Here is a 144,179-nt window from a genome sequence, read left to right as displayed (position 1 = left end):
CCAGCCGGCCTCTCCGGGCCACAGGCCCTGGAACACAAACAACGGCCCTTTTCCCAGGTAAGCAAAAGTCACCACCTCAGTTTCATGGTGTCAGTTTGCAAGAGGTACTTGGCACTCTCAAACCAGCCTGACTTGGCACTGGTGCCAGCTTGCCTCTGGCAGGCATCCTGCGCAATATGGATTTTTAGGAGCCAGCCGCCCTCTCCGGGCCACAGGCCCTGGAACACAAGCAACGGCCATTTTCCCAGGTAAGCAAAAGTCACCACCTCAGTTTCATGGTGTCAGTTTGCAGGAGGTACTTGGCACTCTCAAACCAGCCTGACTTGGCACTGGTGCCAGCTTGCCTCTGGCAGGCATCCTGCGCAATATGGATTTTTAGGAGCCAGCCGGCCTCTCCGCGCCCCAGGCCCTGGAACACAAACAACGGCCGTTATCCCAGGTAAGCAAAAGTCACCACCTCAGTTTCATGGTGTCAGTTTGCAGGAGGTACTTGGCACTCTCAAACCAGCCTGACTTGGCACTGGTGCCAGCTTGCCTCTGGCAGGCATCCTGCGCAATATGGATTTTTAGGAGCCAGCCGGCCTCTCCGGGCCACAGGCCCTGGAACACAAACAACGGCCCTTTTCCCAGGTAAGCAAAAGTCACCACCTCAGTTTCATGGTGTCAGTTTGCAGGAGGTACTTGGCACTCTCAAACCAGCCTGACTTGGCACTGGTGCCAGCTTGCCTCTGGCAGGCATCCTGCGCAATATGGATTTTTAGGAGCGAGCCGCCCTCTCCGGGCCACAGGCCCTGGAACACAAACAACGGCCATTTTCCCCGGGAAGCAAAAGTCACCACCTCAGTTTCATGGTGTCAGTTTGCAGGAGGTACTTGGCACTCTCAAACCAGCCTTACTTGGCACTGGTGCCAGCTTGCCTCTGGCAGGCATCCTGCGCAATATGGATTTTTAGGAGCCAGCCGGCCTTGCCGGGCCACAGGCCCTGGAACACAAACAACGGCCATTTTCCCTATGAAAGAAAAAGAACCAACCCTGGTTCTTGGTGTCAGTTTGCAGGAGGTACTTGGCACTCTCAAACCAGCCTGACTTGGCACTGGTGCCAGCTTGCCTCTGGCAGGCATCCTGCGCAATATGGATTTTTAGGAGCCAGCCGGCCTCTCCGGGCCACAGGCCCTGGAACACAAACAACGGCTTTTTTCCCAGGTAAGCAAAAGTCACCACCTCAGTTTCATGGTGTCAGTTTGCAAGAGGTACTTGGCACTCTCAAACCAGCCTGACTTGGCACTGGTGCCAGCTTGCCTCTGGCAGGCATCCTGCGCAATATGGATTTTTAGGAGCCAGCCGGCCTCTCCGGGCCACAGGCCCTGGAACACAAACAACGGCCATTTTCCCTATGAAAGAAAAAGAACCAACCCTGGTTCTTGGTGTCAGTTTGCAGGAGGTACTTGGCACTCTCAAACCAGCCTGACTTGGCACTGGTGCCAGCTTGCCTCTGGCAGGCATCCTGCGCAATATGGATTTTTAGGAGCCAGCCGGCCTCTCCGGGCCACAGGCCCTGGAACACAAACAACGGCCATTTTCCCAGGTAAGCAAAAGTCACCACCTCAGTTTCATGGTGTCAGTTTGCAGGAGGTACTTGGCACTCTCAAACCAGCCTGACTTGGCACTGGTGCCAGCTTGCCTCTGGCAGGCATCCTGCGCAATATGGATTTTTAGGAGCCAGCCGGCCTCTCCGGGCCACGGGCCCTGGAACACAAGCAACGGCCCTTTTCCCAGGGAAGCAAAAGTCACCACCTCAGTTTCATGGTGTCAGTTTGCAGGAGGTACTTGGCACTCTCAAACCAGCCTGACTTGGCACTGGTGCCAGCTTGCCTCTGGCAGGCATCCTGCGCAATATGGATTTTTAGGAGCCAGCTGGCCTCTCCGGGCCACAGGCCCTGGTACACAAACAACGGCCCTTTTCCCAGGTAAGCAAAAGTCACCACCTCAGTTTCATGGTGTCAGTTTGCAGGAGGTACTTGGCACTCTCAAACCAGCCTGACTTGGCACTGGTGCCAGCTTGCCTCTGGCAGGCATCCTGCGCAATATGGATTTTTAGGAGCCAGCCGGCCTCTCCGGGCCACAGGCCCTGGAACAGAAACAACGGCCATTTTCCCAGGTAAGCAAAAGTCACCACCTCAGTTTCATGGTGTCAGTTTGCAGGAGGTACTTGGCACTCTCAAACCAGCCTGACTTGGCACTGGTGCCAGCTTGCCTCTGGCAGGCATCCTGCGCAATATGGATTTTTAGGAGCCAGCCGCCCTCTCCGGGCCACAGGCCCTGGAACACAAACAACGGCCATTTTCCCTATGAAAGAAAAAGAACCAACCCTGGTTCTTGGTGTCAGTTTGCAGGAGGTACTTGGCACTCTCAAACCAGCCTGACTTGGCACTGGTGCCAGCTTGCCTCTGGCAGGCATCCTGCGCAATATGGATTTTTAGGAGCCAGCCGGCCTCTCCGGGCCACAGGCCCTGGAACACAAACAACGGCTTTTTTCCCAGGTAAGCAAAAGTCACCACCTCAGTTTCATGGTGTCAGTTTGCAAGAGGTACTTGGCACTCTCAAACCAGCCTGACTTGGCACTGGTGCCAGCTTGCCTCTGGCAGGCATCCTGCGCAATATGGATTTTTAGGAGCCAGCCGCCCTCTCCGGGCCACGGGCCCTATAACACAAACAACGGCCATTTTCCCTATGAAAGAAAAAGAACCAACCCTGGTTCTTGGTGTCAGTTTGCAGGAGGTACTTGGCACTCTCAAACCAGCCTGACTTGGCACTGGTGCCAGCTTGCCTCTGGCAGGCATCCTGCGCAATATGGATTTTTAGGAGCCAGCCGGCCTCTCCGGGCCACAGGCCCTGGAACACAAACAACGGCCATTTTCCCAGGTAAGCAAAAGTCACCACCTCAGTTTCATGGTGTCAGTTTGCAGGAGGTACTTGGCACTCTCAAACCAGCCTGACTTGGCACTGGTGCCAGCTTGCCTCTGGCAGGCATCCTGCGCAATATGGATTTTTAGGAGCCAGCCGGCCTCTCCGGGCCACAGGCCCTGGAACACAAACAACTGCCATTTTCCCAGGTAAGCAAAAGTCACCACCTTAGTTTCATTGTGTCAGTTTGCAGGAGGTACTTGGCACTCTCAAACCAGCCTGACTTGGCACTGGTGCCAGCTTGCCTCTGGCAGGCATCCTGCGCAATATGGATTTTTAGGAGCCAGCCGGCCTCTCCGGGCCACAGGCCCTGGAACACAAACAACGGCCATTTTCCCTATGAAAGAAAAAGAACCAACCCTGGTTCTTGGTGTCAGTTTGCAGGAGGTACTTGGCACTCTCAAACCAGCCTGACTTGGCACTGGTGCCAGCTTGCCTCTGGCAGGCATCCTGCGCAATATGGATTTTTAGGAGCCAGCCGGCCTCTCCGGGCCACAGGCCCTGGAACACAAACAACGGCCATTTTCCCTATGAAAGAAAAAGAACCAACCCTGGTTCTTGGTGTCAGTTTGCAGGAGGTACTTGGCACTCTCAAACCAGCCTGACTTGGCACTGGTGCCAGCTTGCCTCTGGCAGGCATCCTGCGCAATATGGATTTTTAGGAGCCAGCCGGCCTCTCCGGGCCACAGGCCCTGGAACACAAACAACGGCTTTTTTCCCAGGTAAGCAAAAGTCACCACCTCAGTTTGATGGTGTCAGTTTGCAGGAGGTACTTGGCACTCTCAAACCAGCCTGACTTGGCACTGGTGCCAGCTTGCCTCTGGCAGGCATCCTGCGCAATATGGATTTTTAGGAGCCAGCCGCCCTCTCCGGGCCACGGGCCCTATAACACAAACAACGGCCATTTTCCCTATGAAAGAAAAAGAACCAACCCTGGTTCTTGGTGTCAGTTTGCAGGAGGTACTTGGCACTCTCAAACCAGCCTGACTTGGCACTGGTGCCAGCTTGCCTCTGGCAGGCATCCTGCGCAATATGGATTTTTAGGAGCCAGCCGGCCTCTCCGGGCCACAGGCCCTGGAACACAAACAACGGCCATTTTCCCAGGTAAGCAAAAGTCACCACCTCAGTTTCATGGTGTCAGTTTGCAGGAGGTACTTGGCACTCTCAAACCAGTCTGACTTGGCACTGGTGCCAGCTTGCCTCTGGCAGGCATCCTGCGCAATATGGATTTTTAGGAGCCAGCCGGCCTCTCCGGGCCACAGGCCCTGGTACACAAACAACGGCCATTTTCCCAGGTAAGCAAAAGTCACCACCTTAGTTTCATGGTGTCAGTTTGCAGGAGGTACTTGGCACTCTCAAACCAGCCTGACTTGGCACTGGTGCCAGCTTGCCTCTGGCAGGCATCCTGCGCAATATGGATTTTTAGGAGCCAGCCGGCCTCTCCGGGCCACAGGCCTTGGAACACAAACAACGGCCATTTTCCCAGGTAAGCAAAAGTCACCACCTCAGTTTCATGGTGTCAGTTTGCAGGAGGTACTTGGCACTCTCAAACCAGCCTGACTTGGCACTGGTGCCAGCTTGCCTCTGGCAGGCATCCTGCGCAATATGGATTTTTAGGAGCCAGCCGGCCTCTCCGGGCCACAGGCCCTGGAACACAAACAACGGCCATTTTCCCAGGTAAGCAAAAGTCACCACCTCAGTTTCATGGTGTCAGTTTGCAGGAGGTACTTGGCACTCTCAAACCAGTCTGACTTGGCACTGGTGCCAGCTTGCCTCTGGCAGGCATCCTGCGCAATATGGATTTTTAGGAGCCAGCCGGCCTTGCCGGGCCACAGGCCCTGGAACACAAACAACGGCCATTTTCCCTATGAAAAAAAAGAACCAACCCTGGTTCTTGGTGTCAGTTTGCAGGAGGTACTTGGCACTCTCAAACCAGCCTGACTTGGCACTGGTGCCAGCTTGCCTCTGGCAGGCATCCTGCGCAATATGGATTTTTAGGAGCCAGCCGGCCTCTCCGGGCCACAGGCCTTGGAACACAAACAACGGCGCTTTTCCCACGTAAGCAAAAGTCACCACCTCAGTTTCATGGTGTCAGTTTGCAGGAGGTACTTGGCACTCTCAAACCAGCCTGACTTGGCACTGGTGCCAGCTTGCCTCTGGCAGGCATCCTGCGCAGTATGGATTTTTAGGAGCCAGCCGGCCTCTCCGGGCCACAGGCCCTGGTACACAAACAACGGACATTTTCCCAGGTAAGCAAAAGTCACCACCTCAGTTTCATGGTGTCAGTTTGCAGGAGGTACTTGGCACTCTCAAACCAGCCTGACTTGGCACTGGTGCCAGCTTGCCTCTGGCAGGCATCCTGCGCAATATGGATTTTTAGGAGCCAGCCGGCCTCTCCGGGCCACAGGCCCTGGAACACAAGCAAGGGCCCTTTTCCCAGGTAAGCAAAAGTCACCACCTCAGTTTCATGGTGTCAGTTTGCAGGAGGTACTTGGCACTCTCAAACCAGCCTGACTTGGCACTGGTGCCGGCTTGCCTCTGGCAGGCATCCTGCGCAATATGGATTTTTAGGAGCCAGCCGGCCTCTCCGGGCCACAGGCCTTGGAACACAAACAACGGCCATTTTCCCCGGGAAGCAAAAGTCACCACCTCAGTTTGATGGTGTCAGTTTGCAGGAGGTACTTGGCACTCTCAAACCAGCCTGACTTGGCACTGGTGCCAGCTTGCCTCTGGCAGGCATCCTGCGCAATATGGATTTTTAGGAGCCAGCCGGCCTCTCCGGGCCACAGGCCCTGGAACACAAGCAACGGCCCTTTTCCCAGGTAAGCAAAAGTCACCACCTCAGTTTCATGGTGTCAGTTTGCAGGAGGTACTTGGCACTCTCAAACCAGCCTGACTTGGCACTGGTGCCAGCTTGCCTCTGGCAGGCATCCTGCACAATATGGATTTTTAGGAGCCAGCCGCCCTCTCCGGGCCACGGGCCCTATAACACAAACAACGGCCATTTTCCCTATGAAAGAAAAAGAACCAACCCTGGTTCTTGGTGTCAGTTTGCAGGAGGTACTTGGCACTCTCAAACCAGCCTGACTTGGCACTGGTGCCAGCTTGCCTCTGGCAGGCATCCTGCGCAATATGGATTTTTAGGAGCCAGCCGGCCTCTCCGGGCCACAGGCCCTGGAACACAAACAACGGCCATTTGCCCAGGTAAGCAAAAGTCACCACCTCAGTTTCATGGTGTCAGTTTGCAGGAGGTACTTGGCACTCTCAAACCAGCCTGACTTAGCACTGGTGCCAGCTTGCCTCTGGCAGGCATCCTGCGCAATATGGATTTTTAGGAGCCAGCCGGCCTCTCCGGGCCACAGGCCTTGGAACACAAGCAACGGCCCTTTTCCCAGGTAAGCAAAAGTCACCACCTCAGTTTCATGGTGTCAGTTTGAAGGAGGTACTTGGCACTCTCAAACCAGCCTGACTTGGCACTGGTGCCAGCTTGCCTCTGGCAGGCATCCTGCGCAATATGGATTTTTAGGAGCCAGCCGGCCTCACCAGGCCACAGGCCTTGGAACACAAACAACGGCCATTTTCCCTATGAAAGAAAAGTCACCACCTCAGTTTCATGGTGTCAGTTTGCAGGAGGTACTTGGCGCTCTCAAACCAGCCTGACTTGGCACTGGTGCCAGCTTGCCTCTGGCAGGCATCCTGCGCAATATGGATTTTTAGGAGCCAGCCGGCCTCTCCGGGCCACAGGCCCTGGTACACAAACAACGGCCCTTTTCCCAGGTAAGCAAAAGTCACCACCTCAGTTTCATGGTGTCAGTTTGCAGGAGGTACTTGGCACTCTCAAACCAGCCTGACTTGGCACTGGTGCCAGCTTGCCTCTGGCAGGCATCCTGCGCAATATGGATTTTTAGGAGCCAGCCGGCCTCTCCGGGCCACAGGCCATGGTACACAAACAACGGCCATTTTCCCAGGTAAGCAAAAGTCACCACCTCAGTTTGATGGTGTCAGTTTGCAGGAGGTACTTGGCACTCTCAAACCAGCCTGACTTGGCACTGGTGCCAGCTTGCCTCTGGCAGGCATCCTGCGCAATATGGATTTTTAGGAGACAGCCGGCCTCTCCGGGCCCCGGGCCCTGGAACACAAACAACGGACATTTTCCCAGGTAAGCAAAAGTCACCACCTCAGTTTCATGGTGTCAGTTTGCAGGAGGTACTTGGCACTCTCAAACCAGCTTGACTTGGCACTGGTGCCAGCTTGCCTCTGGCAGGCATCCTGCGCAATATGGATTTTTAGGAGCCAGCCGGCCTCTCCGGGCCACAGGCCTTGGAACACAAACAACGGCCATTTTCCCAGGTAAGCAAAAGTCACCACCTCAGTTTCATGGTGTCAGTTTGCAGGAGGTACTCGGCACTCTCAAACCAGCCTGACTTGGGACTGGTGCCAGCTTGCCTCTGGCAGGCATCCTGTGCAATATGGATTTTTAGGAGCCAGCCGGCCTCTCCGGGCCACGAGCCCTGGAACACAAACAACGGCCATTTTCCCTATGAAACAAAAGGAACCAACCCTGGTTCTTGGTGTCAGTTTGCAGGAGGTACTTGGCACTCTCAAACCAGCCTGACTTGGCACTGGTGCCAGCTTGCCTCTGGCAGGCATCCTGCGCAATATGGATTTTTAGGAGCCAGCCGGCCTCTCCGGGCCACAGGCCCTGGTACACAAACAACGGACATTTTCCCAGGTAAGCAAAAGTCACCACCTCAGTTTCATGGTGTCAGTTTGCAGGAGGTACTTGGCACTCTCAAACCAGCCTGACTTGGCACTGGTGCCAGCTTGCCTCTGGCAGGCATCCTGCGCAATATGGATTTTTAGGAGCCAGCCGGCCTCTCCGGGCCACAGGCCCTGGTACACAAACAACGGCCATTTTCCCAGGGAAGCAAAAGTCACCACCTCAGTTTCATGGTGTCAGTTTGCAGGAGGTACTTGGCACTCTCAAACCAGCCTGACTTGGCACTGGTGCCAGCTTGCCTCTGGCAGGCATCCTGCGCAATATGGATTTTTAGGAGCCAGCCGGCCTCTCCGGGCCACAGGCCCTGGAACACAAACAACGGACATTTTCCCAGGTAAGCAAAAGTCACCACCTCAGTTTCATGGTGTCAGTTTGCAGGAGGTACTTGGCACTCTCAAACCAGCCTGACTTGGCACTGGTGCCAGCTTGCCTCTGGCAGGCATCCTGCGCAATATGGATTTTTAGGAGCCAGCCGGCCTCTCCGGGCCACAGGCCTTGGAACACAAACAACGGCCATTTTCCCCGGGAAGCAAAAGTCACCACCTCAGTTTCATGGTGTCAGTTTGCAGGAGGTACTTGGCACTCTCAAACCAGCCTGACTTGGCACTGGTGCCAGCTTGCCTCTGGCAGGCATCCTGCGCAATATGGATTTTTAGGAGCCAGCCGGCCTCTCCGGGCCACAGGCCCTGGAACACAAACAACGGCCGTTTTCCCTATGAAAGAAAAGGAACCAACCCTGGTTCTTGGTGTCAGTTTGCAGGAGGTACTTGGCACTCTCAAACCAGCCTGACTTGGCACTGGTGCCAGCTTGCCTCTGGCAGGCATCCTGCGCAGTATGGATTTTTAGGAGCCAGCCGGCCTCTCCGGGCCACAGGCCTTGGAACACAAACAAGGGCCATTTTCCCTATGAGAGAAAAGGAACCAACCCTGGTTCTTGGTGTCAGTTTGCAGGAGGTACTTGGCACTCTCAAACCAGCCTGACTTGGCACTGGTGCCAGCTTGCCTCTGGCAGGCATCCTGCGCAATATGGATTTTTAGGAGCCAGCCGGCCTCTCCGGGCCACAGGCCCTGCAACACAAACAACGGCCATTTTCCCAGGGAAGCCAAAGTCACCACCTCAGTTTCATGGTGTCAGTTTGCAGGAGGTACTTGGCACTCTCAAACCAGCCTGACTTGGCACTGGTGCCAGCTTGCCTCTGGCAGGCATCCTGCGCAATATGGATTTTTAGGAGCCAGCCGGCCTCACCAGGCCACAGGCCTTGGAACACAAACAACGGCCATTTTCCCTATGAAACAAAAGTCACCACCTCAGTTTCATGGTGTCAGTTTGCAGGAGGTACTTGGCACTCTCAAACCAGCCTGACTTGGCACTGGTGCCAGCTTGCCTCTGGCAGGCATCCTGCGCAATATGGATTTTTAGGAGCCAGCCGCCCTCTCCGGGCCACGGGCCCTATAACACAAACAACGGCCATTTTCCCTATGAAAGAAAAAGAACCAACCCTGGTTCTTGGTGTCAGTTTGCAGGAGGTACTTGGCACTCTCAAACCAGCCTGACTTGGCACTGGTGCCAGCTTGCCTCTGGCAGGCATCCTGCGCAATATGGATTTTTAGGAGCCAGCCAGCCTCTCCGGGCCACAGGCCCTGGAACACAAGCAACGGCCCTTTTCCCAGGTAAGCAAAAGTCACCACCTCAGTTTCATGGTGTCAGTTTGCAGGAGGTACTTGGCACTCTCAAACCAGCCTGACTTGGCCCTGGTGCCAGCTTGCCTCTGGCAGGCATCCTGCGCAATATGGATTTTTAGGAGCCAGCCGCCCTCTCCGGGCCACGGGCCCTATAACACAAACAACGGCCATTTTCCCTATGAAAGAAAAAGAACCAACCCTGGTTCTTGGTGTCAGTTTGCAGGAGGTACTTGGCACTCTCAAACCAGCCTGACTTGGCACTGGTGCCAGCTTGCCTCTGGCAGGCATCCTGCGCAATATGGATTTTTAGGAGCCAGCCGGCCTCTCCGGGCCACAGGCCTTGGAACACAAACAACGGCCATTTTCCCAGGTAAGCAAAAGTCACCACCTCAGTTTCATGGTGTCAGTTTGCAGGAGGTACTTGGCACTCTCAAACCAGCCTGACTTGGCACTGGTGCCAGCTTGCCTCTGGCAGGCATCCTGCGCAATATGGATTTTTAGGAGCCAGCCGGCCTCACCGGGCCACAGGCCTTGGAACACAAACAACGGCCCTTTTCCCAGGTAAGCAAAAGTCACCACCTCAGTTTCATGGTGTCAGTTTGCAGGAGGTACTTGGCACTCTCAAACCAGCCTGACTTGGCACTGGTGCCAGCTTGCCTCTGGCAGGCATCCTGCGCAATATGGATTTTTAGGAGCCAGCCAGCCTCTCCGGGCCACAGGCCCTGGAACACAAGCAACGGCCCTTTTCCCAGGTAAGCAAAAGTCACCACCTCAGTTTCATGGTGTCAGTTTGCAGGAGGTACTTGGCACTCTCAAACCAGCCTGACGTGGCACTGGTGCCAGCTTGCCTCTGGCAGGCATCCTGCGCAATATGGATTTTTAGGAGCCAGCCGGCCTCACCAGGCCACAGGCCTTGGAACACAAACAACGGCCATTTTCCCTATGAAACAAAAGTCACCACCTCAGTTTCATGGTGTCAGTTTGCAGGAGGTACTTGGCACTCTCAAACCAGCCTGACTTGGCACTGGTGCCAGCTTGCCTCTGGCAGGCATCCTGCGCAATAGGGATTTTTAGGAGCCAGCCGCCCTCTCCGGGCCACGGGCCCTATAACACAAACAACGGCCATTTTCCCTATGAAAGAAAAAGAACCAACCCTGGTTCTTGGTGTCAGTTTGCAGGAGGTACTTGGCACTCTCAAACCAGCCTGACTTGGCACTGGTGCCAGCTTGCCTCTGGCAGGCATCCTGCGCAATATGGATTTTTAGGAGCCAGCCAGCCTCTCCGGGCCACAGGCCCTGGTACACAAGCAACGGACCTTTTCCCAGGTAAGCAAAAGTCACCACCTCAGTTTCATGGTGTCAGTTTGCAGGAGGTACTTGGCACTCTCAAACCAGCCTGACTTGGCCCTGGTGCCAGCTTGCCTCTGGCAGGCATCCTGCGCAATATGGATTTTTAGGAGCCAGCCGCCCTCTCCGGGCCACGGGCCCTATAACACAAACAACGGCCATTTTCCCTATGAAAGAAAAAGAACCAACCCTGGTTCTTGGTGTCAGTTTGCAGGAGGTACTTGGCACTCTCAAACCAGCCTGACTTGGCACTGGTGCCAGCTTGCCTCTGGCAGGCATCCTGCGCAATATGGATTTTTAGGAGCCAGCCGGCCTCACCAGGCCACAGGCCTTGGAACACAAACAACGGCCATTTTCCCTATGAAACAAAAGTCACCACCTCAGTTTCATGGTGTCAGTTTGCAGGAGGTACTTGGCACTCTCAAACCAGCCTGACTTGGCACTGGTGCCAGCTTGCCTCTGGCAGGCATCCTGCGCAATATGGATTTTTAGGAGCCAGCCGCCCTCTCCGGGCCACGGGCCCTATAACACAAACAACGGCCATTTTCCCTATGAAAGAAAAAGAACCAACCCTGGTTCTTGGTGTCAGTTTGCAGGAGGTACTTGGCACTCTCAAACCAGCCTGACTTGGCACTGGTGCCAGCTTGCCTCTGGCAGGCATCCTGCGCAATATGGATTTTTAGGAGCCAGCCAGCCTCTCCGGGCCACAGGCCCTGGAACACAAGCAACGGCCCTTTTCCCAGGTAAGCAAAAGTCACCACCTCAGTTTCATGGTGTCAGTTTGCAGGAGGTACTTGGCACTCTCAAACCAGCCTGACTTGGCCCTGGTGCCAGCTTGCCTCTGGCAGGCATCCTGCGCAATATGGATTTTTAGGAGCCAGCCGCCCTCTCCGGGCCACGGGCCCTATAACACAAACAACGGCCATTTTCCCTATGAAAGAAAAAGAACCAACCCTGGTTCTTGGTGTCAGTTTGCAGGAGGTACTTGGCACTCTCAAACCAGCCTGACTTGGCACTGGTGCCAGCTTGCCTCTGGCAGGCATCCTGCGCAATATGGATTTTTAGGAGCCAGCCGGCCTCTCCGGGCCACAGGCCTTGGAACACAAACAACGGCCATTTTCCCAGGTAAGCAAAAGTCACCACCTCAGTTTCATGGTGTCAGTTTGCAGGAGGTACTTGGCACTCTCAAACCAGCCTGACTTGGCACTGGTGCCAGCTTGCCTCTGGCAGGCATCCTGCGCAATATGGATTTTTAGGAGCCAGCCGGCCTCACCGGGCCACAGGCCTTGGAACACAAACAACGGCCCTTTTCCCAGGTAAGCAAAAGTCACCACCTCAGTTTCATGGTGTCAGTTTGCAGGAGGTACTTGGCACTCTCAAACCAGCCTGACTTGGCACTGGTGCCAGCTTGCCTCTGGCAGGCATCCTGCGCAATATGGATTTTTAGGAGCCAGCCAGCCTCTCCGGGCCACAGGCCCTGGAACACAAGCAACGGCCCTTTTCCCAGGTAAGCAAAAGTCACCACCTCAGTTTCATGGTGTCAGTTTGCAGGAGGTACTTGGCACTCTCAAACCAGCCTGACGTGGCACTGGTGCCAGCTTGCCTCTGGCAGGCATCCTGCGCAATATGGATTTTTAGGAGCCAGCCGGCCTCACCAGGCCACAGGCCTTGGAACACAAACAACGGCCATTTTCCCTATGAAACAAAAGTCACCACCTCAGTTTCATGGTGTCAGTTTGCAGGAGGTACTTGGCACTCTCAAACCAGCCTGACTTGGCACTGGTGCCAGCTTGCCTCTGGCAGGCATCCTGCGCAATAGGGATTTTTAGGAGCCAGCCGCCCTCTCCGGGCCACGGGCCCTATAACACAAACAACGGCCATTTTCCCTATGAAAGAAAAAGAACCAACCCTGGTTCTTGGTGTCAGTTTGCAGGAGGTACTTGGCACTCTCAAACCAGCCTGACTTGGCACTGGTGCCAGCTTGCCTCTGGCAGGCATCCTGCGCAATATGGATTTTTAGGAGCCAGCCAGCCTCTCCGGGCCACAGGCCCTGGTACACAAGCAACGGCCCTTTTCCCAGGTAAGCAAAAGTCACCACCTCAGTTTCATGGTGTCAGTTTGCAGGAGGTACTTGGCACTCTCAAACCAGCCTGACTTGGCCCTGGTGCCAGCTTGCCTCTGGCAGGCATCCTGCGCAATATGGATTTTTAGGAGCCAGCCGCCCTCTCCGGGCCACGGGCCCTATAACACAAACAACGGCCATTTTCCCTATGAAAGAAAAAGAACCAACCCTGGTTCTTGGTGTCAGTTTGCAGGAGGTACTTGGCACTCTCAAACCAGCCTGACTTGGCACTGGTGCCAGCTTGCCTCTGGCAGGCATCCTGCGCAATATGGATTTTTAGGAGCCAGCCGGCCTCTCCGGGCCACAGGCCTTGGAACACAAACAACGGCCATTTTCCCAGGTAAGCAAAAGTCACCACCTCAGTTTGATGGTGTCAGTTTGCAGGAGGTACTTGGCACTCTCAAACCAGCCTGACTTGGCACTGGTGCCAGCTTGCCTCTGGCAGGCATCCTGCGCAATATGGATTTTTAGGAGCCAGCCGCCCTCACCGGGCCACAGGCCTTGGAACACAAACAACGGCCCTTTTCCCAGGTAAGCAAAAGTCACCACCTCAGTTTCATGGTGTCAGTTTGCAGGAGGTACTTGGCACTCTCAAACCAGCCTGACTTGGCACTGGTGCCAGCTTGCCTCTGGCAGGCATCCTGCGCAATATGGATTTTTAGGAGCCAGCCGGCCTCTCCGGGCCACAGGCCCTGGAACACAAGCAACGGCCCTTTTCCCAGGTAAGCAAAAGTCACCACCTCAGTTTCATGGTGTCAGTCTGCAGGAGGTACTTGGCACTCTCAAACCAGCCTGACTTGGCACTGGTGCCAGCTTGCCTCTGGCAGGCATCCTGCGCAATATGGATTTTTAGGAGCCAGCCGCCCTCTCCGGGCCACGGGCCCTATAACACAAACAACGGCCATTTTCCCTATGAAAGAAAAAGAACCAACCCTGGTTCTTGGTGTCAGTTTGCAGGAGGTACTTGGCACTCTCAAACCAGCCTGACTTGGCACTGGTGCCAGCTTGCCTCTGGCAGGCATCCTGCGCAATATGGATTTTTAGGAGCCAGCCGACCTCTCCGGGCCACAGGCCCTGGAACACAAACAACGGACATTTTCCCAGGTAAGCAAAAGTCACCACCTCAGTTTCATGGTGTCAGTTTGCAGGAGGTACTTGGCACTCTCAAACCAGCCTGACTTGGCACTGGTGCCAGCTTGCCTCTGGCAGGCATCCTGCGCAATATGGATTTTTAGGAGCCAGCCGGCCTCTCCGGGCCACAGGCCCTGGAACACAAGCAACGGCCCTTTTCCCAGGTAAGCAAAAGTCACCACCTCAGTTTCATGGTGTCAGTTTGCAGGAGGTACTTGGCACTCTCAAACCAGCCTGACTTGGCACTGGTGCCAGCTTGCCTCTGGCAGGCATCCTGCGCAATATGGATTTTTAGGAGCCAGCCGCCCTCTCCGGGCCACGGGCCCTGGAACACAAACAACGGCCATTTTCCCTATGAAAGAAAAGGAACCAACCCTGGTTCTTGGTGTCAGTTTGCAGGAGGTACTTGGCACTCTCAAACCAGCCTGACTTGGGACTGGTGCCAGCTTGCCTCTGGCAGGCATCCTGCGCAGTATGGATTTTTAGGAGCCAGCCGGCCTCTCCGGGCCACAGGCCCTGGAACACAAACAACGGCCATTTTCCCTATGAAAGAAAAGGAACCAACCCTGGTTCTTGGTGTCAGTTTGCAGGAGGTACTTGGCACTCTCAAACCAGCCTGACTTGGCACTGGTGCCAGCTTGCCTCTGGCAGGCATCCTGCGCAATATGGATTTTTAGGAGCCAGCCGGCCTCTCCGGGCCACAGACCCTGGTACACAAACAACGGCCCTTTTCCTAGGTAAGCAAAAGTCACCACCTCAGTTTCATGGTGTCAGTTTGCAGGAGGTACTTGGCACTCTCAAACCAGCCTGACTTGGCACTGGTGCCAGCTTGCCTCTGGCAGGCATCCTGCGCAATATGGATTTTTAGGAGCCAGCCGGCCTCACCAGGCCACAGGCCTTGGAACACAAACAACGGCCATTTTCCCTATGAAACAAAAGTCACCACCTCAGTTTCATGGTGTCAGTTTGCAGGAGGTACTTGGCACTCTCAAACCAGCCTGACTTGGCACTGGTGCCAGCTTGCCTCTGGCAGGCATCCTGCGCAATATGGATTTTTAGGAGCCAGCCAGCCTCTCCGGGCCACAGGCCCTGGAACACAAGCAACGGCCCTTTTCCCAGGTAAGCAAAAGTCACCACCTCAGTTTCATGGTGTCAGTTTGCAGGAGGTACTTGGCACTCTCAAACCAGCCTGACTTGGCCCTGGTGCCAGCTTGCCTCTGGCAGGCATCCTGCGCAATATGGATTTTTAGGAGCCAGCCGCCCTCTCCGGGCCACGGGCCCTATAACACAAACAACGGCCATTTTCCCTATGAAAGAAAAAGAACCAACCCTGGTTCTTGGTGTCAGTTTGCAGGAGGTACTTGGCACTCTCAAACCAGCCTGACTTGGCACTGGTGCCAGCTTGCCTCTGGCAGGCATCCTGCGCAATATGGATTTTTAGGAGCCAGCCGGCCTCTCCGGGCCACAGGCCTTGGAACACAAACAACGGCCATTTTCCCAGGTAAGCAAAAGTCACCACCTCAGTTTCATGGTGTCAGTTTGCAGGAGGTACTTGGCACTCTCAAACCAGCCTGACTTGGCACTGGTGCCAGCTTGCCTCTGGCAGGCATCCTGCGCAATATGGATTTTTAGGAGCCAGCCGGCCTCTCCGGGCCACAGGCCTTGGAACACAAACAACGGCCATTTTCCCAGGTAAGCAAAAGTCACCACCTCAGTTTCATGGTGTCAGTTTGCAGGAGGTACTTGGCACTCTCAAACCAGCCTGACTTGGCACTGGTGCCAGCTTGCCTCTGGCAGGCATCCTGCGCAATATGGATTTTTAGGAGCCAGCCGGCCTCTCTGGGCCACAGGCCCTGGAACACAAGCAACGGCCCTTTTCCCAGGTAAGCAAAAGTCACCACCTCAGTTTGATGGTGTCAGTTTGCAGGAGGTACTTGGCACTCTCAAACCAGCCTGACTTGGCACTGGTGCCAGCTTGCCTCTGGCAGGCATCCTGCGCAATATGGATTTTTAGGAGCCAGCCGCCCTCTCCGGGCCACGGGCCCTATAACACAAACAACGGCCATTTTCCCTATGAAAGAAAAAGAACCAACCCTGGTTCTTGGTGTCAGTTTGCAGGAGGTACTTGGCACTCTCAAACCAGCCTGACTTGGCACTGGTGCCAGCTTGCCTCTGGCAGGCATCCTGCGCAATATGGATTTTTAGGAGCCAGCCGGCCTCACCGGGCCACAGGCCCTGGTACACAAACAACGGCCATTTTCCCAGGTAAGCAAAAGTCACCACCTCAGTTTCATGGTGTCAGTTTGCAGGAGGTACTTGGCACTCTCAAACCAGCCTGACTTGGCACTGGTGCCAGCTTGCCTCTGGCAGGCATCCTGCGCAATATGGATTTTTAGGAGCCAGCCGGCCTCTCCGGGCCACAGGCCCTGGAACACAAACAACGGACATTTTCCCAGGTAAGCAAAAGTCACCACCTCAGTTTCATGGTGTCAGTTTGCAGGAGGTACTTGGCACTCTCAAACCAGCCTGACTTGGCACTGGTGCCAGCTTGCCTCTGGCAGGCATCCTGCGCAATATGGATTTTTAGGAGCCAGCCGGCCTCACCGGGCCACAGGCCCTGGTACACAAACAACGGACATTTTCCCAGGTAAGCAAAAGTCACCACCTCAGTTTCATGGTGTCAGTTTGCAGGAGGTACTTGGCACTCTCAAACCAGCCTGACTTGGCACTGGTGCCAGCTTGCCTCTGGCAGGCATCCTGCGCAATATGGATTTTTAGGAGCCAGCCGCCCTCTCCGGGCCACGGGCCCTGGAACACAAACAACGGCCATTTTCCCTATGAAAGAAAAGGAACCAACCCTGGTTCTTGGTGTCAGTTTGCAGGAGGTACTTGGCACTCTCAAACCAGCCTGACTTGGCACTGGTGCCAGCTTGCCTCTGGCAGGCATCCTGCGCAATATGGATTTTTAGGAGCCAGCCGGCCTCTCCGGGCCACGGGCCCTGGAACACAAACAACGGCCATTTTCCCTATGAAAGAAAAAGAACCAACCCTGGTTCTTGGTGTCAGTTTGCAGGAGGTACTTGGCACTCTCAAACCAGCCTGACTTGGCACTGGTGCCAGCTTGCCTCTGGCAGGCATCCTGCGCAATATGGATTTTTAGGAGCCAGCCGGCCTCTCCGGGCCACGGGCCCTATAACACAAACAACGGCCGTTTTCCCAGGTAAGCAAAAGTCACCACCTCAGTTTCATGGTGTCAGTTTGCAGGAGGTACTTGGCACTCTCAAACCAGCCTGACTTGGCACTGGTGCCAGCTTCCCTCTGGCAGGCATCCTGCGCAATATGGATTTTTAGGAGCCAGCCGGCCTCTCCGGGCCACAGGCCCTGGAACACAAACAACGGCCATTTTCCCTATGAAAGAAAAAGAACCAACCCTGGTTCTTGGTGTCAGTTTGCAGGAGGTACTTGGCACTCTCAAACCAGCCTGACTTGGCACTGGTGCCAGCTTGCCTCTGGCAGGCATCCTGCGCAATATGGATTTTTAGGAGCCAGCCGGCCTCTCCGGGCCACAGGCCCTGGAACACAAACAACGGCTTTTTTCCCAGGTAAGCAAAAGTCACCACCTCAGTTTCATGGTGTCAGTTTGCAAGAGGTACTTGGCACTCTCAAACCAGCCTGACTTGGCACTGGTGCCAGCTTGCCTCTGGCAGGCATCCTGCGCAATATGGATTTTTAGGAGCCAGCCGCCCTCTCCGGGCCACGGGCCCTATAACACAAACAACGGCCATTTTCCCTATGAAAGAAAAAGAACCAACCCTGGTTCTTGGTGTCAGTTTGCAGGAGGTACTTGGCACTCTCAAACCAGCCTGACTTGGCACTGGTGCCAGCTTGCCTCTGGCAGGCATCCTGCGCAATATGGATTTTTAGGAGCCAGCCAGCCTCTCCGGGCCACAGGCCCTGGAAAACAAACAACGGCCATTTTCCCAGGTAAGCAAAAGTCACCACCTCAGTTTCATGGTGTCAGTTTGCAGGAGGTACTTGGCACTCTCAAACCAGCCTGACTTGGCACTGGTGCCAGCTTGCCTCTGGCAGGCATCCTGCGCAATATGGATTTTTAGGAGCCAGCCGGCCTCTCCGGGCCACAGGCTCTGGAACACAAACAACGGCCATTTTCCCAGGTAAGCAAAAGTCACCACCTTAGTTTCATGGTGTCAGTTTGCAGGAGGTACTTGGCACTCTCAAACCAGCCTGACTTGGCACTGGTGCCAGCTTGCCTGTGGCAGGCATCCTGCGCAATATGGATTTTTAGGAGCCAGCCGGCCTCTCCGGGCCACAGGCCCTGGAACACAAACAACGGCCATTTTCCCTATGAAAGAAAAAGAACCAACCCTGGTTCTTGGTGTCAGTTTGCAGGAGGTACTTGGCACTCTCAAACCAGCCTGACTTGGCACTGGTGCCAGCTTGCCTCTGGCAGGCATCCTGCGCAATATGGATTTTTAGGAGCCAGCCGGCCTCTCCGGGCCACAGGCCCTGGAACACAAACAACGGCCATTTTCCCTATGAAAGAAAAAGAACCAACCCTGGTTCTTGGTGTCAGTTTGCAGGAGGTACTTGGCACTCTCAAACCAGCCTGACTTGGCACTGGTGCCAGCTTGCCTCTGGCAGGCATCCTGCGCAATATGGATTTTTAGGAGCCAGCCGGCCTCTCCGGGCCACAGGCCCTGGAACACAAACAACGGCTTTTTTCCCAGGTAAGCAAAAGTCACCACCTCAGTTTGATGGTGTCAGTTTGCAGGAGGTACTTGGCACTCTCAAACCAGCCTGACTTGGCACTGGTGCCAGCTTGCCTCTGGCAGGCATCCTGCGCAATATGGATTTTTAGGAGCCAGCCGCCCTCTCCGGGCCACGGGCCCTATAACACAAACAACGGCCATTTTCCCTATGAAAGAAAAAGAACCAACCCTGGTTCTTGGTGTCAGTTTGCAGGAGGTACTTGGCACTCTCAAACCAGCCTGACTTGGCACTGGTGCCAGCTTGCCTCTGGCAGGCATCCTGCGCAATATGGATTTTTAGGAGCCAGCCGGCCTCTCCGGGCCACAGGCCCTGGAACACAAACAACGGCCATTTTCCCAGGTAAGCAAAAGTCACCACCTCAGTTTCATGGTGTCAGTTTGCAGGAGGTACTTGGCACTCTCAAACCAGTCTGACTTGGCACTGGTGCCAGCTTGCCTCTGGCAGGCATCCTGCGCAATATGGATTTTTAGGAGCCAGCCGGCCTCTCCGGGCCACAGGCCCTGGTACACAAACAACGGCCATTTTCCCAGGTAAGCAAAAGTCACCACCTTAGTTTCATGGTGTCAGTTTGCAGGAGGTACTTGGCACTCTCAAACCAGCCTGACTTGGCACTGGTGCCAGCTTGCCTCTGGCAGGCATCCTGCGCAATATGGATTTTTAGGAGCCAGCCGGCCTCTGCGGGCCACAGGCCCTGGAACACAAACAACGGCCATTTTCCCTATGAAAAAAAAGAACCAACCCTGGTTCTTGGTGTCAGTTTGCAGGAGGTACTTGGCACTCTCAAACCAGCCTGACTTGGCACTGGTGCCAGCTTCCCTCTGGCAGGCATCCTGCGCAATATGGATTTTTAGGAGCCAGCCGGCCTCTCCGGGCCACAGGCCTTGGAACACAAACAACGGCGCTTTTCCCACGTAAGCAAAAGTCACCACCTCAGTTTCATGGTGTCAGTTTGCAGGAGGTACTTGGCACTCTCAAACCAGCCTGACTTGGCACTGGTGCCAGCTTGCCTCTGGCAGGCATCCTGCGCAGTATGGATTTTTAGGAGCCAGCCGGCCTCTCCGCGCCCCAGGCCCTGCAACACAAACAACGGCCGTTTTCCCAGGTAAGCAAAAGTCACCACCTCAGTTTCATGGTGTCAGTTTGCAGGAGGTACTTGGCACTCTCAAACCAGCCTGACTTGGCACTGGTGCCAGCTTGCCTCTGGCAGGCATCCTGCGCAATATGGATTTTTAGGAGCCAGCCGCCCTCTCCGGGCCACAGGCCCTGGAACACAAGCAACGGCCATTTTCCCAGGTAAGCAAAAGTCACCACCTCAGTTTCATGGTGTCAGTTTGCAGGAGGTACTTGGCACTCTCAAACCAGCCTGACTTGGCACTGGTGCCAGCTTGCCTCTGGCAGGCATCCTGCGCAATATGGATTTTTAGGAGCCAGCCGGCCTCTCCGCGCCCCAGGCCCTGGAACACAAACAACGGCCGTTATCCCAGGTAAGCAAAAGTCACCACCTCAGTTTCATGGTGTCAGTTTGCAGGAGGTACTTGGCACTCTCAAACCAGCCTGACTTGGCACTGGTGCCAGCTTGCCTCTGGCAGGCATCCTGCGCAATATGGATTTTTAGGAGCCAGCCGGCCTCTCCGGGCCACAGGCCCTGGAACACAAACAACGGCCCTTTTCCCAGGTAAGCAAAAGTCACCACCTCAGTTTCATGGTGTCAGTTTGCAGGAGGTACTTGGCACTCTCAAACCAGCCTGACTTGGCACTGGTGCCAGCTTGCCTCTGGCAGGCATCCTGCGCAATATGGATTTTTAGGAGCCAGCCGCCCTCTCCGGGCCACAGGCCCTGGAACACAAACAACGGCCATTTTCCCAGGGAAGCAAAAGTCACCACCTCAGTTTCATGGTGTCAGTTTGCAGGAGGTACTTGGCACTCTCAAACCAGCCTTACTTGGCACTGGTGCCAGCTTGCCTCTGGCAGGCATCCTGCGCAATATGGATTTTTAGGAGCCAGCCGGCCTTGCCGGGCCACAGGCCCTGGAACACAAACAACGGCCATTTTCCCTATGAAAGAAAAAGAACCAACCCTGGTTCTTGGTGTCAGTTTGCAGGAGGTACTTGGCACTCTCAAACCAGCCTGACTTGGCACTGGTGCCAGCTTGCCTCTGGCAGGCATCCTGCGCAATATGGATTTTTAGGAGCCAGCCGGCCTCTCCGGGCCACAGGCCCTGGAACACAAACAACGGCTTTTTTCCCAGGTAAGCAAAAGTCACCACCTCAGTTTCATGGTGTCAGTTTGCAAGAGGTACTTGGCACTCTCAAACCAGCCTGACTTGGCACTGGTGCCAGCTTGCCTCTGGCAGGCATCCTGCGCAATATGGATTTTTAGGAGCCAGCCGGCCTCTCCGGGCCACAGGCCCTGGAACACAAACAACGGCCATTTTCCCTATGAAAGAAAAAGAACCAACCCTGGTTCTTGGTGTCAGTTTGCAGGAGGTACTTGGCACTCTCAAACCAGCCTGACTTGGCACTGGTGCCAGCTTGCCTCTGGCAGGCATCCTGCGCAATATGGATTTTTAGGAGCCAGCCGGCCTCTCCGGGCCACAGGCCCTGGAACACAAACAACGGCCATTTTCCCAGGGAAGCAAAAGTCACCACCTCAGTTTCATGGTGTCAGTTTGCAGGAGGTACTTGGCACTCTCAAACCAGCCTGACTTGGCACTGGTGCCAGCTTGCCTCTGGCAGGCATCCTGCGCAATATGGATTTTTAGGAGCCAGCCGGCCTCTCCGGGCCACGGGCCCTGGAACACAAGCAACGGCCCTTTTCCCAGGGAAGCAAAAGTCACCACCTCAGTTTCATGGTGTCAGTTTGCAGGAGGTACTTGGCACTCTCAAACCAGCCTGACTTGGCACTGGTGCCAGCTTGCCTCTGGCAGGCATCCTGCGCAATATGGATTTTTAGGAGCCAGCTGGCCTCTCCGGGCCACAGGCCCTGGTACACAAACAACGGCCCTTTTCCCAGGTAAGCAAAAGTCACCACCTCAGTTTCATGGTGTCAGTTTGCAGGAGGTACTTGGCACTCTCAAACCAGCCTGACTTGGCACTGGTGCCAGCTTGCCTCTGGCAGGCATCCTGCGCAATATGGATTTTTAGGAGCCAGCCGGCCTCTCCGGGCCACAGGCCCTGGAACAGAAACAACGGCCATTTTCCCAGGTAAGCAAAAGTCACCACCTCAGTTTCATGGTGTCAGTTTGCAGGAGGTACTTGGCACTCTCAAACCAGCCTGACTTGGCACTGGTGCCAGCTTGCCTCTGGCAGGCATCCTGCGCAATATGGATTTTTAGGAGCCAGCCGCCCTCTCCGGGCCACAGGCCCTGGAACACAAACAACGGCCATTTTCCCTATGAAAGAAAAAGAACCAACCCTGGTTCTTGGTGTCAGTTTGCAGGAGGTACTTGGCACTCTCAAACCAGCCTGACTTGGCACTGGTGCCAGCTTGCCTCTGGCAGGCATCCTGCGCAATATGGATTTTTAGGAGCCAGCCGGCCTCTCCGGGCCACAGGCCCTGGAACACAAACAACGGCTTTTTTCCCAGGTAAGCAAAAGTCACCACCTCAGTTTCATGGTGTCAGTTTGCAAGAGGTACTTGGCACTCTCAAACCAGCCTGACTTGGCACTGGTGCCAGCTTGCCTCTGGCAGGCATCCTGCGCAATATGGATTTTTAGGAGCCAGCCGCCCTCTCCGGGCCACGGGCCCTATAACACAAACAACGGCCATTTTCCCTATGAAAGAAAAAGAACCAACCCTGGTTCTTGGTGTCAGTTTGCAGGAGGTACTTGGCACTCTCAAACCAGCCTGACTTGGCACTGGTGCCAGCTTGCCTCTGGCAGGCATCCTGCGCAATATGGATTTTTAGGAGCCAGCCGGCCTCTCCGGGCCACAGGCCCTGGAACACAAACAACGGCCATTTTCCCAGGTAAGCAAAAGTCACCACCTCAGTTTCATGGTGTCAGTTTGCAGGAGGTACTTGGCACTCTCAAACCAGCCTGACTTGGCACTGGTGCCAGCTTGCCTCTGGCAGGCATCCTGCGCAATATGGATTTTTAGGAGCCAGCCGGCCTCTCCGGGCCACAGGCCCTGGAACACAAACAACTGCCATTTTCCCAGGTAAGCAAAAGTCACCACCTCAGTTTGATGGTGTCAGTTTGCAGGAGGTACTTGGCACTCTCAAACCAGCCTGACTTGGCACTGGTGCCAGCTTGCCTCTGGCAGGCATCCTGCGCAATATGGATTTTTAGGAGCCAGCCGCCCTCTCCGGGCCACGGGCCCTATAACACAAACAACGGCCATTTTCCCTATGAAAGAAAAAGAACCAACCCTGGTTCTTGGTGTCAGTTTGCAGGAGGTACTTGGCACTCTCAAACCAGCCTGACTTGGCACTGGTGCCAGCTTGCCTCTGGCAGGCATCCTGCGCAATATGGATTTTTAGGAGCCAGCCGGCCTCTCCGGGCCACAGGCCCTGGAACACAAACAACGGCCATTTTCCCAGGTAAGCAAAAGTCACCACCTCAGTTTCATGGTGTCAGTTTGCAGGAGGTACTTGGCACTCTCAAACCAGTCTGACTTGGCACTGGTGCCAGCTTGCCTCTGGCAGGCATCCTGCGCAATATGGATTTTTAGGAGCCAGCCGGCCTCTCCGGGCCACAGGCCCTGGTACACAAACAACGGCCATTTTCCCAGGTAAGCAAAAGTCACCACCTTAGTTTCATGGTGTCAGTTTGCAGGAGGTACTTGGCACTCTCAAACCAGCCTGACTTGGCACTGGTGCCAGCTTGCCTCTGGCAGGCATCCTGCGCAATATGGATTTTTAGGAGCCAGCCGGCCTCTCCGGGCCACAGGCCTTGGAACACAAACAACGGCCATTTTCCCAGGTAAGCAAAAGTCACCACCTCAGTTTCATGGTGTCAGTTTGCAGGAGGTACTTGGCACTCTCAAACCAGCCTGACTTGGCACTGGTGCCAGCTTGCCTCTGGCAGGCATCCTGCGCAATATGGATTTTTAGGAGCCAGCCGGCCTCTCCGGGCCACAGGCCCTGGAACACAAACAACGGCCATTTTCCCAGGTAAGCAAAAGTCACCACCTCAGTTTCATGGTGTCAGTTTGCAGGAGGTACTTGGCACTCTCAAACCAGTCTGACTTGGCACTGGTGCCAGCTTGCCTCTGGCAGGCATCCTGCGCAATATGGATTTTTAGGAGCCAGCCGGCCTCTCCGGGCCACAGGCCCTGGAACACAAACAACGGCCATTTTCCCTATGAAAAAAAAGAACCAACCCTGGTTCTTGGTGTCAGTTTGCAGGAGGTACTTGGCACTCTCAAACCAGCCTGACTTGGCACTGGTGCCAGCTTGCCTCTGGCAGGCATCCTGCGCAATATGGATTTTTAGGAGCCAGCCGGCCTCTCCGGGCCACAGGCCTTGGAACACAAACAACGGCGCTTTTCCCACGTAAGCAAAAGTCACCACCTCAGTTTCATGGTGTCAGTTTGCAGGAGGTACTTGGCACTCTCAAACCAGCCTGACTTGGCACTGGTGCCAGCTTGCCTCTGGCAGGCATCCTGCGCAGTATGGATTTTTAGGAGCCAGCCGGCCTCTCCGCGCCCCAGGCCCTGGAACACAAACAACGGCCGTTTTCCCAGGTAAGCAAAAGTCACCACCTCAGTTTCATGGTGTCAGTTTGCAGGAGGTACTTGGCACTCTCAAACCAGCCTGACTTGGCACTGGTGCCAGCTTGCCTCTGGCAGGCATCCTGCGCAATATGGATTTTTAGGAGCCAGCCGGCCTCTCCGGGCCACAGGCCCTGGAACACAAGCAACGGCCCTTTTCCCAGGTAAGCAAAAGTCACCACCTCAGTTTCATGGTGTCAGTTTGCAGGAGGTACTTGGCACTCTCAAACCAGCCTGACTTGGCACTGGTGCCAGCTTGCCTCTGGCAGGCATCCTGCGCAATATGGATTTTTAGGAGCCAGCCGCCCTCTCCGGGCCACAGGCCCTGGAACACAAGCAACGGCCATTTTCCCAGGTAAGCAAAAGTCACCACCTCAGTTTCATGGTGTCAGTTTGCAGGAGGTACTTGGCACTCTCAAACCAGCCTGACTTGGCACTGGTGCCAGCTTGCCTCTGGCAGGCATCCTGCGCAGTATGGATTTTTAGGAGCCAGCCGGCCTCTCCGCGCCCCAGGCCCTGGAACACAAACAACGGCCGTTTTCCCAGGTAAGCAAAAGTCACCACCTCAGTTTCATGGTGTCAGTTTGCAGGAGGTACTTGGCACTCTCAAACCAGCCTGACTTGGCACTGGTGCCAGCTTGCCTCTGGCAGGCATCCTGCGCAATATGGATTTTTAGGAGCCAGCCGGCCTCACCAGGCCACAGGCCTTGGAACACAAACAACGGCCATTTTCCCTATGAAAGAAAAGGAACCAACCCTGGTTCTTGGTGTCAGTTTGCAGGAGGTACTTGGCACTCTCAAACCAGCCTGACTTGGCACTGGTGCCAGCTTGCCTCTGGCAGGCATCCTGCGCAATATGGATTTTTAGGAGCCAGCCGGCCTCTCCGGGCCACAGGCCCTGGAACACAAACAACGGCCCTTTTCCCAGGTAAGCAAAAGCCACCACATCAGTTTCATGGTGTCAGTTTGCAGGAGGTACTTGGCACTCTCAAACCAGCCTGACTTGGCACTGGTGCCAGCTTGCCTCTGGCAGGCATCCTGCGCAATATGGATTTTTAGGAGCCAGCCGGCCTCTCCGGGCCACAGGCCCTGGAACACAAACAACGGCCCTTTTCCCAGGTAAGCAAAAGTCACCACCTCAGTTTCATGGTGTCAGTTTGCAGGAGGTACTTGGCACTCTCAAACCAGCCTGACTTGGCACTGGTGCCAGCTTGCCTCTGGCAGGCATCCTGCGCAATATGGATTTTTAGGAGCCAGCCGGCCTCTCGGGGCCACAGGCCCTGCAACACAAACAACGGCCATTTTCCCTATGAAAGAAAAGGAACCAACACTGGTTCTTGGTGTCAGTTTGCAGGAGGTACTTGGCACTCTCAAACCAGCCTGACTTGGCACTGGTGCCAGCTTGCCTCTGGCAGGCATCCTGCGCAATATGGATTTTTAGGAGCCAGCCGGCCTCTCCGGGCCACGGGCCCTGGTACACAAACAACGGCCATTTTCCCTATGAAAGAAAAGGAACCAACCCTGGTTCTTGGTGTCAGTTTGCAGGAGGTACTTGGCACTCTCAAACCAGCCTGACTTGGCACTGGTGCCAGCTTGCCTCTGGCAGGCATCCTGCGCAGTATGGATTTTTAGGAGCCAGCCGGCCTCTCCGGGCCACAGGCCCTGGAACACAAACAACGGCCATTTTCCCTATGAAAGAAAAGGAACCAACCCTGGTTCTTGGTGTCAGTTTGCAGGAGGTACTTGGCACTCTCAAACCAGCCTGACTTGGCACTGGTGCCAGCTTGCCTCTGGCAGGCATCCTGCGCAATATGGATTTTTAGGAGCCAGCCGGCCTCTCCGGGCCACAGACCCTGGTACACAAACAACGGACATTTTCCCAGGTAAGCAAAAGTCACCACCTCAGTTTCATGGTGTCAGTTTGCAGGAGGTACTTGGCACTCTCAAACCAGCCTGACTTGGCACTGGTGCCAGCTTGCCTCTGGCAGGCATCCTGCGCAATATGGATTTTTAGGAGCCAGCCGGCCTCTGCGGGCCACAGGCCCTGGAACACAAACAACGGCCATTTTCCCAGGTAAGCAAAAGTCACCACCTCAGTTTCATGGTGTCAGTTTTCAGGAGGTACTTGGCACTCTCAAACCAGCCTGACTTGGCACTGGTGCCAGCTTGCCTCTGGCAGCATCCTGCGCAATATGGATTTTTAGGAGCCAGCCGCCCTCACCGGGCCACAGGCCTTGGAACACAAACAACGGCCATTTTCCCTATGAAAGAAAAGTCACCACCTCAGTTTCATGGTGTCAGTTTGCAGGAGGTACTTGGCACTCTCAAACCAGCCTGACTTGGCACTGGTGCCAGCTTGCCTCTGGCAGGCATCCTGCGCAATATGGATTTTTAGGAGCCAGCCGGCCTCTCCGGGCCACGGGCCCTATAACACAAACAACGGCCGTTTTCCCTATGAAAGAAAAAGAACCAACCCTGGTTCTTGGTGTCAGTTTGCAGGAGGTACTTGGCACTGTCAAACCAGCCTGACTTGGCACTGGTGCCAGCTTGCCTCTGGCAGGCATCCTGCGCAATATGGATTTTTAGGAGCCAGCCGGCCTCTCCGGGCCACAGGCCCTGGAACACAAACAACGGCCATTTTCCCAGGTAAGCAAAAGTCACCACCTCAGTTTCATGGTGTCAGTTTGCAGGAGGTACTTGGCTCTCTCAAACCAGCCTGACTTGGCACTGGTGCCAGCTTGCCTCTGGCAGGCATCCTGCGCAATATGGATTTTTAGGAGCCAGCCGGCCTCTCCGGGCCACAGGCCCTGGAACACAAACAACGGCCCTTTTCCCAGGTAAGCAAAAGTCACCACCTCAGTTTCATGGTGTCAGTTTGCAGGAGGTACTTGGCACTCTCAAACCAGCCTGACTTGGCACTGGTGCCAGCTTGCCTCTGGCAGGCATCCTGCGCAATATGGATTTTTAGGAGCCAGCCGCCCTCTCCGGGCCACAGGCCTTGGAACACAAACAACTGCCATTTTCCCTATGAAAGAAAAGGAACCAACCCTGGTTCTTGGTGTCAGTTTGCAGGAGGTACTTGGCACTCTCAAACCAGCCTGACTTGGCACTGGTGCCAGCTTGCCTCTGGCAGGCATCCTGCGCAATATGGATTTTTAGGAGCCAGCCGGCCTCTCCGGGCCACAGGCCCTGGAACACAAACAACGGCCCTTTTCCCAGGTAAGCAAAAGTCACCACCTCAGTTTCATGGTGTCAGTTTGCAGGAGGTACTTGGCACTCTCAAACCAGCCTGACTTGGCACTGGTGCCAGCTTGCCTCTGGCAGGCATCCTGCGCAATATGGATTTTTAGGAGCCAGCCGGCCTCTCCGGGCCACAGGCCCTGGAACACAAGCAACGGCCATTTTCCCAGGTAAGCAAAAGTCACCACCTCAGTTTCATGGTGTCAGTTTGCAGGAGGTACTTGGCACTCTCAAACCAGCCTGACTTGGCACTGGTGCCAGCTTGCCTCTGGCAGGCATCCTGCGCAATATGGATTTTTAGGAGCCAGCCGGCCTCTCCGGGCCACAGGCCCTGGAACACAAACAACGGCCCTTTTCCCAGGTAAGCAAAAGTCACCACCTCAGTTTCATGGTGTCAGTTTGCAGGAGGTACTTGGCACTCTCAAACCAGCCTGACTTGGCACTGGTGCCAGCTTGCCTCTGGCAGGCATCCTGCGCAATATGGATTTTTAGGAGCCAGCCGGCCTCTCCGGGCCACAGGCCCTGGAACACAAACAACGGCCATTTTCCCAGGTAAGCAAAAGTCACCACCTCAGTTTCATGGTGTCAGTTTGCAGGAGGTACTTGGCACTCTCAAACCAGCCTGACTTGGCACTGGTGCCAGCTTGCCTCTGGCAGGCATCCTGCGCAATATGGATTTTTAGGAGCCAGCCGGCCTCTCCGGGCCACGGGCCCTGGAACACAAACAACGGCCATTTTCCCTATGAAAGAAAAGGAACCAACCCTGGTTCTTGGTGTCAGTTTGCAGGAGGTACTTGGCACTCTCAAACCAGCCTGACTTGGCACTGGTGCCAGCTTGCCTCTGGCAGGCATCCTGCGCAATATGGATTTTTAGGAGCCAGCCGGCCTCTCCAGGCCACGGGCCCTGGAACACAAACAACGGCCATTTTCCCTATGAAAGAAAAAGAACCAACCCTGGTTCTTGGTGTCAGTTTGCAGGAGGTACTTGGCACTCTCAAACCAGCCTGACTTGGCACTGGTGCCAGCTTGCCTCTGGCAGGCATCCTGCGCAATATGGATTTTTAGGAGCCAGCCGGCCTCTCCGGGCCACAGGCCCTGGAACACAAACAACGGCTTTTTTCCCAGGTAAGCAAAAGTCACCACCTCAGTTTCATGGTGTCAGTTTGCAAGAGGTACTTGGCACTCTCAAACCAGCCTGACTTGGCACTGGTGCCAGCTTGCCTCTGGCAGGCATCCTGCGCAATATGGATTTTTAGGAGCCAGCCGCCCTCTCCGGGCCACGGGCCCTATAACACAAACAACGGCCATTTTCCCTATGAAAGAAAAAGAACCAACCCTGGTTCTTGGTGTCAGTTTGCAGGAGGTACTTGGCACTCTCAAACCAGCCTGACTTGGCACTGGTGCCAGCTTGCCTCTGGCAGGCATCCTGCGCAATATGGATTTTTAGGAGCCAGCCGGCCTCTCCGGGCCACAGGCCCTGGAACACAAACAACGGCCATTTTCCCAGGTAAGCAAAAGTCACCACCTCAGTTTCATGGTGTCAGTTTGCAGGAGGTACTTGGCACTCTCAAACCAGCCTGACTTGGCACTGGTGCCAGCTTGCCTCTGGCAGGCATCCTGCGCAATATGGATTTTTAGGAGCCAGCCGGCCTCTCCGGGCCACAGGCCCTGGAACACAAACAACGGCCATTTTCCCAGGTAAGCAAAAGTCACCACCTCAGTTTCATGGTGTCAGTTTGCAGGAGGTACTTGGCACTCTCAAACCAGCCTGACTTGGCACTGGTGCCAGCTTGCCTCTGGCAGGCATCCTGCGCAATATGGATTTTTAGGAGCCAGCCGGCCTCTCCGGGCCACAGGCCCTGGAACACAAACAACGGCCATTTTCCCAGGTAAGCAAAAGTCACCACCTTAGTTTCATGGTGTCAGTTTGCAGGAGGTACTTGGCACTCTCAAACCAGCCTGACTTGGCACTGGTGCCAGCTTGCCTCTGGCAGGCATCCTGCGTAATATGGATTTTTAGGAGCCAGCCGGCCTCTCCGGGCCACAGGCCCTGGAACACAAACAACGGCCATTTTCCCTATGAAAGAAAAGGAACCAACCCTGGTTCTTGGTGTCAGTTTGCAGGAGGTACTTGGCACTCTCAAACCAGCCTGACTTGGCACTGGTGCCAGCTTGCCTCTGGCAGGCATCCTGCGCAATATGGATTTTTAGGAGCCAGCCGGCCTCTCCGGGCCACAGGCCCTGGAACACAAACAACGGCCATTTTCCCTATGAAAGAAAAAGAACCAACCCTGGTTCTTGGTGTCAGTTTGCAGGAGGTACTTGGCACTCTCAAACCAGCCTGACTTGGCACTGGTGCCAGCTTGCCTCTGGCAGGCATCCTGCGCAATATGGATTTTTAGGAGCCAGCCGGCCTCTCCGGGCCACAGGCCCTGGAACACAAACAACGGCCCTTTTCCCAGGTAAGCAAAAGTCACCACCTCAGTTTGATGGTGTCAGTTTGCAGGAGGTACTTGGCACTCTCAAACCAGCCTGACTTGGCACTGGTGCCAGCTTGCCTCTGGCAGGCATCCTGCGCAATATGGATTTTTAGGAGCCAGCCGGCCTCTCCGGGCCACAGGCCCTGGAACACAAACAACGGCCATTTTCCCAGGTAAGCAAAAGTCACCACCTTAGTTTCATGGTGTCAGTTTGCAGGAGGTACTTGGCACTCTCAAACCAGTCTGACTTGGCACTGGTGCCAGCTTGCCTCTGGCAGGCATCCTGCGCAATATGGATTTTTAGGAGCCAGCCGGCCTCTCCGGGCCACAGGCCCTGGTACACAAACAACGGCCATTTTCCCAGGTAAGCAAAAGTCACCACCTTAGTTTCATGGTGTCAGTTTGCAGGAGGTACTTGGCACTCTCAAACCAGCCTGACTTGGCACTGGTGCCAGCTTGCCTCTGGCAGGCATCCTGCGCAATATGGATTTTTAGGAGCCAGCCGGCCTCTCCGGGCCACAGGCCCTGGAACACAAACAACGGCCATTTTCCCTATGAAAAAAAAGAACCAACCCTGGTTCTTGGTGTCAGTTTGCAGGAGGTACTTGGCACTCTCAAACCAGCCTGACTTGGCACTGGTGCCAGCTTCCCTCTGGCAGGCATCCTGCGCAATATGGATTTTTAGGAGCCAGCCGGCCTCTCCGGGCCACAGGCCTTGGAACACAAACAACGGCGCTTTTCCCACGTAAGCAAAAGTCACCACCTCAGTTTCATGGTGTCAGTTTGCAGGAGGTACTTGGCACTCTCAAACCAGCCTGACTTGGCACTGGTGCCAGCTTGCCTCTGGCAGGCATCCTGCGCAGTATGGATTTTTAGGAGCCAGCCGGCCTCTCCGCGCCCCAGGCCCTGGAACACAAACAACGGCCGTTTTCCCAGGTAAGCAAAAGTCACCACCTCAGTTTCATGGTGTCAGTTTGCAGGAGGTACTTGGCACTCTCAAACCAGCCTGACTTGGCACTGGTGCCAGCTTGCCTCTGGCAGGCATCCTGCGCAATATGGATTTTTAGGAGCCAGCCGGCCTCTCCGGGCCACAGGCCCTGGAACACAAACAACGGCCCTTTTCCCAGGTAAGCAAAAGTCACCACCTCAGTTTCATGGTGTCAGTTTGCAGGAGGTACTTGGCACTCTCAAACCAGCCTGACTTGGCACTGGTGCCAGCTTGCCTCTGGCAGGCATCCTGCGCAATATGGATTTTTAGGAGCCAGCCGGCCTCTCCGGGCCACAGGCCCTGGAACACAAGCAACGGCCATTTTCCCAGGTAAGCAAAAGTCACCACCTCAGTTTCATGGTGTCAGTTTGCAGGAGGTACTTGGCACTCTCAAACCAGCCTGACTTGGCACTGGTGCCAGCTTGCCTCTGGCAGGCATCCTGCGCAATATGGATTTTTAGGAGTCAGCCGGCCTCTCCGGGCCACAGGCCCTGGAACACAAACAACGGACATTTTCCCAGGTAAGCAAAAGTCACCACCTCAGTTTCATGGTGTCAGTTTGCAGGAGGTACTTGGCACTCTCAAACCAGCCTGACTTGGCACTGGTGCCAGCTTGCCTCTGGCAGGCATCCTGCGCAATATGGATTTTTAGGAGCCAGCCGGCCTCTCCGGGCCACAGGCCTTGGAACACAAACAACGGCGCTTTTCCCAGGTAAGCAAAAGTCACCACCTCAGTTTCATGGTGTCAGTTTGCAGGAGGTACTTGGCACTCTCAAACCAGCCTGACTTGGCACTGGTGCCAGCTTGCCTCTGGCAGGCATCCTGCGCAGTATGGATTTTTAGGAGCCAGCCGGCCTCTCCGCGCCCCAGGCCCTGGAACACAAACAACGGCCGTTTTCCCAGGTAAGCAAAAGTCACCACCTCAGTTTCATGGTGTCAGTTTGCAGGAGGTACTTGGCACTCTCAAACCAGCCTGACTTGGCACTGGTGCCAGCTTGCCTCTGGCAGGCATCCTGCGCAATATGGATTTTTAGGAGCCAGCCGGCCTCTCCGGGCCACAGGCCCTGGAACACAAACAACGGCCCTTTTCCCAGGTAAGCAAAAGTCACCACCTCAGTTTCATGGTGTCAGTTTGCAGGAGGTACTTGGCACTCTCAAACCAGCCTGACTTGGCACTGGTGCCAGCTTGCCTCTGGCAGGCATCCTGCGCAATATGGATTTTTAGGAGCCAGCCGCCCTCTCCGGGCCACAGGCCCTGGAACACAAACAACGGCCATTTTCCCAGGGAAGCAAAAGTCACCACCTCAGTTTCATGGTGTCAGTTTGCAGGAGGTACTTGGCACTCTCAAACCAGCCTGACTTGGCACTGGTGCCAGCTTGCCTCTGGCAGGCATCCTGCGCAATATGGATTTTTAGGAGCCAGCCGGCCTCTCCGGGCCACAGGCCCTGGAACACAAACAACGGCCATTTTCCCTATGAAAGAAAAAGAACCAACCCTGGTTCTTGGTGTCAGTTTGCAGGAGGTACTTGGCACTCTCAAACCAGCCTGACTTGGCACTGGTGCCAGCTTGCCTCTGGCAGGCATCCTGCGCAATATGGATTTTTAGGAGCCAGCCGCCCTCTCCGGGCCACAGGCCCTGGAACACAAACAACGGCCATTTTCCCAGGGAAGCAAAAGTCACCACCTCAGTTTCATGGTGTCAGTTTGCAGGAGGTACTTGGCACTCTCAAACCAGCCTTACTTGGCACTGGTGCCAGCTTGCCTCTGGCAGGCATCCTGCGCAATATGGATTTTTAGGAGCCAGCCGGCCTCTCCGGGCCACAGGCCCTGGAACACAAACAACGGCCATTTTCCCTATGAAAGAAAAAGAACCAACCCTGGTTCTTGGTGTCAGTTTGCAGGAGGTACTTGGCACTCTCAAACCAGCCTGACTTGGCACTGGTGCCAGCTTGCCTCTGGCAGGCATCCTGCGCAATATGGATTTTTAGGAGCCAGCCGGCCTCTCCGGGCCACAGGCCCTGGAACACAAACAACGGCCATTTTCCCAGGTAAGCAAAAGTCACCACCTCAGTTTCATGGTGTCAGTTTGCAGGAGGTACTTGGCACTCTCAAACCAGCCTGACTTGGCACTGGTGCCAGCTTGCCTCTGGCAGGCATCCTGCGCAATATGGATTTTTAGGAGCCAGCCGGCCTCTCCGGGCCACGGGCCCTGGAACACAAGCAACGGCCCTTTTCCCAGGGAAGCAAAAGTCACCACCTCAGTTTCATGGTGTCAGTTTGCAGGAGGTACTTGGCACTCTCAAACCAGCCTGACTTGGCACTGGTGCCAGCTTGCCTCTGGCAGGCATCCTGCGCAATATGGATTTTTAGGAGCCAGCCGGCCTCTCCGGGCCACAGGCCCTGGTACACAAACAACGGCCCTTTTCCCAGGTAAGCAAAAGTCACCACCTCAGTTTCATGGTGTCAGTTTGCAGGAGGTACTTGGCACTCTCAAACCAGCCTGACTTGGCACTGGTGCCAGCTTGCCTCTGGCAGGCATCCTGCGCAATATGGATTTTTAGGAGCCAGCCGGCCTCTCCAGGCCACAGGCCCTGGAACAGAAGCAACGGCCATTTTCCCAGGTAAGCAAAAGTCACCACCTCAGTTTCATGGTGTCAGTTTGCAGGAGGTACTTGGCACTCTCAAACCAGCCTGACTTGGCACTGGTGCCAGCTTGCCTCTGGCAGGCATCCTGCGCAATATGGATTTTTAGGAGCCAGCCGGCCTCTCCGGGCCACAGGCCCTGGAACACAAACAACGGCCATTTTCCCAGGTAAGCAAAAGTCACCACCTCAGTTTCATGGTGTCAGTTTGCAGGAGGTACTTGGCACTCTCAAACCAGCCTGACTTGGCACTGGTGCCAGCTTGCCTCTGGCAGGCATCCTGCGCAATATGGATTTTTAGGAGCCAGCCGGCCTCTCCAGGCCACAGGCCCTGGAACACAAACAACGGCCATTTTCCCAGGTAAGCAAAAGTCACCACCTCAGTTTCATGGTGTCAGTTTGCAGGAGGTACTTGGCACTCTCAAACCAGCCTGACTTGGCACTGGTGCCAGCTTGCCTCTGGCAGGCATCCTGCGCAATATGGATTTTTAGGAGCCAGCCGGCCTCTCCGGGCCACAGGCCCTGGAACACAAACAACGGCCATTTTCCCAGGTAAGCAAAAGTCACCACCTCAGTTTCATGGTGTCAGTTTGCAGGAGGTACTTGGCACTCTCAAACCAGCCTGACTTGGCACTGGTGCCAGCTTGCCTCTGGCAGGCATCCTGCGCAATATGGATTTTTAGGAGCCAGCCGGCCTCTCCGGGCCACAGGCCCTGGTACACAAACAACGGCCATTTTCCCAGGTAATCAAAAGTCACCACCTTAGTTTCATGGTGTCAGTTTGCAGGAGGTACTTGGCACTCTCAAACCAGCCTGACTTGGCACTGGTGCCAGCTTGCCTCTGGCAGGCATCCTGCGCAATATGGATTTTTAGGAGCCAGCTGGCCTCTCCGGGCCACAGGCCCTGGAACACAAACAACGGCCATTTTCCCTATGAAAAAAAAGAACCAACCCTGGTTCTTGGTGTCAGTTTGCAGGAGGTACTTGGCACTCTCAAACCAGCCTGACTTGGCACTGGTGCCAGCTTGCCTCTGGCAGGCATCCTGCGCAATATGGATTTTTAGGAGCCAGCCGGCCTCTCGGGGCCACAGGCCCTGGAACACAAACAACGGCCATTTTCCCAGGGAAGCAAAAGTCACCACCTCAGTTTCATGGTGTCAGTTTGCAGGAGGTACTTGGCACTCTCAAACCAGCCTGACTTGGCACTGGTGCCAGCTTGCCTCTGGCAGGCATCCTGCGCAATATGGATTTTTAGGAGCCAGCCGGCCTCTCCGGGCCACAGGCCTTGGAACACAAACAACGGCTTTTTTCCCACGTAAGCAAAAGTCACCACCTCAGTTTCATGGTGTCAGTTTGCAGGAGGTACTTGGCACTCTCAAACCAGCCTGACTTGGCACTGGTGCCAGCTTGCCTCTGGCAGGCATCCTGCGCAATATGGATTTTTAGGAGCCAGCCGGCCTCTCCGGGCCACAGGCCCTGGAACACAAACAACGGCCCTTTTCCCAGGTAAGCAAAAGTCACCACCTCAGTTTCATGGTGTCAGTTTGCAGGAGGTACTTGGCACTCTCAAACCAGCCTGACTTGGCACTGGTGCCAGCTTGCCTCTGGCAGGCATCCTGCGCAATATGGATTTTTAGGAGCCAGCCGCCCTCTCCGGGCCACAGGCCCTGGAACACAAGCAACGGCCATTTTCCCAGGTAAGCAAAAGTCACCACCTCAGTTTCATGGTGTCAGTTTGCAGGAGGTACTTGGCACTCTCAAACCAGCCTGACTTGGCACTGGTGCCAGCTTGCCTCTGGCAGGCATCCTGCGCAATATGGATTTTTAGGAGCCAGCCGCCCTCTCCGGGCCACAGGCCCTGGAACACAAACAACGGCCATTTTCCCAGGTAAGCAAAAGTCACCACCTCAGTTTCATGGTGTCAGTTTGCAGGAGGTACTTGGCACTCTCAAACCAGCCTTACTTGGCACTGGTGCCAGCTTGCCTCTGGCAGGCATCCTGCGCAATATGGATTTTTAGGAGCCAGCCGGCCTCTCCGGGCCACAGGCCCTGGAACACAAACAACGGCCATTTTCCCTATGAAAGAAAAACAACCAACCCTGGTTCTTGGTGTCAGTTTGCAGGAGGTACTTGGCACTCTCAAACCAGCCTGACTTGGCACTGGTGCCAGCTTGCCTCTGGCAGGCATCCTGCGCAATATGGATTTTTAGGAGCCAGCCGGCCTCTCCGGGCCACAGGCCCTGGAACACAAACAACGGCCATTTTCCCAGGTAAGCAAAAGTCACCACCTCAGTTTCATGGTGTCAGTTTGCAGGAGGTACTTGGCACTCTCAAACCAGCCTGACTTGGCACTGGTGCCAGCTTGCCTCTGGCAGGCATCCTGCGCAATATGGATTTTTAGGAGCCAGCCGGCCTCTCCGGGCCACGGGCCCTGGAACACAAGCAACGGCCCTTTTCCCAGGTAAGCAAAAGTCACCACCTCAGTTTCATGGTGTCAGTTTGCAGGAGGTACTTGGCACTCTCAAACCAGCCTGACTTGGCACTGGTGCCAGCTTGCCTCTGGCAGGCATCCTGCGCAATATGGATTTTTAGGAGCCAGCCGGCCTCTCCGGGCCACGGGCCCTGGAACACAAACAACGGCCATTTTCCCTATGAAAGAAAAAGAACCAACCCTGGTTCTTGGTGTCAGTTTGCAGGAGGTACTTGGCACTCTCAAACCAGCCTGACTTGGCACTGGTGCCAGCTTGCCTCTGGCAGGCATCCTGCGCAATATGGATTTTTAGGAGCCAGCCGGCCTCTCCGGGCCACAGGCCCTGGTACACAAACAACGGCCATTTTCCCAGGTAATCAAAAGTCACCACCTTAGTTTCATGGTGTCAGTTTGCAGGAGGTACTTGGCACTCTCAAACCAGCCTGACTTGGCACTGGTGCCAGCTTGCCTCTGGCAGGCATCCTGCGCAATATGGATTTTTAGGAGCCAGCTGGCCTCTCCGGGCCACAGGCCCTGGAACACAAACAACGGCCATTTTCCCTATGAAAAAAAAGAACCAACCCTGGTTCTTGGTGTCAGTTTGCAGGAGGTACTTGGCACTCTCAAACCAGCCTGACTTGGCACTGGTGCCAGCTTCCCTCTGGCAGGCATCCTGCGCAATATGGATTTTTAGGAGCCAGCCGGCCTCTCGGGGCCACAGGCCCTGGAACACAAACAACGGACATTTTCCCAGGTAAGCAAAAGTCACCACCTCAGTTTCATGGTGTCAGTTTGCAGGAGGTACTTGGCACTCTCAAACCAGCCTGACTTGGCACTGGTGCCAGCTTGCCTCTGGCAGGCATCCTGCGCAATATGGATTTTTAGGAGCCAGCCGGCCTCTCCGGGCCACAGGCCTTGGAACACAAACAACGGCTTTTTTCCCACGTAAGCAAAAGTCACCACCTCAGTTTCATGGTGTCAGTTTGCAGGAGGTACTTGGCACTCTCAAACCAGCCTGACTTGGCACTGGTGCCAGCTTGCCTCTGGCAGGCATCCTGCGCAATATGGATTTTTAGGAGCCAGCCGGCCTCTCCGGGCCACAGGCCCTGGAACACAAACAACGGCCCTTTTCCCAGGTAAGCAAAAGTCACCACCTCAGTTTCATGGTGTCAGTTTGCAGGAGGTACTTGGCACTCTCAAACCAGCCTGACTTGGCACTGGTGCCAGCTTGCCTCTGGCAGGCATCCTGCGCAATATGGATTTTTAGGAGCCAGCCGCCCTCTCCGGGCCACAGGCCCTGGAACACAAGCAACGGCCATTTTCCCAGGTAAGCAAAAGTCACCACCTCAGTTTCATGGTGTCAGTTTGCAGGAGGTACTTGGCACTCTCAAACCAGCCTGACTTGGCACTGGTGCCAGCTTGCCTCTGGCAGGCATCCTGCGCAATATGGATTTTTAGGAGCCAGCCGCCCTCTCCGGGCCACAGGCCCTGGAACACAAACAACGGCCATTTTCCCAGGTAAGCAAAAGTCACCACCTCAGTTTCATGGTGTCAGTTTGCAGGAGGTACTTGGCACTCTCAAACCAGCCTTACTTGGCACTGGTGCCAGCTTGCCTCTGGCAGGCATCCTGCGCAATATGGATTTTTAGGAGCCAGCCGGCCTCTCCGGGCCACAGGCCCTGGAACACAAACAACGGCCATTTTCCCTATGAAAGAAAAACAACCAACCCTGGTTCTTGGTGTCAGTTTGCAGGAGGTACTTGGCACTCTCAAACCAGCCTGACTTGGCACTGGTGCCAGCTTGCCTCTGGCAGGCATCCTGCGCAATATGGATTTTTAGGAGCCAGCCGGCCTCTCCGGGCCACGGGCCCTGGAACACAAGCAACGGCCCTTTTCCCAGGTAAGCAAAAGTCACCACCTCAGTTTCATGGTGTCAGTTTGCAGGAGGTACTTGGCACTCTCAAACCAGCCTGACTTGGCACTGGTGCCAGCTTGCCTCTGGGAGGCATCCTGCGCAATATGGATTTTTAGGAGCCAGCCGGCCTCTCCGGGCCACGGGCCCTGGAACACAAACAACGGCCATTTTCCCTATGAAAGAAAAAGAACCAACCCTGGTTCTTGGTGTCAGTTTGCAGGAGGTACTTGGCACTCTCAAACCAGCCTGACTTGGCACTGGTGCCAGCTTGCCTCTGGCAGGCATCCTGCGCAATATGGATTTTTAGGAGCCAGCCGGCCTCTCAGGGCCACAGGCCCTGCAACACAAACAACGGCCATTTTCCCAGGGAAGCAAAAGTCACCACCTCAGTTTCATGGTGTCAGTTTGCAAGAGGTACTTGGCACTCTCAAACCAGCCTGACTTGGCACTGGTGCCAGCTTGCCTCTGGCAGGCATCCTGCGCAATATGGATTTTTAGGAGCCAGCCGGCCCCTCCGGGCCACAGGCCCTGCAACACAAACAACGGCCATTTTCCCAGGGAAGCAAAAGTCACCACCTCAGTTTCATGGTGTCAGTTTGCAGGAGGTACTTGGCACTCTCAAACCAGCCTGACTTGGCACTGGTGCCAGCTTGCCTCTGGCAGGCATCCTGCGCAATATGGATTTTTAGGAGCCAGCCGGCCTCTCGGGGCCACAGGCCCTGCAACACAAACAACGGCCATTTTCCCAGGGAAGCAAAAGTCACCACCTCAGTTTCATGGTGTCAGTTTGCAGGAGGTACTTGGCACTCTCAAACCAGCCTGACTTGGCACTGGTGCCAGCTTGCCTCTGGCAGGCATCCTGCGCAATATGGATTTTTAGGAGCCAGCCGGCCTCTCATGGCCACCGGCGCTGTAACACAAACAACGGCCATTTTCCCAGGGAAGCAAAAGTCACCACCTCAGTTTCATGGTGTCAGTTTGCAGGAGGTACTTGGCACTCTCAAACCAGCCTGACTTGGCACTGGTGCCAGCTTGCCTCTGGCAGGCATCCTGCGCAATATGGATTTTTAGGAGCCAGCCGGCCCCTCCGGGCCACTGGCCCTGCAACACAAACTAGAGCCATTTTCCCAGGGAAGCAAAAGTCACCACCTCAGTTTCATGGGGTCAGTTTGCAGGAGGTACTTGGCACTCTCAAACCAGCCTGACTTGGCACTGGTGCCAGCTTGCCTCTGGCAGGCATCCTGCGCAATATGGATTTTTAGGAGCCAGCCGGCCTCTCGGGGCCACAGGCCCTGCAACACAAACAACGGCCATTTTCCCAGGGAAGCAAAAGTCACCACCTCAGTTTCATGGTGTCAGTTTGCAGGAGGTACTTGGCACTCTCAAACCAGCCTGACTTGGCACTGGTGCCAGCTTGCCTCTGGCAGGCATCCTGCGCAATATGGATTTTTAGGAGCCAGCCGGCCTCTCCGGGCCACAGGCCCTGGTACACAAACAACGGCCCTTTTCCCAGGTAAGCAAAAGTCACCACCTCAGTTTCATGGTGTCAGTTTGCAGGAGGTACTTGGCACTCTCAAACCAGCCTGACTTGGCACTGGTGCCAGCTTGCCTCTGGCAGGCATCCTGCGCAATATGGATTTTTAGGAGCCAGCCGGCCCCTCCGGGCCACAGGCCCTGCAACACAAACTAGAGCCATTTTCCCAGGGAAGCAAAAGTCACCACCTCAGTTTCATGGTGTCAGTTTGCAGGAGGTACTTGGCACTCTCAAACCAGCCTGACTTGGCACTGGTGCCAGCTTGCCTCTGGCAGGCATCCTGCGCAATATGGATTTTTAGGAGCCAGCCGGCCTCTCGGGGCCACAGGCCCTGGAACACAAACAACGGCCATTTTCCCAGGGAAGCAAAAGTCACCACCTCAGTTTCATGGTGTCAGTTTGCAGGAGGTACTTGGCACTCTCAAACCAGCCTGACTTGGCACTGGTGCCAGCTTGCCTCTGGCAGGCATCCTGCGCAATAGGGATTTTTAGGAGCCAGCCGGCCTCTCGGGGCCACAGGCCCTGGAACAGAAGCAACGGCCATTTTCCCAGGTAAGCAAAAGTCACCACTTCAGTTTCATGGTGTCAGTTTGCAGGAGGTACTTGGCACTCTCAAACCAGCCTGACTTGGCACTGGTGCCAGCTTGCCTCTGGCAGGCATCCTGCGCAATATGGATTTTTAGGAGCCAGCCGGCCTCTCGGGGCCACAGGCCCTGCAACACAAACAACGGCCATTTTCCCAGGGAAGCAAAAGTCACCACCTCAGTTTCATGGGGTCAGTTTGCAGGAGGTACTTGGCACTCTCAAACCAGCCTGACTTGGCACTGGTGCCAGCTTGCCTCTGGCAGGCATCCTGCGCAATATGGATTTTTAGGAGCCAGCCGGCCTCTCGGGGCCACAGGCCCTGCAACACAAACAAGAGCCATTTTCCCAGAGAAGCAAAACTTACCACCTCAGTTTCATGGTGTCAGTTTGCAGGAGGTACTTGGCACTCTCAAACCAGCCTGACTTGGCACTGGTGCCAGCTTGCCTCTGGCAGGCATCCTGCGCAATATGGATTTTTAGGAGCCAGCCGGCCTCTCGGGGCCACAGGCCCTGCAACACAAACAACGGCCATTTTCCCAGGGAAGCAAAAGTCACCACCTCAGTTTCATGGGGTCAGTTTGCAGGAGGTACTTGGCACTCTCAAACCAGCCTGACTTGGCACTGGTGCCAGCTTGCCTCTGGCAGGCATCCTGCGCAATATGGATTTTTAGGAGCCCGCCGGCCTCTCGGGGCCACAGGCCCTGCAACACAAACAACGGCCATTTTCCCAGGGAAGCAAAAGTCACCACCTCAGTTTCATGGGGTCAGTTTGCAGGAGGTACTTGGCACTCTCAAACCAGCCTGACTTGGCACTGGTGCCAGCTTGCCTCTGGCAGGCATCCTGCGCAATAGGCATTTTTAGGAGCCAGCCAGGCTCTCGGGGCCACAGGCCCTGCAACACAAACAACGGCCATTTTCCCAAGGAAGCAAAAGTCACCACCTCAGTTTCATGGGGTCAGTTTGCAGGAGGTACTTGGCACTCTCAAACCAGCCTGACTTGGCACTGGTGCCAGCTTGCCTCTGGCAGGCATCCTGCACAATATGGATTTTTAGGAGCCAGCCGGCCTCTCGGGGCCACAGGCCCTGCAACCCAAACAACAGCCATTTTCCCAGGTAAGCAAAAGTCACCACCTCAGTTTCATGGTGTCAGTTTGCAGGAGGTACTTGGCACTCTCAAACCAGCCTGACTTGGTACTGGTGCCAGCTTGCCTCTGGCAGGCATCCTGCGCAATATGGATTTTTAGGAGCCAGCCGGCCTCTCAGGGCCACAGGCCCTGCAACACAAACAACGGCCATTTTCCCAGGGAAGCAAAAGTCACCACCTCAGTTTCATGGTGTCAGTTTGCAGGAGGTACTTGGCACTCTCAAACCAGCCTGACTTGGCACTGGTGCCAGCTTGCCTCTGGCAGGCATCCTGCGCAATATGGATTTTTAGGAGCCAGCCGGCCTCTCCGGGCCACGGGCCCTATAACACAAACAACGGCCATTTTCCCAGGGAAGCAAAAGTCACCACCTCAGTTTCATGGGGTCAGTTTGCAGGAGGTACTTGGCACTCTCAAACCAGCCTGACTTGGCACTGGTGCCAGCTTCCCTCTGGCAGGCATCCTGCGCAATATGGATTTTTAGGAGCCAGCCGGCCTCTCGGGGCCACAGGCCCTGCAACACAAACAACGGCCATTTTCCCAAGGAAGCAAAAGTCACCACCTCAGTTTCATGGTGTCAGTTTGCAGGAGGTACTTGGCACTCTCAAACCAGCCTGACTTGGCACTGGTGCCAGCTTGCCTCTGGCAGGCATCCTGCGCAATATGGATTTTTAGGAGCCAGCCGGCCTCTCCGGGCCACAGGCCCTGCAAAACAAACAACGGCCATTTTCCCAAGGAAGCAAAAGTCACCACCTCAGTTTCATGGTGTCAGTTTGCAGGAGGTACTTGGCACTCTCAAACCAGCCTGACTTGGCACTGGTGCCAGCTTGCCTCTGGCAGGCATCCTGTGCAATATGGATTTTTAGGAGCCAGCCGGCCTCTCGGGGCCACAGGCCCTGCAACACAAACAACGGCCATTTTCCCAGGGAAGCAAGAGTCACCACCTCAGTTTCATGGGGTCAGTTTGCAGGAGGTACTTGGCACTCTCAAACCAGCCTGACTTGGCACTGGTGCCAGCTTGCCTCTGGCAGGCATCCTGCGCAATGCGGAGTTTTAGGAGTCAGCCAGATGCTTCGAGCCACTGGCCCTGGAACACCAACCCCGGCCATTTTCCCTGGGAAACAAAAGTCGCCAACCCTGGTTCTTGGTGTCAGTTTGTAGGAGGTACTTGGCACTCTCAAACCAGCCTGACTTGGCACTGGTGCCAGCTTGCCTCTGGCAGGCATCCTGCGCAATATGGATTTTTAGGAGCCAGCCGGCCTCTCGGGGCCACAGGCCCTGCAACACAAACAACGGCCATTTTCCCAGGGAAGCAAAAGTCACCACCTCAGTTTCATGGGGTCAGTTTGCAGGAGGTACTTGGCACTCTCAAACCAGCCTGACTTGGCACTGGTGCCAGCTTGCCTCTGGCAGGCATCCTGCGCAATATGGATTTTTAGGAGCCAGCCGGCCTCTCGGGGCCACAGGCCCTGCAACACAAACAAGAGCCATTTTCCCAGAGAAGCAAAACTTACCACCTCAGTTTCATGGTGTCAGTTTGCAGGAGGTACTTGGCACTCTCAAACCAGCCTGACTTGGCACTGGTGCCAGCTTGCCTCTGGCAGGCATCCTGCGCAATATGGATTTTTAGGAGCCAGCCGGCCTCTCGGGGCCACAGGCCCTGCAACACAAACAACGGCCATTTTCCCAGGGAAGCAAAAGTCACCACCTCAGTTTCATGGGGTCAGTTTGCAGGAGGTACTTGGCACTCTCAAACCAGCCTGACTTGGCACTGGTGCCAGCTTGCCTCTGGCAGGCATCCTGCGCAATATGGATTTTTAGGAGCCCGCCGGCCTCTCGGGGCCACAGGCCCTGCAACACAAACAACGGCCATTTTCCCAGGGAAGCAAAAGTCACCACCTCAGTTTCATGGGGTCAGTTTGCAGGAGGTACTTGGCACTCTCAAACCAGCCTGACTTGGCACTGGTGCCAGCTTGCCTCTGGCAGGCATCCTGCGCAATAGGCATTTTTAGGAGCCAGCCAGGCTCTCGGGGCCACAGGCCCTGCAACACAAACAACGGCCATTTTCCCAAGGAAGCAAAAGTCACCACCTCAGTTTCATGGGGTCAGTTTGCAGGAGGTACTTGGCACTCTCAAACCAGCCTGACTTGGCACTGGTGCCAGCTTGCCTCTGGCAGGCATCCTGCACAATATGGATTTTTAGGAGCCAGCCGGCCTCTCGGGGCCACAGGCCCTGCAACCCAAACAACAGCCATTTTCCCAGGTAAGCAAAAGTCACCACCTCAGTTTCATGGTGTCAGTTTGCAGGAGGTACTTGGCACTCTCAAACCAGCCTGACTTGGTACTGGTGCCAGCTTGCCTCTGGCAGGCATCCTGCGCAATATGGATTTTTAGGAGCCAGCCGGCCTCTCAGGGCCACAGGCCCTGCAACACAAACAACGGCCATTTTCCCAGGGAAGCAAAAGTCACCACCTCAGTTTCATGGTGTCAGTTTGCAGGAGGTACTTGGCACTCTCAAACCAGCCTGACTTGGCACTGGTGCCAGCTTGCCTCTGGCAGGCATCCTGCGCAATATGGATTTTTAGGAGCCAGCCGGCCTCTCCGGGCCACGGGCCCTATAACACAAACAACGGCCATTTTCCCAGGGAAGCAAAAGTCACCACCTCAGTTTCATGGGGTCAGTTTGCAGGAGGTACTTGGCACTCTCAAACCAGCCTGACTTGGCACTGGTGCCAGCTTGCCTCTGGCAGGCATCCTGCGCAATATGGATTTTTAGGAGCCAGCCGGCCTCTCCGGGCCACAGGCCCTGCAACACAAACAACGGCCATTTTCCCAGGGAAGCAAAAGTCACCACCTCAGTTTCATGGTGTCAGTTTGCAGGAGGTACTTGGCACTCTCAAACCAGCCTGACTTGGCACTGGTGCCAGCTTGCCTCTGGCAGGCATCCTGCGCAATATGGATTTTTAGGAGCCAGCCGGCCTCTCGGGGCCACAGGCCCTGCAACACAAACAACGGCCATTTTCCCAAGGAAGCAAAAGTCACCACCTCAGTTTCATGGTGTCAGTTTGCAGGAGGTACTTGGCACTCTCAAACCAGCCTGACTTGGCACTGGTGCCAGCTTGCCTCTGGCAGGCATCCTGCGCAATATGGATTTTTAGGAGCCAGCCGGCCTCTCCGGGCCACAGGCCCTGCAAAACAAACAACGGCCATTTTCCCAAGGAAGCAAAAGTCACCACCTCAGTTTCATGGTGTCAGTTTGCAGGAGGTACTTGGCACTCTCAAACCAGCCTGACTTGGCACTGGTGCCAGCTTGCCTCTGGCAGGCATCCTGTGCAATATGGATTTTTAGGAGCCAGCCGGCCTCTCGGGGCCACAGGCCCTGCAACACAAACAACGGCCATTTTCCCAGGGAAGCAAGAGTCACCACCTCAGTTTCATGGGGTCAGTTTGCAGGAGGTACTTGGCACTCTCAAACCAGCCTGACTTGGCACTGGTGCCAGCTTGCCTCTGGCAGGCATCCTGCGCAATGCGGAGTTTTAGGAGTCAGCCAGATGCTTCGAGCCACTGGCCCTGGAACACCAACCCCGGCCATTTTCCCTGGGAAACAAAAGTCGCCAACCCTGGTTCTTGGTGTCAGTTTGTAGGAGGTACTTGGCACTCTCAAACCAGCCTGACTTGGCACTGGTGCCAGCTTGCATCTGGGGGGCATCCTGCCCAATAGAGATTTTTGGACCCTGCCCGCTGCTCTGGGCCACAGGCCCTGGAACACCAACGCCGGCCATTTTCCCAGGTAAGTAAAAGTCACCACCTCACTTTCATGGTGTCAGTTTGCAGGATGTACTTGGCACTCTCAAACCAGCATGACTTGGCACTGGTGCCATCTTCTGTCTAGGGTGCATCCTGCGCAATGCGGAATTTTAGGAGCCCGCCGGGCCCTCCAGGCCACTGGCCCTGGAACAGCAACGCCGGGGGGAAAATAACCACCCCCGGCTAGGGATTTTTTTTTCTAAATTTAATAATGTGTTGAAAAACCTGAAAGGCAAAAGTCATACAAGTTTAGAACCCTTCAACTCCTTAACTTCTTTTAGCTTACACACAAAACCACCCTCACTCACACCTCAACCGTTCTGGTAACACCCGTCACGCATTCGCGGCACTTCTCGGGACCATGGTTCCCGGGAGCCCACAAAAAAGCCTCCTGCCTGACGATAACCCCGGTCCCTGGACGTTCCACGCCCAAACTTTGGTGATGAACGTTGCCTCGCAGACCGGCCGGGACTGAGGGGAAAAAAAACCCAGCCGGGGTGGAAACCCCCCCCCCCGGCTGGGGATTTTTTATTCTAAATTTAAAAATTAGTTGAAAAACCTGAAAGGCAAAAGTCATGGGCACGGGGTTGGAGCCGGTCAGCCTACGCTCGCACATGCAGAGACGAGAGGACTCGGATGGTTGCACACTCTCACTCACGTGCTCTTCGACTTGCACTCGCTGCGGCCTTTACTTGAGACGCTGAAGAACGTGCTTCGACGCATCCTCTGGCTGCCGCTCCTTGATGGCAAATGGTAGATTCTGGGAAGATCTGTAGTCTCGGGGACCTGTGTGACAACAGAAAGCGGTCAACGAGTGCCTATCTAACAGCTAGGACTTGTCCCTGCTCTGGGCCCATAAATTTTCTACCCAAAATCCCACAGGCAACAAATGAACAGTAAAGTTTTTATAACTGTTCTACCTAACTGTGACTACGTGCCAGGGCAGGGCAGCTCTGATCCTAAGGATATTAATTATTAATACACGCAATATTAATACACGCAATATGAGCCAACACCGGTATCTACAGTATAAGCACATACAATATAATCCAACAGAATTGCATACTGCATAAAAGGATACAATGTAAGCCAACATAGGTACATACAATATAGGTACATACAATTTAAGCCACCCTAGGTACATACAACATAAGTACATATAAGCCAACATAGGTACATACAATATAGGTACATACAATTTAAGCCACCCTAGGTACATACAACATAAGTACATATAAGCCAACATAGGTACATACAATACAAGTACATACAATATAAGCCACGACTTGAGATAACTCTCAAGAAGATTAATTCTTGAGCCATATACCCTTTGAGAAGACGGAACCTACAGAACTACTGCAGTCACGTGAGGAGAGTGTAAGACACTCCCTCTAGAAGTCCAAGAGACTGGCATGGGAAAAAAAGGCACTACCAAAGCTGAGAAGGTAGATGGATGAGAACATCTTGTGTACTACTGCCCGTCTCAAAGAGTAAAAACGTTAAGATGCCGGGATAAGCGATATCTGGGAAGGAACGTGAGTGAAGTACGGCCAATATGGCACAGAATGGTGATGATAAGGCGTTGTGATGTAACAAAGGCCTATGACGAGGAGGACGATGGACACGGACTACATAACACAGACACGGACGACATAACACAGACACGAGTGGAAACTGCATGGCAGTTTCACCTCATGGACCTGAGATTCCCAGCGCAAGATGAGCCAGAGGCCGAGGATGCTGAAGGAAAGAAAACCCTATGACGATAGCACGTGATGATGGAATGTAACTCGTTAAAAGTAGTTAGTGCCGAAGCAGTTAAGAGGATGCTCGAGAGGCTCAGTAAGCCTAGAGAAGGAAGCAGACACTGCCGGGTGACCATGGCCGTAGCTCCGGACGTGAAGGCAAGCTCCTCGGGGGACGGATCTGTGACGATGTCGCAAGTAGAAGAAGGCTGACGACACAAAGCTCACAAGAAGGCGTGGATGGGTCGGAACTGCCCTGCCTGGCAAAGGGTCTGGTGAGGCTGAGGAGAAACCCTCTCCCTTTACATCCAGAGAGCCTGTCCCACTATGGACCTCTCCGCTAAGCTGACATCAAATTTCCCCCTGTGACAGTAAAAGTTTTTCCCCTTCTCCCAACTACTGGCCCCAACACTTAGCTTTTGGAAGCCGAGCGGACAAAATCCATTGTCGGCTGGACGCGGACGTCAAGACGTTCTCCATGGACCTCTAATTAGAACTATCTATATTATAAACAAAATAAGGAAAAAAACCCAAAAAACAAAAAACAAAAAACCTCCTGGGCAGCATAAGAGTTAAGTATATGCCAGGGTCATCCTTCTTTGAGATAGCTGGTCCTAGGGCACAGAAAGGAGTCACGTGATGCGGGAGCAAAGATAACCGCCTCCAGGCTGTCACGTGACGAGAGGAGAAAGATGGCGGCGCCCTTACTTTCACGTGATGCGGGAACAAAGATGGCGGAGCCCATACCATCACGTGATGCAAGAAAAAAGATGGCGGCTTTCGCGACTTTTTTTGTTTTCCGCTTTATTTGTTGCGCTTTTTGCGTGCCTTCTGCGGCTCTTCCGTGTCTGTGATAGTATTCCGGTTCACCTGCATCGGTCGTCGCTACGGAGAATTGTTTTTGAAACGTGAGGTGTATGTCGGCGTTTCGGTCAGGCAGCCGTCAAGGCACCTAGGGCTTGGGGTCTTTCCTGAGGGCCTGGGGGTGCGGCCGGGGCGGGGGCGCCGTGCCGACGTGCTGACCTCATTCGGTGGGGCTGTGCCTGAAATGTCCCATACGGGACGGCAGGGGGCGCTGTGCCTGCACCGTGCCGCGCAGGACGGCTGGGGGCGCTATGCTGGCTTGCAGGAGGTGGGTGTATGATGGGATGCAATGGCGGCGACAGGGTTGGGTAGCTGCTGGGCTTGATGATGACTGGCGGCTGTGGTGGTGGAGTGCCTGGTTATGTAATTATGTAATTGTGTAGGGTGCAATGGAGTCTTTATTAGGGTGTCATTATTTGTCTGGTAGTGTACCTGGGGATACTGAGGATGTGGTTGGTGGCTGTCAATCAATTAGGCAGTATTGATTACTGCCAGCTGGAACACCGATTAGGGAAGCTATAGGGGTATATATTTAAAAAGAAGAAAAACTATATGTGCTAACCCTAACCCTTACCCCTGACCCTAAACCTAACCCCTAAACCCTAACTCTAACCCCTACCCTAATTCTCTATTACATAAACACAGAAAAGCTGCTTTCTGATAAAACAGCTTGGAAACTTGAATTTTCTTCTCTCTTTCCATGGCAGAAGCCATGGCTAGATGAAAGCCTAGGTGTAAAAATGCAGCCTGCTAGAGCTGCAGGGCTGTGGCAGAAAAGCATGCTGCTCCTAAGAGTGTCCCTGAACTGCACTGGGCTTGATTGCAGCGTTGCATTTAAAACACAACTGTGACCTACTCCTGGCTGCAAGAAAAATCGTGGCATTTTCATCTGTCTGCTCTCCATCACACACTGATGTGCCTCTTCAAAAACACAGAATAATAACTAAAATAAGAAGACATTATTTTGAGGGAAGTGGTTTGAAAAAACCAGCTGTATGTTGTCCAAATTGAAAATTTTGTGATCTTAGTCACTTCATTGATGGTCATCTCTTCTGAAATGTGGGAGGAAAAAACCCCCAAACTCTAAAGCTCATTTTTCCTCCTACATCATTCACCTGGTTTTCTTTAAACTTGAATCCATTTCCAAATATATATATATTTAAAAAACCCCAATATGTCATTATCACGAATCTGGTATGTATCGGAACAATTACTGCCACATCAGTTAATATTTAGTTTTCCCCACCTCTTTGTCTTGTCCCCCTAGATTATGGTTTCTTTGATATGAGACTAATTCATTATGATGGGTTTTCTCTTTGCAGCTGTTCCTATGATGCCCAACACACCTTGATCCAATTTTCTTAGAGCAGACAACCTTTTGGTCATGAGGAAAGTTCTGCTCATGATGATTACATGTGTAATGCACTAAATTGCTCCAGACAGCAAATTAGCATACTTAACAGAAATCATCCAATTAGAGGAACAGTTAAGTAACCCTGCATTTTGGTTCTGCCCCCCACTGAAGCTCCCCCACCCTGCCCCAGCTTCTAGCCCCACATTTATTATGCCTACAGTATCTGGAAAAAACCAAAACGTCCTTGGTTCACTCTAGAGGAAAGACTAATTAGGATTCCAGGAAGGTTATCTTGCTGTTTTAAAATCTAAGAGAAAAGGTAGGAAAAGTACTCGAGTTCGTTAGGAGCTATATAACTATACAATAGTAGTCTACAGAGCTACAAGTTAATGAAAAATGTATAAAATAAAAAATCTTCTGGGCATCAACTTCACCTAGAGAGTAGACAACATTTGCTTTGTAAACAAACATCCATGGCAAACAAAGCAGATGTTTTTAAACTTGCTCTTAGTGCAGTACATCTCCAAATGATTCTGTAGTATGCATTTGGATTGTGCTTTTCCAAATAAATACTTTAGCTATGACTTCATCATAAAGGGTTGAAAACTTTTAAAGCTAGCTTCTTATTCTGCTAATGTGCTTTGTTTGCAAGGAAATTGTCTCCAAGGTCCAGCTGAAGGCTACAGTAAGTTTTTCTTCACAAGAAACAGAATAGAGAATGTGACTCTATTAGAATTGGTAACCTGAGGGAGGATGACATTCCTTTGTCATGGGAATTATAGTGATGACAGAAATACCTTTAATGATATTTTGAAAGAAAGTGTTGAGAGACGTTCCCTACACAACATACGGCTTCAAAGATAAACAAATAAAAATTTGGGCATCGATAACTTTTTCAAATTTTTATTATATTGCATAAGCTGTAACATTTTACAAACCTTAGTTACATTTTCAGCAACAGATACACTGATACTGTAGTAAATACAGAGATGAAAAGACACCTCTGACAAAATATAAAAAGGTAGAAATACTTAAAACCAGGATGCCGAATATCAGGAATGTTTTACATAAACAATATCCATACTAGAGAGTTTTTGAAAATAATTGCTGAGGTCATGAAGCATTTGTTGAACATGAGGCTCCAGAATTCAAGGTGGTGAGCACAGCCAGGGCCATGAGTTCACCTGCCTTGCAACACCCAGAGCCAGGCTTTGCATGAGTAACGTGCTCTAATGAGCACTAAAAACTGCCTTTCTACACAGTGACATGTAAAAATAGTACTGTTCTGACATGGACTGAAGTGCAACAAGTGCTTCAAAGGAACTAAATCCGTTACCTGTGGAATAAAGTACCAGGATGTTTTGGGGAGGGGGACTATAGGAATGTTCAGTAAGTCCTGAAACTGACTGAAAAAATTCATTTGGTAAAACAGTTTTCAGGCTGAGCATGCTAGCAAAACAAAGAATGGCAGAGTTTTGCCCTGCCAGTCTTAACAAAAAACCTGAATCTTTTCAGAACACAATGAATACTGCTTTTAAAAGGAAACAAAGCTCAGATTCAAGTCATTTAAATCACCTTTCATATAAACTCTTTAACACAAATGTAGCTGCCTACTGCTAGAAGTATGGCACAAATTAGTACAAATTACTATAAAAGAATGCTCACCTTTAGCTCTGTAGGCATAGTACTGTGTTCTCATAATACCACTGAATTAAAAAAAAATTAAAAAGCTATTAAAAACCAATGCAGGTTAGGCTCCAAATTGAGATACAAATTGGTTCTAGAAAATAAGAATCACATACCGATCTCCATACAATTTCTGCTGCTTCTGACAAGCAAAGTTAGCAGCTGAAAAAAGGACTTTTATCATTAAAAGTGTTTATTTATAAACATAAGTTATTTCATTTTTGAAGTTAATATCCCAGTCAGTTTCATACCTGTAAATCCAGTGACTTCAAGATGCTTGCACTTGACACACAAAGTTGAATCAGATCCCATATGAGCATTTTTAAAAGACACTACTGTTCAGATTGCTAAAGATATATTTTTTAAAATTTCTTTTCAAACATAAAATATCAAAACTAGGTTTTACAACAACTACCGTTATCATCGACATGCAGAAGTCAGTATTCCAACATAAAAAGCACTAGATCTGCCTCTTAAAATATTATTAAAGCTACATAATTTTATGAATTCAGGGGGTTTTGGCTAACAGAAAATAAAACCATAATGTGCTTTTCAGATAGTCAGGTGTCCCACTGATAAAATAGGTCAGATGAAAGAGAAAGGCACTTCAGCAGGCTAATTTATCTCCAGAATTTCCTAATGTAATGCACTAGACAACAGATGTAGTGCACTGCCTTTTCATTTGCACAGTGTTTGATCAGTAGTGTTGTGAAACTTTGTCACTTTTTAACTAACAAGAATTTATACTGGTGCCAGTTCATTTCATCCTCTTTGGTACAAATTACTGCATAAAAACAAAGGAGACAACTAAACATTCCTACATCCTGGATTATTTTTGGTGCGTCCCCTCTAGCTTTATGGTGGTAAATAATGTTCCTAATCAACACATAATTTTTACTTTCAGGTTTGTAATACCAGAGCTCTATTTCCTGATTGCACTAGAAAGACTTTTTTCTCTTAATCAAATGTGATTTTTAAGTGATTCCCCCACCTTTTTTTTTTTTTTCATCCCTAATATCTATCATTTGGTAACAATCTAAAAATTACTGTCAATGAGCTTGCACTTAAAACTGTATGTACATAAATAAGGGCTTTTCTTGCAAAAGCTGACAGCTCAAGAAGTGCCTTGTGAAGAACTGAGACATAAGTGTTGCAAACATTTGTGTTCTTCAGAAAGAATTGATTCCACCAAAGCCCAAACACATATCAGTTTACAAAATAGCATCAGAAAGAAGCTGTATCCCCTCTCCTGTGTCCTCACAGACATTTCTCCCTTCTTATTCTCAAGGTAAGCAACCTCCAGATTCAAAGAAGTGAAAACCTCTGAATATTTCCTCAGCCTTTCCAAGAGCTGTGTGCCACGGATCCTTGCTAATTTTTGTATAGGCCTAATTCTGGCACCAGCATTTTAACTGTCTGTTAATGCCACAAAGAGCCAACAGAAAAAAAAACCCTAAAAAATAAATTCAGTGATTCCTATAAATTCATATGCTGAAATCATAAAGAGAAATATAGAAATCCATTCATTTGTGACGCTTCACTGTGACATTCTGTCTTCTCCACATGTTAGACATCATGTAGAATGCATTGTGGAATTAAAATTTGTAGAGCTCAGTATAGTCAAACTCCTTTAAATGATCTAAAGCCAAATAGAATTCTAATCTCTAGCAGGCAATACAGGTATTTCCAGTGCATAAATTCCAGCATACAGCTGGAATGTGAAGACTGATATATTTGGAAATATTCTGTATGAATATAAATCATAATAATTTTAGAGTTGGATTTCTAATCCTTTTTCTTTAACGACCAGATACCTGTTCTGTCAGAGAATGAAAACAATGGAGTGCCAAACTTGTTTCCTTTGAATTCACATAAATAAAGCCATTTATAGTAGTCTGTATTTTTGATGATACAAGTAAGTTTGAGAAATTAGGTCTTTTTTGGTATATACAATGAAAAATGCATTAAAAATCTGAAATATTACTGTAGGTGAACAAAATTTAAAGCAAAGGCATATGAACTTAATATGAATTCCTCAAAACCATTAGCTTGTCAGGGATTTCCTATTATGTTCAACAGAGTGTATAATAATCTCTTGTTGAAAAGGGAGCCATCAAGACCAATGCAACTCTGCAAACAGGGCAATATTGAACCTCAAGGGCAGCTTTCAGAAGAAATGTGCATATATAAATTGATTCCTACTAATGTATACAACAATGCAAAGGATGAAATTATCAATATATGGGCCTAGAAAGTCATATAAAAAAAATCCAGTAGGACTGTACGTTAAAAAAAGGTTTTTTGCGAAAATGTATTTGGTGCTGGAAAACAAAATGCCTGTTACCTAGAAAGAGAACCAAAGGCATGCTAATATGACAAGCCATTTTCAAATCTGAAATAGGTGAATCAGAATTAAACCTCTTTTAGGTTCTTGAGGCCAATTTAATTACAGACGTATTTACACACTGTAGTGGTTTGGCCCTGGCTAGATGCCAGGCACCCACCAAAGCCACTCTTACCAATCCCTTCCACAAAGTGGACAGAGGAGAGAAAATCCAATGAACTGAGGCAAGGACTGGGAGAGATCACTCACTGAATACTGTCACAGGCAGAACAGACTCACTCACCTAGGGGATATTAACTGAATTTATTACTGACACAACCAGATCAGGATAATGACAAGTGAAATAAATCATAGAAACAACTTCCCTCCACCCCTCCCTCCTTCCCAGCTCTACTTCCTCCCCTCAGTGACACAGGGAGACAGGAATGGGTCAGTCCATCATGTGTGGTTTCTGAGACAAAAATGGGTTTCTGAGACAGGAATGGGTCAGTCCATCACACGTGGTTTCTGCCACTCCTCAAGGACAGAGGTCCTTCCCCTGCTCCAGCACAGGGTCCCTCCCACAGGAGGCTGCTCTCCATGAACTTCTCCAACTTGAGTCCTTCTCAGGAACAACAGTTCTCCACAAACTGCTCCAGCATGGCTCACTCACTCTTCCACAGGGTGCAGTCCTTCAGGCACAGCCTGCCTTCAGTGTGAGTCCCCAACAGGCCCACTGGTACTTCCAGGATACCTGCTGCAGCAGGGGCTCTTCTCTCCACAGCTCCTGCCAGGAGCTTGCTGCAGCACAGCTTTCCCATGGGTTCATAGCCTCCACAGGCTGCAGGTGGATATCTGCACTCCAGGGGTTGCAGGGGGACAGTTGCTTTACCATGTGTATTGGGTTTGGCTGGCCAGGGGAGTCTACTGGGGTGGCTTCTGTGAGAAGCTGCCAGAAGCTTCCCTGATGTCCAGCAGAGCCAATGACAGCAGCTCCAGGAGAGAGCCGCTGCTGACCAAGGCTGGGCCAGTCAGAAATGATGGTGACTGTGGTAACAGATTTGAGAAGGAAAAGAAGTTACCGTGCAGATGTAATTGTGGCAAGAGAAGAGCAGGGTGAGAACATGTGAGAGAAACAACTCTGCAGACACCAGGTCAGTGCCAAAGGAGGAGGAGGAGGCGCTCCAGGCACAGGAGCTGAGATTCCCACCTGTGATGGTGATGCCCATGGATACTGGGTGTGGCTGAGGACGAGTTCATTCCCCATAGCAGCCTTCCCAGCGCTGTGCTTGGCCTTGGGAGCTGGAAAGGTGTTGATAACACACCAGTGTTTTGGCCACTGCTGGGCAGGGCTGGCACAGCATCAGTGCTGACTCTCAGCATTCCCTGCCAACCAGCAGGCTAGGGGTGGGCAAGATCCTGGCAGGGGACACAACTAAGCCAGCTGACTCAAATTAACCAAAGGGATATTCCATGCCACGTAACATCAGCTCAGATATAAAAGCTAAGGAAAGGAGGAGGAAGTGGGGATATTTGTTACCTACAAGGTTTGCCTTCTGGAGCAACCACTACAAGTGTTGAAGCCCCGCTTCCCAAGAGGCAGCCACACATTGCTTGCTGATGAGAAGTACAGAACAAACCTATTTTTTTCCTCTTTGTGCACATGCAAACTTTTGCTTTTGCCTTACCAAACTGCTTTATCGCAATCTAGGAGTTGCTTTCCATCTTATTTTCTCTCCCCTGTCCAGCTGGGAAAGGGGAGTGATACAGCAGCTTGATGGGCACCTGGCATCCAGCCAAGATCAACCCACCACACACACTTTCACACACACTTTTTATTTGCACTTTCATTCTCGTGAATTCAATAGGAACATTTTGTTCGTGAAGCAAATACTCACTTTGGAATGATGCATTGCTGGTACCATCCTGGTTACCTTCCATATTCTTCTAGAAACAGCAACAGACAACTGACAATCCCAACACCACAGACATATTTCACAGTAATATTTCCTGAGTAAATATTCCCAGAAGCCCAGCTGCATAGGATACTTCCCAACTCTTGAGTGCACTACAGGGCAGACAACCAAGCACCACTCACCTCACAATTCATATATAGGCATTGTATGTTTGGATCTTGGTACAGACCTTTAAACAAGCTCTAGGGGAAATATTTAGAAAGCCTTGTTAGGATGATTTATAATCAAACTGCTAAAGCCAAAATGCTGGAACTTATTTCACCAGGAAAACAGCCTCAAAGCCACAGAAATACATTCTGTTTACTATATGAAGCACATTAAGAGATGCATCCATTTTTCTGTTAGCCAAAGTTCAAATGATCACTTTGACAAGGTGGGCATTAAAATTAAAGAATATTCTGTTGGCCTTTCCTTCCTCTATACATATCTTAGTTACAATTCATGCATTCATGACTTTTGGTAAATTTAACTCTAAGATGAGTCATAAATAGTATTTATATTGTATTATAAACCAAATTTTTGCAATCTGCTGTCTCATGCTCATAACCTTCCCCCCCCCCCCCAACTTTTAAAACCTGTTTAACTTGTTTAACTCCTCTGCAAACCTAGACAAAAGCAGCTCAGGCTGGCAAAATGTAGGCACATAAACCTCGAATAATCTCCCATTGTTTTAAACATAAAATAAAAAGCAATGGTGCCAAGCTTTCCTGCTCAAGAAACTCTTTCCAAGGCATAATTTGTCTAATCCTGCACACTTCTTCATCATGGGCCAAACTCTCAGTTATAAATAGGCAGAGATTCAAGGCTCTATTCTGGAGCACAGCTGGCCCAACAGCATAGAGAAGAGAAGATGTTCGCTGACAAAGAAGCCAAAACAAGACACTGGGATCAGGAGTAGCTGCAGCTCCAAATGCTACCAGAACCAGTCCTTTTCTGCTGGACATGGACCCTTCACAGCCCACGCCAGTCTTCAAAATCCACGGGGCGTAACAAAGCAGGTCTAAACAAAGCAGATGGGCAACACCTTAAGGTAGTGGGGACCATGAACTGCAGTGGCCACACTTGTAGACTTCCCCTTCCCCCAGTGTTGTATGGGATTGCACATGGATGGGCACACAGGGAGGGCAGTAATGCTATAGAGCTCTGCTGATAAATCCAGCAGAGCTCATCTGCTGGTGTCGTGGGAGCAACGGATGAAACATTTCACATTGTACAAAGGAGTAGTAGCAGATAGCTAGAAAAGTTCACATATAAAATACTGTACAGATGGTCACGTTGATTAGGAACAAGGCTAGGAATGGCTTTAACTAGGCTACCATTGCAATAGCAACAAGTACAAAAAAATTAAATCATGTGCCTACATTTCTCATTGTGCATTCCCAAAGGTGTGTCCAAGAATGACAGGCTAAGTAAAATGTGGGCCTTCCTCATACTGCCAGTAAAATTAGGAACTGGAAAAGTTTAATAGTAGCATTTCCCTATTTTCAATTCACATGGAATATCAGTTGCCCAGCTGAAGTTTGGTAACTCAATCTTTACATTAAAAAATGAAACTTTTCTTGATACTTGTAGAAAGCAACTTTTCCCTTGTAAACCCAACACTGCAGAATTACAGAAGCAGGCAAGAGATCAACAACCAGCAGGGAGAGCGACAGCACAAAGCACACTGTGTTTTAATTTATAGGAATAAGCGGCCTCTCCTCTCTTTTCTTCCAGATATTGGTTTTGCTATCTCTTTTCATGAGAGGTGGTCTATCCCTTTTTTTAGCAGAAGGGATACCAGATTCATGACTTCCTGGCAGAGATTTTTTCCTTAGACCTTCCTCATTATGTTGTTCTAGGACTGGCCTGTTCCCTCCTTCCATAATGTGTCTCACTGCCTGGTCCTCTGGAGTGCAAACAGTGGTCCCACTTTCACTGCTACTCAGATCCAGATCTTCCAAGTAAAGAATCTTAGAATGTGGCATACTTTTAATGAAAGTTTTCTCTCTCTCCAGTTTCCTGTTAGGATGATGCTCATTCATGTCCACACCAGAGTCCAGACTGGTATCATTACTCTCAGTTTTTTTGCCCTTTTTCAGATCTATGAAAGAATGCCTCACTTGAGCAATTGGCTTTCCATCCAAGGACACAAACCATGCTCGAGGATGTGGAGATGGTTTTCCTTTAGAGAGCTCCAGCAGCGTTTGCTCTGAAATCCCTTGAAGTTCAGATGAAAACGGAGTCATTACAACTGCTTCGTTCAGTGTCCCAGGAACAGAGACAGATTCCAGTAAGCTGTTGGTGTACCTGCCCCAGTTGGGTGCTTGGGAAGGCAAGCCCTCTTCACCATCCAGGGGACTGTTCTCATCTCTGCAGGCAGAAGGCTGGGGATGAGAGTGCCCTGGCATTTTGGGGAGTGTTTGCATGTAACTGTCCCGATTCATGGGCTCCATCATGGGGCCGTACACCAGCTGCCCTTTCCTTGGCAAAGTTGCTGATTTAGCAGGATGCAGTTGTTCTGGGGAGTGGAAAAGGTCTGAGGTTTGAAGAATAGCAATAGGCTGATTGTAAATATGCATTAGATGTTCTGGGATATGGGAAAGGCCGTACATCTCCTCTTTCAGTGTAAGGTACCTGTTTTGGTCTGAAATGTCCCTAGGAGCCTGGGAAATAGTACTGTTACTGTGCTTTGGCTGCTGTAAAAGCCTCACTCCAGCACTAGGCTCCACTGAATGGGCTGAATTTCCTGCCTGACCAGTCTGACAGGATGACTGATAAGAAGCATCCTCTGAGTAGATTTTAAAATTGTCTTGTGATTTTCCATCCTCTGTGTCCATGGACATTCTCCTTTGAGGGCTGTATGAAGAAATCTTCGGTGTATATAACTGTGACTTATCCTCCAGCTTTAAAGACCCTTTGACAGCACTGATGTGATTTATGTGAGTTGTTGACGTTGTCTGGTCTTTTTTTATGACCTCCAGCTTGGTTGAGTTTTTTTCCTTCTTCTGTGTCCGACGACATTTATCCCTATGCAAAAGAGAAGCAAGGTGATTGCAGAACACATTAGGAAATACTGGACTGTTGACTAAATAAGCTGGAGGTTGGACTTTGGTTAAGAGGTTGTGGTGCAATTTGACATCAGAAACTTAAAATTAAGTTCTGTAACAACTGTAATTTAAAAAAAAAAAAATTAGGCTGTACATTACAGTTTAGCTAAGAAAACAAGTCTTAACCTCAAAAGACTATTTTATCAACCTCAAATTCTATTCCTAATGAGCTCACTGGAACTTCTTTTGCTTACCTGCAGTAACAAAGAAGAACAGCAAAAAATCCAATGATAATGACAACAGTTCCTCCCAGTATGGCCGTAAGGAACACGGTGTGATAGGCTGTTATGTCCTTGGAAACAGCACTAATGATGGATTCTAGATTACCAAACAAAACCAGACAAGCATTAGTTCTTAAAACCAAATGACGTGCAGAGCTAATGAATTGAACAGTACTTTTGCAGTGATTTTTGTGTTCCAATGGCATTATGTTCATCCTGCCCTTTTCACCTTGCTGTTTCAGCAGGATAGGTGAAAATGACAGGTTCATCTGGAATACTAAAGGCTTACCGTGACATCTACTTCATTCCAGACAAATTATATTTGTATTAATTGTCCAAACTAACTTAGAAAATTGGTCTACATTTTCTACTTAGCACTCTGTTAGAGAGTGCTATGTGTTTCTGCAATTAGCCACACTGTTTCTCTGACAGATCCCTTCATATGAATTTACAAAACATGCAAGAAAATCGCTGTAAGGGCTCAAACAAAAGTTATCCAGGTGGTGAGGTTGCATATCACTTCTCCCTTCCTGCTGTTAAATGAAGCAGTCAAACTGACAGCCTTATGGGGCACTCAGGAGCTGCTTGGCCAGTGGTTGCCATACCTTTTGCTCCAGGCAGTGGAGCTGCTATCCAGTAGCCCAAGTGCTGAGCAGTGTATGTCCATACTAACTGGCCATCCACTTCCTTCACCACTCCTAGCCCACGGTTTACCCAAGCACCTGGGGGGAAAAAAGGACAAAACATTGCACATGCCATGCAGGATTCTTCTATACCTCAAACCATCAGCAACTGGGCCATTACCAAAAATATACAAGGTGACAGGAAAAACTGAAACTTCTGACAGCCACTGTTTCTTACACAGCTTTAGTTAAATGGGCACACTTCCTCTCCTGACAATTTCATTTCCAACATCCATCTGCAGCCATTTACTTTGAAACAATGCATCAGCATTACTCACCCGTAAAGTGAACTTAATATGATTCATTTTCTATTGATAACTGTCTTTCACAGATATGCACATAAATAATTTGAGAAAACCTATTATAAGACCTTCAGCATGCATGAAGGCCAAGACTAAAAAATGAGGGAGCAGGTAACTGATGCATATGAACACAAGTTCAACATCAGCTAGCAGAACTTAGTGGGAAAACATTTTAATCTTATTAAGCCACAATAGGATAAACTATGTTTGTTTTGAATGTTTCCTCCTCCCTGCCCCGAGGCTGTAATGGTTCAGTTAGCCCAAGGAAGTATTATTGTTAGGACACAGATTCCACACCATCTGTTTGGCAAGGCAAAGGAAAGGTATTATGGTATGCCAGCTCCTACAATTAATAAAGCATCCATTAGAAGAGAGAGAATTATACTTAACTCACTTAAATATGTTTACTGTGGGCCATTTTTGAAATTCTAAGGACAGAAAACAGCCTCATGTAACCAACCTCCCATATCCAACCTGCAAATACTGAAAGGCAGAGAGAACCACCAGCTTTTTTAATAATCAATAATCAAAGTATGAAAACAGTATAACTCATGTAAGCTGGAGCTTATATGAATTTCAATTTGATTTTCTTCCAGCAAAGGAAAAGTAAATATCTCCCAGCCAGGAAGTAAATGGTAAGGATGGACACCTACTACAGATGCAGAGAAAATAAAGCATTGGCCTTCTCCTGGTGCTTGTGATGGCTGGCAGAGGGGAAAGGCAGCAGCAACCACCCAGAGCTCTGAAAGTGCTTTTTTAGCCACCTGAGAAATCCTGTCCAGAGTCAGGAGTAATACCAGCAAACCTTGTATAAAAGGCAAAAATCATTTCTAGATCTCCAGAAGTTCTATCTTGACTGAAAAAATCCATGAGAAGCTATACAATGTTTGCTGCTCTTTTCAGCAAATTAGATCTTCCCCCACTATACTAGATAGAAAATACATGGTATTAAGGAAAAATATTAAAATGTGATTCATGAGTAAGACCATTTTCTCTATGGTTTACTGCCATTCAAGCAGAAGGATATAGTTCTCAATTTAATGTTGAATGCAAGCTTTCTGGTTTTTGGAATTCTATTAAAATCCACAAAGTACTTTTAGCACTAATGCAGCAAAATATTTCGTAAGAAGGAAGACACACTCAATACAGATGAACAAACTCTGCGTTTACAGCAGCTGAGTACAATAACCAAAGCTCATTTTCCAGGAAATCTCAGTACTACTCCACTTGGAGTAAGCCCCAGGAGCACTGCTCAGGCAGACCTGTGAAAGCAGTTTCTATCTTTTTCCTGCTGCATATGGGTCAGCCCACACCCCAGCGCATACAGACCTGTTCCCTTGCCACTATCACTGCTGACATGGGAGCTCTGATTACCATCATAACACATTATCCAAGGACTTCAGAGTTAAAAATTGTGTCAGTGTCTTGCTGGGGACATCCCACACGCAGCATCTTGGAGACCAGAGCCTCATTACTGAGTGCAGCGGGAGCTCTGCACTCAGCTCAGATGGGGGCCTGCTGCTCCCTGTGGATGCTCTGCAATGCCTGCTGCAGAGCTGAGGTGTTCAGCTGCCCTCAGTCACCAGAACCTTGACTAAAACACACCTTGCTATTACTCAGTTACCTTGGGAAAAATTATTTGGCGTGTGTCATATCAAAGTGAAAAAATAAAAGGAACATACTTAAGAATAAACATCCAGAAAGCGAATACAGTTGCAAATTTTTATTGTTAGAGAGGAAGAAATGGGAGGAAAAGCACAAGTGAATTTATGCCCCAAAAGTTGCTGTCCTTTTTCATCATCCTTCTGTCCCTCTCCTCAGCAAGCAGCAGTGAACAGTACACCTCAGAGAGCACCCACTACAAACAGCTTGCCTTTGTGGAATCTCTGTAAAGTACATCCCACTGGAGAGGAAAAACCAGCTGGTTTTATTGGGGTTTGCATCAGCAGGCCATACTCCTGGCTCCTGTTTACTCCCAAGGCCAACAAGCCTACGTAGGGATGCTGAGTAGGACCCTCCACCCCCAGATAAACACCTCACACTGGTTTGTATTCTAGCCCCATCCTGTGCTGCTCCAGTTCTGTCAACTCCTTGTTTAACAACAGTGTTGATTTAGCTTTGTTTAGGGAGGTAAAAAGCTCAGCACAGGATGAGCACAGGAGCTGGCTGTGGCAGTGGCAATAAGAAAAGTGGCTGTGGCAATAAGAAATTTAAATCCTGAGAGATATTTTACCACTTCAGACTAAAACCCTCTAAAATGCCATCTCTTTCCACCAATTACCCCTCTAAAGTCTTCTAGGTGTATAGACAGACTTAATCTTCTATGCCAAAACTTATCCTATTTACTTTTCCCCCCAAGACAGCCTAGCCAAGTTTTATTAGCACATCCTTCATTCAAATCCATGTTCTTCAGGTTTTTTTCATTAGGGTGATCAGTTTCTTTCTTGAATGTGCAAACAACACTTTGTTAGAGCAGGTGTTCCTCTCCTGTACTTCCAAACACTGTACAAAAGCTTTTTGCCTTGATGAGGAGCAAGATGTGACCTCACTCACTTGCATACTTCAAGCCTGTATATTCAATATAAATTCATAATTCAAGGGTGATGGTGGCTGTGAGGTGCAATGCAGGACAATCAGGACACTAATGCACCCACACCTAATACAGGTCAGCTAAATGGGTTACATGGACATAGCTCATTACTCACTCCTGACTAAAATTAGATGTGAAGGGATGACAAAAGGTTTAGAATGACTAATCCCCAGCCTCCTCTTTGCATACTGGAAGAACTATGTTGTTCCCTTGGATAGCTCTTATTTCACCTTCATTTCACTTTCTGAATTGTTTTTGTTAACTGAAACAATATCTATTCCAGTTCTAGCATCAAAGGATCTTTAGAGCTACACTCTAGGAGACAAAGCATCCAAACCTTCAGTTCAGGTTTGCTTTCTTCTAAGAAGGAGTTCACAAAATTACTAGGCTTGAAATTCAACATCACCTAAAATGTATGTTCTGTGAACACTCAGCCTCCCATGAAAATAAAAATCCAGTACATTAAATGCAGGTGAGAGGAATGCTGATGAATTTTACTACAGCTTTTTGAACTAATGAAAGCAGGGAAATACCTTTGAAAAATTCAAGCTGGTCCATTAAAATAAATGACCACCTATTGACTGTCACCTCATAGAATAATGCCATCACTGTTCCATGACCCACAGTGCCATGTGCCCAAACCTACAGGCATGTGCTAGAAGGCATAATAACAAATAACCCGCTTACCAATTTTCATATCAAATGTCCAGGCAGGTACAGCATCTCCTGATTTTACAGCAGTTGTGGGAAGAGGAAGGGTGACCTGAATGGGACCCTTTATGTTCAGTTCTTTCCCAGCCAAAAGAACATTTACACATATGGCAGCCAGAGGAGTTAATTCCATGCTTTTGAAACCTGAAGGCAAGAAATATCTTGTAATTCTTCTTTCGCAGTTTATTTTAAAAGACATAAATTAAGAATTAAGCTACTAAAGGCAAGTCCTCATCCACATCCAGCTACACAGTCAGCTGTTACCAACTTGGTCAAATAAAAATCAACATTCCTTCTGAACTTTTAACAACTTATGATTAAAAGAAAACAGAGTCATTTCTATACCAATGCTATAAGAGAAACACGTTTGCAACATCTGGATTCTGTGCTGACCATAGAACTAACCATGAGGCAAAACTTGGTTTGGGGTGGGGGAGGAAGGGTTTTTCCCCTCAGATCATCAGATTACAAAGCCCCTAATTGATGTGAAATACAGATCATACAAGAATTTTGGTATAATCACAATGTGCATAACATTGAATTAAACTGAAAGCATATGGAACCTGTCCTGTAAAGTATAATTTCCTAATTTGACAGCCAGAATTAACTGAATAGGTAATCATGAGGCTTGTCAAAGCACTCAGAGGAAATGTTGCATTTACAAGGCAGCCTGAAAGTTTCTTTCCTTTGTTTTCCTTTCACCAGTTTGCAAATGCTCCAGAATGCCCAGTTTGACAGGATGGTGAGAGAGGCTGAAACAGAATTACTAAGTAGCAGAATAATGTTAAATCTATGCAGGCTGTTAGAAGCTGGTTGTGAGAGAACTCCTGGCACGTCAGATATCAATTAGCTTCCACCTGCCCTAAAAGGAAGCCTATTCCTTCAGGGGTATATGAATAATTTAAAACACATGCCAGACAGATTGAAGGGAGAACTCAAAAAGGATAAACACTGCTTATTCTCCTTTGCTTCTTTCCTTCTGCCTTCCATTTAAAGAGGTGAAATACAGATAAGAAGGATTTTAAGATATCTTTGTCAAAATATCAGTATATATGCTGCCTTTAAGGAATGAAAATAAAACAATAGGGTATGATGACTTTAAAAAAGCCATGTATTTCCCTCTCCCTGCACCACGATGAATTTAAGAGCCTCATGGCTTCAGATCCACTGGGAATAGAAAGAAAAGAACAAAAGAAAGATTGAACTGCACACAGTACAACCTACCAGAGATTACTGTACCTCTGCAGATTAAAAAACTATCTGATAGAATGACAAATACTAACAAAACCCAACGGTAAAAGAGCAGAGTTACAACTCATAAAACCACTTAGTGCTTCTCCAGCGAAACAGATGCACAGAAAACATTATTCCAGCTGCACTCTGTACCCACAGGGACCACTCGGTCCCAGACTTGCCCAGCCTGACTGGCTGTGAGCCAAGAGGGGTTTCCCTGCAATCTTTCTGCTGGGCACAACCCCTGGAACCAATCACTCCGGTGAAAATGCAGGAACTCCACAGCTGAAGTTCACTGCTGCTGTTTCACTGATTTCTTTAGCTTCACCTACTGTACAGTCTGGCTATAATCGCATTTTTAAAGTGTTTACTAAACCAGTTCCACAGTCTCATGAAACCCTGAGCATAATAATCCTGAGCATAAACACATATACATACATATAGATGTAAAAAGCAGATTCTGAAGTTGTATTTCAGTGCAGCAAGATACGTTCTCATGCTGCATGGACCAAAATAGAGTAACACTGATTACTCACCTGATGTGCTTATAGCTCACTCCTGTGGAACAAAGCTTTCTGATCTAATACAAGAGAAGCAGGTTCAGGCCCTCTTAAATTAAGATTATGTTTTTCTGAAGCACTGTGCACTCATATGCATTATAATATTTCTTTATACGAATTCCTAACCATCATATTCACATACCTGATTTATTTAGAATAATTCCTGTTGTATAGAGAAAGCTGTCCACTTTCAAAAATTGCTCTGGCACTGTCAGATAGGCTGTAAGATTTGCAATGTGATTTGTTGGAAGCTTCATTAAAGATTTTGGAAACTGAACACTCGGTTGAGATTTGGCATCTGTAAAAGAGTAATATTTTGTCTTAGCCACAGTAAAACAGACAAACAGTGGTTTTTTTACCCTTCAGAAATCCACTTAGCATAAAAACCTGTTTTCACCCATTTTCTCCATTATTTCTGTATTTCCAGTCTAGCACTTGTCACAGCCCCTCATACAGCCACATAATTAACAGAAAATCTGGCTTTAAGTAGATAGGTATTATATAAAATGATGCTTAATTTCTTTTCCATGTGAGTGCAGATGGCTATCACAAAGTGTTTAGTTACAGTCTGCATGCACAGAACTTACCAGACAGTTTTCCAGTAATTATGACAGTATCTTCAAACAGCCATATATTAGCTTGACTTTGTGGGAATAATGAGAGCGTCACGGACGAGTAGACTGTGGAAAATGATAATATCTGTTATTACACTGTGCAACTAAAAAAAATCCTCCAAGGCCTCCAAATCTAAAGATCTATTGAACAAAGCAATTAATATACCAGAGAGCACATGAAGACTAAATAAATTACTCCTGTTATCCAGAGCAGATATTTTAGTGTTTAGGCAGAAAGACCTCTGTTGAATGTTTGCTACTATTTTATACCTTCTATGGATAAACAAGTGACTAGAAAGTCACTAGAAAGTGACTTAAAAGTCTCTTAAAAAAAAAGTGCCTTTTTTAGGATCATGCAGTAGTTAAACAAGAAAACCTGTGAGGAAACACTGCTGAAGCAGAGCTGTAACAGGTTATATCTGCTTAGAGGACAAAAAGCTTTGGCATTCCAAGAGTTACTCGGGAATTTTTTTTGACTCAGGTCAGCAGGATTTTTGTCAGGACACATTAACAGCTCTTTGCTAACTCTAGGCAAAAAAAAAAAAAAAAATCTAAGAATTCATTGCGTGTCACAACATAACCCACTTAGATTTTCAAAGGGCTATTTTCTGCTTTAGAATAATCTGAATTTTGACAAGTTTAACAGACTGTTCATCCTTAGATCTGCATTGACAGGCACCATCTCCCTTGACTGACTTCTCTGAGTTGTGTTCAGCTGACAGCAACCACCCAGACAGCTTAGGAGAGAAATTTAATTACTGCCAGAGAGAGTTTAATAATAGGGCTGTAAGACGCTTACATACTTGGCATCCTCGCAGTCTTCCAAGGCAAAGGTGTCAGCAGGTAGCCATCCTTGTATGAGACAATAGTTAAGCTTAATCCCAGTTTGTAGGGGACTTTTATCAACACTGCTCCGTTGTTCCCAGTGAGAGTAGAATTTGTCAGGGTGTAGTTAACAAACACCTCGACCACTGCTTGGCGCAGGTACTGATGGCTGATGATGTCATTTACTTGAACTTTTAGGGTAAAAACAGATCCTGTTGACAAAAAGAGAAACAGGAGGTCACGATGATACATCACAGCTAAGGACCATGGTTTTGTGAAGTCCTGGAGCTCGGGTCTTTGCTGTTAATGCACTGCACAGTGGATCCCTATCCCTGGCCAAAGGCAGGGGTAAGCATGCAATTTCTACCCCAGAGAATGGGGAAAACAAAACACCTGAAGATGAGGCACAAAGGTGTCAAAAAGTTTATCAAACTCAGCAAATATAATATCTAACCAGTTAAAAAAAAAACCCAAAACCAAAAAAAACCACCAGCATTGGAAACCAAATGACAAAGTGATCTTTCCCTTTTTGTTTAAGCTTGAAGAATGCATCTGTGACATCGTGAGGTTTACTGTGCTCTGCGATATCACACTGATAATACAGATGGTCTTCTTGTCCAACCCTTGGCTTGGGACACACATTTCAAGGTGCACCTTGAGTTTGTAAAGGCAGAGACCCTGATGTCTACAGACAGTGGGACAATACATTTCTATTTACATGTATAACATTATTATAAATGCATCCAGACATTAAGTTACCGTCTCCGGCCAGACTTGTACTGGCTACTTTTCACGTTCCTACATTGCAACTTCTAAACAGTATTTTCTACTCTAATTAGAGGATCTGATAGTTCATACCATACCCAGTGCCTTGTAGAGATCATAATTACAGTGACTAAAAAGTATGTTGAAAATAATCAATCCTCTTGAACAACAGACTCTGAATCACAATTTCTCTCTCACCCTGATGGCAAATAAAACTGTTAGGCAGTCTTTTCACAGTATGTGAATAGGGACAGAATCCCACATTATTTCCAGAAAAATTTGATTTTAGAAATTAAAATACCTAAAATATTACTAATAAAATAGTTTCAATAACAGATTTTCCAGTATTTTGCTTCCAGATCTACTGCTATTCAATATCACTCCATTACTTTGTATCATAACACTTTCAAATCCATTCATCATGAATATGTATTTCTATTTAGGTCAAATGTCAAGTTAAGTTATTTGACATGTACCTACCCAAAATCATACTTCAATTTCACTGTGTTATCCCCACTATAATTGAGATTGACATTGCACCAAGAGATTACTGCCACTGACCTTGATGGAAATGAATAGGTCTTGAGGACCTGAGTGCAATTCATCCAAAAAAAACCCCAGTATGTGGTGGAGATGCCCTCCAAGTTGGGCCTCTCTAAAATAAGTATTTATTTAGATCTATTGTATGCATGGAGTATATTATATATTCATGCAAAAAAATTATCTGCATCTAACAAAAGCTACACTGGCCTCATTTACCTTTACTACATACACAGCAAAAGCTTACCAGCTGTGCCAGATTGATTTTCTGCAATGTTGTTAAAAAAAAAAAAAAATCTACAACTCCTTGAGCAAAATGATATTTTCAGAAAAAATGTTAAAAAACCCAGTGGCACTCAAATGTATTTGACAGAGTTAATCAAAAAATGCACAATAATCTTGGAACAGTGTTATCTGTTTTTTTCTTTTCCTTATGTAAGATATTTCGAGAATAAAACTGCTTTAAATTGATGTGCTAGAGGGGTTTGAAAGTATGTGATAATGGGGAAAAAAAATTATGTCATGTCAGCAAATTACAGGCTCCAAACAGCTCCTCCAGGCATTGATCCAGTTACACAGATACCAGCATCATTCCAGTGGCTGCCAAAACTTGAAAAACAGGTCATTTGCCCCTGGCCAATGACTAGTTAAAAGGCTACAGAGGAGAGAAAACAGGCTGTGTACAATATTATTATCCAGTAATCATTTGGAAGTCAGGAGTCCATCATGAAATGGTATTTAAAAGTAAGAAATACAGTGGTACAAAATTCAAGCTGATGCCAGTAAGAAGGAACACCAGAAATGCCTGTTATAAACTGGCATTTTAACAGCTGGAGTCAAGTTAGGAGAAAAAAAGCCTAGTTTTAATAGCTGAAATCAGTCATAAGAAATTAAAATCTAAAATGTACTCAGAAAGACACATTCTTTCAATCATTTCATACTTTTAATGAGTACTTTCCATTTCCTGCTGACAAAAAGCCTAACAAGACGACACAGGAGAGAGGGCAAATGCCACAGCCCCCCTGCAGATGTTGGTAAATTCAGAGGTTGTTCTGTGTGCAAAACTATTTCTTCCTCTCATCTCCTTCAGTTACAGCCAGATTAAACCCCAATTTCTTAGAACCTTGAGATTCCAATTAAAAACAAATAAAATAGAAAGCTGTGCTGTTTTCACTCTCTCATGGTGAGATGAAGAATATCATTGCCTGCTTTTAGCCGTGCTGAACTTTGATTAGTTCCTTCTCCCATGGGTATAGAAATTGCCACAGCATTTCCCCAAAGTGATGCTCTGCCTGGAGGGGCCTTGAGGAGATGCAGACATCAGGCTGGAAATACAGATTGAAATCCCAGGGATTGAGATCCTGGGGTTTGCTGAGGCAAAGCTCTCCAGTGGCAGCTCTGGAGGAGTCCCTAGCTACGTGAGTGTCACGCACAGGGGTGCTCACTTCATGCCCCTGAACATCCAGACAGATTGAAGGTGACCCAACCCCTGTTCTCGGTGCCTTTGGCCTTTTCTTTTGTGCTCACACAAGAATCTCCCTGACAAGAGGGAGTTGTGTCCTGCCTGCACTTGGATTTGATAATATCAACTCTGCCAACAAGTCACTCTAAACACCCACACAATGGTTTGGGAGACACTTTTTAAAAATAATTATTCTTTGCACCCCTGAAGAGTAACAGCACAGGAGCCATGAGGACACCTCATTGTGCCTCTACCCAAATGCTTGTGAAATGAAAACAAGCGAAAAGTCCATCTGAAAAAAAGCCAGAATCCAACTGTAACAATTTTCCACTCACGAAGCCACATTCACCGCACTTTTTCAGATCAGTTGTTGCAGCCCAGTGAAAAGCAGGACATTCCCAGGGCCCAGAGCTCAGAGTTTGTATGCTGCTCTGGTCCTACAGCACGGATCATTTCTTTCTCACCTTCACGTCCCCTGACCAGCTCCCTCCTCACAAGCCTCACATCCATTAATCTACAAATTTATAACCAATTTAATGGCATTCAGTTATTAACCATGTCACAGTCCAAGACACCTAATTTGCAAAGAAAATACTGCTTTTCTTTTTATAAATACCTAAATTTACAAGCCTTTAACAACAATTTTAAGTCTCAACTATGATGGAAACTGCAGGATATTTTAATCACATATAAATATATAAAAGGAGACAAAACCCTTTTCCTTTGATATAGGACTCAACCCCTTCATGTATCCTTTCAGTATATATAAAATATACTGAAAACCAATTCACATAAAAATAATGAACACTTGGCCAGCTTTTTAGCAAAACCAAAGCTGAAAACCTAAACAATGGATGAACCTTGTGCTTTTTTCTGGTCGTTGACATGTGCCAAACACAAGTGGGTCAGCTGTATCTCAGTATTAAACAGATTTGACAGAACTCCTACAATTAGAACTCAGTCCTTGCTAATTTGATTTGTGCTGCCTCAGAGGAAGGGATTCCTCTCTTGGCAGGTCCACTGGAAATGCCAGCTCCTACAGCATTAAAATGTTTGTGATAGACCTTCATACAAATGCAGCAGTTATTCAGACAGAGAGAAAAAAGGCCTTCTACCACATTTAGCTACTTCAGAAATGTCCTAGTCAGTAAAATTGATTTTTCTGAATTTACACCCAATTCCTTTGAGAAGAAATATCTAATGCCTGGAATTTGTCTTCATATCACTGTCCTAACTCAGAAATCCTGTCACAGAATTAAGCCAAATAACTGCTCGGAATTGCAAGCTGGGTACAAATGTAACAGTGAAAAAAAAAATCTCAATTATGATCCATGTAATTTGTTCTTAATTCTGCAGACAAGCATGTCATCTGGTTACCATTTATGTGAGATTTAATTACCATGGTCAAGGCCAGAGCCCTCACAGGCACCAATATGTTCCAAACTCCACATAACTGAGATATGGCAGTGAAAACACACACAGGGCACTGCCCAGGTTATGGTGGTGAAAACACACACACATTCTGCCAGCCCTAAACCCTCTTTTTTTCTCTATTAATCACCAAGTTCCTACAGCCAGAGAGGTTCTGCACCTGGAGGGAGGCAGTTACTCTTAGACTCACAGACAGCTTCCCAGTTAATTATCTTATGGGATGAGCAGTAAGTACAATCAAATTATTCCTTAGTTCCTTCCTTCAGAGAGGGCTCCTCTCACCCTTGCCCAGAGGTGTTTAAACCCACGGCAGAAAATATGAGCTGATATGAGCTCTGTGTCTCCCTCCTAACCAGGCAGAGAAATCCCAGGCTGTGCCATTTCCTTGGTCTTATCTAACTGAACAACCCTCTTTTCCATCCTTTGCATTCAGAGAAAACCTTATTTTTTGGCTTTGCACAATTAGGGATATGAAAGGTGCACTGATCTGTAAAGGAACAATGTGCAATAAGAATAAAGGGTTTTACTACACATCCAGTATTGCGGTGGGTATTGCCATGGCAGGGTGGAGATCAATGAAACACATAATCTGGACAGCCAACACACATCTGGCTTCAGTAAAAAAAGGTCATGCCAGAGCCATCCTTCTGCCCACAAACACCAATTGCTACTTCTTAAAATTCCCTTACAATTACTAAAATTCCCTTAAAACTACTAAAGATGGGGGGGAAAAAAAAGATGGGGGGAAATAGAAGCCACCTTCAGTTCATTAAAAATCCCTTACATGAGGGGCAGTTGTGGCAGCACCTGAGGGCTGGGGGTGACTGGGAGAGTGCAGGGCCAAGCCCCCTCCCCACAGGCACCATCCCTCTGTGGGTACCTTTGTTCTGGAGTCACTGGCACAGGACTGAGCTTGCTGCCTTGCACAGTGCATGGAAATGACATAATAGGTGACCCCTAAACTGCCATAACTATTTTATGGGTGCCTTGTGAGAGTTATTGTCAGGCTGGGGTGAGCTCTCTGCCTGGTTTTCAATTATGCTTCTCATAGCTATCAAATAAGCTGCAAATCGAATTAATAACCACTACAGCCAAACGCAGGCTTCATTTGTTAGCTATCAGTGCTCTTTTATCCTGTCATACTCCATGCAGTAATTTATAGACCCTAGTACAGATGGGCATGTACATGTATAAAGATCTTTCCAACGCTGCACAAATCATTCTATCTGTTCCAAATTGGTATCAGAAGATCTCATTTAGAAACTAATTACGTGATTCTTTAGAAGGATGTTTTATGTGCTACTCTTCTGATTTAAAACAGAAGCAGAAAATAAATAGTAGAACATAATTTTCTCCCTAAAAGGGAACAGGAGCACTGCTAAAAAAAAAAAAAATACACTGCAAGTGTTTCGGCCTGTGCAATTTTCACTTTGTCTTTATTAATTAGTTGTAAGTACAGTCTGCATATTTAATTTTCAACAACTTATGACCGAACTGAGAAGCAAGGAAGCTCACACTGTTCACAAAAGGTCTGAGAAAATTCAGCAAATATCTAACCAGCTGTAAAAATCTGGAAAAGAAAACCTTAGATTTAGAGAAGAACAACACATGCTTAGGACAACAAATACAATCATTCCACCTGGCTGCAAAAAGAAAATACTTGGAAATTGACAACTACTGACAGTCTCACTCTTGCACTTAGCAGGAGGTTCAGTTTGCACCACCCCTCTCCAGACTCACTCTGGGAGTTAACACTTTCCAGCCAGGGACTCAACACTAACCCCAAAGCGCTGGGTGAAGAACAGGGGTACAAAAGGACAGACACAGACTGCAGCAATTGCTAAAAATTGCCTTATTTAGGTTGATCTTCAGGCAAAGTTGCAGCATTATGGCTCTAATTTTAAAGCAAGTAGACACTGCACCTTGAAATGCCCTTTGGAGAAAAGATTTTGATGTTTTACTGCTTTTAAACAATACAGATACCACAGAAGATATTTTTAAACAAACTGAAGCACAGAGGTGATCAGTATTTGCTGCATTTGTATAGTAACAGCCAATCCACATTATCTATACAGAACAGTTCTGTAGCTCTGCACTACCTTAAAATATTTTAATGCAAAATCAAACTTTAGGATGTATATTTAAGAGAAGCTTTGGCAAACATCTTTACAGACACAGAACACATTACCAATTTCCAAGGACAAAGCAGCAAAACAGGGTCTGGGAAAGTAGGACACCACAGTATTCCCACTGCCCTATTTCTGGTCAACCAATTTCCACAGAAGGCATCTACAAAATTTCAATTATGAGGGAGCAAAAGGTAGATCCTGGGGGGAACAGGCAGTCCCTTTTACACAGAGAAAGGCTGTTACAGTCATTTTTGCTGTAGTTTAACACAATCTAGTCAGATCTAGCTGTTTCCACCAAGCTCCTGCTTCACAGTCAAGAAAAAGTGTAACATTAGAAATTAAAAAAAAATTAGCACGCTGTTGCCTAAGCTTTGTCACACATCAGACTACTCAACTGAGCTTTTGCTGGGAAAAAAACCAAAAAACAATTATATTCTAACTCAGAGTTTTTCAAAGAAATTCTTTTAGATTTGCTTCAAATAATGTTTTATTTCAGATCTAGAGAAACACTTCCTTATTTCATTTTATTTCTCTGATGAGAATATCACAGCATAGCTGTGATAGGCACGTGCAGCCCACAGTGCCAGAATTGTCAGGCATCTCTACATGGGTTAGTAGGAAATGATAATTATTTACTAGAGGCTCATTCATGTCAGTACATGCATCATTTCAGCACACAACTGCAGTGTTCAGGTGGCCCTTCCTCCCACCTTATTGGGAAAATTAAAAATAGAGCATAAGAGCACCTTTCACACGCTATTTCTGACTCCTCAGTGCCACACCAAGGAAGGGCTGCATCTCTTGAAACAACTGGATGCTTTTACTCTGACGAGCTGAACGAATCAATGCAGGAAGAGATGTAAACCCAACAGTCTGCTGTCATCTCCAACAAAAATACACCTGGCTTTCTGCTCATTCACTGTGCTCTGAAAAATCCCTTTCCCACTTCCTATTTCCCCTTGCCTTTGATCATGTCCTCCTTCCTTTGCAGGGCTCTGCTCAGTCTGCTTCCTCCACATTTCAATCCATCCTGGAGCCACCTCTGTGATGAGGAGTCCCTGTAATATTTTAGCCGGTGAGATCACCGGTTATAAAAAAAGACTTTTCTAAAGATGAGGTTTTCTGCAAGCCTCACACTAAAAAGAGTGGTGAATTTATTACATGAAATTAAGTGCTTTGAATCAAACCCATCAGGGTGAGCACTTTAAAGGGACACTTCTAATCTAGCAGACTGAAAAACTGCCAGGGATTTGCCTCTGGGCAATTAGCATGATCCAGAGAAAACTTCAAGGTTCTAAGTCAATTAGTAGGTCTAAGACTAGTTATTTATTTAGTTGAAAACAGACCCCAAATGCAAGTTCATATGATAATAAAACTGTATGAGACAGTATGAAGCAGCTGACTGCCTACTAATGCACTGGAGCAAGTGTTATAAATTTGACAGAAAAGAACAAAGCATTTTTCCCTTCTTAAAGGGATTTTGATGGGGAAAAAAGTAAATAAAGGAAAAAACCCAAAACACCAGTGAAATAGAATGTTTATCTGAGTCATACCTTGTCCATTTTTTCCCAGCCAAAGTGTGAAAAACGCCAATCACTTGTTTTTTAAATTTTTAAATATTTAATAGTAATAAAAATAGTTATAAAAATAGTAATACAATTAGAGTAATAATAATTTAGACAATTTGAATTAAGACAATATGAGACAATAAAAACAAAGAGTTACAGACATCCAGGTACCTTTTTCTGGGCAGGAAAAGCCCGAAAAAGGACACCCGTTAACAAAGGATTAACCCTTAAAAACAACAGCCTGTTGCATATTCATACACTTCATGCATGATGCATAAATTCCATTCAAACACAAGATTCGGCCTGGTCATCGTCAACTTCTTCCTCCTAATCCTAACAGTGCCTTCGAGGCGGGAAGAAGTTCATTCCTTTTGATAAGAGGGCAATAAATTCTTTTTCTCCAAAAGATTTAGGTGTCCTGTGGCTGCTATCTCGCTGCAAGTCCTTTCTTTAAAAAAAAGTATCCTACATAGCACAGTTTCTATTTTAAAAATTTTTATAACCTAAAACTATATTTAACACACTACTGAAGAGAATTAATACAGCATTACTTTCTAACACAACACATATAATATTCATTTTAATATTTGCGAAAAGCCAATCATAGAATACGCATTTTTCACACAAAGTATTCATAGACATGGCACCACTTTTACATGGAATTAATACTGCATTTTACGGATGTTTCCACAAAAAAAATGTTGCTAGTTGCATTAATTTACTGACAGAAATTTTGTTTCACTTCAGCAGAATAATTTTTTTTTCCACTTTAAGAGAATTATTTTCCTTTCATATACAGGCGTCGTGGTTTGAGGGGAAATGGTTTTTTTGGGATGGTGTGGTCATGCCAATCGGTGTCCACATTTTAATATTGGCACCTGGTTTGTCCACTGAAGGCGTGGATACGCCTCTGAGAACACAGGGGGTTAAAAGCTGTGAACTCCCACTGGAAGTCCCTTTTGGGTTCCGGTCCTGGACAAGAGCAGACCTCCCCTGTCCAGCTCCTAGCTGGGCAGGGGGGAGGGGAGCCATGTGGCCGGAGGGAGGTAGGCCAGGCCTGGGCCGAAGGGTGGAGGAGCATTGCACTGCGAGGGCTTCGGGCAGCCATCCCCCATTCCCCCCCCCCGGAGGGAGAGAGAGAGAGCAGACTGTGCTTGTGATAGCGCGGCTGGAGTGAAGGAGAAGGGGGGGGTGCCCAGCAGGGCAGCCAGCCGTGGGAGTTCATGAACCAAACCGGCAGAGCCTGGGACTTTTAACCCTTCTTGGGACGATGGAAACCTTGCAAATGCTGATTCCTCCTGGAGTTGGTGAGATTGAGAGAAGTTGAGAAGAATTCTAGGTGGGAGGAGATGATGGAGTGGCTTTTGGCTGGACTTTTCTTGGATAGCTATGGACAGAACCCTTGAGTTCCTGTGACACAGAGACTGCATCCTAGGGGGAGGCAATGGCTCAGAGCCAGGAGAGTGCGGTGATGTGAGAGTGTGTGAACAGAGACAAAGGGTGGAGGAGGGTGGTGGTGGTGCCCTCCATCTTCGAAGAAGAAGAAGAGGAAGATGATCTCTGTTCAAGAGACCCCTCAGCCCCAGGGGGTAAAACACGGGGGGGACAGGTGTCCCAAAGGGAGAGGGACTGTGCTCTTTTTGGAACAGGACAAAGCATCCTTAAAGGGAAAAACCCTAGAAGCAGCTCTGGTCTATGTGCAGTGGTGAGAGCACTGGACATGGAAGGAAGAGGTCACGATGGCAAAATGTTCTCCAGGCGGTGCCACAGTGACATGGAAACACGCGAAGTTTCGACTGTTTCCTGGGTGAAGTCTGTGGTGCAAGAGGGACTCCTCTCTTCTCAAAGAACTGAGAATTGATTATCCAAAGGGTGGCAACGGAATTAAGAAATTTGGTGGGGGGAGGAGGAGGAAATTTGGAAGGTTTTCATCCTGTGTTCTGTGTGTTTTTCCCTGTAGTTTTACGTTAATAAAGTTTTTTTCCTTTCAGTCGGAAGTTGGAGCCTGCTCTGCTCTGTCTCTGATCACATCTCACAGTAGATACCAGGAAAAGAGGTTTTCTCATGGAAGCACTGGCATTTCACCAGGCTCAGACCATGACAACAGGGGTTTATGTTTTATATGGAGTTGTGTGCATATGTAAATACAAACCTTAAGCAAACAACAAGAGGAAAAGGATATTTGCTTTTTGATGAGAGAGGTAAAGAAAACTGCTAATCATTCTTACTAGAAATCTTGTCCTTGAATACTTGTTGAAAAATATTAATTTATGGCTCATTAGTACTTAGGAACTGAAAGGATTTCCAAAGTAGCCAAAAAGCAGTAGCTCAGTGTAAACCAATAAACTGTTCTCGCCACAACTTTTGTTATCAGTTCCTCCAAATTCAGAAGCAACTGAAAGGCAAGATGAAATTTAATCAGGACTAAATATGGCAAATATTCAACTCTGGCAAACTTGAGCTGGCACATTTTGTTGTGACATTTGCCCAGTATAATGATGTCTGTACTCCCCAACAGATATTAAATTCCCACCCCTCTCATTCCATGATACACTTGTACAGGTACTGATTGCACCACTACCTTGAGTTCACATTAAAAAAAAAAAAATTACAAAAAAAAAAATCTAAAAAAATGCAATTTTATCCTTGCAATTATTTTAACGGATTTAAGTTACTTTATAATCTGGATGGCCTCAGTATTCAAAATCTGTGTGATTGCATAGGTGTTGCCATAAAATCAGAATTTCAGATATTAAGTTGTATTAGTGGTAGTTATGCTAAGGCTTTGGTAGGCCCAGTAGTCAATTTGTAACCTGTATTGTAGAAACTGTTACCAAGAAGTTAGAAGAAATCAGCGAAGCTTGCTGAGGAGGTAAATTCTTAGTTTATTTAGAGAATGTGCAGTTAAGAACAAATTGTCATCTATAGTTTAAAAGCAGTAGAGCACAAGAAATAAATCACCTTAAAGAATGTAGACTTTGAAGGTACAATAAACTAATCAAGCGTTAGGAGCAGGCACGTAGACTTAGTGAAGTAAAATCTGTGATGAGCTAATCAGACTTCAAAAGGTATTTAAACCCTGTGATTTGCTTACAAGGGGGGGCTCTGACTTTGGACGGTAGTCCTCAGGTCCCCAGGGCCCTCAATACAGCACCGCATAAAACAACTTTGTTGTTTTGTGTCTTTCTACTCGGATCGGGCAACGTAGGCATATATGAAATAAACAGAGCAGATCTTTCTCCTTTCTAATGCCTTCATTATCAGCGATCAGCTCAGGTGGGGAGGTCTGAGGGGTCCGCGCTCGCCACCAGTCCGTGGGCAGAGCTGGGGGCTCGGTCCCCACGGGAACACCTGGGATTCCCCATTTCAACATTTGGCATTTCAGGTCCTCTGTCCAGCCGACATCTTTGAGGTTACGGTGATGGGCAAAAAGGGTCTCAGCCTCTCCGCAGGCTCTGGATTCTGTTCCTCACGTCCAGACATCACTTTGATCTCTTAATTCTGTCTTGGCTCGTTGTTTTTAGGGGTTTATTTGCTAAGTTTGGTGGGGGTCTTCCCCCGTTGCATGCATGCTCCGAGGTCATTTGCATGCCCTCCGATGTCCCCTCCTTTCACCTTGGCGGGGGCGGGATGCCATCCTCCTGGCAGCAGGCAGGGGGGTACTGACAAAAAGGGGAATTCTCAACAATAGAGAGTTAACGACCGGCTCTTAACAGGTGATTACAACATGAAGCTAACAAAGACCCTCCGCTGCCAGAACCGGCTCCACTTGTAATTCCACAACCTTTAAAAAAATGGGTAACCCTTTTTTTTACTCATAGCAATAGATAGCTTTTTCAATTTGAAGATCTGGTGTATACATGGAGGACTGATCTGATGAGTTATTTGAATAAATAAACAAAAATAGCCATTTTCTACAACCAGATGTGTTCTGCCATTAGAAGTGGTTACACTTCCACCCAAGGTCTCAGACCAGAGGCATAAACAAACTGCATAAGCACAATAATCATTCCACAAATGTTGACAGGAACCAAATATTGATGAAATTAAGGTCTTGCAAAATCAATAAAATAAGCCAGATGATCATAGGCAGTATCCCTGATGATTACTGCTGCATAATCAATGAACACCTTCCTGGAAGGATGCTGCTTGTAAGAAGTGCAGCAGAATGCCGTCAGGCTAATCCATAAAGCTGCTAACCACTCACTCCCCCTTCCACCCCCAAGCACTTTGAAGTGCTCCTGATAAGAAATAGAAAATAGAAGGAAAATTCCCCTTGATATATTTTCTTGGGCTACCTAAGCAAGAGCCATGAAATTCAGACAGGAAGGCAGCCATGAAGGTTAGATGGGATTTCTTTTTCCCCCTGCATCCCTTTAACACTGCATAGCATTTATGTAATTTAAAAAATTCACTGGGATAATTTTAAGTGCACAGCATGCACTGCTGCAAGGTATTCATTTGGTGAGGAGTTGCAAGATGTTTTTTCACCATTTGTGGCTTCTTCACAAATTAAAATCAGACTGTGTCACCACCCGAGCCAGAACATGGGAATCCACAGGACACAATAAACCTATGAGAATTAAAATTACCATAGCAACTCTGCATTTTGATTTGCTGCTGTTTTGTTGAATCAGCCAGCCTGGCTCTCAGAGCTGTGGTTACTATGGAAGACTGGAGCAGAAATTCACCTTCCTGGGGCAAGGGAGACAGACAGCAGACAAGATGAAATGCTGCAGTCTGCAGAGCTTCACTTATTTAGGAGTCATTTATTTTAAATAAAATCTTCTGTAATTTAATATAAGTGAGATAAATTATTAATATTACAAGAATAAAATCTTAAATAAAACTTACCTTTCAAATTGAGATAAATTTGCAAGTGAAAGCGATTAAAATGAGTGAGCAAATACTAGAAAGAGCTCCCAAAACCTACAAAACATAACAGCTTTGCCCAGGCATTTCAGAGGCCATTATAAGGTTATTTTTTTCATTTCCGTTTACTCACTGGCTAATATTAAACCTGTAATGCTGCTCTTTCACTTTTTTTAAATCACTGTCAGTATCATTTTACCTTGCACCAGAGCTGAGAAAATGAAAATATTAAAAATTCAGTTTGTTAGAGAATACTGGGGGAAAAAGTACAAAGGGGACTATTATAAAATCTTCATAATACTCTATTTTAAATTTATTTATATAAACCCCACAATACATCATACATCTTCAAGAAAAATGGGCAAGTGCCTATTAGAGGATAAGCCAACAACGTGGATTTCCCAGTGATGAACTTTACTGTGGCAGTGTGATTTCAGAGTTTGTCTCGGGTACCCTGTCCTTTCCCAGGGGTCAATCACTTCCCCCTCTCCCGGGCGCTGTCTGTCAATCCTGGCATTCCAGAGTTGATTGGCAGAGTTCACTTTACAATTAAACCTTCAGCATTTACACAGCAAAAATAAATCAGCCAGCAGCAGCACCTTAACAAAATGTGACCATTTTTTGTAGAGAACTTTGAATGAGTGGTCAAACCTACCCTCTAACAGTCAATATACTTGGACAGAAAGAATATTCCAGTACCCTTGCAACATGAATCATCTTTTTTTTTTTTTTTTTAATCCTAATGGGTCAGGTACAGCATTTGTCCTGTGGAATTCCTAGTGGTGGCTTGTGAGTGGAATTGGCAGAAAAAAATCCTGTGCAATTTTAAACATACCCTCAATATGACAGAAGGAGGAAAAAAAAAAAAAAATTACAGGAAAACAAAGCAGCACCTGTTCAAACACGACATTTAATGCTGTGGGACCCTAAGACAGACACGCATCCACAGATTCTGTGGCATAATACAGCCCACAAACCAGAAATTCAAACATCAGTGCACATTACTCACTAATTGCAAAGGACAGCTACTGTTGCATTCAGAGATATTTTTCAATAACAACCTGCTCACTACCCTTGTCTGAGAATACTTTCCTTCCCCTAAAGCTGTACAATCTCATACTACTCCTTCAAGAAAGATATTTGTAATGCTGCTGCAATGTCTGTCTCTCACCTGCAGGGAAAGATCCTCTAATCATTTGGAAGAAGGCCAGTGTATAAAGGCATATATGGAGAAAATAGAATTTAAAGTTTGTAGGACAGCTTTCCCTAAGGGTAGCACTGTACACAGGGAATAGGAATTTTTTATTGCAAGAGTTAGGAAATCCATACTGCAGCAACAAAGCAAGAGCACCCAACAAGCTATAGTCTCTTTCATATAGAAATTTTCATTAAAGTTGAATTTCATAAAGTGAATGATGAAAAAACACAAAAAGAATACAGAGTACCAGGTATTAGAAAAATGATTGCAGATTCCTACTCATTTAAAATAAATATTATTGCTCAGAGCTTAAAAAGGTTTAGAAAAAGAGAAAGTTCTGTCACATCAGGTCACGGGCTAGAGCAAAACAATGGCACCAGGACTGCAGCAGAAGAACTCCACTGCTCTGGGCCAAGGATGCCACGGGCTGAGAGGCAGTGCTGGATGCACTCGTGACTCAGGCACTGCTGCTGGGAATCCTTGCTGCCTGCCGACACTCCGTGCCCACATCAAGCGCTCCAGCAGCCAGCTGAAGGCCCCAGCTGTGCTGTCTCCTGCACAAAAACAAGTTCTCCCTTCCCAGCAGGTGCCCCAAGTCATGCAGGGAGGAATGGGAAAACGACTTAGCACCATGGAAACCTTTCCAGGAGGACAGAAATGGTTTTGTTGACATTGAGGCTAAGAACGGGGCCGCAGGCGAGTTCTTTCCCCCCCACCTCGCCCCAAATCCTCAAGATTCATTCAGCATTCAGCACCTCTGAGATTGTGCCAGCTGGACTGGGGGGGAAAAAATCCACTTAAGTATTTCTGGGACAATCTGTCCCATGGAACACTGAAGAATCCGGCAGACAAACTTGTCGAGGGACAGGTTTTCTCTACTGTGCTGAAGAAAGAACACCCAAAAAACCCCCACAAGATGGGGAGAAGGAAGCTGACAACTAATTAAGAGGCAAACAGCCATGACAGATTCCTCATGTTTTCTACAACCAGTGCCAGAGAAGCAAGACAGGAAATGCAACAGCTGCTTTGCAGCCTGCTGAATGCAACTTCTTGCAGCCATGTGTGGAAGGTGGCAGTTCAGGAGCTGTGCTGGAACACCCCTGGCAAAGCCAGGACTAGGCAGGAGGAACTAGACCTGATGGTTTCAACGCCCCTGGCAAGCCAGGATTAAGCAGGAGGAACCAGACCTGGTGGCTTCAACCTGCTGAAGACAGGAGAGTTATTTGAGAATAAAATAACTCTGATGGCTCAAGGGAAATGGTTGAACACAGAACCTGGGTGCTCCTACAGCACCCCAGATGTAAAACCTATGAATTAGGAATGAAACACAGTAGCAGGAGTAATAAAGAGGACACATTTGCTCTGTCACATTGGGCCTCAAGTCCCCACTCATTACAGATAGATACAGTGATGTAAAAATATGCAACTTTCAAGACAACAAAGTAATCTGTGCTGTTTTGCTAAGTTTGACACGCCAAGAATTGAGTTTATTTTGAATAAACTTTCCTCTCAGATCTTTGCCTGTGTCTTCAAAGACTTCAGCTACTGAGCAAGTTCAGAGAGAAAGCTTGCTACACATCCCCAGTGACCCAGATAGCAGCAGCGTTGCAAATTCTCAGGCTGCCTTTTCCTCAGCCTGACAGTAATTCTGTGAATGTTTTTACATAGCAATTGCCCTTTGATGGTGTGCTTTCTGCCAACAGATTGACAAGAAGCAAACTTTAGCAAAACAAACAAGAGCTGCAAAAACTACCACCTTGCAATAGGTACCTTCCTGCCATCATTAATCCCTTGTTTCCTGCCACTTCTGACCATGTATCCATGGGCCCTGATTCCAAGAATGCTAAAAGACATTGTCTCTCTCAGTTCTTTACAATGAAAGCTACTATCAAGGCAGGTTTCCTAAGTCAAGCTTTCTGAAGTATAGAGCATGATGCTGTATTATGTATTACAGGCTTCAGTGAAAGCAAGCTCAGGAGAGATGTCTCACTCTTCAGAGCTCCTCAGTACCCCTGTGTTTATGCAGATCCTCTTCCTCAAAAAAAAAATCCAAAAACTCATAGTACATATTTTTTTCATGTGTGTTTTACCATGAAAAACCCCAAACTCCTCTTTTTCTTGTGTTAGCAACTGAGTGACCTACATCCTGGAGCACGTGCACGTATGAATATTTCTTTTTCCTTATTCATTCCCATTTCCAGCTGCAGATGCTTTATCCCCTCTCAGTGTCCTAATGCCCTCCCTGATATTTAGTTTTATTACTAAGTCCTAGAACAGCACAGAAAGCTCAGACACTTAAGAACATCATCTCCAACAAATCAGGACAAGTCCAAGTCTTGCATTCTGTCTCACCTGGCTGAGAAGCCATCATTGGAAATACCAGAGGCGGAGAATCCTGAGAAAAATGAACAGCAGATCAAAGGCCATTTTCTGAGCTGATTTCTATAAGTGGAGTTAGCTTAAACCACTAAACCATTTGGCTGGGGTGTGCATGTAACTCTTCTAACTTGAAAATAAGCCTTTTCCCTGACACCAGTTATATTCCAGTATCTACAGGATAAGAGGGTTGTGTTGCTGCTTGTATAAAACAAATAAAGCCAGCTCTGATCAGAAGCCTCTACTCAGACAGCCCTGGCTTCTTGAGCAGGAACTGTATCCCACATAACTGCTGAGCCATGCAAACGACTGAATTTCCTTCCTTACTAGAATGCTAAAGAATCTCCCACACAGCTTTTAATTCCTCACTCATTTTCTCGTGGTATCTGACTGCAACAAAAGCTCTAAACCAAAACTGGATTTATTGCTGCCCTACTAATCCCCAATCCAGTGACTTTGGGGACAGCAAACCATAGCGATTATTCCATCAAGTGACAAAGAAGACAGTCACACTACACCATGGGGTTAAGTGCATTATTATGTGTTATTGCTGAAATTCAAACCCAGACAAATGCAACAATCAGAACCAAATGCTCCACTAAATACCTACGTATTAGTATCAGCTACACACCAATATACAAGTCATTAGGAAAAATATTCTACTGCAAGAAACATGGAACACCAAGAAAAAAAAGGCAGTAAATCACACAAACATGTTGTTTTGGATAAATGTTTTGGTGTCTTAAATAAAAAGGAAGCATGAAAAAGTTTCCTCCTACTGAAATGGTCAGGAAGAATAAGAGAACATACAAAAGAGTTTAGAAAACTGAGCCAGAAATGACTTGTCTACAGCACAGCTTCACATTAGGCAGGCACTGATCACCACATGCAGGCAGACAGTGCTGAGACATGGGCTCGGAACCAAATTCCACAGGCAGCGTCCAGGCAGTGCATTTGTCCCCAGCAGGTAGAAAAATAATCTCTGATTTTCTTCTGGGTTTGTCAACAATCACATATTTATCTCATCTGTCTCAACAAACAGGGGTTTGTGTATTAACAAATAAATACACACAATAACTCCAAATCCCCTCTCTCCTTTGCTCAGCACCACTGTTAGCTGCTACAGCTTTTGAATTTCACCCTACTGAACCAAGCTAATCTCCCCACTGCATGCAAAGCCATCTGCTTAAAAAACAAACCAAACCAAAACAAAACAAACCCCACAAAACACACCAAACCAAAATAAACTCCTTTTTCCCTGAATTCTGGACCAAGAGGCAGATTGGGCATGGTCTATAACAAAAGACAGGGCAAGGTTTTTCTTGTTCATGCTGGGATTGCAAAAGGTGCAGGGACTACCCACACTTGAAAAAAACAAAAACTATTTTAAAACATTGTTCAAGTCCAATTTAATGTCTCAACATGGTAAAAAAGATGCTGTATGTCACCCTGTGGAAAGTGACAGTTGCCACTGACACAGCTGCTTTTTCTGCAGCTGTTCATTCAGTACATGTCAGACCTGCCCCAGAGCTGGTACAGATAACTATCACTTTTATTCAATTAGTGGTCTCTGCTCTATTTATAGAGCAATATCTGCATTAGAAAGAGAATAATAATGCCCCACATCAGGATAGCCCAGGCCTCATGAACATTAAAGAAAGTAACTCTCAGCTCCTGTGAAGAATGCACCTCAATAAAGATAAAGAAAAGGGAACATGGAAAACAAAACCAGATTGGCCTGGATCAGAGCCAGGACTCCAATTCACTGAATTCTGTCCTCAAGCCTCCTGACCTCAATGATGAATATCTGAAGCTCCCAGCAGCTTCTCTTCAATTGCTCCTGCACACCAGAGCCCAGATTTCCAAACTGCCACAAGGAAAATGCAAAACATCACTATGAATAAGGAAGAACCAAGGCAGGTTCTCCACTCCAGCAATCACAACCCTAACCAGAGAGGCCTGTCTTTCTCACTCTCCAAATTTTTTATTTTCTTCTTTAATTTGGAAGCATGCCTGCATCTGTGAGATGAGACAAGTCAGAATAACTCCATGAACTGGGTTCCTCTTGTATGTGTTCTCTGCCTTGTTAAAGAATTTACTTAGTGCTCTTGGCAGTGGCAAGTTTGCTGCTGTTTTTAGGGGGAAAGAAAGAGATGAACAAAAAACCCTTCTCACTCCTGCTGTGCCACTACCTTCTCCCGGCTGCACCTCCCTGTCAGCACAGAGTGTGCCCCCCAGACACTGCACACAGCTGCGCTGACTTCAGCATCCCTCCTCAGACAGCACAGCAATCCCAGCGGCATAATCCGGGAGGGAATTGATCTGTAAAACGCTGTAATGAGCTTCGACAGAACAGGGCCATCGATAGGGGAACACACGTCAAACGGCAGCAGGCTGTGAGCTCCAGCCCTGCCCTGTGCCCTGCCGGCCAGGCGGGATAAACCTCCTGTGCTGGGCAGCTCTGCGGTCACATCACCCTGCACAAACCCCAAATTCGGGCAGGCTCCTCCTCACTCTGCGGTCACATCACCCTGCACAAACCCAAATTCGGGCAGGCTGCTCCTCGCTCTGGGGTCATCATCACCCAGCACAAACCCAAATTCGGGCAGGCTGCTCCTCGCTCTGGGGTCACATCACCCAGCACAAACCCAAATTCGGGCTGCTCCTCGCTCTGGGGTCATCATCACCCGGCACAAACCCAAATTCGGGCAGGTTGCTCCTCGCTCTGGGGTCATCATCACCCTGCACAAACCCAAATTCGGGCAGGCTGCTCCTCGCTCTGGGGTCATCATCACCCTGCACAAACCCAAATTCGGGCAGGCTCCTCCTCGCTCTGGGGTCATCATCACCCTGCACAAACCCAAATTCGGGCTGCTCCTCGCTCTGGGGTCACATCACCCTGCACAAACCCAAATTCGGGCTGCTCCTCGCTCTGGGGTCATCATCACCCTGCACAAACCCAAATTCAGGCAGGTTGCTCCTCGCTCTGGGGTCATCATCACCCTGCACAAACCCAAATTCGGGCAGGCTGCTCCTCGCTCTGGGGTCATCATCACCCGGCACAAACCCAAATTCGGGCAGGCTGCTCCTCGCTCTGGGGTCATCATCACCCTGCACAAACCCAAATTCAGGCTGCTCCTCGCTCTGGGGTCATCATCACCCTGCACAAACCCAAATTCAGGCTGCTCCTCGCTCTGGGGTCATCATCACCCAGCACAAACCCCAATTCGGGCAGGCTGCTCGCTCTGGGGTCATCATCACCCTGCAGAAACCCCAATTCGGGCAGGCTCCTCCTGGCTGGCAGAAGGCAGAGCCTGCCTCCAGCCCCTGCAGCTTCAGGAGCGGCCCCTTGCCCTGAGGGATGGCTCTGCTGGAAATGCAGACATTTATCCCTCCTACCTGGCAGCTGTGAACCATCCGATGATTATTTAACACGAAAAGACATTAGTATCCATTATAGATATGTCTGGAGTCCCGCTCTCCTTCTAAAAACGTCCAAAATGTCAATAAAGCAAAAATTGCTCACATGCTTTACTGAAATGCCACACAAAAAACCCAAAGGCGCTTAGTAGCTTCTTCAGAGCAATAAAAGTTTCAGAGCAGTAATTAGCTCATCTTTTTCAAAGTCTACCGTGGGCTTTTTTCAGCTTTTATAAAAGAAAAAAAAATTAATCAAGATCATTTAGAAATCCAGCCAACAAGTGAAATAAACCTTTAACTATATTTAAGCCTGACATAAATAAATGCTGACAACCGACTCAAATGATAACTTTTAATATTCATAAATTGGGAGGGATCATGAACGCTGTGGACCAGAAGACACTTTCTGGACTCTCATACCTCAGAAACTGTGATGCCAAATAAGAAAATAAAAGAAAGCAGCAAGAGTTGGGCACATGGCCCTGCAACAACAACAGCAAACCAACAGAACAGGCATCAAAATGTTAGATACCAACAAAGACCTTGGCCAGGGCTGAAGGAGATAAGGTAACAGAGCTTCTTGAAAAGAAATCAATACTTGAAACCGAAGAGGACCATTGAATTAGAAAAACTGCCCTTCCTTTTTTATTTGGCACTCAATTTTTAATGAGCAAAACGTTCACTGCCCAAGCCAGAAATGCTGCCAATGCCTTTTAGGTGGTGTTTGCTGGTGATTAATGGTATATTCTACTAAAAGTATGATAAGAATCAAACTAATGAAAAATCATCAGTGGAAATGAAAAAAAACAAGGACAAGATATTCATCAAATGCCCTTCTTCAAAATGCTACAGTTTTAATGTTTGGAAAATAATAATAAAACCAAAACCAAACCCACACAAAAAGACCTGAAGAGCAAATCAAGGCATTTTAAGAGTGCATAAAGAAAAATTTAAGACTCTGATAATTTTTTGTCAAATCTAGTTACCTGTCCTACATCTTGAAGAAGTTGCAAGCAAATACAAGCAAAGATATTAAATTGCAGTATTTCCCAATTAACAAATATACTTCAGCAGCTTGGCAAATTGGCTTCAATTCAGGAAAATATTAACCATCTGCCTAAATCTAAGCACATTTTATACCTTCCTGAAGTCAAGTGGAAAGAGAAGCATGCATGCTATATGCTAAAAATGAAACATATGCTCCAGTGATACGCTGAAATGGAGTCTTGGTGTTAAAAGGTCTTAATTCATGCTTGAAACCATCTTGAAATTCTTTGGTGAAAGGCAGTATGGCAAGAATACTGTGTTTATCCTCATCTGAGCCACTAAACTTCAGACTATGCACATATTTTTCTAACCAGATGACAGAACAGACACCTCATCATTCGCTCTGGTTCTGCAAAGAGGTGCCCTCAAATATTTGATTGCAAAACTAAGGCCTGAAGCTGAAACATGCACATTATTTTTGTGGTCTTGGGTAAGCATCTGCAGAGGGGCTGCAAAAACTAACGAGCTCAGCAGCCCCATCACTCATTTGACAGGCTCAAGATGCTCGCACACGTATCAGCTGGTTTATTTTTAAAGCGACACAGAAATATACACGGAAATAAACACCCGTCTATATGATAAAGATATATATTTCTATTCCACGGACGTTCGGCTATCTCCCTGTGGCGATTCCTGCCAGCCAGCAGGAATCCCTGGAGCCCCGCTAGCCAAGGCCAGGCTTGGGTGGCCGGAGGTGCGGGTCAGTGCCCGCCCCGGAGCGGCTGCACTCCCACGGACCGCGCTCCAGCCCCGCCGCAGCCGCGCGTTTCGGGTTCCCCGGGCGAGCGGAGCCCGCGGCGGGGGAGCAGCCATCCCGCAGGGGAGGAAGGTGGATGCAGGGATGGGGTCGGTACGTGACGCAGGGGAGGGCTCGGTACCGGACGCAGGGAACGGGGTCGGTACCGGGTTCAGAGGAGAGTTCGGTACCTGATGCCGCGGCGGGGGCGCCCCCGGGCAGCGCCGCTCGCTGCTGCTGCTGCTGCGGGCGGGTGGCGGCGGCGGCGCCGGCGGGGGGCGGCCGCCCCATCATCAGCATCAGCAGCACGGGCAGCAGCGCGGCCGCCAGCCCCGGGAGCAGCGCGGAGAGGCGCCCGCAGGTGCCCGGCATGGCGAGCAGCCCGGGGGCAGCGGAGGCATATTGCGAGAGGGCGGCCGGCGCAGCGCTCCGCACCCGCGGCCCCGGCGGCGGCTCTGCGGCGGCGCTGCCCGCCCGCCCACGGACGTGCCGGGGCTGGGCGGAGCGGAGCGGAGCGGGGCCACCTCCCCCCGGTGCCCGGGATGTCGCCACCTCCCCCCGGTGCCCGGGATGTCACCGCCTCCCCCCGGTGCCCGGGATGTCGCCGCCTCCGCCCGGTGCCCGGGATGTCACCACCTCCCCCCGGTGCCCGGGATGTCACCGCCTCCGCCCGGTGCCCGGCATGTCACCGCCTCCCCCCGGTGCCCGGGATGTCACCGCCTCCCCCCGGTGCCCGGGATGTCACCGCCTCCCCAGGTGCCCGGGATGTCACCGCCTCCCCAGGTGCCCGGGATGTCGCCGCCTCCCCCAGGTGCCCGGGATGTCACCGCCTCCGCCCGGTGCCCGGCATGTCACCGCCTCCCCCCGGTGCCCGGGATGTCGCCGCCTCCCCCCGGTGCCCGGGATGTCACCGCTTCCCCCCGGTGCCCGGGATGTCACCGCCTCCCCCCGGTGCCCGGGATGTCGCCACCTCCCCCAGGTGCCCGGGATGTCATCGCCTCCCCCAGGTGCCCGGGATGTCGCCTCCCCCCGGTGCCCGGGATGTCACCGCCTCCCCCCGGTGCCCGGGATGTCACCGCCTCCCCCAGGTGCCCGGGATGTCACCGCCTCCCCCCGGTGCCCGGGATGTCATCGCCTCCCCCAGGTGCCCGGGATGTCACCGCCTCCCCCCGGTGCCCGGGATGTCCCCGCTCGGCTGGCATCGCCCCCCGCACGTGTTGCCGGGGTAGCCGCAGCATCGCCCCCGCTCCGGCAGGGTCAGTGACCCACAGACTCACAGAGCCACTGGGCTGAGGTGGCTACCCTGAAAGGTGGGAATTTGAAACGCCACTCTGTTGCCTTGTTCCTGTAATGAGACAGCCGTTGTCCCTAATTTCTCAATAGTAATATACTAATTTGGAGCTGCTAGGCAGATGCAGTGGTCCCTGTGCTGCTATCCAACTGCAGGTGTCTTATTTAACAGGAACCAGGCCCGTGTTGGCTGCAGGATGTGTTAAAAGCCATGTTTGGACGGCTGCTGTTGTGTTTCTTCCACCAGGTACAGCTACTGTGACATCAGTGGAAGTGGCTAATTAAACCACAAATATCAGATTTTCATCTTTTCTGTCTCCTTTATTACTCATCTCTTTAGGTTAACAAATTCTCTACTTGCAAGCCAGGGAATTCACTACTTTGGAGTTTTCTGAAGTGTTCACAAGCACATTTACTTCTCCCTGTTTGCTTTATCAATAAAACACACTCATGTATGCCTTTATTGTGACACAAAATATTGCTGTCACCCCAGTCACACAGGTGAGTATGACTGGTAATCAGAAAAAATGCAACACTGAGATAAAGTGAGACCAATAATACAACAAGGAAAAAACTCCAGCTCCTTGAGAATTTTCCTAACCTGAGGACAAGGTGTCACCATTTTCTACAGCAATTTGGCACCTACAAAGTGTAAAATATTTATTTCTGGTATGCAGAAATTTCTGCTGGAAATCAGTTTTATGGTGATAGAATATAGTCTGTGACTAGATCATTTTTCTTACTTGTGATTACAAGATTTTTTTGACTCAAGGTGCCACTTGAGGTTCAAACATACAAGTTGTGTAAATGTAAGATTTTTGAATTTTGCGGATGATTGTGGAGTACAAACATATACTATGAAATATTTCTGGTGAATTAAATGCATTTTAAAAAAATGCACCTAAGAAAAAAAACCAAAACCAAACCTACAACAGAATTTCTGTTGATTAAGAGGTATTTTATTCCAAAATTCTAAATATCAGAATCAAATCAATAATTACATTTTTTTGGTTTATCCAATCATAGTATTTTGAAATTTTATATATTCATAGAAAAATACAACCTAATAAAAACACTCAAATTTGCATTAGGATGAAAAGGATGAGTTAAAAAGCAAACCATAGCTTTAATAGCTATACATTTCATATCAGTACAAAATTACCATGCCACAATACCCACTTCTTTGCACAATTTATAATTTAATACAAAATAAGGTGACTTCAAATGTATATTGCTCTCCTTAAATGTACCGAAGACCTTTGAAACGAGTTCATAGTAACTGAAAATATTCCCATTTATGCTGCAAGTATTTACTGCATGACAAAGAAACATAAAATGCAGCACTCTCGTTAGTGTGTTAATTTTCTGCTTGTGCAAATAATGCTCTACTGATTTAATGCACAAGCAAGCACAATAGAAAGGCAAAAAAAATTCATTATGAAGGAATAAAATGTTACATTTTCAGCATATTTGTATCATAGCAAATACAGGTTTCCTTCATGGACTAGAAAAACAAAACCTGTAAAAGGATTTTTTAAGATGCAAATGCTACATGAAATCTTCCATTACTTTGCAAAAGCCAAGGGTCAAGTTATTCATCTTTAATGCAGCATATCTGGAGAAAGTCATTGCATGAAAGGTTAGATTTCCTGTGCTATGTTAAAATTCTAAACATTGGGAAAAAACAGACCAAAAGACCACAATCACATGAAACAGCAGTAGTACTACAGACTCACCCCCATTATTCTATAGCCTCTACTGAAATTTTCCACAATGGCCTTAAAGAAGGTGGTACCAGCTCGGAAGAACTCACGAGTTAGCAGTGGACACACTTCAGAACACTCACCAAGCTTCACCCAATGTGGGTGATCAAAGACTTCCAACAGCATTAATCCATCACCTCCGGGGAGCACGCTGGCTCTGCAATGTCCTCACTAAAAAAGAAACACCACAGCCCTTCTCAGGCCAGCAGAAGTGGGCAGAGGGCTGGCAGTGAACCAGGTCAGAGCACGGCATATTACACGTGGGGGTTGGAGGCTGAAGACTCAGTGCCAAGGAGTTCAGGTCCCCCAGGAGTCGCAGAGCTCAGCGGTACCCACGATCCCAGCTGCGGCATCTGGCCGTGACAGGGCCACTGCCAACACAGCACTGACAGCTCTGCACGCCTCAGGAGCACACCAAACCATCTCCTCTGGGCCCTGCCATTGCCCTTTTTGGATTCCTGCTTTTCTGTAATAAAATCCTTTTTTTTCCCCAGCTCGTTAACAGCCAGCAGCACTGGACACAAAGAATCGCATGCGAAGGGTCACGTTAGTCTGGGCCAAAGACCAAAACTGCTTTTCACCAGTGTAATGCTGCTCTGAGACTGCTTGGGAGGCTGCAGGAAAAAATACTGCAGGGCTCGGTCAGGGTCACCAGCAACAAACCCAAATGCTGCAAAAAATCTAAGTGCAGCATGATTCCTTCAAATCACCAAGAGCATGCTGATTATAGCTGAAATATTTTCAAAATACCCTTGAAGATTATTTAAGTGTGGGCTCAAGTTTAGAAACAACTAAATAATTAATACCTTTGCTTGGAATAAATGTTTTATAAAGAAAGAGCACACATAGTAAACTTCCTAAAGTTTCCACAAGCATTATGTGAATTGGAGATCAATGTGTAGATCAAGATTTTAAACAGAAAAACCCTTGATAACTTGGCAAACAATGCCAGCAAACTTACTCAAAGATTTCAAATTATGCTGATAAATATAGCCCATATTTGACTTTACAGTCATGCTTAAGCAAAAGCTATTTCCACAATTTCATACCTTCTTGAAAGAAATGTAAACCTATAAATTAGGTTCCTTGCTTTACATTTTCTAAATATTGTCAAAAATAGTAATAGATAATATGCATTCTGTAACATAAATCACTTTTCCATATTGATCATGAGATGCTGCATTAATTGAAACTGGAGTACTTATATAATTTCATATTTCATTATAAAAGATTTAGCTCTTTTAAAATGTTTTTATTGTCTAAATAATTACATAGCTGTTGATTTTATATTCGTAAAAAATCTGCTCCTGAAACATAGCTCTCAAAATAAGGCTAATTCTCTGTTACTGTACTTGTGTTTTTTAAATGCTGCCAGTATGCACCATGTGCATACCAATTTTGACTCAAAGGCATTAATTTCATTCTAAAATACCTTTTCTAAAGTTTCTTTAAAAGCTTTAACATCATTCTACAGTACTTGCTGTAAGAATACATCAATGCCTGTAAGTCAGTATAAAATTTATATTGACACAAGTACATACATAATCTGGAATCTTATTGCTGAATCTAGAACACACTATCAAAAGTTTCCTGCACCCCCATTCAGGAAAATTTCCAGTTTGGAATCTCCCTGAAACACAAATGCTACTTTAAATTGAATTTGAGGTGTTACACCTATGCTCACGAAGTAACCTGAATACTCCATTTACATATGCTACTGTGGTCTTTTTAACCTAACAAAATTAATGGACATGGAAGAAGAACTATTTGTTTTCATCCTTCAGCAGAAGGCAAGAAATAAAAATCACTTAAATAAGTCTTACTTTATGTAACTTCAAAAATGGAAGATACTCTCTATAGCTACAGAAGTTGTACCAATAAAATGTACCTTCTTATCCTGAAAATCAGCAAAAAGGGTTTCCAGTAAAATTAGGATGAAATTACCACTGACATTAGCAATGCTACGGTATCCCATCCATGTGGGCAGGAGGGATCTTGACCATGCTTTTTTTAAATACATTTTTTCACCTCCTAATGAAGCCTACACATGCAAGTAGTCTAATAAATTTCAAGTCACCATGGAGCGTACGTGTAATGAAAGCACACATGTAGGAATTAGAGCTATAATCTGTCTGGCAGTCTCTTAAACCTCTTACCCTACTGAGATTAAGACTGAGTAAAACCAAGCTCCTTGCACGCAGATAATCAGCTGACAAAGCATGAGAACCACAAGCCCATGTCAGAAACTGAAAATGCTGCTCTACCAAAGTCACATTTTGAGGCCAGATCAAAGCCTGACTCCTAATTCTCTACTACATTACTAGTAACAATACTAAAAATAAAGACAAAAATAAGACATTGGCCACACTGACGACCTTGAAAGCTCAGTGAAAGCAGAAGCATGCCCTACACCCTTCCATGTAAACTAATTTTATCTAAACAAACTGTCTAAACCCAACCCCTGTAAATGGATAAATATGCAAGCCTATATCTGGTGAACATACTGGCCCCCCCAGACTCAGTGCTCTCCTTTAAGGATTCAGATGCCATCATGGATCAGCAAGTAAGAATGGACTTAACAACAAAAGCCATTGGTGGATTTTAAACCTCTGAAAGGATGCAGAAATAAGAGTTGAAACAAACTGTTCATTTCAGAAAATTCTGGGTTTAGTGGGCACTGCTGTACTTATGGGGGAAATGCAGCTATAACAAAAACCCCAAGGTACAAAACCAAACCAGAGTTTTTGCCCTTTCAAGAGCTTGTCTACATAGAAATCTCACTGGTGTAAGAACAGTAGAAGTCTTCCTTTGTGTACCTGGCTGCACACAGAGAGTTTACAGTGTAATCTATTCTCTTTTTGGAAAAGAGAATAAACACATCTCAGAGAAGGCACCTTAGTAATGGTTCAGGTACATCCACTGCAGGATCTGGGCAATCTGTGGCTGCAAGCTGAACAACCTCCTGCTCTGCAGTTCCTTCTGTACTGAAATGCATGGACAATGTTCTGGTGTCAATCAGTGTAAGAGGCTTCCCGTGACTACACCAGTGGTGAGGGAAATAAGCTGAGAGTGATGCAAACCCATGGCTTTAAACCACTGACCTTTTGGTATGTTAAAAAACCAGCAATGAATCAAAATAGTGTATTTTCTGGTAATGAAATGCATTGAACATAGTGAAATGTCTTGTGCAATGAAACATGCAGGGACTGAAACAATGAATGAATCCAATGAAACAGCGAATGAGTGAGATGAAACAAACCAAATCAGCCTTTACTTTTTGAACCCTTGAGCACTGCCAGCTCTTCCCTGCTTCATTTGACTCACTGTTCTCTGAGGGCGGGAGGGGAGGGAGGTGTGAGTGAGGCTAAAGTGCAGGTGTAATACAGATCCATGGATGTGGCTGGCAGAGAGCCTGGTGTGAACAGCCCCTGTGTCACTCCATCCTGCACCTGGGCCTGGTCAAGCAGGGAAAGTGAGGATTAACAGCTTCCCTACAGTGCACCAGGTAACCTGTGTCACACAGAGTCCCTCCAGTGCTCGGCTAGAAACCAAAATACAATCCAAGTAATTTACAGCCTTCACCTCAAACCCTGCACAGGTTTGACTAGCGGACATCAAGGGTGTTCTCAGGCATGTCTGTTGGCAGTCACAGCCCAGCGCCTTGTCCCTGGCAGGGCATGAATGCATCCATGGAGCCAAGAACTCTGAGGAACACCTGGATCCTGCCCTGTGGAAATACACAGCAGAGTCTCGGGATCTTGCCCTGAATCTTTTCCCCAAGTTCCACAGAAAGTACATCAGCCCGATTGCTATCCCTCACTTGGTGCTTGCAGGCTCAATCCCTACAGTAAGAGACCCAGGACCTGGAGAACAGTATTTACAGTATTTGTAAGGTCTAGAGGGAAACCACAAGAGAGAGGACTGGTGTGCAGAACAGGTATCAGCTGTGAACGTTTCCACTATTCTCCTATTTCTAGAGCAGGAGAAAAACAACCATCATCAGAGCTAATGGGTAAAGAACATTCTTCAGTACTGTAAAACAAGCTACATTCATCTTTTTTTTTTTTTTTTTTTTTGGTGCAACTGACTTTCAAGAGCTAGGCAATGAAATGTAGTGTACTCCAACCAAAACCAACCAAAACCAACCACGGAATCCAGCCAGCAGCTCTGGAGGTTGTTGGCTCCAAGGGCAAATGCAGAATCTCTGTAGCAATTCATGGAGAGTCAGTGCATGACCCAGAAAAGATGATGTGTCCTGTGTCCCAGCAAGCACTGCTGTCACTGGAGTTTGTCCCAGGCAGTCAGTGCAGACGTGTCTGTGGCAGGCAGGAACAGCATTAATGCAGGAGGGAGGTTCAAGTGTTTTGCCCTTGATTTGCACACAGTGCTGATGCCCTCTGAGACCAGCAGCTCTGCAGTGGTGAGTGTTTGCTCATGAAGGGGGAAGCCAATATTTGTAACCAAGATGTAGGCAAGTGTGCACTTCAGAATGTCTTACAGATAAAACTCTGCTTAAGCTTCTGATGTTCCCTCCCCGTTCTCATGCGGCTGCAGCTGCTCTCTTTCTTGTTCTTCCTGAGGTGGCCTCACACGTTTGAAAAAGCCCATCTGTCAGTCAGAGAACAATGAAGAAATTGCATGGTGACTTGCAGAACATACACACATCCTTTCCCTTTCCTACATGATCAGGTCTTAACTGATTAAGCTGTCTTTTCACTCTCTTCCCTCATTTTTGACCTCTTGCAGTGAGGTCCCTGGAGCAGGGCATGGAGCCTGTCTCTCTGGGCACATTCCAAACCCACCTGGATGTGTCCCTGTGTCACCTGCTGCAGGTGACCCTGTCTTGGCAGGGATGTTGGACTGGGTTATGTCCTGAGTAAATGTGGTAATGTCCACAGTAAATTTTTTTAATATATTAAAAAATTAAACTGAGTTCAGCACCATCACAGATATGCTCTTTTATTCAGCTTCTTCCTGACAAAGCTGAAAAGCTTTTACAGTTATTCCAAAAACTTAATAGATTCAGATGATATTGGGAGCAAGGCCTTTCTGCAAAGTGCTATTACTATATGAAATAATACATCACTAGTAGGGAAAAACAAATGATACAAAACCTCCCAGACACAGAACTCACCCTGTACATGACAAACACTAGAACAGCCAGGAGCAGTAACCCTGCTAGGACAGCCAGAATGATAACCCACACTGGCACAGGCATGGGCTGTGGCTGAATGCCCCAGGTAATATTTGTAGCAACCTGACAGAAAAAGACAGTAAATCACATTTAGCACCACAGTGACATGCTGAGTTCATCCATGCATTTTAAGTCTTGTACACCTTTATCCTATCACGATTATAATCTTAATCCAGTAAAAATTACTTTTTCTCTCCAGAATGAATGAAAAGCCATAGATTCTTGGTGACATAAAGACTTCACTGACCCAAATTTAATAGGATTTAAAGTTAAATTATAGTAGGGGGTTGGGGATTGTTTTGCCTGGGTTTGCTTTTTTGCAATCAGTGGTAACATGGCAACCTATCTTCTGTAATTCTTGATGATTTCAGGAAAACTGTAAGAATCTGGAAATATTTTGGAATTACAGAAAAATAATTAAGGGATTTTTCAATTTTGTTTTTTTCTTAAAAGGCAGTATACTTTGAAACAAAAAATCAAGTCCACAAGGTGTGAGAGAAAAAAGCCCCAGCTAATAACAGGCATTAGAAACCATATTCAAAAATTACTTAATCACAATAATTTTCCACCTTTTCCTTAAGATCTCTTAATCCTATAATGCTTACCAAAAGCTTTCAATTTGCCAGCCCAAACAAATGGCCTTTATCTTCCTTTCTGTTTGCACCCTGTCTCCCTGCCCTTTGAAACCCCCTGAGAGACAGAAGGTCTTTTTGTTCCACCCTCACATATAAAGTTCATATACAGTGCCTCATATCATATAATGAAAGCTCATTATTCCAGCTGCAAGTGCTACTACAGTTGAAAACAAGTTTCAGGTAAAATATTTCTCTAACTACAAAGGTATTAACAGGAACATGAGGACTATTCACCATCATTTTTTTCATTTTCAATTAAGTCTTTCAAGCCACAAATATTGTCAGCTCCAGTCTGTTTTACCCTCAACTGTATGTGCTCAACTGGAATAAATACATGAAACAAACAGCTGATAAAATTAAAATTATACCTAGTCATAACAATGTTACTCAACAGTAACTGTCTTTACACTATTTTTGAAGTGATTGTATATGGCACCTCAAGCTGGATGCAAAAGACTTACAACTGTAGAATTGTGAATATCTTCAAAGGAAAGGTTCTTATAAGGGAACTCTATAACACTGAAGGAAGCAGATGATTTGAGAGAGTAGGAATGATTCTGATTTTCTTTCTGTGTAAGAAAAACAAAATCAGTATTGCATGTGGGTACAAAAATCACTTTTAATGTTTCAGAAACAGCGACAGAATATTCCCAGTCACTCACATTCATGAAAGTTTGGGTCCAAAGGCGTGATTTTAAATACAATATTGCACTCTTTCCCCGCTCCAGGTGGCCAACTTGACAGACAATCTTTAAACAGTCAGCAGTTCCACAGCCCTGTGTATAAAAATAGGAAGAATATTTCAAGTATGAAAATACTTGAAAAATCCTTAATGGCACTACTTTACCCCTACATCTACATTGGCAAGGCACCATAAACTGTTAAAATACATTAAATAACCTCCAGTATTGGATAATTACTTACACCTTGCAGTTGCCAAGACACTGATATGGTAATATGTTAATTTCCTATTAGAGATTTTTTTTCCAATCCTGTTTAGGGAGGGAAATTCTTCCTTGTATTTGTTTCTAAGGACTCCCAGCAGCCCAGGAGTGCAGGTGTGTGGCCAGCACCCCAGCGCTGAGCGCTCACCAGCGTGTGCACGTCCCCCTCCGCGGCCGCCGCGTCCCTCCGGCTGAGGCGGTGCCCACGGCGCTCCTCCCTGCCAAGGGTTTCATTCCTCTCGTCATCCTTGGAAGCAGAAATCTAGCACACACCAAGGGAACACAAACAATGGCTCAGTATATTGCAGGCTTCAAGCTGAAGGCCAAGAAAATACCTAAATGCATGTTTCTTTCTATCCTAGCTATGCTTCAGATCCTGGCTGAAAATAAAAGACTGCAAATCGTAGAGCAGAAACACAGGAACTTTGTATTTATATATTCACGGAAGTTTCTTTTTGATTATCAAAGATACACAAGCATTCTTTGTTGTTCTGTACACTGAATATCTTCCCTCAGTCCTTTTTTTCGCTCTTCAACTAACCTACAGACATTTTCCTGAACTAACACACTGACTTTTATTGCTTGTTCTAAACTATCCTAGAAATCAAATCTCCTTACACTCAGTTAAACTTGCTAGGTTCTATCTGGTGTTTCTTTGCCGAGTCCAGCCCGGATTCCTGAGTCACAAAAGGAGTTTCTTCTCCTCTGTAAATCCTGTGTTTTGCTAGTAGTGATAGCTAACCCCTATTGTCCTTTGTGACCTTTGGATGAATAGATAAATTCATCCAAATGGGATGAATTTATCCAATTGGATAAACAGCTAATGTAACATAAAAAAAAAAAAAATACCATCTCCTTCCCAGAAAATTTACATAAAGAGTCCAGAAGCATCTGGTTTTATTTCATGACCACATTCATTATAATTCTATTGCTTTGGACTTGGAACTCATATAGAACAGCCTTGAAGTTAAAAAAAAAAGAAGAAAACCCCATAATAGAAAGACACAAGACAAATTGATCTTTGAGTTGACAATTTTGAGCTGCTGCTCACCTTTTATTTCACCTGCTACATACATTGACAGGTAGTGTGGAAAAGTGTAGACTTATTTGTCAGCCACAGATGAAAAACTGTCTCAGTTTGTCATATTCTCAGGGATATGGCTATTTTGAGAACTTACAAAAGAACCAAGCAAACTTCATTCCACTCAAAGGGAAAATCCTGCTTACCTTAATTTTCAGTGGGTTGATTTCCATGTCAGAAGTGCAGTTCATGGGACCATCAATTTCATACTGCACAATGTACAACAGCGTGTTGTTTTTGTATTTGTAAGGCCACTGCAGAGTCATCATCACCTTGCTGAATGCACTTGGACCATTGTTTCTCAGCTGATTATGAAAATAAAATTTACAGTTGTAAATGAATAATGCTACTCTCTCTGTTAATGAGCACATAGTTGTTACTTTATATTTGAGCCACAAATGTGATACTGCCACTACCCCCACCCCCAACCACTTATGGAAACAGCATCAAAACTTTACCTAAAAGTGGTAAAACTTTTAACTATTAATATTCACACAGCTGTCTGGGTAAGTTTTCCTTAATTACAAAATCTAGATTAAATCTCTGATAATTCTTTAAAGGAAATTTTGAATACTTAACATTTTTTCACAGCAAAAGACTTCAGAGTAGTGATTCATAACAGATTACAATAATTTACAGCCATGAGCCATTTCCTGAGCTCACATTACTTCAAAAGATTTATCTAGATTTCAAAAGGCAAGAAAATAAAATATGTGTAGTTATGTAGGTAATCAAGCCCTGTTACACCATTTTCAGGCATTCCAACCCTCTTGGATATGCCTATTGGCCCAGCATTAAAAGATAAAATCTCTCCTTACATACAAGACAAAAGAAAAAAAAAAATCATAATTTGCTCCAGAGAAAAGCCACACCAAAAGATTTATTTTCATTTATCACAGAACCATGTCACAGAAACCAGCAGTAATTCCACACCTCATAGATGTGCTGAACTAGAGGCCCAATATCATCTTCTGTTTCAGGGTTCTCCTTTGGCTGCCAGTTGGCAATGGGAAGGAATATGTGGTCAGGGGACGACACACTAAACAGCAGAAAAAAGGAGTTGTTGTTAGCAAGCATGGAAAAATAAAGGTGATTCTCTAGGATATCTAAAGGAAAAAATCAACATGCTTAAAATGCAATCTCCACTTCATCCTCTATGTAAAACCTGAAAGAACACAAGTGGTTTGAGTATTAAATGTTCAGTTCTGTTCTCTAAGTTAAAAAGAGGAAAAAGGACACACATGTCATCCAAACAAAACCAGTGTGAAATACTGTGATGATGAGAAATGTTGGTAGACCCTTAGCAGTACAGTCCTAAGAGTAATTCAGCCCTGAAAGCAGTGAAGATACCAGTCATGCTTTTCCAGTGTGCCATCCCCACCTCTCAGATACTGAACAAATTTGTCACAATAATGAATGTAGTGGAACATTTTAAAAATTGTGACTCAGGAATCCAAGGTAACTGGTTAAGCAAGAGGACTTTGAGGTGGGACGTAGAGGTGATGAACTAACCAAGTCACTACAACATTAATACTATGCTTAAGACTGAAGGTGAGGATATTACAAACTTAAATTCCATAGAATCTTCAGCTTTGGTTTCAGGGGTTTTCAGATAAAACCCCAGTCGGTTTGTGGAGGAGAAAAGTGACCTGCAGAAATGTAAAACCACAAACAAGAGGGGTGACTTTTTCTTCTTCTAAAAAATATTTCCAGTGATGGAGGCACAAAATTCCTTTTTGGAATAAATTTTGTAGTTATTTAGAATTATTTAACATCCCAAGGTCCAAAGCCTGGTTAGAGAAAACACTACTTTATATTTGTCTTTATGATTAAAAATTCCCTAAAGCTTCCTGGAAAACTTATGCAGACCTGAAAGGAAGTTCGGTGAATATAAAGAAGCAAATGTGCAATGCTCCTTAAAAGTGTTTATTAAAATAGTATTGCTTACCCTCTAATTTCAACAGCTGCTGAAATAGCAAGGTCAGCCTGATAATATGCTACTGGGCTCAGGTTGTCATACAGGTTGGAACTGCAGGGAAAAAAGAGGTAAATTCTTAAATGAAATAAGCAAAGCATTTAATTAAAAAACCCTCCACACTTCAAAGAAATTGTATGTAGCATAGGGTGACTCCTGAGCCCCTGCAGGAAAGCCCAGTGGCTAAAAACTAAGGACTGGGTTCCAGCAAGTCCTCACCTAAATGCATGGAGCCCCCCCTCTGCACAGTTTGGGGGAGCCCCAGCAGGGAGAGGTTGGTGAAGGACACAGGGTTAATGCTGACTCAGAAAAAACAGGGGACACTCCCCCCTCTAAGTGGTGCTGGGAGACGAATCTTGATCTCCTTTGACACATCTGATTATCCTGTCCCCCTAACCAAACACTGTCCTTTGCAAAGAATCCTGAATCTTCTGATCATTCCTCACTGCTGCTGCAATCAGCAAACACCTGCAGCAGTGCTTGCCTCCTGACCTGTAAATACCTCACTCTTTTAGAGACTAGACCTGCTCTGCTAGGAACTCAGCCAGCACTGGAGATCTAGCTTTGTGAGTTTAAGACAAGCAGTGTGATCCCTAAAAGCTGTCCCAGATAATCCCTGGTGATGCCTGTCACTGTGAACTGTGATTACTCTGTTCCATGGCACCTCTGCTCACCTTTCCTGCACCCACGAGTCACTGAAGGAATTTCCTTCCATAAAGGGCCTGAAACTCTAGAGGAACCTCCCTTCTCTTCCATCAGGAGACAAGCATGGCTTGAGCCCCCTCCCTGACTCTTTCCAACCCTGTGACAGCAGCATGTGACTGCTGCTAGCCTAAGGAAGGTGACAGACACTCCAGAGTAGATCCCTTCCTGCAAAGAACAGTCCTGTGCCACTGGCACACCTTACCAGCTGATGGAGAAGGGAAAACTCAACAGAGAGCAATGGGAGACCAAAGAGATATTTCATGTGCCAAGGCCTTTGGGTGGTATGGCAAAAACTCTATCATTAATATAGAATGGCAGCTTTAAACTTTCCTAACTCCCATAGATGACAAATGCATATGTGGATGAGATTAATTTACTCACTACGTTAAAAAAAATAAAGCCCCTAAATGGAAAAAAAAGGTGGTTTTGGTTCACCATGGGGAAAAAACAAAACAGCTGTATTTGTACTGTCCATTAAAAACAACATAAAACTGCATTGGCTAAAGGTACTCCTAATGATCACATCTCCAACTTCAAATATCATCTGCAGAAGTTACAAATTCAGATTTATGTATCAGGTTTTCAGATGAAAGCCCAGTTAGCCCAAGGAAGGTGACAGACTCCCCAGATGTGATGGTTCGCTGCAGGTTTCTTCTGCTTGGACTGCCCATACACTGCCTGCCCTGGAAGACACTCCTCCTCTAAACACATTAAATTCTGGGTTTACATCAGAAGGAATTCAGAGTTCAACCACCAGTTTTAAAAGAGGGCTGTAAACCCAAAGTCATTCTGTGGGACCACAAGTGTCAGCAGAGCACGGTGATATGCACATACAAATATTCTTAATTTCTTCCTGTATTTAAGGAAACCTAACTCAGTGTGATTATTTTTCAAGCCATTACAAGGCAAGGACAAGAGGTTTAGGCCAGAGTGATACTGGTTTGCAGTCTACTTGCTGTGTGCCTCCTCTCCCAGGGGAGGTTCATCCTCAGAGATTTCCATACCTCCGGATTTGCAAGTCAAACTTGACAGAGGTGTCCATCTCAGACTGCTGGTGCACGCTGAAACGCAGGCCAGCCAAGAGCTGGGGGAAAAAAACCACTGTGGCTCAGTTGGAAGCACAATGAAACACACACTAAAAGCTTTCAGTGCTATTAGACCACAGTGAAATAGCTTGAGACTGCTGGTGATGAGAGACCACACACACAGAACTGGCAAATTAAAGCTGTCCAGTTCATCCTGGCTGGAAATGTGCTGCCCTCTCTTTAGATTACAGCCAAGGCATCACTGCCATAAAATACAAAATTAGGATTGCATCTTGCTCCCCACCCTTTCTTCAGCCATTTCTACACATAACTGAGCCTTCCCAGGTGTTGCAAAAAATATTGTAATCTAAAGAGCAGGGAATGCATTAATGATTCAAATTAATTCCCAAGGTTTGGTCTAAGTCAATTCCTATTTGCTTTAATATCTGTGCAGTTCAGCTTGATACACTTCCAAAGATTTTGGAAATAGCATTTACTTATCTGTACAAGATGGCTCTTAGAAGAACAGCATCATGAAATTGTTATAATTGTGACTGATTTTCACTTCGTTTCCTCAGAAAATAAGACTTACTATGTCATATCACCTTAAAATCTGTCTCACTAACAATTTTTTTAATTCTTCCAATTTCAGCTACATTTGGTGGAATTGTAGAGATTTCAACTAAACAAAACTCTGTCCTTCCTTATGAAAGTAGGCAGAAAAGAGATTAACTAAGAGAAATAAGTGTTGTGAGCTAGACCTTGATTATATCCTAAAAGATACACATCAGATAAATATAAAAGAAACATGAGGGACCAAAGTCCATTAATTCCACTATTTAATGAATGACTCATTTTGAGTTGCATCACAAAACTCATGAACACTCCTTCCAGCTTTTAAATTAGCTGAAAAGTTAAAACCAACTACCTCTGAACGAACCAAATGAGGGCAGCTAAATGTCAGGTTTAATCTTAAATTCCTGGGAGAAAACTTCCTGCCTAAACACTGCTGTGATTAAGGAAAATGAGACTTGCCCCCGGGTGACTGCCAGGCACCTGTTGGACCAAACCTTACCTTAGTTCCTGCTTTCATGGGATTGCCCAGGTCACAAACTACCAGGCGAGTCTGATTCTCTGTTTTAAATGCACATGACAGTCTGGCCAAAGCCTGCAATAAACCAGAAAGAAACACTAAGGAATGCCATTCTTTACATCTGAGCACCTGGATGAAAGTCTGGAGAGAAGTCCTAGATGTGCTGCATTAATTTTCATATCATTTCTCAGCCAAGTAATAAAATGAAATAAAATCTGAGTATGGAAGACTCCAAGGAGACAAATGTTTCTAATACAAGACAGACCTGTTCTCAAGGTTATAAAAGAGAGGGGCTTTGAAAAAACTGATCACTTTTTCAGTGCTTTGCTCCAAGACTGAAACGATAGAAGCCACTAGAGATTTCCACAGCAGCAGGTGAAATATGACTCCTGAAAAGCAGCTGGAATTTTACCTCATTGTTGCGAACAACGCCGATGAAATCTGCCTGGGGTGGAACCACGACGAAGAGCTCTGCTTCATAGGCTCCCTCCCCCTGGTTCTGGGCACTGACAATCAGGGTCAGGGGGTTGTCATCACCAATGTAGATCTGCTTCTGGTCACTGCAAGAAAACAGTGTGAAAACGAGTTCTGCATTTGGGTTTTAGACTGCATGGAAGTGACTGGTCTTAGAGAAACAGGAGACATTCTGAAATTTCAGAAAGATATTGGAGAAATCTGGAGGCAGTGCCTTTGCTTCAGGAGTGTCAGGAGAGCTCTAAGGTATTTTTAAAAAACCCTGTGTCTATAATCAAATAGATGAAGTATTACATGGATCAAGTGAGTACAAATGGAGCAAGTATTACGTGTTCTTTTGTAAGAATCTTGTCTGTAAAATGTACCACAAAACAAAAAACCACAAACACCCCTTTCCCACAGGGAACAAACCATTATGGGCAGCAAAATCCCTGTGCACGTTCTGGATTGCCACTTTGCAGAGGTACAAGCACATATTTATAACAAAACTCAAGGGAAGGCTCAGCTGCACAGAATAGAGCCGAGACCTCTGCAAAACCTTTGGCTCAGACACAAAGAGATTATCTTAGCAAACAATGTGTTTTCATTTCACCACCTGCAAGCATACCTCAGGGTATCTGCACTGATGTCAAATGTTACTGAGGTAGGTGTTTGCATGAATTAGTGCTCGTGAAGTGTCCTATCTACACTGTGCATATGCTACAATGCATTAAAAAACAGATTATGAGGTAATACAGTAAGAGAGGTTTTAGGCCACACAAAATAAAAAAAGCTCAGACTCATGAATTAATTACCACAGACAAATTGTTTCTTTTTTTAAGGTTTGATAAAAGATACTACCAATACCAACAGATTTTTTTTCATACATGTGAGAAGAGAGCCCTACTCCTCCCTTTGCTGGATAAAATCACATCTTCACTGTCTAACTAAAATTAAACAACACAACAGAGATACAATGGCAGCCAGCAGTGGTTGGTTCTCACTACACATGCCCAGCTTAGCAAATAAATAAATAAATATGGCCTACTTATAGTGGAGGCTGGGGTGGGAGTGGAAGTGGTGCAGCACATGCTGAAGACATTAGGTTACAAAGCAGAAAACAGGTTTTCTTTAAAGCATATAAGCCTGAATTTGGATTGCATCCAATGAGGAGTCCTACTTATTTCAACACATCCCTTAAATAAAAGTAGTACCAGCTACTGAATTCTAGAATTCAGGTAGGGAAATTGCTTTTCCTTGTATTTGTGTCATGTATTTACCTTTCTACTGACACCTCCAGCTTTGGCTTGCAGATGTTATCATCCCCACAATCCAGCAGAATATGGGCCTATGGAAAAAGCAAACACATACTGTTGTAATAATTCCTTCATCTGTTCTAACATACATCTACAATAATTCTGTTTCACTAGCACATTAAAAAAAAATTCTACATAGCTGGCTATGAAATATTTTCGTGTCATTAGTCTCAAGAGAGAACAAATGAGTTTTTATATGTGGGGGTCACTGTGCCTCATCCTGCCCTACTGCAATTCCAGGACTTAACCTTAACCATCTTTCCATACTTTGAATAATCCCTTCATATTAAGGGATTAATGCTCTTTACAACCAAGTGTAAAAATTTGTAAAAAAGGGCAGAAAAACTATTTATATTACCTTAATAGAACTACAGGGGAAAACAATGTACCTAGAGCAGCATAGCACGAGAATGGATGAGAGCCTTGAATATTAACACTTGCAGGACCAGTCTAACTGATTTTCTCCCTAAGATGAACCCCTGCTCTGAGTTCTCTGATCCCAGGCTGTGTAAGCAGTGTACCTGTCTGCTCATGTTAGCAGGAGTGAACTGGTTGAGGATAGGGTGCAATCCTGTTGCATCTGCAGCTGTTCTGTAATCCAGACGATATTCCATGAAAATAGTGATGGGAGTCAGCTTGTCTCTGAACTCAGATTCGTCCTGAGGAAACCAAACATTTGAATCACAACTCAAATGCAGTAGAAATGGAGAGGCCAAAACATGAAAACTTCTGAGCTCTCTTCAAAGCAGAAAATCTCTCGTCAGAAAACCTGCACAATTTTAGCAGTACCATGCTTGTTTAAAACATGGAAAACTGGAGCATACAGAAATATTAAGCCATGGAAATCCAGTAGAGCCTAAAGGCTACACAACTCTGCTCTTTCCTGTCAGACCAACCTCAGCCTGCTTCTAAGATCCCTCAGAGATACTCATCTTTGGACTTAACAATTTTTCCTTCCTGAAATTATTACTTGGCACTTAGAAGCTGCTGACTTTCATGTTGTTCATTTGAAATCATTCTGCTTATCAAATGTTGATCTTGCCTTTCAGAGAACTTACAAACCATCTCTTAGCTTTACATCAGCCACAGATTTGCTCAGTGTAAACTCTGCTTCATTTCTGAGAGTAATGAAAACTACTGATTCTAGCGCAGCTCACTTCAGGATCTTATTTCAGAAGATGTCTTCTATGGGCAGAAACTTATGATTACCTATAGTTTAAAATGGTTTTACACCTCATTTGTGATCATTTCACATAGGTCATGTGTCATTACTTCATGAAAATATCAGGTGGAAATGTGCTAAATCTTTACCAACCCTGAAACCTGAGATGTGGAAATGTGCTAAATCTTTACCAACCCTGAAATCTGAGATGTCTAATTCTGTATATAACCCACTCACAAAAGTCAGGTCACAGAAAGTATTACCTACCCTCCGTGAATCCTTAATGATTGCCAGCATTTTTGTTTTTTTTTTTTTTTTTTTTCTTTTTTAGTTGGAAGCAAGTATTGTTTATGTTTCATTTATAAACAGAGATAAATCTGAGCTGCAGAGAACTTACATAGCTACACACAATGTTTCTTCTACTGATTAAAACTTTTTAATTGTGCATCTGTTCACATTTGTGGGGATGAAAACAGAAAGACTGAGAAAAAGCAAACTTAGTACTTCAGCTTTCTCCATCTCTTCTGCGACTTGCTTATTTTGGCTTGTCAGTTGCAGGTCCATTTTTTTCTTCAACTTTTAACCTCCAATATAGAGGGGAAAACCCCTGCTTATTGACTTTCATGTTCCTTGGAAATTACAACTAATTTGGTGCCTGGATGACTTATCCAAGAAGTCCATAACAAAGACCTGAATTGAATTTCCAATGCATTTAGGGACCAGGACCTTAGCCACAAGAAGATTCATCATTCATGCTGTAACAGCAGCACTAATTCAGGACAGATGTATGGTTTTAGTAATTTCAGGTCCATCCATTGAAAATAAAATTTTTTCTAGCATTTTTTTCTTGTTGTTTTTTCTTTAAACACCAAACACAATGAACTTATAACAGACAAAGCACCAAAAATTATTTGCCTAGAACATGAATGGCTGCTTACCCTCAAGAAGGCATCGAGTTCCTCACAGTTCATTTTGCCCCCCTTTGTAATTGTCATGTTCTTAGAGTGGCTGGGCTGTTTGCTGTGCAGAAACAGAGCTCTCCTGATGGCTCCTTTCTGCTTCAGCTTGTCCAGCAGCAGCTCCACCTGGAAATCTGGCCAAGCCAAAGGGTTTGGGTTAGGGATGTTTCATTCCATTAAACAAAGGGCAGAATGCCCTCAGAAATTGAGCTGACCACTGATTTCAGCTGCAATGAAAACCTAGTGCTCGCCCCTCTTACAACTTCCAGTTCTCTCCATGTAAAATCTGTCACTACATTAGTTCTCAAGCACTGCTGCTGTCCTAAATTGGAGACAACTTAAACACTTGTTTGAAACAATCTTTCCCTGATTCTGATCCAAGAATCTGATGAAAAAAGTCACTGCTATCAGTCAGAGAGTCACAACCTCAACAGGATGTGGCAAGTTCCCTGTGGTTTGTCTGTATCTCCCAGGCCTAGCAATGCACATATTTGAATATTCTTGACTGAAACTCCCCTCAGTGAGAGTTACTGTAAATTCTGAAAGACACAATGGGCTTTCCAAGATTGGTTAAACACATAATTGAGCACATGTTTAAAGTCTCAGGTATGGTCAAAGGACTTCTACACCACTGCAGCCAAAAAATCCTGCTGAAGGGTCCCATGCCACCCAGGTGGCAGCAGTGGCTGCAAAGGGCACCCAGCTGTTTGTCATGAAAACAACAATGACCAGTGCTCATGTCTGCAAACAATACAACAAAACTTCCAATTTTGAAACGAGCTGAACTTACGGAGTGAGTTGGGGAGCTTTCCTTTGCCATCCGCCTTTAGGCAGAACTTTACTTTGAAGCTGTTTGAGAGGAAAAAAAAATTAATTTCACACACTTTTTCTCTCATTTTCTTCTAAAATTCCTCACTATTTATTTCCGTTCAGACGTAGCCTCTTCTGGAGGCTCTAGCTCATTCCCAAAAGCTATTTTCTACTGATGGAAGAGAAGCTAATCTATTAATAAGTAGGCAGAATTGCAGGCACTGCAAAGCTTTGGAGTCTTGACTCATCTAGGGACAATCACCTGTGGACTGGAATGTTTATTTCTGTGATCAAATGAGTCTGATTTTTAAACTTATCATACTGACCCTGAAAAGAAAGCAGTAGGAGGGGAAATGGGTTGGGATGATAGCCTGGGAACCAGAAGCAAAATCAGTTTACAGAGCAGCATTGCCCCAGTGTGTATGTTAGTGGGTAAAAGCACTGCAAATACCCTGTGATGTGCTGATGTCTTGGGAACACCCTACTCTGCTCAACAGGGACACCTGGCAGTCTCTGCAGGTTTTGGGACTCAGTCTGGCATCTAAAGACAGTGCTGGTCCTCCAACTGCTGTAAGAGAGTTCTTATTTTGTATTTTCTGCCCTTTCAGAAAAATCCGTGTTTGTCCTTTTTTTTCCTACTTAGCTGACTAGACTTCCTGACACCTTTCAAAATTGGAAAATTACAAAATTAAAACCCAAGAAGTCCCTGCCCTCAAAGGAAAACAAAGATACTCTGCTTACCAAGAAACTTTAACATCTCCCAGTGAACAGGCTTTGTTTTCTGGGTTTAGAATGGTTGGATTAACTTCCAGGGCAGCATTTACTCTAATAACTGGTCTAGCCCTGCAAAGAAAACATCCTCTTGAAGAGCACTCAACACCATGTTTGACAATGTCCCCCCCTCGTGCAATATACACAAACAGAACTCTGCAAACACACGGTATTTAGTGAAACCACAAGAAAAACAAGTAACCATTGACTGGATGAAGTTTTTCTGTGCCCTTTCATTTCCATCAGCCACAACATGGACAACTGTGCAAAGAGGAAGTCCTATCTACTTACAGCACAGGCCAATATGTTTTCCCAAAATGAGTGAGCTGGGATGAGAATATTGGGATTGCAGCTGTTGTGTCAGAATCTAGAAAACTGTCACTCAGAAAGCCTTGAAGACAGCTTATTAATGTTTTCTCCTGACTACGTATTATTGAGAAAGATGAATTTTAGGCAGCAGGTAGGTTTTCTCAGTAAAAAAAGCAGCATAGTGATTTTTCACCTCCAGAAGTTTGTACAGCAGAGTGCCAGATTTTCAGACTTCCCTGATCATGCTTTCTTTTGTAGCTCCAGAACTCCACTGAGCTCTCCCTCAGGTACAAGCACAGAGGGACCCTCACCTGTACAGAACAGCTGTGTCAACACCAAAGGCTCCAACAATCAAGTCTAGAAAGAGAGGAGACACATTACACATTACAACTTGCTTTGGGAAATAGGCTGTTTCTCAAGGGTGGGGCTGCTTCTGAGTTATTGCCAAGTGCCATTTGGGGCAGAGGACCTGGATATCCATTTTTGTCCACATCTGTGGCTCCTTTCAGTGAGTAGCCAAAGCTGGGGGGCATAGTGCGAGCAGCCCACTGCCCTTCCAAGATCTGGGATGGGATGGCATTCAAACCACTTGCTCCTCCATTGTAGATGTACACGAGTCCTCTCTTGTCCTCTCCACCATATGGTGCAGCAACTGCAATGTCTGAAAACCAAAAGAAGAATCATCAACGTCTCCAGACACAAATTAGAACACATTTGTGCTTACATCAATCAATAATTTCTCAACAGACACTAGACTGAGCTAAAGAATAAAGTAGGGATTTATTAGGAGGCCTCAAAGGATGCACCTTGGGCAGCACAAGAGCCCAGCCAGGGATACACCCCAGGTGAACCCAAAATGGTCACAAAATGCACGACTGGTCATGGGGTCTCTCACTTTTATAAGTTCTGCCCCATTTGCATATTGGAGTTAATTGTCCAATTACAGCCTTAGCCCATGAAGTCCCACCCTGGTTATTTTTGTCTCTTCAGTCCATGCTGTTTATGCTCTTGGGCTGAGACTTGGATCATTTGTCCTTGGTCCCCAGCTAGGGAAGGAATCGTTACCATTTCCTGATATGAAGCTCAGCATTACACACTAAAGCAGAACAGAATCTGAAAAATATAAAAGCTAAAACCTGAGGCGTCACCCTCCACAACCAGAAGATCCTAATCAAGAATCAGTATTGTATTTGCAGGGAATGTCTCGACGAAGGTAGGAATGATGAAGCTGACTCCGTGTTCTCAGAAGGTTAATTTATTACTTTATAATACTATAGTATATTAAAAAATACTATACTAACTATAGTAAAGAATACAGAAAGGATACTTACTGAATGTTCAAAAAATAATAATGAAAACTTGTGACTCTTTCCAGAGTCTCGAGACAGTCTGGCCCCAGCTGGCCAAAGAGTTGAAACAACTCACACCAGAATCCAATGGAAGAATCCCCTTTGGGTAACCAATCTCCAAACACACTCCCCATGAGCAAAACGCAGGAGAAGCAAATGAGATAAGAACTGCTTTCGTTTTCTCAGCAGCTTCTCAGCTTCCCAGGAGAAAAATGCTTAGCAAAAGAATCTTTTCAGAGAATGTGAATACCACAAATCAACATCCTACCATTGAAGCCATCCTGATCCAGGTCCCCCAGGGGGGCGATGGAGCTGCCGAACCGCGCAAAGATCTCAAAGCCGTTCAGCTTTGCTGTCTGAAACCCTCCCGAGGCCCGCTGAAGGCAGATGGTTACTTGGCCAACCTCCTGAAGCTTCCCATCTGAGCTTCGATCCATGAAAAGAGGGGCTCCAATAAACAGATCTGTGTAACTGGGCCAAAACAGGACAGAGCTCTTCAGCAGCAGCATGAAAATTCATTCTCTTCAGCACTGAAGTCAACACTCAGATGAAAGCTAACTATCTTTAATTTCAACTGAAGGCAAATATTTATTGGCCAAGTAAGCACAAACATACAGAAATCCAATGGACCTTAAGCATGTGAATATACACATGTATTTATGTAGATAAATGCAAAAGCAAACCTAAAAATGTTAAAACAAATGTGGAGTGTTAGCAAAAGAGTCATGCAGATGTGTTGAACCAGCAATGAAGAAAGAAATCTATTTTGTGGGAAAGACTGTTTAATAAAAGGGGTTTTTTTTTTCTTTCCAGAAAAAAGTTGGGTGGCATTGGTGAGAAGAGGGAGAAGAGGACCCTTACTTGTCCCCGTCGATATCTGTGGCAGCCACTGAATACCCAAAGTAGGCAGCCATCTGGAAAACAAAATTCAAACCAAACCTATGAGTTGTAGTGACACAAACAAACAAGTTTACACAAATCTGTACACAAAATACATCAGGGTGATGATAATATATGCCACGAATTTTTTTGTTCCTTTCTTTTTTGTTTCTCTTCCATACTCTGTTAGAAAGTAAACCCACGGGTTACTTCTCCCATTTCCCCTTTCATGATCCAGCTCTTTCCCAGCTCTCAAAACAGGCAGCATTTCCTCTATTTAAATAAGATTTGAATTTCCTCAGACTTCATAAAATGTTGCTTTGGAAATCAAGCCAGTAATATAGAGACTATTATCTAGTACCCTAAATACTGTTGCAACATAGGAAAGGCTGCTGGTCGCCCACCACGGTCAGAGGCACCCACCTGCTCTCCAGTGAAGTTGTACATGGAGGACATGTTTCTCCCATTGTAAATGGACACCTGCACGTGAAGAAATACACATTACAGCATGCCAGCAATAGTCACCTTTTTTTATTCATTGTAAAGTTTTATGTTTCAAAGTTGTTACCATGCCCAGAGTTCTCGCTGCCCGTGGGACTCCTGACACAAAGTCTGAAACATAAAGCAAGACACAGACAACAGTCAGATCCCAAGGCACAGTGACTTTGTCAAACAGAGCAGCTCAGTCCTAGCACTTGATGCATTTCCCTGTGCACTGTACCACTGATTTGAAAGATCTGCCCAGCCAAGTAAGTGATGTTCCTTCTGAAGCAAGGGGCTTACCTTCAATGCCATCACCATTGAAGTCTCCAACAGCCACTGAATAACCTGCAGAGACAAGATGAGGCTTTAAAAACCTTATTAAACCTTTCATCTCTCTTTACACTGTGTGTCTGAGCACAGTCCTCCTCTCTTCATCTTAAAATGCACTGGTAAAAATATTGCCTTGCAGCAGCTTTGACTATGAAGAGCTCCAGGAGTGGCTGTAACTCATCAGTATCCAAGAACTTGAGATCAGAAGATGAAAATTTTAAAATTATCATCCTGGGAATTGTCCTGGTATATCCTTGCTTTTTTCCTGAGTCTGGTTAGATGTACATCAAGCAAAATGGTGATTTCCCACTCCTCACAGGCTTTCTTTCAAAACATAATTCTTTAACATTTTTTATTTTGTTTTGGTAGGTAATTTAGAAACAGCTGCTTTTAAATAACAAATAAACAAACAAGTCATATAAAAATCATGCCTCTGCCATTCCCATATTCAGCCTGAATCACAGACCATGTGAAATCATGAAAATACTTCCATTTATTTTATCATTGGGTGCTTTTTGAATCAAGCCTATGGCAAAATAACTACAATAAATAACTACAATTCCATCGTACATAAATGAGTGCATTTTCAGGAATGGAGCGCCCTTGTTCTGTGTTAGATGTGGAATTGCTGGTTGTGTGATTTAGATGGAAGCACCAGCAGTGGCAGGGAGTGCTGCAGGTGGAGGTTTCTGGTTTCCCACCACATACCCAAGTAGCTGTCATCAAAAGCAGCACTGGCAGGCCTGGTGGCTAGCTGGTCATCATACTTGGTGCTGTAGACTTTGGAGTCATACTTTGCCACAATCTCTGTCACTCTGTCAGAAATCAGCTGGCCTAAAGAGAGAGAAAAGAGCTGAAAACCACAACCAGAATTCACTGCCCTCAAAAGCAGCGGCTCTTCCACAACACCGACCAGAGAGGAGCCAGCCAGGGAGGACACAAGTGAAAACGTGGATCCCACTCCAGCAAACACGTGTTCACAGATTGAATCAAGGGCACACACAGGGTTCTCACTGAAAACAGAGGCCAAACTAAGGCAGGACTTAGAAGGCAGGGGTGAGATATCATACACTCATGGTTGTGCAGAACTGAGCACTCTGGGTGCTCCCTGCTGAAATACCACAACGGGAGAGCCTGTTTTGGCAGACAGGAATCCAGCAAAATGAACCAAAGTGAGATGAGCACAGTGCCGTGCCATGCTCTCCATTTTCACTTCATCAGCCACTAGGTGGTGACTCCTTCACGTTCTTTTCTTCAAGTCTAAATTAAAGCTTGAATCACCAAAAACCCCATTTAGAATGGCACTTCACATACATATCCATACATGTGTGAAGGGAAGGGAAAACTCCTCCCAGCAGCTCAGCACGTGGAATTAAAGTTTAGGATGAAAAATCTTGTTCTCAGAAGCATACTATTGTCATCTATTCAGAGCCAAGTGGGCTTTTTTGGTAGTAGTAGAAGAGGACGAGGTTGTTTTGGCAGATGACGTGTCACTTTTGCCAAAAAGCAATAAAAAGAAACCTAATTTATATGATATTGTATCTGCAGTTTAGCTTTAATCATTCAGTTTTATTTGTAATTCAAAACACAGGACTGGAGCAAGCCTCCTGTGCTGCTGCACCTACATGTAGGCTGGCATGATACAGAAAATTTATTAACAAATGTTAGAAGCTCCATTAAAAAGCAGGTGGAGTTTGGCAGCTGTGTCCTGATTACAGCAGCACCCTCCTTTAAACAGAGAGCTGCAGTTAAAGGCTGAATAACCCTGAGTCCCCCAGGAGTAAAGTACACAGGTAATGCCAGGTAGAGGTAAAACGTGCCCCACAGCACAAACCAGTTAAGACAAATGCAAAACATCTTTGTCATCAGAGGGAAACAATGAAATTCCCTTTAAAGGGGATATTTCTCATTGAAAATGCACTCTTTGTTTGTGTGTCAAATTATGAAATATGTACATAGCAAAACAAAATACGATAAAGGAAACTTTTCCTGCAGATAAAAACAAATCCCAGGTTTCAGGAAAATGCCCTTATAATGATCATGGAATTATTTAAAACACAAAGGACATCTACGCTATTATTACTACAACCATCCTCTGTGTTGCCTCGATTATTCAGGAGATATTCTCAAGGACAAAGGAACATTTCTGTCAGTTTTCTTACTGACAAAGACTCTGGAAGACTGTGGATCAAAATGACTGAGAGGATAAAGAGAAAAATCATAAAGATCACTTTCTCTGTGACTTAAATGATATATCTCACCTTGCCAGTAGAAACTTCCAGGTCCTCCCAGCAGCACCCTGTCTCCCTTGGAAGGGAAGAAAAAAAGTAAGACAGAAATAAAAATTAAAAACACACGAAGCACATCTAAAGCCAGACAGAACCTCCTGTGTTTGTGGGAAGAAACCCCACACATGTACATCACTGTAGCTCTGCTGACCACCACACATTTTCCTTTTCGAAGGAGTGATTAATTAGAAGTGCATATTGTAAAATGCTAACAAAAAACTTCAGTGACTATTTCACCCATTTAGAATTCTAGGCAGAATTCTGTTTTTATTTTAACAGACCCTTCTTCCCCCGTAAATGTACGGCCACAGGAACACAATTAGGAGAAAACTCAGAGTGTTACATCATGTTTTGGGGTCAGTACACAAAATAGTGTCATCTTCTGCCTCTGCCATTTTCTGTAATTTATCATTAGAAAAGCTTAATTCAGAATAACTGTGATGCAATTCCCCCACTCCATATTTCCTGGCACAACTCACAAATTCACAAAACTATTTTATGAAACTTTAACCACATTAGCTATCCCAGGGTTGGGAATTTGCTCTGTAAGTATTGAATTAGGCCATAGGCTTTGCTGCATAATTAAACCACTTATTCAGGTTTTAATCCTAAAAACTCCTGTATTCACCACTCAGAAAAATCTGGGTCAGACATTTGGAGATACACCCTGGCTTGCCCACTCTGAGGTTTTGGATAAGAGCCCAAAGTTGGTTTTAACTGGGCCTGGAAGCTGCACAGTGACCCTGAGGGTGTGTGCAAAATAACCCCAACACTCACAGCCCTCTCCTGCACTTGGCAGTGTCCTCTGGAGGAAAACCAAGAGTGGCCCTGGGCAAAGAGTGACGGGATATGACCTCATCCTGAGATGTGAGAACCCAAAAAAAGGGCCACATCCCAAATAGGGCTTGCATGGTCTTAACACATCCTGACTCTGCTCAACAATTTCACTGTACAACATAAAACAGCACCTTCTCAGATCTGTGCACAGTTTTACTGTGCTTGGATTTCAAAAGTAATTGTGAATTTGAAAAAAAAGAAGAAGAACTAGAACAGGCAGGGAGAACACAGAAGAAACACAAGTCAGTAAAACCCCCTTGTACTTCTGCTGGCTGATGAGAAAATCTAACCTGATTCACAAGCACAGCTCCCTCAGCTGCTATTCCTCAAGAAGTAACAATAGCTGTAACACCAATCTCGTGTCTCAAAAACCCTGACTATCACACTGAATCCCCTCGAGGACCAGCTGCAGCAGAGGGGTATGGCAGGCAGCTGGGAGAGCAGATTATTCGCTCAGGACACCGCTCATACCAGAGGGGAAAGTACTCTGCTCTCAAGAGGTTGGGAGAAACAGGTTTATAAAAGCTCTTGAACTGGTTTCAAGTTATTTTTTTGGTTTATTTATAAATTTTGTTTGGCTGTGGGTTAGCTCCCCATGAGGAACAGTAACATTTGGTTTCATAACAGCTGTGATTCTAAGTGCTCTGTATCAGGAGGGTTTGCAGCTGTCTGCTGACCCACAGAAATGACAATAAAATCACATACCTTTGTGAAGTCAATGCTAAATCCACCTTGGCAAAATCCCTGTCCATCTGCATCGATAGTTGCTACCAAAGAAAAATAGGATAGAGAAGAATACTTAATTTATTTTTCTTCTCTGTGTCAGCACCCCATCAGTTGCAGTACTGCAGATACTTTTCAGTGCATCTCCCTATGCAAACCTGCACTCCTAAACTTGAACCTTGCAATACTTTTCTCCTTAATCAGTATTTTCTCTTTATCAACAACTCCCAACCAAATGCTGTAACAATTTGAGGGCTGGCCTAATAGACACGTAACATTAGAATGTGTTCTAGCACACTCAAAGCAAAGAGCAACCCCATGTTCCTTTGTATTTAACATTCTAAAGTCCTGGGGAAAATGTATTTGCAATTTCTATTCAGGAAATAAGATATCTAGAAAAGAGAGGATAGTTTTTTCTTTTGGTATGGAAAAGAAAGCTGAATTGGCTTAAAACAAAAATAACACACCTTGCTGAAAAAATATCTCCGTACTGAGACTCATCCCAGCAAGAATTGTTATGGCTGAATCAATTTGAGGATTATATAGCTTCAGAATAGAAATGCTGGGAGCTCCTTATCTGAAAGTGTGACTGCTTAACTAGCCTGACTTAATTTAATACTTATTATTTAACTTCTTGTTATGTTGGACCAGGCTGGATTTTATTCCTGCTGTTCACAAATTATTTTCAGCAAATAAAAAGTCAATCCTAACTTCAAGTTTTAGGTTATAAAGTTCTGAATAATCTATCAGCCCAACTGGAGGAAATAAATGCAAAGCATTTGGAAAATAAGACTCCAAATGTCCAATGGTTAATATAATTCAGTACACGTGCTTACACACAGGGACATCAGAACCTACTTTTGCAAAACCTTGTCTTCTAAAATGAGCTTGCACCTTGATGTACCTGAATAATGATAAAATACTTGAGATCCATAAGAATCCCAGAGCTGTTCTTTGAAAAAGCACTTGCTACATAATTTTGCTTGAGTGATTACTACAGAATTGGTCCCTTCCACAACAGAAGTCCTCAAGTCCAATAATTCCTGGACCTAAGATTTTCCTCTGGCCTACAGCAGAGAAAACAAGGCCTGCATCATGAACCTCAGCTGGAGGAGAACTCAGATGTCTGGATCTAGTTTTTAAGTTTTGTTCTAATTGCTATGCACGGAAGGGAGAAACAGCTGTAAAACATTCCATTCCAAAATGCACACACAATGTGACACACGAGGAATTCCAAAGAGAAAAGCCACCTAAGAGCCCCACACTTACTTGACCTGCAGGGAGCATATTCCACAAATTTTGACCCAGCCAGCAGGTAACAAGTTCCTACAGGCTCTCTCTCTTGTTTTGTTTCAGTTCTCCAGTGGTACAGTGGGGCACAGGCCTAGGGAAGAGCACACAACAGTGAGGAAACAAACTCCTCTTCAAAACGATGGCGGTATCAAGTAACACAATGAAATTCCAGTTTTCTACAGAAAAGCAACAAAAAACCTGGCAGATGTATCTTGTGTTATTAGAGGACGTGTATGCCATCAGCAATGGGGCAGAATCACCACCAGTTTTATAAATAGCTAATTTATATCAAGAATTTTAGAAATATTATTTTCTTAAAGCAACAGCTGTGAAGCGTTTATCAAGAATTTATAACACATTCTAAAACTTCATTAAACTAATTTTACTACTTTCCTTAAAACTAGAAAAAAATGCTCCCAGCTTTGTTTATAAGGAGTTAAGCAAAGCCTAGCTAAGAAATTCTGAAGAAAAGACAATTCATGCTGATTAGTGGGAGTTTGTTTAAATTCTAAGTTATCTGGATCTCTTCACATTTTCTTCCACTGCAATATCTCAGTACTGATGCATCTGAAGGGTGTCAAAGACCTACCAGGATTTTATCATTTTGGGATCTCACAGAGGCTCCAAACCACTGATGAGACTTAAATTCCAGCGGATCATCAGGAGCAAAGTCTCTGTTACCTACAAAGAAAAGAAAAAAGCAGCACAATTTCACAGGGACCTGTACAGTAAAAATGAAAAAAAACTAAACCACACTAGGCCATTGGTTTTGGTGCATACAGAGAAAGCCAGAAACAGCAACATTGGAGAATATCACACTTTGATGGAAGCAGGCTTTAAAAATTATGTATTAGTATTTTCTTACATCAAGGGCCCAAACCAGCTATTTTTGCACACAGAGCATTGGTACAATGCTGATTAGCTGTAGAAGCTCAAAGTTTATAGCATGTTTGACAGCCACACAGTGAATACCTCAGAGCTGAGATATTTGGCTCCCAAGCAGATTACAGCACTGCTCAAGGAGCAGAGCCAAAGCCCCGCCACCACTGATGCTTCTAAAAGAAATATTGCAAATATATCCATTAAATCATGTGAGCTTTGGCTACAATCAGCAATGAGATCCTTCTCCTAATTCCACCAAGTGGCAACATCTCTATTCTGAGGGTCACTGCAATGCACAAAGCAGGAAATTTACAAATGTAAAAGATAAGGGGAAAGAGAGCAAGGTAAAGACTGAGTAATTTGCACTGGTGTCTGTTCCATGATGCTGGCTGGCAGAAACAAGCAGTACTTCTGCAGGTGTGAATGGTAAAGTAATAATATTAATAGAAGATATATAGCAAATACATATTTAGCAAATAATACAATGATATATAACATATATAATAATATTTTTATAGATACACATATATAAAATAATGGAATTATTTGGTGTTTCTTGTGTACTTTCATTGGCAAAAATGAGGGGAACCTTGCCAGCATAATGAGAAAATTGATGTAAGACTTTGAAAAACATGCCTTTGCTAAAAGTTCCCTAACTGGCTGATTTAGAGAGCCTAAAACTACAGGAATCGATGAGGCAACAGCCACACCTCACTTGCAGAGTGCCAGGGGATCCCCTGACCCAGCCCTGCTATGAATCAGAGACTGTGGCCACTTGAACCAGAATTTCCCTGCTTGTTTTACACCTTGTAAAGAATGCTTTGTCTGCAGAGATTGTGTTACTTCCCTTAGGAAAGTCCCATGGAAAAGAAAAAAGAGATTTTAATCTGCCGACTCAGCCAAAGCAAGCATCTGGACTATTTTTGCTCTCAGATTAGAACTACACAGAAACCAATGCCAAGCACATTGCAACACAGAGAACTATTGTGGTTTTTTCTAATGTCATCAAAGGCAACTCAAACCCCACCTCCCTTGGTCACCTCCCCTCCATCTCTTACTGGGCTGGTGCTAAAGGCTTGGAGGGTCTGCACATCTGCACAGATTTATGCACATTGAACATAAATCATTGCTGATGCTTAGCACATCTGCACAGATTTATGCACATTGAACATAAACCATTGCTGATGCTCAGCACATCTGCACAGATTTAGGCACATTCAACCTTTATGCTCTCACCCTTGCACAGGCTAAAATGTAGCTTGGAGACCTGCATGTCACCTTTTAATGGTACAGAAAAACAAAACCAAATCAGGATCTTTTCCAAATAGGGAACTGCCTTTGACACACAGATTTTTCTGTTCCCTGTCTTTAACTATGGCTATCCACCCACAGATAGTTTTGCTCAAAGGCATGACTGGGTGTGTTTCAGCTGAAGCTGCCACCCAAAGGGGCAGCAGTTCCCATTTGCTCTTGTCCCCAGGTTCATTCCTGCTGCCCGTGTCTCTCTTGGCACTACTCCCCTGAGGTGTTCATTCTTGGCACCTAAGAATGAACCCTCCTAAAAAAGTATTCAGCAGGATGAGGTTCCAGCCCATGGCTGCATGGGGAGGGGAGCAGTGCTAAGCTCCTGGGGAGAGGACAGCAACACAAGGCTGGGAACTATATCCTTTTTGACACCAACAGAGATTTAAAAGTGGTTAATTCATCTTTTAACCACACCCAGGGTTACGCAGCCTGAAAGACAGATTTGGCTTCTGCCCTCTACTTCTCTGGCTACTCTTAAATACAAAGAAAGCCTCAGGTCTATTTGCCAAACACAGCTTTAAACAATGCTAAACTTGGGGATAGTTGCAGAGTGGCATTTGATACTTTTCTGTTGGATAATAGTACAGCACTATGTATGCATGGCAAAAATGAAAGCTGGTAGAGCAGTTCCATAGTGTAAAGCACAATCCTATTGTCCTAGGTCCTATAAAGGTGTCTAGGATGCAAACCTCCCACTCAAGTTTAAAACAACAGGCAGGAAGTAGAAGGAAAGGCTGAGCTGTAATAGGGAGTGAGCTGCCATTCTGCATTATCACCCTGATTTTATCTCAGCTGCCAAGGAAATGAGCTCCTTGAAGTCTGGGCTGAATAATAAGAATTAGAAATCCAATAAAAAGAAAGCCAAGTACTGGTTACTGATGCCACCTGCCCACGGTCTGTGCTGGCTGAGGTGGAGAAGAGGGGAGCCAGCAGAGCAAGCAGCACAGGCCAGAAAAGCTCCTCTCTGCCCTTTCCTGCACACCCTTCAGCTGCCAAGGAGGACAGTGTCCAGGACAGCATCCCTTGGTGTTTAGGGGACAAAACTGTTTTTCTGCAGTATTAAAAAGCCCTGATTCAGCTCTAAATGGAGGGTAATATTAGAAATCACTGTGCTTTCAGATACAACCAGAAGCTGGCACATAAAAATCCCAAGTCCCCGAAGAGGAAAGCAAACGAACATGACCACAAAGACAATGATGTGCCAGATGGAGTTTATGTGCCAGATGTCATGACTTCAGAAGCCAGCATCGTCATTTCTGAAGGCCTGAACAACAAATGAAGAATTCTTACAAAGCCCCACCACCCCACAGAAAAATGTGCTCCATGAGGCAATTTGGCAAGCTGGATTTCATTTATTTATAGCACCTCTATTGCAGCAACACACCGCAAACATCTCAGTCGAGCTGCCCGTGTCAGTGCAACCATCACAAACCAAGACCTGCTGCAAGGCCAAGATGCCTTAGACTGAGTTTCTCTTGTATTCAAAGCTTCTTTAAAGCTGACTGAGGGGGTCTTAGGGAGAGGGCCTTGAGTTCAGCTTGAGAATGGCTGCAGCACTGGAAAGTGCACGAGGACAGAGGATCTAGACCAAGTGGAAAGTATGTACATTGGAAACACTGACAGAAGGTTCAGGTAAAAAATTGATACAGGCCAAATCTGATGTTAACTCTCCATTAGAGAAGAAAAGTAACCTTTTTTTACCTATACTAACTCAGAATTCTCCCCAGGAAAACCTGTGCAAATAGATTATAAGCCTTTCTCTCAGATCCAAAGAGAAACTAATTTTATGAGGAATTCTGGAAAACACACACTCAACAAAAATCCCCCTGCTTTAAACAAGAAAACATTTGAGTTTTCTTCATGACTGGTAAAAACAAACATTAAAACACTTAAACGTGAGCCCTCACTGAAGCAGTTTTAACCACAGTTAAATATTGAGTAAAGTAGATGTGTCATGGGAAGGTACAGGACTGACTTCAGTGTTTCTGTGTTTTATTACAAAGAGCCTGACTTGATTATTACTTTATCTTTGTATAATTTTTAGTGGTAGTTATATACACATATATTTAAAAAAAAATTTAAAAAGAACAAGCCTTCCCCCATACTCCATAAAAAACAGTACCTACCTTAAATGAACCAAACTGTATTACAGGTAAGATTTAAGCATCCAGGGATTTATAAATCCAGCCCAATACTTTGATGGATTATAATCAGCCTTAGTACTATAAGGGTTCTTGTAGCCTTTTCTTGTATTCCTAGAATTTCAGAATATTCCAAAAATACCCTACACATGTCTTTAGGCCAATTATGTACATTTTAATCATAAAATCACAGAAGGGTTTGGGTTTGAAGGGACCTTCAAGGTCATCTTGTTCCAACCTCTCTGCCATGGGCAGGGACACCTTCCACGAGACCAAGGTTGGATTGAGCTCAGAGCTCTATTCACCCTTGGCTTGAAAAAGCCTTTAAAAAGACATTCAAACAAATATATCTAGGCAGGACAAACTATATTCTGACTGGATTTATAAAAGAAAACATTCAGAGTTTTTATACAATACCATTTGTCATACTAAAATGGCAACTCCTCCAGGGACTTGTACTTGGTCATTAATTCCAGGATTATGTCATATGGCCACGGGATATTATTTCCTGTTTGTAAAGGCAGCTTCTGCCCTGGTCTCTCATTTGCTCCTTCTGACTGTAGCAGGCATCACATGATGATTGTATGTGACTCTTTCCATAGGGAAAAAGGGCTGACATGTCATGTCAACAGTGCTGTGTCTCACAAGGCACTTTCTAGGTGGAGGGAGGGGGTAGTCAGGGCAAGAACAGAATTAAAATTAAAACAAAACCAAAAAAAAGGTGTGTGGCCTGAGGACCAATGGAGCACCATCCCTTTACCACATTCCATAGGATTTGAACTGAAAAATGAAAATTAATGTGGAGAGATGCTGGGTAGAAACTGCAGAAAAAAAGAAAAGAAAAGAAATCCATCTTCCAAATATAATAAAAAGATCACTTTTTTTTTCAGTGATGGATTTCTTTTAACAATCACCTTTGGATAGCTGGCTCCTTCTTTTCCCAAGGTGAATGCTATCAGCTACAGGAACAAAGGAGTTCCTAGGAAAGTCCTGCTGCTGAGTAAGTGGATCCAGTTGTAACTTGCAGCCTGCCTGTTTTTATGGTAATGAACAAACTGAACTAAAACATCTACCCCATCCTCAGACAGCCTTAGCAGAGATGATCATGAGTCAAGAGGCACTGAACTGATGCAACCTGGTTCAGTGTCATCACATTAAAACACTTAGGTTGTAAAATGTAAATAGCCATGCAATTCACAGACCTCTCCTTAAAATAAACCTCTCTGTAACTATGCTGATGGCACGGAAATGAAGCTGCCCTTCTAGGTGAAAGGAAACTGTGCGGCTAGCCAAGAGAAAGACAAAGCTATGAAATATGCAAGAGCCCTCTTTTCATAACAGGAGAACTCTATGCAGTGTCAAGTATCTTTCATCTATCATTACAACCAAAATCTGAGAGATTTCAACCTCAGCTGATGCAGCAGGAGCAAGGAACCCGAGCTCATCTTCACCTGAAACTCCCCACACTGGGAGGCAGCTGATGCTTGAGCAGCCTTGGCTTATCCACAGTGTTTTGCAGTGACTCCAGCAAAGGGGAATGCAGACATTCCCCTACTCCCCTTCCCTCTCCTGAGGTATGAATCCCACGTTTTGCCCCGGGCAGTGCTGGAACAAAAGCATCTTTTCCCTTGCCTCACAGAAGTAAGCCGCCTTTTTTCCAACCCGTCATCCCCCTGCGAGCCAGCCACGGCCACACAGAGCCAACAGTGTTCAAGCAGGGCTCCAGCTAATCACTAAAGCATGAGCAGCTCTCTGCTGTCAGCTCCAACAGCACGGGGAGCAGTTTCCAGAGGTTCTGCTGCTCTCCTCTGCATTCAGAGCAGCACCCGGATCCCAAGGCACGCTCCATCACCCAGCATTAGGAAAAGGATAACAACCAAACTCTAGGAAGACTGAGCTAATGAGAGATTTAGCCAGATAAAAATCAATCCATTTCACTCTCAATCAATGCACGGCCTTCACAAGATTTATTGCTTTATTGTTGATGAAATCAATGGCCTCTGAGATTGAAATTCCCCTGTGGATTCCGTGGTGATACCAATAAAGCAATCAGCCAAAAATAAAGCAGCACTTTGTTAGGACAAGCTATTTTCAAAGAACGCTGACCTATCCCACACTTCCTTATTTTGTAAGTGGAAATGATGGAGTTTTGAACAATTGACTGTTTTGCACAAATGATCAAAATCTCCAGAAGAGAAATGTAAGCTCATGGCACCCACTCCAGCCAAAACTTCATCGGCAAATCTTACCGGGGCAGTGCTACAGCTCAAAGCTGCCTGAGGCAGTTAAAATACCCACTTCAAGTTAAATAGGTCACAGATAGATCCAGCCATGCCAAACTGGAGGTTTGGGCTTCCAAACAAAGCCTCCCATTGTCTAGGATCACCCACTTGGGGGATAGAAAAAAAACCAAATCTGCAAATCTGTAAGGAATAATCAGGAGAGCTCTTCACTAGCGCATTTCCTTTGCAAAAATCTCCTTCTCCTCTTTTAGCACAAAACAAAATATCCAGTCTCCAAAGAATTGTATCCAAAAGCATTTAAGAACGAACAATTTCTCTAAAATTACTTTGTTGCATCAAAGCATGGGAAGGGGGAAGAGGAGGGACCGTACAAGGGTCAGTGATAAAACTTTCTCCAGGCAGAGGCCACACTGAATTCTTTTCCCAAAGCAGCAAAAACACAGCACACTGAGCTGAAAACATTTGAGATGCTCCTAGGTTCTAGTATTCAACAGCTGCTGCAAGGCTCCCCAGTCCTGAATTTTGAGATCTGCTGCAGGGAATGAAAGCAGCAGGGAACGCTTTCCCCAGGAGAAGGAATGACCACACCACCACACATCCCTGGCTTACCACAGGTCTCAGAAAAGCAAAACAACCCATTGTCTGAACAAGCAAATCTTCCTGGGCTAAACACTAAATCTGCTCAAGAAATCTGCAATTCATTAGCACAGAAGTTAAAATTGGTTTTTATGAGCATATTTTCCTTTGTAACAGTTCGTAGAGCTATGTGCATTCCACCAGATGATGCTGAATGCAGCAGCTCTTGGGGCAGTCTCAGGACTGCACTTTCTGGTGCTGACATAAAGAGCTATGGTTTCAACCTTGTACTGCAGCAGATACATTTCTCAACTATTTTTTCTTTAAAAATCAGCAGGTAATAAAATAATTTAGTTAAACTTTTATGAAAAGTCATAGACAGAGGAGGAAACGTTATTTCTACCAAACCATTTCCCACTTTTCTTGACTGATAACGAGCTAGGACCCCGATAAGAAAACTAAAAGAATATAAATAATTATGAAGATTGTTTCTTTTTGGAAAGCAAGCACATAGGAAATTTTTTATTTATATGAATTTGCCCCATGTGTAGCCTGATTAACTCCAACTGGTTACATGGGTGTCTGAATAATTTTTTGTTTGCTGAAATGAAAACTCAGAATGATCCTCTAAAATTTCAGGGGCAAATAATGGAGGTACTTATCTAGGCAGTTAGCTAAGGGTATCAGCCCTGCCATCCACGCATGCCTAACTGTCAAACACAGAAGTAAAAACATAAAGATGGTGTGTTGATTTTCCTAAAAAGCACACTTGGCCACCCCTTTGCTCACTGGTTTTGTTGTCTGGCTCAGTGAACTTTTGATGCTCCTGTTGCACAGAAAAAAATGTGTTTACTTTTATGCCCAGAAAATGGACAACTACACAAAGTAAATTTAACTTGGGCAATACCCTTTAACTTTCCAGGAATCTTTTTCCTGAGGAAGATTATGGAAACACTATTGGCAATACCTGGTACTGTCCATGAAAAATCTGCTGGGCCAGTCTGTGAAGGTGAAAAAAGGAGATGGAGACTGATACATCTTTTAAAAAAACAGGTTGGACCTTGGCCTCAGAAACAGAAAATGGGCTGCTAATTAAACACATTCCCTTCAGGGTTTACCCACAAGAAATGTGTTTTTCCTGGAAAAAGCTGCTAGGCAGCTGGCAGAGAAAGCCAAGTGTTAAACCTTCTAAGAGGAGCCACGTCTCTGGTCAGCCTGGTGGAAGGGGCTCAGCCAGGTGTAAAAGCAGTTTTTCCACTATTTGCTTTCCCAGATACTTTCTTCTTCACAAAATTCAGAGCATTCCCCTACTTTGATGGTTTTAAACAAAAAATTAACTAAATTTTTGGTCACAACATTATCCAGTGTGGACAACAGATAAGAATGAATGAAGATCAATATTAACCTTGAACTACAACCTGTGATTTTGGTTAATTTGAATGAAAACCATCTTGCAGAGGGGAAAGGATTTATTATCATTGCTTGTGTTTATGAAAATTTTGAATAATATGCTATCTTGAGAATATAAATTCCCTTTCATTGCTTGTCCTGAAAAAATAGGGCCTCCTACACATTCTAAAAGTCTGAAAGGCAACTGGGACAGAGGGGAAAAATTCCAAGTATTTTACATAGCAATTGAATTGAAATTGTGGTCATGCTTTGTCACTTGTAGAAAGAAGTCAAGATAGAGAAGAAAACCAATGCCAGAAATTTTAGTTTTGTGACAGAGGCACATTCACTGCTGAATTAACAAGGTGAACAGGAGTAGAGTTAAGAAAATGCTTAAATCAGACCTGATTCTATCTAGACGTGCAGGATAACCTTTTGCAGTAACAGCAGCACTGCTTCATATTTCAGTTTTCAAACAGAACCAGGAGAGGTGTGCGGGTTAGGGAGCTTGCTGTGGTGCTTGGGTCTTTCTTAACCTACTGCCTTGAGGTGCTCCTGAGAGCAGAAGCCAGCCTGAAACACTTGCCTGATAACATTAGAAAGTTTTTTTTTTAAAAAGTATTCAATTTCTAGCCCAGTGCCACTTGCACATGCAGCACAGCCATGTGTGCCCTGAACTCCAGGGCAGGCTCTCCCACACCCGCCTGCCATGCCCCTTGCACACAGCCATAACTGTGCTAAATCAAAGCCAACTGATGTCCCTGCTGAGAGGCTGAGCAGCCCCACAGCAAAGCATCTTTACATTTGGGAAGTGTTAATGTGCCATATAAACATTTTGCCTTCCAAAGCCGCCACATATACCAGAATGTCAAGAGCAATTAGTGTAATGTGCACAGAAACACACAGACAGAACATTCTCCAGTGAATTTCACTGTGCTGAGAGATGCAGGACAAGGGGAGAGTCCCTTCCACAAATTCTCCCTGCCCATGGCACAGGGTGGGAACTAAATCCTGTTTAAGGTCCCTTTCAATCCAAACCATTCTGATTCCATGAACCATATTGCTGTTTTAAATGAGAAAATATGCTGTGAAAGAACATTGCTTTTTTAGCCAGAGGTTTAAAAGTTATAACAACTGCTTTTGTTTGATTTTGGTTTTTGTTACAGGCTGATGGGAAGGGCATGAAAGAGAGGGAAATACATGTAATTTCAGCATGAGAGCTGCATAAATGACATTGCACAAGTGGACTCCTACTGCCCAACTCCCATCCTGAGAGAGCTGAGTGGTCACCCACAGGAAGGAGCACACAAAGCAGCAGATTCTGCAGCACAGGAACTGTCAGCTCAGTGACTTATCGCCCTCCTCCAGGGCAGCTGGGCTGAGGGAAAATGCAAGTGGGCAAGCAATGCTGCTGAACTTCAGGGCTGGAACAACTCTTCCAAACATTATTCTCCAGCAGCTGGTACCTCCCCTCCTGGGCTGCAGAGGAGCTGTGGCATTTGATCACATAAATGACCATGCTGCCGTGCAAATACGATGTTAAAGCCAAAAGCAAGAGCTAGAAAATAAACCCCAGCCTTGTCCAGCCAGTGAGCTCAGCATGGCCTTTGTACAGATGGGGAAGAGAAATGGACCTGTAAAGCTGCAGGAAAACTTAAATAGAAAACAAGGAATGTTTAAGAAGAAATTGTCCTAATTCATAGTAATAGAACATCTAGAGGAAGAAACCTTGCTTGCCAGACTTCTGTAAACCCCTAGTCTCATTTATTTGGGGTAAAAGAAAGGGAAAACCACAACCCTACACAGCCAGAACAAGGCTTGCTCTTTCCTCCATTCCCTTGCCACGTTCTCTCTGGCCTGCTCTGGCATTTCCAGCTGTGCTACCTGGCAGGAAGGCAGCAGGAGAAGGCAGAGGGTCATGACTCCTGTTAGTTACAGGGCATCCAGCTCCACATACAGAGTTTGGCAAACAGAGGAAAGCCACAAGCACAAGCATCCTCATTATTTTCACAGGTCAGATTTCTCACTGGCTGTAAGCAATTAGAAAAAGACTCTGAAGAAACACATCTAAGTAATGATGCAGAACTGGGTTTTTCCAGTGAATCTGGGAGAGAACAAAAAATCTGCCTTGTATGGCAGGGCTAAGCAATACCTCTGGAGTTACAGATGATGAGCAGTGATGGCTGAGCCTGGCTTCCTGCAGAGGCTGCATTTAGTCATCTACAAAAAGCCCCTTTGCATCAGCACCACAAGTTGGTGGTCAGATCTTCCACTTCCTGTTTCCCAAAGTGGGTCAGGAGCCTTCCCCAATCCCTGCTCCCCAGCAAGGCAGGGGCAGGCAGGAGCAGCAGCTCCCAGTGCTGGCACTGACTTTGTCACCAGAACACAGGGAATCAAGCATTGTGTTATGCACAAAGAAAAAGACATTTTCTTTTTTGTCTCAGGGCATTCATTATTTTATCAAGCTGGAATACAATGCCCCTTTTCACCAGGATAATAATTGACAAATGCATTATTCCCCCATTCATTGCCTCAAAGCTGGAGTGAGTTAAAGCCTGCCTGAAAGAAATCCTCTTAGGCCTTTATGACCTGCTATTTCTACTGTTAAATTTCAAGCAATTAGCATGCCTGATCCTTAAAGGAAAATGACAAGCAAAACACTGTCTGTTTGCCTAGGAGCAGGTCCCTTAAGCACAGACATGCAGGAAAGCAGTGTGGCCTCTGTCAGCTCCACCTGGCACATGGAAAAGCCTGCTGCAAAAGATCCTGGCATAAATTCATAGATGCACTGTCCTTGCCCTTGGAAGATGTGTCTAGAACCTACGTCTGTGGCTCATCTTACCCCACCAGAAGTTTTTGGCTATGATATTAATGATGATTATTAATTAGGGACATTGAGATTCTTGCTTAAAAGTACCCAAACTAACAAAAAGCATACTTGTATTCTAGTAAACAATAAGCTCAGAGAACCACAACAAAAAGAAGATAGTGGTAATCTGGTTTTGCTGCCTTGACACTGATGCAGAAAATAAGTCAGACTTTGCAGCTTATTAGAGATTTTTAGTAATCTGACAGATATGCTCCTATAAAATGATATGAGAGATTGATAAATGAGTGAAGGAATGATAATAACTTGGGGTTTGTGGGTGCCATTACGTACTTTTTTCCTTTTTTTTTTTTTTGCAAGGAAACTGGTGACATAGTGGTTTTCACAAAAAGATATGAAGGTTTCAGAAATCTGAACAGCAACAGCGTTTTGTGGCATACCTTGACAGTGAAATTGGAGGAAGAGCTTCTCCACTCTACTGCACATGATTTAAAAAGGCTGCATCAATCTAGCAACTTTTAGGCTGCCAAGCCAAAATACTGGCAGAGGCAGGAACGAACCCAACCAGACCTTCAGGGCACAGGTGTTTCCTCTCCCGTACCTCATGGGTCTTGCTAATCCCCTCCCGTGACATGGGGAGGTTCTTCCTCTGCCCTGAAGCACGCTGTGGAAAGCAGGATTCAGCACCGAGTGGCTGGAGCAGAAAAGCACATGCAGTGCATTCCCATGACCTGCCACAGCCTGTGGAAATCACTGTGTGCACCAGAGCATGAAGAATGACTGAGATATTTATTTCATGTCCGCACGGCTGCTGCTCAGCTCCTCTGTGCCTCAGCGATGGGTAAGGAGTGCCTGTGACCCAAGTGCTGCTGTCATACAAGCCACAAACACTGTGGAGCTAAATCTGAAGGGAAAAAAAATTAAAAAGACATTTTCCCACAGTTTTTAAGCCATATTCCTGGTTTCAGATGAAACTTCTGGGTATTTCTGCCTGAATCACCTTTGCTGATAATGAAAAGCATCTTTCCTCACATGACACATTCTTAAAAGGAAGAAAACCCCTCAGGGTTCATTGGAAATTAGGTTGCCAAATGTTTTAGGATTGCTGAAAAGTACAGAGGAGAAATAGAAATAGGTTTAAACACAAGAAGAATAATGTTTGCTCACTCAGGCTTTCAGCACATACCAGGGACAACAATCATAAAAGAGAGGAGTGGAAAAGGAGAACACAAGCAAGCCTTGCCGAGCTGCCAGTCAAAAACCAGCCGCATTCACACTGACCATGAAAGCATCCCACAGGGACCTGAAACCTTTCTGCCTCCCCCCATCAGAGCAGAGACACCCCATCTCCCCCACCGTGACCCACATGTTACCTGTGGCATCAAACACAATGGGCTGGCAGTTCCTGTTCGAGTTCCAGTTACATTTGAGCACCTGCCCTCCCTCTACGATGTTGTGCTGGCTGGTGTTGGCTTTTGGAGCTCCCACCAGAAGATATGTCCTGCAGGAAGAAGAAGAAGCAAAACAAAGGTTTCAACACCTAAGGCACAGCTGTTATAGCTTTAGGACACCTGAAGAGGTTAGTAAAGCAGAAGTCTTGCCTACTCTAATCTAAATCCACTCGAACTACTCTCAGTTACAGAGAAATTAATGAGGTTCTCTTTTCTGCATTCAAAGAAAGCCCCCGTTTACCAAAAGAAGAGAGAAAAAAAGATATGACAAATTTAAAGTATCCAGGCCTCCTTAGGATTATATTTTAAATGAGAGAAACACCTTTCATATTCTTTCATTTTTCCTTTCAAAAATATGTATGTGTACAGCAGAACAGGAAATTGTGCACTTCTGCACCTTACGAAAGCCATCAGGTGGCATAATTCCTGTTAATTTTGTGAGTAAGAGTAATTCAAGGAAGTCAGTCAAAAATGGAAACAATGCATAAACAAAGCAGCAGAGCTCAGCACGTACTGAAGGTGATGAGTCAGCCCTGCTGGAGCAAGTGCTCCTGTGAAAACAACCCCCAAGTGCCAGCCACTCCGAGCCACAGATCTGCACGTTAAAGAATCCTCACCCGCACTCATTGCACAGTCATCATTTCCTTATTAGCATCTGCTGTGCTTTTCTGCATCTCTGCCTCCACAGACACTTGTGCAGGAGACACTTGTACAAACACCTGAGCAGGAACGGCCTCCAGACTGTTCCTGCTCAGGTGGCAACACTCAGCAGTGCCAAAGTAAGAAGCAGACTGAACAAGGGTCTTGGCATCTTCCAGGACCTCCCAGGAGCCCCAGCACCTCTGGGACCCACTCGACACATCAGCACTTGACTGAGAAAGTCCGTGTGAAGCATGAAGTCATGCTCAGAAGACAAGATCAAGTGCTTCCCTTCATCAGAGTGAGTCTGCTCGGTCCCTTCCCTTTGGACTGCTGAAGAGGGAGTGCAGCTTGCACAAGCAAGTCTTGTCAGGCACTACAGTTCTCTGCCTTGGAAACTGGGTTAGCTGGACAAGCTGCAGGACTGGTTGCAGAGAATGTCTACAGGCAGGCAAACCCAGGCTTATCAAACTTGCTCTGGTTTTCAGAGTCAGCCCCAGGCTCCTTTTCGGTAAAGAGATAAGCAAAGGTATAAACATGGAGCACCTCATCAAAGCTCAGTTTGCATGAAGACCAATTTTCAACCTGTGTGAGTTGTTTTCAGAACCTTAAAAATGTCCTGGCATGGACTCTGATAGAAAATCCAGGCTAGCTGGCAATCCATTTATTTTCCTTAGTTGCCATTCTTAGACTGCCTAGATTTTTAGAACAGGAATTTGAAGCATTTTAATCAACTTAAAATCAGCACTCTGGGCAGAACAGAAATGCTTAAAAATGAACATTATAATGCCAAGTAAAGAAACATATTAATTATTATAATTACAATCTATTAAGCAAGCGGTAGCTTACCTCCCATTTTACTATTGTACTACTGACTTTTGAGAAGTCCCCCAAATGAAACACTTGTTTACAAGATTTATTCATTCCCATTCCAAAGGTAAATTTTTATTTTTATTAAGCTAATATTTGTGATAAATTTTATTAGAAAGATTACAAATAAAGGAGCCATTATGTGGCTCCACAAAGGTCTTCTCCCCAAACAAAAAAATGCATTTTCATCATCAGAGACCAAGCAAGCAGATTTTGTCACAGCTCTTGTAATAATATGCGAATTACCCAAGTTCTCAGAAGTCTCTAATCCACATACTTTGGGAAGGAGGGAATAGAGGGACAATTGTATTTCCATGGGAATACACCAGCTATGCTTTGATACTGCCAATTTCCTGAATCGTGTTCCTGAACCACCCACCCCAACACTAGGAGTGTTCTGGCACCTCTGGTGTGCCTTTCCAGGGCTTTCCATGGGCAGCAAAGAAACTGGGCCTTCCACAGAGGTGCATCCTGAACTATCCAGTGCAGCTCCACTGGAGCAGAGGGTGTGTGAGAAACCTGCTTCATTTGTGTGGAGCTGTGCCCACTGCCAGGCACCCTGACACAACGCCACCACTTCCACTCCTGGAATGGGACTTTCACCCTGGACTTCTAAATATGCTGCAGCTTGGCATCCAGCAGGTCAAAACAGACTGTGAAACAGCAGCTCGAGCAGTCAGGAGCTAATAGCATGCCTTTGTTGTCAGACTAGACAATCCAAATTGCTTTAGCCCAAGGAAACTGATTTAATCTCTGGTACTGAGGTATAAAACAAGTGATGAATAAAAAATCTAAAACAGGTGATGAATAAAAGCTCACCAAAGCAAAAAGAAAGGCTTTTTAGAAACCACGTGACACCCCATCTGCCTGGACACTGCATACAAGTATCTCTGGCTATTTCAAGAGGCAAAATATCAGTGTCCTTAGGCATAAACTGAAAATTCAGTGCCATGAGAGCCTGTTCCTGAGAAAGTTGCAGAGCTACTTGGTTCAGTTACAAACTTTAATGTAAAATAAAGCGTTTAGCATAGCAGCTACAAACAAAATTTTAGCGTTGACAAAAAAATAAACCACACCAAAAAAACAAAAAACAAGGAGAAAATTCCCTTTGAAATATACAGAAGCTTTTCATGCTGCCTGACAACCACAGTGTTTTCTTTAACAGCAGTGCACTTGGAGGTCAATCATTCTTATAAAAATAATGGAAAGGTTCCAAATAGTGATTTCATGGAGAGCTGTGTCACATAATTCCTTATCAGAAAGCAAAAAAGTTTATTACATCCATTTACCAGTCTCTTGATAACTCTGCAGCCACTCATGCGGACTGAAAATTAAAGGGCAGGACAAAGATAGAAGCTTTTTTCTTTTAGTGCCAAGACTTAAGATAGCAGAGAAAGATGGTGCAACATGTGCAAGTTAAGACAGGATGGCTTCTAATATATGTAGGTAATAAAAAAAAATGCAAACAAAACTAGATGATGTACTGCAGAAGGACTTGCTCAATAGCTGTACAATTTGCTTATTAAGTTTCACAAGCTAAAGATTAAGGGGGAAGAGAGAATATCCCTTCAGCAGGATGAAAGCCAGCAGCTTTTCCAAACCTACAGCCCTTAAGATGGGAGAGGAGTGGGGGAAAAGCGACAAAAGCTGGATGTTACTGTAGCCCGCATTTCAGAGCCAGAGCCTGATTCATTCTGGCAATACCGAGTTAGCGACGTGAGGATTCAAAGGTCTGAAACGCAACAGCGACTACACACTGCCTAATCTTTAACGTGAAAAGGGAACATATTCAGGAAGCAGACGTGGAGAGTGCTTTCATGGAACTTTTCCTTCTCCAGACTCCTCAGCAGCTTGGTGACTCGCACAGACTCACCACAATTCAAACACAGCAGTCCCGCAAAGCACACTCAAGGAGAGAACAGCAGATCTCTGCAATGCCACGGGACGCAGCTTCAGGAGCCAAAATACCATAACTACATCTTCCTACACGGTATTTATCACCACCATCATTTGCATGAGACCAGGCTATGCAGAGAATCCCGCACCACAAGGTTCCCGTCCCAGCGGAGCCGCCGGCGGCTCGGGATGGGCTTTAGCTCCCCGGCCAGGGCGTCCCGGCCGCCAGAGCCGCCCCAGCGGGGCACGGATGCGGAGCGGTCCCTGCCGGGGCCGGCACCGGCTCCATCCCCGCTGCGGGGCCTGAGCAAAGCCGCGTCCCCTCCGAGAGCCGCCCCGGCCCGCCCGGCACCGGCCCTGCCGAGGGAGCGGGGGCAGCTCCGCATCCCCACCCGGCTCTCGGCCGGGACAGCGCCGCTCCGGGCTCGGCGCCGCGGGGAGCGGCTCGGCGCCGCGGGACGCGCACTTACGAGAGCGGGTCGGGGGCGAAGAAGTCCACGGCGAAGCCGAAGTAGCTGCCCGCCGGGCCCGAGTAAACGGCCGGGCGCTCCACGTCCAGGTTGAAGGCGCTGCCCGGGGCCAGCGCGGCGCCCAGCAGCACCAGCATCGTGGCCAGGCGCGCCATGGCCCGGGCGCGCTGCTCCGCGGGCGCGGCTCTGCCGGGACGCGCCGGCCCCGCGTTCCCCGCGGCGGGGCGGGGAGCGGAGCGCAGTCACTTCCCCTTTCTCGCCGGGACGGGGGCGGCAGGAAGGAGAGGCGGCATCATGTGGCGCCGGGGGCGGGCCCTGGCCGCTCCGAGCTCGGGCCCGGGCCGCTCTCTTCCGCCGGGAGCGGCCGGCGCAGCCCGCGAACTCCGGCCCCGGAGCTGCCCTCGCTCCGGGCAGCCCGCTCTTATCTGCGCCCGAGCCGAAGGCTGGAGCAAGGTCAAGGAAATTCTTTCTTGGGACCCTGGTGAAGCCCTGGAACAGGTTGCCTAGAGAAGATGCCCCATCCCTGGAAGTGTTCAGGGCCAGGTTGGATGGTGCTTGGAGCAACCTGAGACAGTAGAAGGTGTCCCTGCCCACGGCGGGGCGTGGGATGAGATGGTCTTTAAGGTCCCTTCCAACCCAAACCACATCCGTGCCTGGTCCTACCGAGTCTGTTTGGTGAAGCCTTTCTGAACAAGTCTTTCAGGAAAGCTGCTAAGCAAAGAGTGAAGGGAGTGCCACTGTGGACCCAGCCATGGAGGGGAAAAAAACCAATCAAACCCTGATTTTCAAACCCACAGGCTATTAAATGAAGTAATTTTAAATTCCAGGGTCCCACATCTCCCCAGCTGCAGGAATGCGGAGCAGCAGGTGCAAGGCTGGGAAGGGAGAACCGGCAAATCCTCCCGATGGAGGTCCCTGTTACTGTTGCACGCCTGCACTGCCCACCTGGGGAAGAACCACCCGGTGAAGCTCCAATCCCTTCGGCTGCACTTTGTAGCTCCTGTATCATCTCTCACTAATAACATTTTAGCACTATCATCCTGGCTCAGTCAGCTGCAGCCTCGTCCTCCTCGGCCCATGGAAGAGTTCAACATCTGCTGAGTACAGCAGGGTCCCAGGTAAAAGAAAACATGCTGAACACGTACAAAGAGCAAATTCATATTTATTCAGAATATTAATTTGTACAGCATAACAGGACTGGAGTTTATTGCCACCAAAAGTCTAAACTTTTTGCTTTCCTCATTGTGAGCATGATAAAAAGTGACAGAACAAACAATCATGTTTCAAGCCTTAAATAAAAGTTAAAAATACCCCATACATATTTATCAAGGGGCTGATTTAGTTTAACAGGAATCAGAAAGGAAAAACATTTCCAAAATAAGCAGAGGAAAATCCAAAGAACCACCAGCTACTCCTGTGTTCTATTCACCTGTTCTAATTATCATTTCTTCGAGAAGCCTCATACAAATTCTATCAAGGAGTTCCTATATATAAACTTGACACTTGCTGCTAATTTTTCTAACTTTGCTGCCTCAACAGGTTTAAAACAAATCAAAACCACCCAACCAAACAAACACAAATTCCACATTACTTTTATTGTTATTTACTGACTTATCTCAGAGCTTTGGTACTACAGACTTGATCAAAGCAAAACTGCAGATGAGTTAATAAGTTTCCAAACTCTAGTAAATAGGGCAATAAACTAAAAGAGTAATTTGATCAGTAAGTAGCTTAGGGAAAGGAGGATAGATTTTCTCTACTTGATTGCATAACCTCACAACGTCACACAAGCAGTGAAGGATAAGTTATCTTTAAGATACTGGATTTTTTTTACAAAATGATCAATTTTAGCTTCCTCGGGACTGTATAGCCTCACAACACCACACAAAGCAGTGAAGGATAAGTTATCTTTAAGACACTAGAGTTCATTTTTTTTACCAAATGATCAATTTTGGCTTCCTAGGGACGGGCTTTGCAGCACTTCTTGTTGGAAATTGCAAGCCGGTCCATAGGAGCGGCTCCGAATCAGGGGCACTCATCCCTCATCCCAAAGGCTTTCCTTCCTTCAAGAGGGTTGTTGTTTCGCAGCTGTTCCGTGCCTCTTGGGGCTGTCCAAGGTGAGGGCTCGTCCCGCTGCCCTGACTCAGCCCGGCTCCGCTCCCAGGGCCTGAGTCACGGGCTGCCGGCGGCGGCGGCGCTGCTGTCTGGCCCGAATTCCCATCACCATCGGGGTCAGGCAGTCTCGACAGCCCCAGAGCCCAGCCACTGCTCCCTGTATGGCATCCCAGCCCCCAGCCTACACGTGGGAAAAGAAAATGAAGTGTGCAGGCTTGGGATTCACTTCTAATCAAAGCCAATCTTACTGGAAATGAGGGAAAGCGCTTTCTGTTGCGGGAGAGGCTGAGGGATTGGTTCCAGTGCTTGCACCGAGCTACCCTGGCTGACAGGGTGTCTGACAGAGGTTTTGAGGTATCTGTCTGACAGATTCCTGGACAGAGGGGTGAAAGTCAAGCCCAGGCTTTGCTGGTTATGTACAGCAGCCAACACCCTTCCAGCGAGGATGTGATTTTCTTTCCTAGTTGGTTTAGTTCTCAGCATGACTAACAAATAGATAAGGAACAGCCAATGAGATCATAGTGCAGAATGTAAACAAGTTAATGATGTGTTTCCATATTTACTTGTTACCTGTAGCTTTCAGTTCTCAGGCTAAGATAATCCAGTGGTGAAAAACCAACAACTGAGAAGTGGGCAGGACCCGGATTCCTTCTAAGCCACCAAACTTTCTGTCTGTATTCAAAACAGAATGCAATTATTTTGGAATTGATTGGAGTCTAAAGACTCCAACTCTGTCCAACAGATCAAACTCATATTTCTGTTACAAGTTACTGGTCTTGTTAGCTTTTATTCAGACAACAAGCTGTTAACGCAGCTAAATTAAACTTTGCAAGATGCAAAGCACTTTTGGTAGGTAGGTATTATTTTTTTGCTATTCCAGTGTGTCTAGGCTGTAACAGAGCATTTCAGAAGGTTTTTCCTTTGAGTCTCCAGCCCATGACATGAAAGGCAGCAGCAAGAACTGGACCAAGTGCCACAATTCAGTAGAAACTGCAGACAGGCAAACCACTGTGGTCCTACTTCAAGGGGCCAGCAAGGGGTCCTGTATGTAAGCCATGAACTTCAGCCTCTGAGTGGATTCAGTGCTTCACAGCACCAGCAGAAGGAATATCTGGAGCAGAGAAAGGATCACCACTCATTTGTTCATGGAGATGACTATTAGTGTCCCAGAAAAGCTTTCATCAATGCAAGGGTTTTAGTAAATATTTTGTTCTCCTGCCATCCGGACATTTGGACGTTTCAAGAGGCTTAGCTGCTCTGAATAGACCTTTTAAGAAGTAACTCAGTTTCTAACAAGGCAGTAGAAAACAAAGTAAAAGATGGAGTTCACATATTAGTTTGCTTTGATTGGTTTGTGCCTTTTTTATTTCTATTTTGTTTAATATTAATATCTTTGATGTTCATTGGGGAAAATCAAACATTACATCTGAAAAATGTGGAAGCATTAAGTGGTGAAACTCGGGGAAACCACCAGAGATGTTTAGGCTTGGTTTGCTGTATGAGCAACTCACATCAGCCACATCTCATTCTGTTAGCAAAGGCTGTCCTTCGCCCGGGGCTTGAGGCAATGTTTCCCAACAAGGTATGGCTGCCTTTGTTGAAGCAGCTGCTGGCACGGAGTCTGAGATCTCCCAGATCAAAAGGAAGTGAGCCGTACCAGGTTTCTTCTGATTTGCTCAATACTGATAGCTGTATTACTCCAGCGTTAGTCAAAGTCTTTCTGCAATACCCTTTTTGTGTTTCAGACAGTGCTCATTACTCACCAGGCCTTTTTTTAACATTAGGATTTCATAGCACCAACTTCAGGGACAGCACTGCTTGATTTACCCAAGGATTCATATTTCTTCTGTCTGACAAAGTTGGTCATTATAAATCACATGTGACTCAGTTTTTGCTTCACAAAGCACTTCAGCAGATTACCAAACAAATCCAGATGCTGCTCAGTAACACCCCCAAAGACTTAGATATTTTTAAAAGATATTTTTAAAGAGTACTTCCCCCCTAGGAAAAAAAAAAAAAAGAAACAAAAACCTTGGACAGAAAATAATGCAATAAGGGAGAAATGGATCAGGAAAAAACCCAAACAACAAGCTCCATAATATTCTCTGCACCAACTCTCTGAAAATGTTTTCTTAATATGTGTGCATATAGAAGATGTAACAGAGACAAAAAGCTAAAGACCAGCCTGCTCTGTTAAGGAAGAGGGTGTGGGAGCACACCAGCCCAGAGGGAAGTCACCACACCTATCCCAGAAGGAGTGCAGTGCTCTTTGGTGACCACAGTGGTGGAACTCCCAGGAGAGAGCCATGGACATATGGAGCTCTTGGGTCTTCTGCTGGGAAAGGTCTCAGGAAAGCTTTTTGGAAGGGGATGGGGAGAATTTGCTAATCTAGAGAACATGATGGAACTGGCTTTGTGTCCCTAGAGTGGGAAAAGAGATGAAGCATTGAGAGCAACAGGTTGTGCACTTGTCTCCCATGGAATATGTGTATTGTGAATGAAAGTTCTGTACTTCTGCTTCTGCATTCCCACTGAAAGGCCTGACCTGGCACAGCAGCTGTGCAGCCCATGAGATGGAAAGCTCCAGCTCCCATGTGAGTTCCTCCTGCAGTGAATGTTCCTTTACAGGCCAATTCCATCACACAGAACCACACCTGGAGCTGCACGTCCTCCTAACCCACCCTTCTGCCTGTACCCAGCAGAGCTTGTAAACACACAACAGCCACAATGAATACTGGAGTGCTAACAGTACCTGATTAAACAAAAAATCATTCCTCCCATCTCTTCAGCACTCTCTCCTCCACTTCTTGCTTCCTTTTCTGGAAGGAAGGGCCATTGCTTGCTGGATGCCATGAATTTTAATTCTACCCTTTTACATTCACAAGGACCCTCTAGAACCTGCTGCTTTTATGCAGTTCCCTGAAGGCGAGGAAGAGATTTATTCATTCTACCATTATCTTAGTATCTTCCTTTTTCTTCTTTTGACTGCCTCTGTTTTCATACTATTTTAGGTACTGTCTTTTCTGCTGAGTCCATCATCTGTGGCAAGCGTGCACCCAGGTTTTATTTAGAAAGTGGAAGTGCCTATGTCTGGCAGAAATTCTTGTGGAGCACTATTCTGCTGGGACAGAGTAAAACAGAGCACTTCCCCTCACAAAGGCTCCATGGGCACAGAAGATGGGTCACGTTCTAGTTTATTTCCATTTATGGAAAATTTCCAGATGACAAGAGGCATTTCCTACGTTTCTTACATTCTTGACTGCTTCTGGTTATACAGAAATACCAGAGACCACTGCTTCCTGTTGTATCCCTGAGATATTGTTATCCCTGTCTTTGGTGCAAATCATCTCCTATTTAGTACAAATGACAGCTTCTTATGTACAGCTTTTGAATCTTTCCCCCAAACTTGCTAGTTTTTTCTATTAACTTTCTGGTTTTTAATATGGTGTTTTTCATCATGCACTTTCAAAGGAATCTAACAAGGCTCAGACTCACAGAGCAGTCTGTTGGTTTTTTAACTGATCATTCCAGGCACATAATGCCACATCTGCCTTGAAGCATCTGTCCTCCAGTGCTCCTGGATTACAGTAATGCTTCCACATTCCTGCTGAGGGATATGGAACAAAAACAAATTTAAAACTTTCAAATTCCCTGGGAAAGGAACAATTCTTCAGGTTGCTCTGTGCTTAGTAAGTAACAAGCTCAGACTTTAAATGTGTTGAAGACTTAGATAACAAAATAATAACAGGATGCAGAGCAGGTAGGATTGAAAGGCAGTGGAGGAATAGAGACAAGTTCCTTTGTATCCAATACTCTGAATATTCTTTTACTCAAACAAAAGCACTAAAAGATGGTAATGACACGAACTGACACTGAGAGAGTTATTTCCTTCCCCTTATCCCTCAAGGAGCATTTCAAGTGTTTGAGCTCAGGCATTCTCCACACACCAGCTCAGCCATCAGCTCCAGCCTCTTGCTTTCAGAAGACACCTTACTGCCTTACAGTGTGCCCCAGAGTTCAAACTTCCTCCCTCTTCCCTCAGCAGAAATGCCCTTTCTCCCCAGAGAACCCCAAGTCCCCCTCACCTTGAAGCCCTGATCTTTTGATCCACTGTGTCCAAGGAATACTGTCCTGTCTGCCATTAATATCAAACCCAAGCATGTCCTTATCTGGAAAACACCATTGGTGCCTCTGCCTTTGCTGAGTAACGGAACAAAAACTTCCCTCAAGGAATACAACTAAACATAGACCAAGACAATCAGACCTTTATCCATTCTAAAAGAGGGCTTGGCCAGGGCAGTGAGGGCTGGGGGTGTGTGCTTTGTTTTCAGATTTGTACTATTTGCTTCTAAGCCATCAGCCTGTCACTGCCAGGGGTCACCCCAGTAGAGTCCCAGCTGGGCACTGCTGGTCAAAGAACTGTTTTTACATCTATCAAACAGAAGTTAATGCTGACAGTTATCAGTGGTGGAAAATACATACACTTCCATGCCCTGAATAAAGAGCACATTTAAGCTTTTCCCTTTTTGCCCTCTCGGGGGAAGATTCCTCATTCCACTCGTCCTGGCTGCCCTTACATAAAAGAATGGGCAATTATTCATGTGCAGCAACTGTTGTGCAGAGCTGGAACTTGGTATTTCTGTGTGGAAGGCACTGTGTGGGAGCTGCCACGTACAGAGTACAGACTTCCACTGACAAGAAAATGACAGAGGAGCTCATGGTGTAGGGCTGACAGTGCAGAGCAAGTGCAGCTCTGCCGCCTTCCAGGTGCTTATTCAAGGAAATAGCTGACAACAGTGAGACCCCTACAGTTTATAGTTCCCTCCAATTGTGACTTCAGTCTGTCAGGCTGGTAATTTTTGCTCTATTCCTTCCGAGCAGCTTTTCTAATCCTCCTTGTCTCCCTTTGATAAACAAACCCCTGAAGTGTTTGGAGTCACCTTAGGGAAGCACACTGCTGAGACCATGCCTTGCTCCAGGCCTGTGCAGGGGGCCACAGGGAGAAGGCAGCAGCTGCCTCCAAAGGACTGCTGGGCTAGCTGATATGGATTAGAGAGGTCAGTCAGAAGAGCCTCCCTTCACCTGTGTTTATACTCAGCAGAGGGAGAAGACAGCAAAAGAAAGTGATGAAGAATGAAGATTAAAGGTTTCTTACCTAGAAACTTGGCTGTCATCTGATTTTAAGTTGCAACTATGGAATTTTTGAAGTGGAAGTCAATTTTTTCTGAAGCTGTCTACTGCTCCCAAATGAAAGAACTAAAGTACCTGTAATGTTAGAGATCACTAAAATTGATAGAAAACAGTGACCAAACTACCACATCCTCCTTGATCCCATCTCTTGTGTTCAGACCACAAGAAAGGAAACCAAGGGAACAAAACAGAAGTGGAGGTGGAACACAAAGAGGACAAAAACTCTCTTGAAGAGCAATCCTGTCAAAATGTATTGTAGAGGCCTGAGAAATAAAAGTTACAAGCTGATTTCCTCCAGGATAGGAGCTACATCCATATTACGTGCTAGTAGACAGGTTCAGTCCAGCACAGGCCCAAGGAGGCAGCCTCCAGAGAACACATTTCCCTAATGGCTGATGGTACAAAGAACATTGTTCTGCCTTGGGAGCCCTCTCTAGTAATCTTTGCTCATCTCTTTCCTTCAGGATTGCTTATGCTTTTTTCCGTTTCTAAAGGAAAGCTGTGATGCTTTCTTTTCCATGGTTTCTTTCTTTAATTTAGGAGTATGTCTCATTTCTGAAGTCTGATAGAGCCATTCCCTGAGTTACCCCAAGTTTTAAGCCAGCCTTGCTCAAATTTAGGTCCAAATGTATAATAACACTACATTTTCAACCACAAATGTAAGATAAAGAGATTACCTCTGAGGTCTCTCTCCCTAAACACAGATGAGATGCTGCTGCTGCTGCTATTTTATGATTGAGAGAACTGATTATTTTTGGCTTTCATTTCAACAGTGTGCTATGAAGGAGCCTATTGTGGTCACATATTAGGGCTCTAACATCATAAATGAATAAAACATCTTGGCCTTATGGCTAACACCAGCAACAGCTGCTCTCTGTAAAAAGACAGAGCATCCATTGAAAGGAAGAACTAAGTGTGACAGGCAAAGACAAGGAAACTTCCAAGCCTGCAATACCAGTGTGGGGGAAAAGAAAAGGGTCATGTGCACGTATCGTAGTAAAAGCACTTTAAGTGATCACAGCTCCAAAAAATACACCTGGTACCTAACCAGAAGTAAATACTTGACTCAAATGCTTCATTCATGAAGCGTTTGCTTCACAAAAGATTCTGCTTATTAGAAGCCCATTTATAGCAAAAAATCTACTATGTCAAGAGAAGGCTTTTAATTTTGAAAAAAGCCCTGTTTCTAGCACTGAAGTACATCAAGATTTTGTGTTTTTCACAAGTGAAATACATCAGCTTCTGTTTTTACACCACCCTTCTCTGTGTGGCATTAAGTGCAAGCAAAGCACAGGATACAGCTCCCTGCAAGAACCCAAGCCAGCTGGAGTCACGGTCCAAACAAGATGTAAGAGGTGGGGAACTCCCGATTTTCCAAAAGGTGGTTACAAAGTCGAGGGATTCAAGGGAGAAAGAGGGAATGTGCTCTGAAGAGAGAGGCCCCACAGGCTCCATCTAGCAGAGGAAATGTTCCAGATTAGGAATTCTTGGAAGCTCTGTAAAAGAAGTGCTCCTGAGCAGTGCTCAGGCCTGTCCTTCTCCCACCTCTTTGTTCCCATTTTAGAAGTGTCATAACCAGTCCCTTGGTCTGATGCAGCACAGCTGCTGTCACATGGGTTTCTGCAGCTCCTCTGCCCTTCCCACATCTCATTTTTCCAGTTCTCATCCAATTCTTATTCATATTATTCAGGGGTAATTGCTCCTGAGACACTTCAGGTGAATATGTATGTGGAATTTGCATACGAGAACAATCCCTTCTTCTCAGCTTAGGGCTGTAATAATTTCACTGTGAGGAAAACAAAGGCCTAACCTTGTAAGATTTCTAGCTTAGTTGCTTAAACACTCTGCAGTTTGAGTAGGTTTTTACAAAGCAGCACGTGGAACAGGGATATCAACTGATGTTTATGAAACCTCCAAGCATCTTATTTGCAAGATATATAAGCTTACCAAAATTAAGCCTGCATTACTTACTACATTCAGGTAATTTTTAAAAGGGGCATTAGCATTGCAAAAGAATTAGAATTTAGCATTCAGAATGTCTTGAATTCAGCATTCAGAACACAGTTTTTGACAACTTTTATTCCCCATCCAACTAAACTGTGAAAGAAAACATTAATAAAAACATACTGATTTGAATGTGTACATTCTTTCTGTAACCAACACATTAAACAAACATAATCTATTATGAGAATAGTAAATTACCAAGCTAAGTACCACTGCTTGGTCCCATGTTTTATCAATAGTACAACCTCCTCTTGATAAAAACAGTTGGGGAGCACTTTCCATTAAGAAATGGCAACACTTCTATTACAAACAACTCATAGATAATGTAATATTTAAGGTCAGTCTTGGCAGTTCATTCTAAATATTTTTTCAGGCCTTTGTGAACAGTGTTCATTACAAAAAAAAGTAGAGAGCTGTGAGTAACAAAGCAGTGGCAAGCATAAAATTTAATCACACAGGCTTTAAAAAACTCCCAGAACTTCAAAGAATTTAAAGCTAGCAGTTTCTGCAGTCCAAGCAGTTGGTGTGTGTGACTGAAACGGGATTTTAACACACACTCAAACTGAAAACCAACCAACACTGCTCCCACAAGGCCAGGAAGCAAAGGCATGGGCTCACTGCAGCACCTTGAACTGGTTTTGTCCACGCACACGGCCACTACCAAAGGAGCTTTCACTGCTACACCAGTGTGCTCCCTCAGAATTTGCTCAGGCCACTGCTGCATTTCTCACCTAGTGCTCACAGAAGTTAGGAGCAACACGGGGTGATACAAACACTGGGCCAGGCTGCAAGGGAGAGAAAGCAAGGTAATTGCAAAGGTGATTCTGACCTGGCTTATGATGCTTTACAGCCTGATCTCAA

General features: G+C 46.4%; 2 protein-coding genes across 2 annotated transcripts; both read right to left on the bottom strand.

The window, feature by feature from the left end:
• Positions 1-50,181: 50,181 nt before the first annotated feature.
• FAM171B (family with sequence similarity 171 member B) lies at positions 50,182-88,096 on the bottom strand. Its single transcript, XM_059868241.1, has 8 exons — positions 87,845-88,096; positions 66,088-66,321; positions 65,258-65,350; positions 64,813-64,968; positions 62,854-63,021; positions 59,197-59,313; positions 58,565-58,688; positions 50,182-58,290 (listed from the first exon to the last, which is right to left on the bottom strand). The coding sequence occupies exons 1-8, from the start codon at positions 88,023-88,025 to the stop codon at positions 56,955-56,957; spliced, it is 2,409 nt and encodes an 802-aa protein (XP_059724224.1). The 5' UTR covers positions 88,026-88,096; the 3' UTR covers positions 50,182-56,954.
• Positions 88,097-89,880: 1,784 nt separating this feature from the next.
• Positions 89,881-134,225, bottom strand: ITGAV (integrin subunit alpha V). Its single transcript, XM_059868282.1, has 30 exons — positions 134,010-134,225; positions 130,057-130,184; positions 117,910-118,001; positions 117,297-117,411; positions 116,010-116,071; positions 114,441-114,486; positions 112,888-113,013; positions 112,150-112,194; positions 111,935-111,978; positions 111,790-111,846; positions 111,349-111,401; positions 110,756-110,958; positions 109,608-109,799; positions 109,450-109,495; positions 108,800-108,901; positions 108,039-108,097; positions 107,228-107,382; positions 105,649-105,786; positions 105,092-105,159; positions 103,771-103,918; positions 103,341-103,433; positions 102,245-102,324; positions 100,509-100,589; positions 99,494-99,599; positions 98,707-98,865; positions 97,628-97,741; positions 97,198-97,311; positions 96,997-97,104; positions 95,841-95,963; positions 89,881-95,314 (listed from the first exon to the last, which is right to left on the bottom strand). Exons 1-30 carry the CDS (start codon positions 134,162-134,164, stop codon positions 95,219-95,221), a joined length of 3,108 nt encoding a protein of 1,035 aa, XP_059724265.1. The 5' UTR covers positions 134,165-134,225; the 3' UTR covers positions 89,881-95,218.
• Positions 134,226-144,179: the final 9,954 nt, after the last annotated feature.

This window comes from Haemorhous mexicanus, chromosome 26, assembly GCF_027477595.1.
Source record: "Haemorhous mexicanus isolate bHaeMex1 chromosome 26, bHaeMex1.pri, whole genome shotgun sequence".
NCBI lineage: Eukaryota > Metazoa > Chordata > Aves > Passeriformes > Fringillidae > Haemorhous > Haemorhous mexicanus.
This window is presented reverse-complemented; position numbering and strand designations above follow the sequence as displayed.

Bases quoted from the DNA above. Each gene is read 5' to 3' on its own strand.
- FAM171B (XM_059868241.1), bottom strand. From the start codon at position 88,025: ATGCCGGGCACCTGCGGGCGCCTCTCCGCGCTGCTCCCGGGGCTGGCG. The intron at 65,351-66,087 runs GTATGTAAGCGT...CATTTTCCACAG, and splicing joins GAAGACTGCGAGGATGCCAA to TCTACTCGTCCGTGACGCTC. The intron at 58,291-58,564 runs GTAAGCAAAAGA...TCTTTTGCATAG, and splicing joins GTTCTTCTTTGTTACTGCAG to GGATAAATGTCGTCGGACAC.
- ITGAV (XM_059868282.1), bottom strand. From the start codon at position 134,164: ATGGCGCGCCTGGCCACGATGCTGGTGCTGCTGGGCGCCGCGCTGGCC. The intron at 109,496-109,607 runs GTCCTCTGCCCC...CTCTCTTTCTAG, and splicing joins GGACAAAAATGGATATCCAG to ACTTGATTGTTGGAGCCTTT. The intron at 98,866-99,493 runs GTGTGGAATTAC...TTTCATAATCAG, and splicing joins TAGTTCAGCACATCTATGAG to CTGAGAAACAATGGTCCAAG.